Source organism: Hylobates moloch, unplaced genomic scaffold (assembly GCF_009828535.3).
Source record: "Hylobates moloch isolate HMO894 unplaced genomic scaffold, HMol_V3 SCAFFOLD_8, whole genome shotgun sequence".
Lineage (NCBI taxonomy): Eukaryota > Metazoa > Chordata > Mammalia > Primates > Hylobatidae > Hylobates > Hylobates moloch.
Window position 1 is genome coordinate 108,958,505 of NW_026652283.1, and position 144,179 is coordinate 109,102,683.

The window sequence follows — 144,179 nt, forward strand, 5'->3', positions numbered from 1 at the left end:
GGCTGCCCCCAAGAAAACAATGTATTATCTTTCCTTCCTGTATAGTGAGAATTATGTAGTAAACCATGTTTCTCTTTTGCTTTGACCTCCAAGAAGGTCAGAAGCAAATTTACACCTCAATCATATGAAACTTCACAGTGCTTTTTTTTTCCCCTGTTCTAGTATAATTTACTCCATTTTGTTTTTTCCTGCTACTGATTTTATTTATATGTAACTAGTTAGGCATTTCTCTAGCTGAGTTTCCTTTAACACTACTTTTATATATACATGAATAGATCCTTTATGAAAAAAATTCCCTTTAAAAGGTTTTAGGGAAATATTGCATAATAACTATAGCCCCACATCATCCACAAAAGTCACTTTTATTGAATTTTAAGAAAATCCCCAAAATTCCAGACAAATTTGAACATGGAACAGTTTTGTCATGATATTTATTAATATCTTAAAATATAGTTTGCAAAACACTGTGCTTTCTTGTTTTGTGTATTTTCTGATAGCCACTTTATATCCTTGAGGAAATCAGGAAAGGTATATTGGGGGAACCCACCCCCAATATTTCACCCTAGGTTCTTTCTATTTTCCATAAGTGTCAGCCAGCTGAGAAATAAAGAGAGACAGTACCAAGAGAGGAATTTTACAGCTGGGCCACCAGGGGTGACATCACATGTCGGTAGGACCGTGACACCCACCTGAGTCTCAGACCAGCAAGTTTTTATTAAGGGTTTCAAAAGGGGAAGGGGTGAAAGAACAGGGAGTAGGTACAAAGATCACATGCTTCAAAGGGCAAAAAGCAGAACTACTAATAAGGGTCTAACAAAGATCACATGCTTCTGAGGGAACAGGACAAAGGGCAAAAGCAGAACTACTGATAAGGGTCCAACAAAGATCACAGGGCAAAGGGCAAAAGCAGAAATACTGATAAGGGTCTATGTTCAGCGGTGCATGTATTGTCTTAATAAACATCTTAAACAACGGAAAACAGGGTTCAAGAGCAGAGAACCGGTCTGACCACAGATTTACCAGGGTGCAGTTTTTCCCCACCCTAGTAGGCCTGAGGGTACTGCAGGAGGCTAGGGCGTAACTCAGTCCTTACCTCAACCGCGTAAGACAGACATTCCCAAAGTGGTCATTTATAGACCTCCCCTCAGGAATGCATTCCTTTCCCAGGGTATTAATATTAATATTCCTTGCTAGGCAAAGAATTTAGCATTATCTCTCCTACTTGCACATCCGTTTATAGGCTCTCTGCAAGATGAAAAATATGGCTCTTTTTGCCCAACCCCACAGGCAGTCAGACCATATGGTTGTCTTCCCTTTTTCCCTAAAAATCGCTGTTATTCTGTTCTTTTTCAAGGTGCACTCATTTCATATTGTTCAAACACACACTTTACAATCAATTTTTACAGTTAACACAATTATCATAGTGGTCCTGAGGTGACATACATCCTCAGCTTATGAAAGATAACAGGATTAAGAGATTAAAGTAAAGACAGGCATAAGAAATTATAAAAGTATTATTTGGGAACTGAAAAATGACCATGAAATATTCACAATTTATGTTCCTCTGCCATGGCTCTAGCCAGTCCCTCCATTCAGGGTTCCTGACTTCCCGCAACAAATGTATACATGGACAGATGGATGATTGATTAAATAAGCACATTAGAATTGAATTTTTCAAAACTGCACAGTATATTATTTAATTTCCAAGTTGAATTCTAGAGAAGTTTCATACGCAGAAACCTCCATACCCAATATGAACTACCTATTTGAAGAAAGAATTTTAATCAGCTTAAAATAAAGAGACACAAATTTAAAAGAATTTCTGAAGAAAAGTGAAAGATAAGAATCAAGTCAGGTGGGAGAGAGAGAGAACGTTAAACCCAGAAAAATAAAAGCAATGAAAAAGAATGTGCTGCGATGGATCACAAAACTTTAGGTCAAGTTCTTACATCCAAGACAAGAAAAAAAGAAAAAGAAAACAAGTGGTTGTCAAATTAGTGCTCTCTAATAAAACAAAGCAGACCATAATATGAGATTATAAGAAAATTTTATCATGTAGAAACTTATGATATTTGAGTCAAAAATAGGCCGAGTGTGGTGGCTCACACCTGTAATTCCAGCACTTTGGGAGGCTGAGGTGGGTGGGCAGCTTGAGCTAGGAGCTGGAGACCAGCCTGGCCAACATGGTGAAACCCTGTCTCTAATAAAAATACAAAAATTAGCCAGTGTGGTGGTGCACACTTGTAAAAAAAAGAGGACCAAAAGAAAGTCCTTTTTTTTTTTTTTTTTTTTTTTGCCACGAACACTATGTAGAGGAGAGAGTTCTCAAAATTAAAAACAGAATAGGAAGTAATAAAAAATTCAGAGGAAGATAAAGCTGAAGAAATATCCCAAAATGTAGAATAAAATGATAAAGAGTTGAAAATAAAAAAGTGCAACAAAATTGGAGGACTAGTCCAGGAGTTCCCATACCTTAAAAACAAGATTTCCAGAAAGAAAAGAAAAAACAAAGCAGAGGTTGGTCCGGCAGTTTTTCAAGAACTATTTCAAGGAAATGTCTCAGAACTAAAAATTTCCAATTAAAAGGCCCCACAAAATATCCAACATAATGGATTAAAACATCATTACCAACCCATATTATTGTAAAATTTTGAAAAATTTGGAGAGAAAAATTGGGAGGCGAAAAATCTACAAGCTTGTAGAAAAACAAAAACAAGTTTCATATGAAATATCAACTATCAGCCAGACGCGGTGGCTCACAACTGTAATCCCAGCACTTTGGGAGGCTGAGGCAGGTGGATCTCTTGAGGCCAGGACTTAGAGAGTGGCCTGGCCAATGTGGTGGAAACTCCTCTCTACTAAACACACAAAAATTAGCTGGGCATGATGGTGGGTGCCTGTAATCCCAGCTATTCAGGAGGCTGAGGCATGAGAATTGCTTGAGCCAGGGAGGTGGAGGTTGCTGAGATCACACCACTGCACTCCAGCCTGGGTGACAGAGCAAGACTAAAAAAAAAAAAAAAAAAAAAAAAACTCAATAACAGACATCACTAAGCAATGTCATTTTTTATGTATTTCATTATAGGTTTTTAAGTATACATCAGGAGACTTTAAAAGTCATATAAATTATAAGTGTGTAATGCATTCATTAAATAAAGCTAGAGGAGGTTCTGCCAGTAGGATACTAAAGTCAGTAAGACAAACCCAACGCTTCATATATAGAATTTATAAAATAACAAAGCTTGTTTCATGACTCATAGAACCCTTGTGAGGAGAGCAGAAATCACCTGGTGACCATCAAACACCATCTGGAGGCAAAACTTCTTATCTGAGGAATTTAGAAGGGAACAAAGACCACCTGGTCACATCTGGTTCGAGGTCTCTTTCAACTTTTATACGTAAGTAAAATTTCTACACTTCTCTGGAATGTCATGCTAAAATTCATTTTATAATCCTAAGCTCCTGCCTTAAGGTCCATAAATACCCCTAAGGAAAATCCACCACGGTGCTCAGTCCTCTCACTGAAGCACTCCACTGTACCCTTTTGCAGTGTTCCTCCTTTCTAATAAACTTCCCTTTTTCAAACCTATACTGTTGTTGTTAAACTCTTTACAACCCGCGAGTTGACCACTTCCTGGTGCTGAGGCTCTCACACCTCCCTTGGCATCTTGGAAATATCAAGGCAAAAAAAAAAAAAAAAGAGGCCAGGGAGTAGGTTTTGGAGGACATTGATGAGCAGATTGCTCTGAAGAGAGCCAGCCAGCTTGGGATGACTTGATCTTGTCAATAAGACTCAGCAGAACAGGAAAAGACTCAGCAGAAAGTCACTGGGAATTTACCTCTGGAAGCCGAGACTTGAGAAAGAAGATGCAAGTGACTAACAGGAACAGAGATTAAGCCACTAGAAAGAACAACACCTTTGAAAAAAAAAAAAGAAAAAGTTGCAACTGCGTTTTAAATCAGGAAGCCTTTTAGGTTGGCGCACTGATGTGTCTCATCTTAAGAGTGCTTTGGAAAGGGGACAAATAGGATACTTTAAAATCCAAAAGTTTATTTTTATTTCCATTTTTATAACAATTTTTAAAATGTGACTATCTAAACATGGGAAAAAAACTCCTCCCAATATTCCCTTCAAAAACTTTTCAAGCTTCAAAGACACTTGCTTTATACCCAACAGACTTGATCTTTACACTTTGAGAAGGGTTACTGTATTCAGTTGACTCCAGGGTATGAAAAGCAATTCCTCACACTTTATCAGCTTTTGACAATAGGCACTTATGGGCCTGAGGGATCTAAAATAGATTAATGAGGCACTAAAGTACTTTAATGAATAATGGAGCACTTTAAAATTTATTTTGTTTTTTAATTCATTTAACTGCAATCAATTTAACAGTTGAAACACTCCCTCCTGAATATATTAAAAGGCATATTATATGGAGGTTTTATTAATTTATTATGTTTCAATTCATTTATCATTTATTCATTTTATTAATTCATTGAATTGAGCTTTGCCATACAAATATTGTAGAAATCAATGATTTTATTGGGTTTTATGTTCAGCAAAACAAGTTTTCAGCACATTAACCAGGGAATTTGGGATCTGTGAGCAGAAACACCATTGGCATAATGCAAAAATACAGTTATCATTTCAAAGAGCATAGGATAACTAGAGTCCACTCAAGAATTTTGATTCTATCTCCCTTAAAAGGTAGACTTTTTAAAATAATCAGATTCTTTGCAGGCATTCTACATCCTTCTCCTTTTGTTGACTTACTCATCTATTTGTAACATTCCCTTCCCTCTCTCAGAAACACACTCTTTTTAAGTGCACCCCCTACCCTCCTTTCAATGATAAAAATAACAAAGATCCTAAAGAACTGAGTCACACCACCGTCCCTTATGTTCCCATCTATACTAATAAAGAGTGATGGTGGGATTTTGGGTATTTGTACCCATCATAAAGAAATTTGTAAATAATATTTGGCAGACTAGGTGGGGGAAGATGTTTTTCCCATGTGATAAAGTTTTGGCTGTCATGTATATGGAAGGTTGTTCTTACTGTTAGAATGACTTAAGTCTTTTTGCAAAACATTTTTCTTTTCAAAGGGTTAGAACTTTATCTGTGAGATTTAACCAGAAACTGTCTTGTCATTCGGGTAAACAGAACCAAGACTGTTTGGAAAACAGTCCTTTAAGAAAGGCTTGTTTCCTTGCTCAACTCAAATGTCTTGACCGCCTTAAACCAAAAGCAAATTTGGAAGACCCCTCCTGCCAAAGCAATCTAAAAGAAGTGACTGTATTAGCTTGCCTAGCAGTCCACAACTTCAGCAACTGGGCTGATGCATGTGAATCCTATTTGAGGGTTCGGTCCACCCCGATAGTGGATCAACTCTGGGTCATTCTTGCAGCTGAACAATTTCTAAACTTAACATATCAATTATTTAATTACTGTGCTGTGGTATTAATTCCCATGGCCTACCTTTTTTCCTTGCCTTGCAGAGTGCCTTACACATTTTTCAATAAATATTAGTCACGTGTATGGATGAATAAAACAATCTCAAGTTCCTAGGTGCCCCATTCTTATCTAGAGTCCCTGCTTCATGCTACAATCCCTCAGAAATTGGATTATCTGCTCATCTCTGAGTTTCTAATACCTAGTACTTGTCTGAAGGCACCATCTGAATGGCTCCTATTACTTAAAGCTCAGATTATTTTCTACGCTGCCCTATATTGATATTCTTCATCTTAGAATCTTATTCAGATTTTAGAGAATCCTTTTCATGTCTCTCAAGATCTCTCCTCCAAAATTTAATCTCACGACTTGAAATGCAGCTTTGGGTACATCTGTCCTGAGACCACTTCCTAGAATGACTGACCCTGAGCCATAATGTTATGTTCAAACCTGTAGATTTTGCTTTCTCTACCAGGTCTCTTTACTGAGTCCCTGCCTGCCCTCTCCCAACATAACTATCATGATCTGATGTCTGATTCAAACAGGCTGTTCTTTACTCACTTTGAAAAGAAGGACAAAAAGGAGATTGCAAATAGAATGGTTTATACAACCACCTTTAGCAATACATTGGAGTGAATTCACTAACATCAAACACTCAGGTTTAAGGGAAAAGAAATCTTCTATATCACGCCAATTTTCTGCTATCTCATCTCCATATCAGGCTATTATCAGAAAAAATTGCATTTATTCATTCAAAAATATTTATAGAGTTTCTAGTATGTGTAAGATTCCCTGGTAGATTTGGAAGGTGTTTTGCTGAACAGGACAGACATGGATCCAGTCCTCATGTGGTTCACAGTTGGCCCATTTTTCATGGATTGTTCTCACTACGAATTCATAATTTCTAGGATAAATGAGTTTTTGGCTCTAACTTACCATCCTGTGTGTTTGCGGACAGTTTTCTCTCACATGCTGCTGCACTGTGGCTATATATTTTTTTTTTTTTCTGAGACGGAGTTTCGCTCTTTCGCCCAGTCTGGAGTGCAGTGGCCCGATCTCGGCTCACTGCAACCTCCGCCTTCCGTTTTCAAGCGATTCTCCTGCCTCAGCTTCCTGAGTAGCTGGGAATACAGGCACCCGCCACCACGTCTGACTAATTGTTGGGGTTTTTTGTTTTGTTTTGTTTGAGACAGAGTCTTGCTCTGTTACCCAGGCTGGAGTGCAGTGGCATGATTGCGACTCACTGCAACCTCCGCCTCCTGAGTTCAAGTGATTCTCCTGCCTCAGCCTCCCAAGTAGCTGGGACTACAGGTGCATGCCACCATACCCCTGGCTAATTTTTTGTATTTTTACTAGAGACAGGGTTTCACTGTGTTAGCCAGGATGGTCTCCATCTCCTGACCTCGCGATACGCCCACCTCGCCCTCCCAAAGTGCTGGGATTAAAGGTGTGGGCACTGTGCCTGGCGTAATTTTTGTATTTTTAGTAGAGATGGGGTTTCACCACGTTAGCCAGGCTAGTGTGGAACTCCTGACCTCATGATCTGCCCACCTCAGCCTCCCAAAGTGCTGGGATTACAGGCATGAGCCACCGCGCCCACCCCACAGTGACGTTTTAAAAACACCTTCACTCACTGCAAGTTCTTCCTTCTCCACCACACTCCTTACTCTTAAGCCATGGCATCACCTCCTATTTTACAGAAAAAAAAGAGGCATCATCACTCAGGAATTTATTCAAATATTATCTCATTTCCCAATTACAACATATGGGCAAATTTGCTTCTTTTGTCCTGTTAAACTAGAAGAGGTGTCTTTCCCTGCCTCTGATATCAGTCTGATACCACTGCCTGGCTTCCTCAGAAATCTCTATTCAACTATATCCATGCCCCTTTACTGTGCCCTCGACTATTCTATTTCCATAGATTCCTTCCTGTTTAAACAGGCTGCAGTTGTTTTCAGGTAAAAGAAAACCCCTACTTAGATAAAAACTAAAAGTAATAACCATCTCTGTTATACCTTTTTTTTTCTCTTCCCTTCAAAGTCAAACTTTTTGAAAAATGTGTCTCATGTATGGTTTCTGCATTGGCATCCTCATCTTCCAGTCAGTCTCCCCCTTCCATCATCTCACACATTTCTCTACCGACTGTAGTGTCACAAAAGTGTGTCCAGAATTGGTTCCTTCCAGTGGGTTCTTGATCTCGCAGACTTCACGAATGAAGCTGCGGACCCTCATGGTGAGTGTTACAGTTCTTAAAGATGGTGTGTCTGGAGTTTGTTCCTTCAGATGTTCAGATGTGTCCAGAGTTTCTTCCTTCTGGTGGGTTCGTGGTCTCGCTGACTTCAGGAGTGAAGCCACAGACCTTCGCAGTCAGTGTTACATCTCTTAAAGGTGGTGTGTCTGGAGTTGTTAGTTCCTCCAGGTGGGTTCTTTGTCTCACTGACTTCAGGAATGAAGCCGCAGACCTTTGCAGTGAGTGTTACAGCTCATAAAGGTAATGCGGACCCAAAGCGTGAGCAGCAGCAAGATTTATTGTGAAGAGCAAAGGAATAAAGCTTCCCACAGGGTGGAATGGGACCCTAGCGGGTTGCCACTGCTGGCTCAGGTGGCCAGCTTTTATTCCCTTATTTGGCCCCGCCCACATCTTGCTGATTGGTCCATTTTACAGAGTGCTGATTGACCCATTTTACAGAGTGCTGATTGGTGCGTTTTTACAGAGTGCTGATTGGTGTGTTTACAATCCTTTAGCTAGACACAGAGCACTAATTGGTGCATTTACAATCCTTTAGCTAGACACGAAAGTTCTCCAAGTCCCCATCCAACCCAGAAGCCCAGCCGGCTTCACCTCTCAATCCTCCCTCTAAACAGGACACCCTAACTGCTGTTGGGAATTGGGTGACGACCGCTCAAGCTACTTCCTGGGGGATAGGGGCTATGAAGGGGCCCCGCAGTTCTAGTGTCCTCCAGAGGGGAACTCGTTAGGCCACTGAAAGGGCCAGTGGGTTAGTCCAAGGGTCCTTGGTAGAAGTTGTTAGTTGAGCTCATTTGGGGTTCCATTTGTAAGACCATCTGTAGCTTGATGGCGTCAATCCTAGAGGAAACAAACTTGAAAGGAGTTTAAAAATACAGGGCCCAAAGGCAAATAATAGCAAGATGGCTGTCACAGGACCTAGGAAGGGGAGAAGCCATGTTGTCTAACCCCAGACATTGGTATAAGAGTTTGAAAGGCATTATCTGATTTCAGAAGCCTGTTCCTGTAAATGCCAGGCAGCATCTCATACTATCCCTGACTGGTTAGTGTAAAAACAACACTCTTCCCCTAAGAAGGTGCAGAGTCCTCCTTTCTCAGCAGTGAGGAGGTCTAGGCCTTGGTGGTTTTGGAGAGTCACTGCTGCCAAAGAGTCTATTTGGGATTGTAGAGTAAGGATAGGGTTCTTTATTTCCTGCAAACTGTCTGAGAAATCCTTTGAGAGTGTGTGGTAGTAGGATAATGAAGTAGATAAAGTGGCTATTCCAGTTCCTGTAGCAGTAGCCATTCCTAACCCTATAAGTAGGGGTATTAGTTGTATGGCCCTGCACTGATGGACTTGAGCTTTGAGGGGCACTGATAGGGTCTCATTTCCATAAGATTAGAAGTTAGGATAATACATTTTACACTGTTAACTTTTAGAAAACTTTACTTTTGTTGAAAACCTTGTAAGTTTAGGATTTTAATTTTTCTTTGCTATTAATAAAACCTCTTTCAGTCCATATTAACTAAGAATTGGTATAGATGGCTCCTTCATGATTCTGAAAGTATTTTATGGTTTGGCTGAGTGCAAACAGCTTGCATGTTTGAACAGACGAATTTTTAGGCAATTTTCCTAACTCTGCTTCTACGAGAGTTTCCTTGTCACTTACTGAATACCCATTGTGTCTTTTTTCCTTAATCGCCTGGGAGGAACCATCTATCCTCCAGTCCTGAAGGGAGTTCCTCCTAGGTCTGGTCTGAACTTTGTATGGTAATTAGTTAAGATTTAGATCCCCTGTTTGGAAACCTGCAGGGTTAAAGATTTTTGATAGGAAGGCTATGGGTTGTCAGAGGCCTCAGTGCTTTTGGGCTACACCCTTGTTTAAACTGACAACAAGGTCGTATTGGAGTGTTATAGGGTTACAGAAAAGACCTTCAATTATCAATTATAGGTTTTAACTTTACCCTGGCTTTTAAAGGAATAGGGTACACTGTTTTTTCTTTATTACTTCCATCTTTCTTTTTGACTTCTTCATCTCTCTCTTTCTGACTCCCTGTCTCTTCCTCTCTCTTTGACTTTCTATGTCTCTCTTTCTCTCTAACTCCCTCTTTATCTCTCTCTTCCTCTCTCTTTCTCTGACTTCCTGTCTCTTTCTCTCTCCTTTCTGCTGGTCTTTCCCTGCCTCTGCCAGCTGCTTATGCTGCTGTTCTCCCCTCTCCTTCCCCTTTTGATGGCTTCGGCAATGTAAGACTGCCACCTCCTTGGGTTTTTGCACTGCGTGCAATAACTCCATAATTTCCTTGTGGTATTTAATGGGGGTTCCCCCAGAGGTTAGGAACTCCCTTTCTTTCCATATGGCAGCATGGGCATGTAGGATTAGATAAGCACACTTGCTATCTGTATGCACATTTATTCTTTTTCCCTTTCCCAGTTCTAAGGCTCAGGTAAGTGCCACTAGTTCTGCTAACTGGGCCCTGGTCCCTGGGGAAGAGGCTTACTTTCAAGTACTGTTACTATGGCATAACCTGCCCTTTACATCCCATTCTCCACAAATGAACTTCCATCAGTATATAGGTTATGGTCAGGATTAGCTAAGGGGACTTCTAAGAGATCATCTCGGGCAGCATAAGTCTGGACTATAATTTGTTGGCAGTCAAGCTCGATTGGTTCCCCATCCTCTGGGAGAAAAGTGGCAGGGTTGAGGCCTGCACATGTATGTATTTGAAGCACTGGTCCCTCAAGGAGTAGCAACTGGTATCAAAGCAGGCGGTTGTCTGATAGCCATAAACTTCCTTTGGCACCTAGTATGCCATTTACATCATGAGTAGTCCAGACAGTGAGATATTTTCCTCGTATTATTTTGATAGCCTCTGACACTAAGACAGCCACCGCCATAACTACCAATAAAAAGTGAGGCCAGCCTTTGGTACAACATCAATTTCCTTACTTAGGTATGCCACTAGTTGTGGGGTTGTTCCATGAGTCTGAGTAAGGACCCTAGGAGCTATTCCTGCTCTCTCTGTGACACATAAAGAAAAGTTTGGTCCTGTGTGAAGGCTTAAGGCTGGAGCTTGAGTTTGTTCCAATGCCCAGACTTCATGGTTGATTCGCTCCTCAAGCAGGGGACAACAAATTGGTAACTTGTTCCCCATATTCATGTAGATAATAGCTCCAGCTTTGGCTAATATATCCTTCCCTAATAAGGGTGTGGGACTTTCAGGCGTAACAAGAAAGGCATGTGAAAAGAACAAAGTCCCCAATTACAACTGAGGAGGTGGGAGAAATACCTGGTTACAGGCTGTCCCAGGATTCCTCGGATGGTAACGGACCTTGAGGACAGTCGTCCAGGACAGGAGATTAACACTGAGAAGGCCAAACCAGTGTCCAGGAGGAAGTCAATTTCCCGGCCCTCAATGGTTAAATGTACCTGGGGCTCAGTGAGGGTGATGACATGCGCTGGCACTTGCCCTGGGCATCCTCAGTCTTGTTGTTGGATCATGTGGTTGGGGGCTTCTGGCCCACAGAACCTTTGCCCTCTGGGGCAGTGTGCCTTCCAGTGATTGCCTCGGCAGAGCGAACATGGGTGAGGGGGCAGCTTGTTTCGCATCGGACAATCTTTTTTAAAGTGTCCTTAAACACCACACCAATAACAAGCCCTACCAGGTGATTGGCCTGCTCCATTTTCTGTCCTCTCTGAACCACCAAGATTTGTTTGTCTAATGGCCGTGACTAAGGCTATGGCCTTTCCCTGATGTCACTTTTCCTTTTTGGCCTGTTCTTCTTCTTTCCTATTATAGAATACCAAGGTTGCCAGGTTTAATAATGACTCTGGATTTTGTTCAGGGCCCAGGGCTCACTTTTGGAGCTTTCTCTTGATATCTGCAGCTGATTGGGTAATAAACTTATCTTTTAGGATCAATTGACCCTCAAGGGAGTCAGGTGACAGGGGAGTATATTTTCTTAAGGCCTCCTGTAGCTGCTCGATGAAGGCAGAAGGATTTTCTTCCTTTCCCTGAGTTATGGTAGACATCATTGAGTAATTCATGGGCTTTTTCCTAATTCTCCTTAGTCCTTCTAGAACACAGGTCAACAGATGTTTACGACTCCAGTCCCACGATCTGAGTCGAGGTCCCAGTGAGGATCCATACTGGGGATGGCTTGCTGACTGGTAGGGAATTTGTCCCTTTCTTCGACTGTCATTCTATCACTTACTTGACTAACATACCAAGTATCTCCAAACTCTCGGGCTGCAGCTAAAGCCTCACTCTTTTCATTAAAGGCCAGGGTTTGATCTAACAATAGCATGACATGTCTCCAAGCGAGATCGAAGGTTTGCTCTAGACCCTGTAGGACATCTATGTACCTATCAGGATCATCTGAAAACTTCCACAGGTGTGCCTTGATCTGCTTTAAATCAGAGACGGAGAAAGGGACATGTACCCAGGTTGGGCCAAATTCCCCTCCCCCTACAGCTTGAAGGGGACATAACCGATAGTCTGGGGGGTTTTGTGGTCCTTTTGATGTTTCTTTGCTTGTTTCCTTCTGGGCAGGGGAGACTAGAGGAGGCTTGTCATTAATAGGAAGGGGAGCTATACGGAAGCTAGGATATGGGGGTAAGCTGAGAGGTCCCCTTGTGGGATGTAAATTGCAAGCTTTGCATAGTTGTGGATTCCCCTTCAATGAAAAGAAAGCTTCAACATAAGTTATGTCACTCCATTTGCCTTCCCTCTTACAGAAAAGGTCAACCTGCAAGATAGTATTGTAATTTATACTTCCTTCAGGTGGCCATTTTTCCCCATCACAGAGAGAATAGTAGGGACAAGCTGTAGTGCAGAAAAAAAAATGAGCCGCCTTTTTTTCAGGGTTTGCAGGTCAAATTTGTCCCAATGGCTTAGGATGCATCTCAAGGGTGAGCCTGTTGATGCCTGAGTGTTTCCCATCTGAAAGACAAAACCTCCCACAGTTTTGGTTTATTTGTTTCTCCCCCTGCCCAAGAACCCATAACAGTCCCTGGACCCTGCTGATCAGAATAGTTGCACTCACTGATGCAGTAGCAGAAACACTAGTTTTCTTCCTAGACCACAAGGAGGACCAAGGAATGTCGGATTTAGTGGCTCTTACTGACGCATTCTTGAAAACCTGCACCCTTGCCTGTCCTCCTAGACCACAAAGAGGACTGAGAAAAATCGGATTTAGTGGCCCTTACTAATGCATTCTCGAAAACCTGTTAGAGTCCTAAGAATTCTCGTTAGTATTGGGACTTTACCCGTCTTATAGAGATGTTATGCTCCAAAAATGAAGTGGAGGGCCATACCCTGAGGGAAGGATGGGATCTCCAGAGTTGGAAGAGTGATGCCTTTTGTCATCACTTATATGAATAGGAAGGATACAATTTCTGAGGCTCCCCATATCCTAGCTTCAGGAATAGCTTATATTAGGCTTGCTTGTATGAGGAGGGATCCTAAAATTCCAGATAGTCCCCCCTACAATAGGACTTTGGACAAAAATTAGGTCTTTCTGATTGGTGAGCCCGGGTGCCTAAAGAAGGGACTAGAGTCCAGAGTTTATACTAGAAATCATTCTTATAGGAGTAACTAGAAAAGCACCAGAGACAGGGAGTGGTTTTTAGAAGCAAGACTAGCCTCGGAGAAGAGAGGCCAGAGGAAGTTTGTCTGACAAGCATTAGGACCCAGGAGGCAAGGGTCAGGATAAATAGGACACACGGGTGAGTCTCGCTTGGGCCACGTAACTTTGAGAGTTCCGCTCATGCCTGCAGGGTCAACCAACAACTTGTTGTCAGGACCCCGGAGCTGAATGGCTTTCCTCTCTGCCAACCCTCGGCTCAGCCCAGAAGTACAGGAAAAGCGGAAGCTGATTCCAGGCAAACCAATGCTCAAAATTCCAAAGAGTCGGGGATTGTTAAAGCACCCTTTCCCAGAAAGCCTGACACCTGTGTCTTTAGTCCGGTAGCTGCGCTACTCACGTTTAACTGGCCATCAGGTGCCCAATATTTAGCCACCAAATTATAAGGAAAAATAGGACAGAATAGCAAGCAAAAGGGGTCTGATGGTACTCACCACTTGGCGATAGGTGATAGTCCTTTGTGGTCGCCAAAATGTGTCCAGATTTGGCTCCTTCCAGTGGGTTCTTGGTCTTGCTGACTTCAAGAATGAAGCCGCTGACTCTCATGGTCAGTGTTACAGTTCTTAAAGATGGTGTGTCCGGAGTTTATTCCTTCAGATGTTCAGATGTGTCCGGAGTTTCTTCCTTCTGGTGGGTTCGTGGTCTCGCGGACTTCAGGAGTGAAGCCACAGACCTTCGCAGTGAATGTTACAGCTCTTAAAGGTGGCACGTCCAGAGTTGTTTGTTCCTCCCAGTGGGTTCGTGGTCTTGCTGACTTCAGGAGTGAAGCCGCAGACCTTCACAGTGAGCTCTTAAAGCTGGTGCGTCCAGAGTTGTTTGTTCCTCCTGGTGGGTTCACGGTCTCGCTGACTTCAGGAGTGAAGCCGCAGATCTTTGCAGTGAGTGTTATAGCTCTTAAACATAGTGCCGCCTCAAAGAGTGAGCAGCAGCAAGATTTATTGTGAAGAGCCAAAGAGAAAAGCTTCCACAGCATGGAATGGGACCTGAGCAGGTTGCCGCTGCTGGCTCAGGTGGCCAGCTTTTATTCTCTTATTTGGCCCCGCCCACATCCTGCTGATTGCTCCATTTTACAGAGTGCTGATTGGTCCATTTTACAGAGCGCTGATTGCTCCATTTTACAGAGTGCTGATTGGTCCATTTTACAGACTGCTGATTGGTTCGTTTTTACACAGTGCTGATTCGTGTGTTTACAATTCTTTAGCTAGACACAGAGCGCTGGTTGGTGCATTTACAATCCTTTAGCTAGACACAAAAGTTCTCCAAGTCCCCACCTGACCCAGAAGCCCAGCAAGCTTTACATTTCAAAAGGAATAGAACAATTGTGTTGATAAACATAGCACTTTTCCATTCTTATCTTCCTAGACCTTTCTGATGCATTTGACATCCCTGATATCTCCATCACAGTTGAAATGTTGGATTTTCCTGGAGTTATCTCTCACTTGGTTAGCTACTCTTTCCCAATCTGCAGGAAAAAGACTTCTTTAAAGGCCTGAACCTTAAACATTGTTATTCTCCAGGGTTCCATTTTCAACTCTTTCTTTCTCCACCACACATTCTTCCAGATCATGTCATTTATATATATGTAGTTTCAACTACCATCTACATACTGATAATATCACAAAGGTATATGTTGGATCCTCTATGATAAGAAGAACAAATAAGGTGCTTGCTCAGCAGTGCATATACTAAAATTGTAACGATACAGAGAAGATTAACATGGCCCCTGCACAAGGAAGATACACAAATTCGTGAAGTATTCCATATTCTAAGTGTTTAGAGGGAAATTCATAGCACTATATGCCCACAGGAGAAAGCAGGAAAGATCTTAAATTGACATCCTAATATCACAATTAAAAGAACTAGAGAAGCAAGAGCAAACAAATTCAAAAGCTAACAGAAGACAAGAAGTAAGATCAGAGCAGAACTGAAGGAGATAGAGACATAAAAAACCCTTTAAAAAATCAATAACTGGTTTTGTGAAAAGATCAACAAAATAGACCACTAGCCAGACTAACAAAGAAAAGAGAGAAGAAAACAATAAACACAATAAAAAATGATAAAGGGGATATCACCACTGATCCCACAGAAATACAAGCTACCATCAGAGAATACTATAAACACCTCTCCACAAACAAACTAGAAAATCTAGAGGAAATGGATAAATTCCTGGACAAATACACCCTCCCAAGATTAAACCAGGAAGAAGTTGAATCCCTGAATAGACCAATAACAAGTTCTGAAATTGAAGCAGTAATAGCATACCAACCAAAAAAAGCCCAGGACCAGATGGATTCACAGCCAAATTCTACCAGAGGTACAAAGAAGAACTGGTATCTTTCCTTCTAAAACTATCCAAAGACTCCTCCCTAACACATTTTATGAGGCCAGCATCAGCCTGATACCAAAATCTGACAGAGACATAACAAAAAGGAAAGTTTCAGGCCAATATCCCTGACGAACATCGATTCAAAAATCCTCCATAAAATACTGGCAGAGCGAATCCAGCAGCACACCAAAAACCTGATCCACCATGATCAAGTTGGCTTCATCCCTGGGATACAAGACTGGTTCATCACATGCAAATCAATAAATGTAATCCATCACATAAACACAACCAATGACGAAAACCACATTGTTATTTCAATAGATACAGAAAAGGCCTTTGATAAAACTCAATACCCTTCACGCTAAAAATTCTCATTAAACTAGGCATTGACGGAATGTGTCTCAAAATATTAAGAGCTATTTATGACAAACCTACAGCCAATATCATACTGAATGGGCAAAAGCTGGAAGCATTCCCTTTGAAAACCGGCACAAGACAAGGATGCCCTCTCTCTCCACTCCTATTCAACATAGTATTGGAAGTTCTGGCCAGGGCAATCAGGAAAGAAAAAGAAATACAGTGTATTCAAATAGCAAGCGAGTAAGTCAAATTGTCTCTGTTTGCAGATGACATGATTGTATATTAGAAAATCCTATCATCTAAGCCCAAAATCTCCTTAAGTTGATAAGCAACTTCAGCAAAGTCTCAGGATACAAAATCAACGTGCAAAAATCATAAGCATTCCTATACACCAATAACAGACAAACAGAGAGCCAAATCATGAGTGAACTCCCATTCACAATTGCTACAAAGAGAATAAAATACCTAGGAATACAACTTACAAGGGATGTGAAGGACCTCTTCAAGGAGAACTACAAACCACTGCTCAAGGAAATCAGAGAGGACACAAATGGAAAAACATTCCATGCTCATGGACAGGAAGAATCAATATTGTGAAAATGGCCATATTGCCCAAAGTAATGTATAGATTCACTGCTATCCCCATCAAGCTACGACTAACTCTCTTCACAGAATTAGAAAAAAACTACTTTAAATTTCATATGAAACAAAAAAAAAAGAGCCCATATATCCAAGACAATCCTAAGCAAAAAGAGCAAAGCTGGAGGTATCATGCTACCTGACTTCAAACTATACTACAAAGCTATAGTAACTAAAACAGCATGGTACTGGTACCAAAACAGATATATAGACCAACGGAACAGAACAGAGGCCTCAGAAATAACACCACACATCTACAACCATCTGATCTTTGACACACCTGACAAAAACAAGCAATGGGGAAAAGGATTTCCTGTTTAATAAGTGGTGTTGGGAAACTGGCTAGCCATATACAGAAAACTGAAACTAGACCCCTTCCTTACACTTTAAACAAAAATTAACTTAAGATGGATTAAATATTTAAATGTAACACCTAAAACCATAAAAATCCTAGAAGATAATGTAGGCAATACCATTCAGGACATAGGCATGGGTAAAGACTTCATGACTAAAACACCAAAAGCAATGGCAACAAAAGCCAAACTAGGCAAATGAGATATAATTAAACTAAGGAGCTTCTGTACAGCAAAAGAAACTACCACCAGAGAGAACAGGCAACCTACAGAATGAGAGAAAATTTTTACAATCTGTCCATCTGACAAAGGGCTAATATCCAGAATCTACAAAGAACATAAACAAATTAACAAGAAAAACAAACAACCCCATGAAAAAGTGGGCAAAGGATATGAACAGACACTTCTCAAAAAAAGACAGTTATACGGCCAACAAACATGAAAAAAAGCTCATCATCACTGGTCATTAGAGAAATGCAAATCAAAACCACAATGAGATACCATCTCACGCTAGTTAGAATGGCAATCATTACAAAGTCAGGAAACGACAGATGTTGGAGAGGATGTGGAAAAATAGAAATGCTTTTACACTGTTGGTGGGAGGGTAAATTAGTTCAACCATTGTGGAAGACACTGTGGCGATTCCTCAAGGACGTAGAACTAGAAATACCATTTGACCCAGCAATCCCATTACTGGGTATATACCCAAGGGATTATAAATCATTCTACTATAAAGACGCATGCACACGTATGTTTCTTGACACACTATTCACAATATCAAAGACTTGGAACCAACCCAAATGCCCACCAATGATAGACTGGATTAAGAAAATGTGGCACGTATACACTATGGAATATTATGCAGCCATTAAAAAGGATGAGTTCATGTCCTTTGCAGGGACATGGATGAAGCTGGAAACCATCATTCTCAGCAAACTAACACAGGAACAGAAAACCAAACACCACATGTTCTCACTCCTAAGTGGGAGTTGAACAATGAGAACACATGGACTCAGGGAAGGGAACATCACACACCGGGGCCTGACCGGGGGTGGGGGCTTAGGGGAGGGATAGCATCAGGAGAAATACCTAATGTAGATGACGGTTCATGTGTGCAGCAAACCACCATGGCACAGGTATACCTGTACAACAAATCTGCACATTCTGCACATGTATCCCAGAACTTAAAGTATAATAATAAAAAAAGAAGAACAAATTAGGTAAATCACACACATCAACTAGGAGAAAAATAGTTATTCTATGATAATAAGGAAACATAAACAATGACTCTGTTTAATAGATAAGTGAATGGCTACAACCTCACCTAATCTCTAAGTGGAAGTGTAAAAATATTTTAATCTTCCAATTCCTGCCCACCCCTATCTGTTGGAATCCAAACAGTCTTTGTGATTCAAATTGAACTAGGTCCTTATTAAAATACTCTAAAGCAATGTCTGGAAACTTCATATTTTTTCATAGCCTTTTGATCAATAATCTCACTTTTAGAATTCTATCATAAGATACAGAGAAGTGGTCAATAATCATCAAACTGATGCAGGATATTTTCTTGACCCCTTCATGGGACTTGCAACAGGGGCGCCTCGTTTACTCAGCCTCCCTCGCAGGAGGGACCATGTGAGCGAATGAGTGCAGGAACAGACCAGCCACTTTGGTGTTGGTAGGAGCAAACTCCACTCACTTGGGTCTGCTGTGCTCCACCCCTTGCAGGAAGGAGCACACACATGAGCGAGTGCAGGACCCAGCTGCTTTAGCAAAGGAGCGAACTCCATGGAGTCTCCACAGCAGCATCTGCTTGGGGGTGCCTGTGACCCCAAAGCCCCAGAGGGCATGTTACAATGCTCTCTTAGCTCAGCTATCTGCAGACAACAGTGTGTTATCAGTTCAGTGAGCCCTTTCCCTTGTTGTGTGAGGCAGCTGCCCTCTGGCAGTGAGGGCAAAGGGCCAGCATGATAACAGGTACCCATACCTGGTGTGTCCTGAATTCTTGTCCAGCGCCCAAGAGGAATGAAGTCACGTGGATGAACTGAAAGACAGTGAATGTGGAGAATTTTGAGTGAGTAAAGCAGCTGTCAGTGGAGAGGAGAGCTGGAAAGGAGACAGGAAGGAAAGGCTGCTCTCCCCTGAAGTCAAACTGCCTCTATGCCTTTCTCTTCTGAAGTCAAGTTGCCTCATCCAGCCACCATCTCTGAAGCCAAAGTCACCTCTCCCCAACGTCTAGCTGCTTCTCCCTGATATCAAGCCACTTCTCCTCTCTGCCTGCTGAGTTTGGGGTCTTTATAGGCACAGGATGTGGGTGGGGCAGGACATAGGAATTTTTGGAAAAGGCAACATTCCATTGGTAAAAAAAAAAATTATTCAGAAAGAACAAATCAGGAGAGAGCAGGCACACAGGAATGGAAGTTCTCACTTTGGGCCACAGGTTTCAGACTTTTTGGCTCGAAGGTGGGGTCTTGCCAGGGACCTGCCCCTGTCTGACTCGAATTTATCTGCCTCCTGTTGATATCAAAACTGGGATGTTTATCAGAAAATTATAAACTGCCTAAATATGGGCATGACTATACAACAGAATATTCTGCAGACATTTAAAATTCATGTCAGAGGAAAAGTTATACATGAAAAGGAAGTAACAAAAGGATCTATCCTCAGAATAAAAATTTTCCATTCCTGAATCTACACAAAAGATAATTACACATACACACACACACACAAATCCAAAAATTATTTTTGCAACACTAACATGAATATACAATCTTCCAAGGTGATTATACTGAAAATAACATTTCCATGTAAGATCTTAAGATATATAGTGATGGCCAGTATAATAAATAGTTGAAAGACTGTTTAAATGAAATTATTCTAAGATTTGGGAATTTTCCACTAAAACTGGAGCCATATAGATTGTGGGAGCTTTTGAGAAATTACGAGCCATCACAGATTCAGGATAAACTTAGCTTGAGGAAGGTCAAGATGCATAGGTCTTTCCCTGGTTAGCATCATTAAACATATAAAAAGAATGAGGGAATTCAAATTCCTTTCACCCTTAGACACTGTTATAGCAATATCTGGTTTAAAGGCCTTCTTATAGCATCTACACTGCATTCAAATGATTTTGTATATTGAAGAGAGGAGAATAACAAAGTAAAAGTATACTAGGAAATGTGTTTGACTCTACAATATTCAGCAATACAATTGTACGGAAACATCCACTGCATGTTTTTAATTCTGCCCATAACTTGCCTGCTCACAGATATCCCTGAAACTCTGTGACAACAATTTGTCAACTGTCACTTTTCTAGAATTCTGTTCATTGCTGCTGCAGTGTCATACACTTTAAAAAAGCCTGATTTATATTTTTCTTGTTTTGACCACAGTTGAATAATACTTCAAATAAGCATATTATAAAGCCCTTCATAGAGGAAATTTTTTAAAAATAGCATTTGGTCTTTACCTAAAATTGCAATCAATCACACCTTTAAAAATGCATCTATATTTGAGTGTAATTTTTATTATTTAAGTGTAATTTTGATGATTTTAGCCTGTTGGACCTTACAGAATTTAAAACATATGAGGCACACAACTTTCCCTGTAAAAATATGCCATCTGTTTTGTTCTATACATCAATTGTCCACTTAAAATGTTTAAGCACATATAGATAATTATTTTTTAAATGATTTTTACATAAAATTATGAAAATAAACTATGTTAAGATAAAAGATCAATGTAAAAGTCACAAAATGCTATGTACTTTGCTAGTTGGAATCTATTACAATACCAAAAAATTACCAAATCAAAATTTAAAACAGAAATAACTAGCATGCATTCTAGAGAATTCAATGGAATAAAAACATCAGGGAAGATGGGGGTGTGGGAGAACCTTTTTGGGAATAATTACAACAATTAGGTAACTTTTCTATTATTAGACAATTAGATAACTTTTCTATTATTCAGTCGAGCCAGTGACATTAAAAATTAAAATATTTTCTCATGATTATTGATCACGTCTATGTTTTACAGAACATAAGCACTGAGTATAAACAGGCATTTTTTTTTTTAAAGAAACAGGCTTGATTACACTGAAATAAACATATGGATTGATATTGTTAACAAAAGCTGTCTGAAAATTATGGCTGAGATATCTGGAATCTTAATTAAAATTCCAGAAAACCTGGAAAAGCTAAGAAATGAAAGGAAAAAAAAAATTCCATTTTCTGGCCAGCTCCCAAATACCAGCTTTCTTCATATGAGAATATGAGAGACACACAAGATATACTAGGTAACATGTTACTGAAACTTGAATAAGTAGTTTGCCTGAGTTCTTAAAGGTAAGGTCCCCCTGTAAGATGTATTTTCTGCTCACTCTATTTGCCCTGGTGGATCCTTTCACCACCCTGCACACACCCTTGGTCACTCTCTTCCTACCACTTAACAAGAGAAGAAAAAGATCTAGCTACAAATATATATGGCATACTTACCTCTGTTTTTTAGTTTCCATAGTCTGATTTTTCTTTTTATTTTAAATTTCTACTTTTCTTTCTGTTTCTGACTTTCTGTAATCAAAATCTCACTCTTTTATCTTGGAGAGCTGAAACGTCTGCACCATTTGTTGATCATGTCTGAGAACGATTTCTTAGTAAATTATACTGAAATGGTTTACATTGATGGATGAATGCCCAGACTTATTTCCCTTGTGATCTATTGATTCTACAGGTTGTGGCATTAAAATTAGGGAAATAGAATCCTAAGACCTCAAAGCCAGATTTTTCACACAATATTTCCAAATAATTGAATATATTTATATTTAATATTTTTAATGTCTTTACAGAAAAATGTATATACTGACAACAAAGACAGCCAAAAGCAATCGTATTGAATTGAAGGGAGATTTCCCCACCATCTTATTTGCAAAACTCTATTACATTGCTTCAAACATAATCTTTGAGTTTTCTTTTTTTTTTCTGTTGGTAATCTACTAACTTAATAGGATCTGCTAGTCACACAATAATTTATACAAACACACTGATACTGGTTCTTAAAAAGTGAAGCTTTGGCTGGGCACGGTAGCTCACGCCTGTAATCCCAGCACTTTGGGAGGCTGAGGCAGGCGGATCACGAGGTCAAGAGATTGAGATAATCCTGGCTAACATGGTGAAACCCCATCTCTACTAAAAATACAAAAATTAGCTGGGCATGGTGGTGCGTGCCTGTAGTCCCAGCTACTTGGGAGGCTGAGGCAGGAGAATCACTTGAACCCAGGATGCGGAGGTTGCAGTGAGCCGAGATCGCGCCACTGCATTCCAGTCTAGCAACAGAGTGAGAAGCAAGACTCTGTCTCAAATAAAATAAAATATAATAAAATAAAATAAAAAAGTGAAGCTTTGAACATTTCTGAAAGATGCCAAGCAACAGTATACACATTAATTCCTAAATTATGAATAGCTTGAGTTTGAAAGTATGCCAACATTCATCATCCTAATGTGCAGTTTTCTTTTCCCTGGCATGCATGCAAGCACTGCTAAAGAGATGTATGCCTTTAAAGTGGTTTTACCAGCCCACTGTCAACCAAGAGACAACCTCAGAATGTAATTTTCCACAATTTTACCACTTATTCAATTTAAATTACTAATATCCTCAGGCAAGAGGGCCAATCTACTGAACAAGGTTACCTTGGCTTAGTCAATGAAACTATGAGGCCAAGAAAACCATGTCAGTCAAGTTCAAGGAATAACATTATAATTTAGTAAACTTTTTGGTCACTGGCAACACATCAACTGACAAGCATTTAATTACAATCTTCCTCCCAATGGTATAAGGCAGATTACTTAGGGCTAGGAATTCCTCATACTTGACTATTCACGGCCCATGTTCCCTTGGCTTGTTAACCCTGGGACTAAAAGCTTCCAAACTGTGGAGTTATAAACAAACTTACTAGAAGCCTGAGTAACTGCATACCCCAAAATAAATCTAGGTTTGCATAAGGCTGCATATTATTTCATTTATACACCTATTCCCAAATATATTTAAGTAATGTTCTATTTACAGATCTTCAGATTGATTCAAATATTTCACTATCATAGACAATGCTATAATGATTGTCTTTGGACCTTACTGTATATTTATCTAATTTTATTTCTGTAATAAAGTCAAGAAGTTGTAAATGTCTTATTAGTTTCCTTCACCACATTTCTATAAGAATTTGTACATTTTTCTTATTGATATTTAAGAGCTACCTATGTATTAAGGAATTTAAACCTTGTTATATTTTCTAATTTTCCATTTAAGCATTTTCTTATGTAAGCATTACTTAAAGCATAAATAATGCTTCAAAATTTTAGAAAACCACATTTGTTACCAATTGAAATAAAAAATTGCCAGATTAGGGCATTTGGTGGCTGCTCACCGGACCCCCTCCTTGGTGCTGGTCCTTGTGCCTGCCACTGGGTAACTTGCACATGGCCCTGCCTCATTCAGCCTTACCCATCTTGGTGTCCCACTATGGTGCTGAGCAAGGAGCTCACACCACTGTCTACTGCATGGATCAGCCTACTGCCTGAGGCAACAGAGAGCCTCACCTAGTAAACAAGGATGAGGTATATACCCATCCACATTGGCCTCATTTCATTTTTACCCATAAGCACCACCTACTGACCTGTAGGTCAAAAATACAGCCCAATATAAAAAGGTGCTGACAGGGGTGCATAGGGCTATAGAAACAAAGCCAAAAGACTCTACCCAACATTCTCTATAATCACAATCCTTAGGGAGTGGGGGAAAGGGGGGAAAAAAAACTAAATAATATGATAAGGAAAGAGAGAAAGAAAAAAATCCTATCCACACAAAAATAATTACAAAAATTGGAAGTACCAGTGTCTCCAGATGAGAAGGAACCAGAAGAGGAATCCTGGTATGAGAAATCTGAATGTTGCAATACTGACAGAGGATCACACTAGCTACCCAGCAATGGTCGATAATCAAAATGGAAACTCAGAAATTACTGACAAAAAAATTCAAAGCATGGATTGCAAGGAAGCTAAATGAAATCCAAGATGAAGTTGAAAATTAACACAAAGAAACTTCTTTTTTTTTTTTATTTTTTTTTTGGATACAAGGTCTCACTACTCTGTCACCTATGCTGGAGTGCAGTGGCATGATCTTGGCTCACTGCAGCCTAAACCTACTGGGCCCAAACAATCCTCCCACCTCAGCCTCCCGAATAGCTGAGACCACAGGCATCCACCACCACATCCAGCTAATTTTTGTATTTTTTTTATAGACATGAGGTTTCGCCATGTTGCCCAGGCTGGTCTCAAACTTCTGAGCTCAAGCAATGCACCTTGGCCTCCCAAAGTGCTGGGATTACAGGTTTGAGCAACTGAGCCCAGCCAAGACAAAGAAACTTATAAAGCAACCCAGGAAATGAAGGAAGAGATGAACAACATAAAAAGAAATTAATCAGAGCTTCTGCCACAGAAAAACTCAAGGAATTTCAAAATACAATTAAAAGCTTTATCAATAGACTAAATCAAGCAGAAAAATGAATTTCAAAACTTGAAGACTGGTCTTTTGAACTAACCCAGTCAGACAAAATATTTAAAAAGAATTTTTAAAAATGAACAGTCTTCAAGGGGTACAGGATTATCTAAAGCAACCAAACCTATGAATTATTGGCTTTTTCTAGAGAAAAAGAGAAAAAGTAAACAACCTGTAAAACATATTTCAGAGAATAACCAAAGAAAATTTCCCTAATCTTCCTAGAAAGGTAAACATTCACATATAAAAAAATTGAAAGAACACCTGGGAGATACTATACAAAATGAACATCATGAAGGTATACAGTCATCAGACTATCCAAAGTCAACGCTAAAGAAAAAAATCTTAAAAGGCAGCTGAGAAAAAGGTCAGATCATGTACAAAGGGAACCCTATCAGGCTAACAGCAAACTTCCTGGCAGAAACCTTACAAGCCAGAAGAAACAGGAGGCCTATTTACAGCATTCCTAAAGAAAAGAAATTCCAACCAAGAATGTCATATCCTGCCAAACCTAGCTTAATAAGCAAAGGAAAAATAAAATATTTTTTAAACAAGCAGTCATTAAGGGAATTCACTAGCACTAGACCAACCTCACAAGTACTCTCAAGAGAGTTCTAAATGTGGAAATGAAAGAATAATACCTATTACCACAAAAACAGACTTAGGTATTATGCATAGCCCAGACTCTATAAAGCAACTACAGGAAAGAAACTACAAAGCAACCACCTAAAAACTTTACAATAGGATCAGAACCTCATACATCAATATCAATCTTGAATGTAAATTGTTGCCGCATTTAAAAGGCATTTTAAGTTGGATTAAAAAATAAAAAGGCCCATCTGTCTGCTGTCTTCAAAAGACCCATCTCACATGTAATGACACTCATAGACTCAAAGTAAAGGGTTGAAGATCTATCATGCAAATAGAAGACAAAAAAAGAGCAAGGTTTGCTATTCTTATATTAGATAAACAAGACTTTAAACCAACAACAGGGAAAAAAAGAAACAAAGAAGGGCATTAAATTATAATAAAGGGTTCAATTCAACAAGAAGACTTAACTACCCTAAATATATATGCCCCCAATATTGGAGCACCAGGATTCGTAAGACAGGTACTTCTAGACCTATGAAAAGACTTAGTTAGCAACACAATATTAGTGGGAGACTTCAACACCCCACTGAAAGCATTAGATCATAAAGGGAGAAAACTAGAAAAGAATTCTGAACTTAAATTCGACACTGAACCAATGGGACCTAATAGACATCCACAGATTACTCCACCCATTAACCACAGAATACACATTCTTCTCATCTGCACAAGAAATATCCTCCAAGATTGATCATTATGCTCAGTCATAGAGCCAGTCTCAGAAAATGCAAAAAAAAAAAAAGACAAAGAAATCACACCAACCATATTCTCAGCAAAAAGTGGAATAAAAATGGTATATGGAAATCAATAGCAAGAAGATCTCCCAAAATCACACAATTATATGGAAATTAAAGAAACTGCTCCTGAATGACTTTTGTGGAAACAACAAAATTAAGGCAGAAAGCAAAAAAATGAAAACACAGACATAACATACCAAAATCTATGGGATGCAGCAAAAGCAGTGTTAAGAGGAAAGTTTATAGTGCTCAAGGAAGTTAGGAAGATCTTTGTTAAGTGCTTTAACATCACACCTACAAGAACTAAAAAATGACAACAATAAAAACCCCAGGAACAAAGTGGCTGGCAAGATGGCCAAATAGAAAACAACTCCAGTCTGCAGCTCCCAGTGAGATCAATGCAGAAGGCAGGTGACTTCTGCATTTCCAACTGAGGTACCCAGTTCATCTCACTGGGACTGGTTGGACAGTGGGTGCAGCCCAAGGAGGGCGAGCCAAAGCAGGGTGGGGCATCGCCTCACCTGGGACGTGCAAGGGGTCGGGGAACTCCCCCTCCTAGCCAAAGGAAGCCATTAGGGACTGTACTGTGCACTCTGGCCCAGATACTGCACTTTTCCCATGGTCTTCGCAGCCCATAGACCAGGAGATTCCCTCCAATGCGTAGGCCACCAGGGCCATGGGTGTCCAGCACAAAACTGGGCAACCATTTAGGTAGACACCCAGCTAGCCACAGGAGTTTTTTTTTCATACCCCAGTGGCACCTGGAATGCCAGTGAGACAGAACCCTTTACTCCCCTGGAGAGGGGGCTGAAACCAAGGAGCCAAGTAGCTCTGGCTTGGTGGGTACCACCCCCACAGAGCCCAACAAGCTAAGATCCACTGGCTTGAAATTCTCACTACAACCACAGCAGTCTGAGCTTGACCTGGAACGCTAGAGCTTGGTGGTGGGAGAAGCATCCGCCATTGCTGAGGCTTGAGTAGGCAGCTTTACCCTCACAATGTAAACAGAGTCCCGGGAAGTTTGAACTGGGCAGAGTCCTCCTCAGCTCAGCAAGGTGCTGAGGCCAGACTGCCTCGCTAGATTCCTTCTTGTCAGGGCAGGACATCTCTGAAAAAGAATGCAGTAGCCCCAGTCAGGGATTTATAGATAAAACCCCCACCTCCATGGGCCAGAGCACCTGGAGCAAGGGGCAGTTGTGGGCACAGCTTCAGCAGACTTAAACATCCCTGCCTGGCAGCTCTGAAGAGAGCAGCAGATCTCCCAGCACAGCATTTGAGCTCTGCTAAGGGTCAGAATGCCTCCTCAAGTGGGTCCCTGACCACCATGTATCCTGATTGGGAGAGACACCTCCCAGTAGGGGCTGACAGACATCTCATACAGGAGAGCTCTGGCTGGCATCTGGTGGGTGCCCCTCTGGGGTGAAGCTTCCAGAGGAAAGAGCAGATGGCAATCTTTACTGTTATGCAGCCTCGGCTGGTGATACCCAGGCAAATAGGGTCTACAGTGGATCTCCAGCAAACTCCAGCAGACCTGTAGCAGAGGGATCTCACTGTTAGAAGGAAAACTAACAAGCAGAAAGGAATAGCATCAACATCAGCATAAAGAACATTCACTCAAAGACCCCATCCAAAGGTCTCTGACTTCAAAGACCAAAGGTAGATAAATCCATGAAGATGGAGAGAAACCAGCACAAAAAGGCTGAAAATTCCAAAAACCAGAACGCCTCTTCTCCTCCAAAGGATCACAACTTCTCGCCAGCAAGGGAATCAAACAGGACAGAGAATGAGTTTGATGAATTGACAGAAGTAGGCTTCAGAAGGTGGATAATAACAAACTCCTCCAAGCTAAAGGAGCATGTTCTAACCCAAAGCAAGGAAGCTAAGAACCTTGAAAAAAGATTAGACGAACTGCTAACTAGAATAACGAGTTTAGAGACGAACATAAATGACCTGATGGAGCTGAAAAGCACAGCATGAGAACTTGGTGAAGCATACATAAGTATCATAGCTGAATCGATCAAGCGGAAGAAAGGATATCACAGATTGAAGATCTACTTAATGAAATAAAGCATGAAGACAAGATTAGAGGAAAAAGAATGAAAAGGAACAAAGAAAGCCTCCAAGAAATATGGGACTCTGTGAAAAGATAAAACCTACATTTGATTGGTGTACCTGAAAGTGACTGGGAGAATGGAACCAAGTTAGTTCCATTCTCTTCAGTATATTATCCAGGAGAACTTCCCCACCCTAGCAAGACAGGCCAACATTCAAATTTAGGAAATACAGAACACACTACAAAGATACTCTTCGAGAAGAGCAACCCCAAGACACATAATCATCAGATTCACCAAGGTTGAAACGAAGGAAAAATTGTTAAGGACAGCAACAGATAAAGGTCAGGTTACCCACAAAAGGAAGCCAATCAGACTAACAGCAGATCCCTCTGCAGAAACCCTACAAGCTAGAAGAGAGTTGGGGCCAATATTCAACATTTTAAACAAAAGAATTTTCAAACCAGAACCTCATATCCAGTCAAATTAAGCTTCATAAGTGAAGGAGAAATAAAATAGTTTACAGACAAGCAAATGCTGAGAGATTTTGTCACCACCAAGCCTGCCTTACAAGAGCTCCTGAAGGAAGCACTAAACATGGAAATGAACAACTGGTACAAGCCACTGCAAAAATATACCAAATTGTAAACACCATCTACACTATGAAGAAACTGCATCAACAAATGGGCAAAATAATCATCTTACATCATAATTGCAGGATCAAATTCACACATAACAATATTAACCTTAAAAGTAAACAGGCTAAATGCCCCAATTAAAAGACACAGACTGGCAAATTGGATTAAAAGACACAGACTGGCAAACTGGATAAAGAGTCAACACCCAGCAATGTGCTGCATTCAGGAGACCCATTTCACATGCAAAGAAACACATAGGTTAAAATAAAGGGATGGAGGAAGATCTACCAAGCAAACGGAAAGCAAAAAAAAAAAAAAACAGGGGTGGCAATTCGAGTCTCTGATAAAACAGACTTTAAACCAACAAAGATCAAAAAAGACAAAGAAGGGCATTACACAATGGTAAAGGAATCAATTCAACAAGAAGAGCTAACTACTGTAAATATATATGCACCCAATACAGGAGCACCCAGATTCATAAAGAAAGTTCTTAGAGACCTACAAAGAGACTTAGAGTCCCACACGGTAATAGTGGGAGACTTTAACACCCCAATGTCAATATTAGACAGATCAACGAGACAGAAAATTAACAAGGATATCCAGGACTTGAACTCAGCTTTGGATCAAGCAGACCTAATAGACATCTCTACCCCAAATCAACAGAATATACATTTTCTTATCACCACATTGTACTTATTCTAAAATTGGCCACATAATCAGAAATAAAACACTCCTCAGGAAATGCAAAAGAATAGAAATTATGACAAACAGTCTCTCAGACCACAGTGCAATCAAATTAGAACTCAAAAGAAACTCACTCAAAACCACACAACTACATGGAAACTGAACAACCTGCTCCTGAATGACTACTGGGTAAATAGAAATGAAGGTAGAAATAAAGATGTTCTTTGAAGCCAGTGAGAACAAAGACACAATGTACCAGAATCTCTGGGACACATTTAAAGCAGTGTGTAGAGGGAAATTTATAGCACTAAATGCCCACAAGAGAAAGCAGGAAAGATCTAAAATCAACACCCTAACATCACAATTAAGAGAACTAGAGAAGCAAGAGCAAACAAATTCAAAAGCTAGCAGAAGACAAGAAATAACTAAAATCAGAGCAGAACTGAAGGAGATAGAGACATAAAAAACCCTTCAAAAAATCAGTGAATCCAGGAGTTGGTTTTTTGAAAAGATCAACAAAATGGATAGACTGCTAGCCAGACTAATAAAGAAGAAAAGAGAGAAGAATCAAATGGATGCAATAAAAAATGATAAAGAGGATATAACCACCGATCCCAAAGAAATACAAACTACCATCAGATAATACTATAAACACCTCTACACAAGTAAACTAGAAAATCTAGAAGAAATGGATAAATTCCTGGACACATACACCCTCCCAAGACTAAACCAGGAAGAAGTTGAATCCCTGAATTGACTGATAACAAGTTCGGAAATTGAGGCAGCAATTGATAGCCTACCAACCAAAAAAAGTCCAGGACCAGATAGATTCACAGCTGAATTCTACCAGAGGTATAAAAAGGAGCTGGTACCATTCCTTCTGAAACTAGTCCAAATAATAGACAAAGAGGGACTCCTCCCTAACTCATTTAATGAGGCTAGTGTTGCGGGAAGTCAGGGACCCCAAACGGGGGTACTGGCTGAAGCCATGGCAGAAGAATGTGGATTGTGAAGATTTCATGGACATTTATTAGTTCCCCAAATTAATATTTTCATAATTTCTTATGCCTGTCTTTACTGCAATCTCTAAACATAAATTGTGAAGATTTCACGGACACTTATCACTTCCCCAGTCAATACCCTTGTGATTTCCTATGCCTGTCTTTACTGTAATCTCCATCCTGTCAGCTGAGAGGATGTATGTCACCTCAGGACCCTGTGATAATTGCATTAATTGCACAAATGGTAGAGCATGTGTGTTTGAACAATATCAAATCTGGGCACCTTGAAAAAAGAACAGATAACAAAAATGTTTAGGAAACAAGAGAGATAACCTTAAACTCTGACCACCTGTGAGCCAGGCAGAACAGAGCCATATTTCTCTACTTTCAAAAGCAAATGGGAGAAATAGTGCTGAATTCTTTTTCTCAGCAAGGAACATCCCTGGGAAAGAGAATACACGCCTGGGAGTGGGTCTCTGAACTGGCCCCCCTGGGCGTGGCCATCTTCTATGGTCGAGGCTGTAGGGGTGAAATAGACCCCAGTCTCCCATAGCGCTCCCAGGCTTATTAGGAAGAGGAAATTCCCGCCTAATAAATTTTGGTCAGACCGATTGCTCTCAAAACCTTGTCTCCTGATAAGATGTTATCAACGACAATGGTGCCTGAAATTTCATTAGCAATTTTAATTTCTCCCTGGTCCTGTGGTCCTGTGATCTCGCCCTGCCTCCATTTGCCTTGTGATATTCCATTACCTTGTGAAGTACTTGATGTCTGTGACCCACACCTATTCGCACACTCCCTTCCCTTTCAAAAGTCCCTAATAAAAACTTGTTGGTTTTCCGGCGTGGAGGGCATCACGGAACCTACCGACATGTGATGTCTCCCCCGGACGCCCAGCTTTGAAATTTCCTCTTTTGTACTCTGTTCCTTTATTTCTCAAGCCAGCCAACGCTTAGGAAAAATAGAAAAGAACCTACGTGACTATTGGGGCAGGTTCCCTGATAGGCTAGCATCATCCTGAAATCAAAACCTGGTAGAGACACAACAAAAAGAGGAAATTTCAGGCCAATAGCCCTGATGAACGTCGATGCAAAAATCCTCCATAAAATACCGGCAAACCAAATCCAGCAGCACATAAAAAGCCTTATCCACCACGATCAAGTCGGCTTCATCCCTGGGATGCAAGACTGGTTCAACATACGCAAATCAATAAATGTAATCCATCACATAAACAGAACCAACAACAAAAACCACATTATTGTCTCAATAGATGCAGAAAAGGCCTTTGATAAAAGTCAACACCCCTTCATGCTAAAAACTCATTAAACTAGGTATTGATGGAATGTACCTCAATAAGAGCTATTTATGACAAACCTACAGCCAATATCATACTGAATGTGCAAAAATTGGAAGCATTCCCTTTGAAAACCAGCATAAGACAAGGATGCCCTCTCTCACCACTCCTATTCAACATAGTATTGGAAGTTCTGGCCAGGGCAATCAGGAAAGAAAAAGAAATACAGTGTATTCAAATAGCAAGCGAGTAAGTCAAATTGTCTCTGTTTGCAGATGACATGATTGTATATCAGAAAATCCTATCGTCTCAGTCCCAAATCTCAAGTTGATAGGCAACTTCAGCAAAGACTCAGGATACAACACCAGTATGCAAAAATCACAAGCATTCCTATAAACCAATAACAGACAAACAGAGAGCCAAATCATGAGTGAACTCCCATTCACAACTGCTACAAAGAGAATAAAATACCTAGGAATACAACTTACAAGGGATGTGAAGGACCTCTTCAAGGAGAACTACAAACCACTGCTCAAGGAAATCAGAGAGGATGCAAACAAATGGAAAAACATTCCATGCTCATGGATAGGAAGAATCAATATTGTGAAAATGGCCATATTGCCCAAAGTAATTTATAGATTCAATGCTATCCCCATCAAGCTACTATTGACTTTCTTCACAGAATTGGAAAAAACTACTTTAAATTTCATATGGAACCAAAAAAGAGCCCACATAGCCAAGACAATCCTAAGCAAAAAGAACAAAGCTGGAGGCATCATGCTACCTGACTTCAAACTATACTACAAGGCTACAGTAACTAAAATAGCATGGTACTGGTACCAAAACAGATATATAGACCAATGCATCAGAACAGAGGCCTCGGAAATAATGCAACACATCTATAACCATCTGATCTTTAACAAACCTGACAAAAACAAGCAATGGGGAAAGGACTCCCTATTCAATAAATGATGTTGGGAAAACTGGCTAGCCATATGCAGAAAGCTGAAACTGGATCCTTTCCTTACACCTGAAACAAAAATTAACTCAAGATGGATTAAAGACTTAAACATAACACCTAAACCATAAAAACCCCAGAAGAAAACCTAGGCAATAACATTCAGGACGTAGGCATGGGCAAAGACTTCATGACTAAAATACCAAAAGCAATGACAACAAAAGCCAAAATTGACAAATGGGATCTAATTAAACTAAAGAGCTTCTGTACAGCAAAAGAAACTATCATCAGAGTGAACAGGCAACCTACAGAATGAGAGAAAATTTTTACAATCTATCCATCTGACAAAGGGCTAATATCCAGAATCTACAAAGAATATAAACAAATTTACAAGAAAAAAAACAACCCTATCAAAAACTGGGCAAAGGATATGAACAGACACTTCTCAAAAGAAGACATTTATGCAGCCAACAAACATATGAAAAAAAGTTCATGATCACTGATAATTAGAGAAATGCAAATCAAAACCACGATGAGATACTATCTCACACTAGTTAGAATGGTGATCATTAAAAAGTCAGGAAACAACAGATGCTGGAGAGGATGTGGAAAAATAGGAATGCTTTTACACTGTTGGTGGAAGTGTAAATTAGTTCAACCATTGTGGAAGACAATGTGTCAATTCCTCAAGGATCTAGAACTAGAAATACCTTTTGACCCACCAATCCCATTACTGGGTATACACCCAAAGGATTATAAATCATTCTACTATAAAAACACATGCATGTGTACGTTTCTTTCCACACTGTTTGCAATATCAAAGACTTGGAACCAACCCAAATGCCCATCAATGATAGACTGGATTAAGAAAATGTGGCACATATACACCATGGAATACTATGCAGCCATAACAAAGGATGCATTCATGTCCTTTGCAGAGACATGGAAGAAGCTGGAAACCATCATTCTCAGCAAACTAACATGAACAGAAAACCAGACACTGCATATTCTCACTCATAAGTGGGAGTTGAACAATGAGAACACATGTATACAGGGAGGGGTACATCACACACCAGGGCCTGTCAGGGGTTAGAGGGCTAGGGGAAGGATAGCACTAAGAGAAATACCTAATGTAGATGAGGGGGGTTGATGGATGCAGCAAACCACCATGGCACGTGCATACCTCTGTAACAAACCTGCACGATCTACACATGTACCCCAGAACTTAAAGTATAATAATAATAATAAACTCAAAGCTAGCAGAAGAAAATAGATCATGAAAATTGGAGTAGAACTGAATAGAATTGAGACCCAAAAGTCCATACAAAGAATCAACAAAACCAAAAGTTGACTCTTTGAAAGGATAAACAGGATGGATAGACTACTGATTAACAAAGAACAAAAGAGAGAAGATGTGGATGAACATGATCAGAAATGGCAATAGTGACATTATAATTAATCCCACAGAAATACAAAAGATCCTCAGAGACTATTATGAATACCCCTAGGCACACACACTAGAAAATATAGAGAAAATGAGTAAGTTCCTGAAGACACACAACCTCTTAAGATTGAATTAAGAAGAAATTGAAACCCTAAACAGACCAATATTAAGTTCTTAAATTGAATCAGTCATAAAAAACCTACCAACCAAGAAAAGCCCAAGACCAGTGGACTCACAGTTGGATTATATTAGATATACAGAGATGAGCTCTTACTAATCCTACTGAAACTATTCAGATACATCAAGGAGGAGAGACTCCTCTCTAACTCATTCTATGAAGCCAGCACTACCCTGATACCAAAACATGAAAAAGACAGAACAACAACAACAAACAAAACTACAGACCAATATCCTGATGAACATTGATGCAAAAATCTTCAGCAAAATACTAACAAACCAAATCCAGCAGCACATCAAAAAGATAATTCACCACAATCAAGTAGGCTTTTTCCCTGGGATGCAAGGTTGGTTTAGCATGTGCAAATCAATAAATGTGATTCACCAGATAAGCAGAATTAAAAACAATAACCATATGATCATCTCAATTGATGCAGAGAAAGCTTTCAATAAAATTCAACATGCCTTCATGATAAAAACCCCCAACAAACTAGGTACCGAAGGAACATACCTCAAAATAATAAGCGCTATCTATGACGAACCCACAGCCAACATCATACTGAAGGGGAAAAAGCTGGAAGCATTACCCTTGAGAACTGGAACAAGACAAGGATGCCCACTCCCATGATTTCTATTCAAAATATTACTGGATGTCTAAGCCAGAACAATGAGACAAGAGAAAAAAATAAAAGGCTTCCAAATAGGGAAAGAAGAAGTCAAACTATCTCTCTTTAGTGAATATATGACTCTATACCTAGAAAACCCTAAAGACTATGCCAAAAGGCTCCTTGAACTGATAAATAATGTTAGGAAAGTTTCAAGATATAAAATCAGTGTACAAAAAGAGGTAGCATTTCTACACACCAATAATGTTCAAGCTGAGATTCAGATTAAGAATAAAATCCCATTTACAATGGCCACAAAAATTAAAATACCTTTCTTTTAAAATACCTTTATTTTAGAATCCTCGTAGAGGTGAAAGATCTCTACAAAGAGAACTGTAAAACACTGCTGAAAGAAATCAGAGATGACACAAACAAGTAGACAAGCATTTCATGTTCATAGATTGGAAGAATCAATATTATTAAAATGGTGATATGGGTTGGACGTGTGTTCCCTCCATATGTCATGTTGAAATGTGATCCCCAGTGTTGAAGGTGGGGCCTAATGGGAGGTATTGGATCATGGGAGCTGATCCCTCATGAATGGCTTGGTGCCAACCTCTGGGTGGTGAGTGAGTTCTCATTCTGCTAGTTCATATGACATCTAGTTATTTAAAAGAATGTGGCACCTCCCCGCCTCACTCTCTTGCTCCTACTCTTACCATGTAATGCACAAGGTCTCCTTTCACCTTCTACCATGGTGGTAAGCTTCCTGGGGCCCTCACCAGAAGGACATACTGACACCACACTTCCTGTACAGCAATCAGAACTGTGAGCCAATTAAACCTCCCTTGTTTATAATCCAGTCTCAGGTATTCCTTTGTAGTAAGGCAAAATTGGACTAACACAGAAAATTAGTAACAAGGAGTGGGATATTGCTATGAACATACCCAAAGATGTGGATGCAGTTTCAGACTGGGTAATGGGCTGAAGTTGGAAACATTTGAAGATCTCAGAAGAAGACAGGAAGATGAGGGAAACTTTGGAACTTCTTAGCAACTTGTTAAGTGGTTGTGACCAAATGCTGATAGAGATATGGACCATAAAGTCCAGGTTGTTGAGGTCTCAGATGGAAATAAGAAACCTTTTGGGAACTGGAACAAACGTTACCCATGTTACACCCTAGCAAAGAACTTGGCTGCATTGTGTCCATGCCCTGGGAATCCATGGAAGTTTGAACTTAAGATTGATGAGCTAGGGTATCTGGCAGAAGACATCTCTAAGCAGCAAAGCATTCAAAAGATGACTTGGTTGCTTCTAACAGCCTAAATTAGATACGAGGACAAATAAGAGACTTGAAGTTGGAACTAATATTTAAAAGGGAAGCAGAATGTAAACATTTGGAAAACTTGCAGCCTGGTCCCGTGGTAAAGAAAGAATCCAAGCAGGCTGCATTGAAACCACTTGCTAAAGAGATTAGCCTGACTAAAAGGGAGTCAAATGCTAGTATCCAAGACAATGGGAAAAAGGCCTCAAAGGTATTTCAGAGATCTTAGAGACAGCCTCTCTCATCACAGGCCCAGAGGCCTGGAAAGAAAGAATAATTTGGGGGGTCAGGTCCATGGCCTCATTGCCCTGCACAGCTTCAGGATACTGCTTCCTGCATCCCAGCCTCTCCTGCTGCAGTCACAGCACAAAGCGGCCCACCTACAGCTCTGGCCACCACTCCAAAGGGCATAAGTGGTAAGGCTTGGTGGCATCCAGGTGATGTTAAAGCCTGCAGGAACACAGAATGCAAGAGTGAAGAAGACTTGGCAGCTTCCCCCTATATTTCACAGGATGTATCATAGGGGCAAAGCCCACATAGAGAAATTCTACAAAGGCAATGGCAAGGGGAAATGTGGGGTTGGAGTCCCACTGGAACACTGTCTAGTGGAGCTGTGGGAATGGGGCCACTGCCCTCTACAGCTGTGAATAGTCGATCTACCAGCAACTTGTGCCCTGTACCAGAAACACCACTGGCACTCAACTCCAACCAGTGTCAACAGCCATGGGGGCTGAATGCTTCAAAGCCACAGGGGTGGAGCTGCCAAAGGCCTTGAGACCTCACCCCTTGCACCAGTGTGCCATGGATGTGGAACACAGAGTCAAGGATTATTTGGGAGCTTTAAGATTTAATGCCTGCCTGCTGGGTTTCAGACTGCCATGAGGCCTGTAGCCTCTTTGTTTTGGCTGATTTCTCCCGTTTTGAACAGGAATGTTTACCCAATATGTGTACTAACATTGTATCTTGAAAGTTAAATAACTTGTTTTTTATTTTACAGGCTCATAGGTGGAAATAACTTGAGTCCCAAATGAGACTTTGAACTTCATGTTGGAACAAGTTAAGATTTTGGAGGATTATTAAGAGGGGATGACTGGGCCAGGCGCAGTGGCTCATGTCTGTAATCCCAGCACTTTGGGACGCCAAGGCAAGTGGATCACCTGAGGTCAGGAGTTCGAGACCAGCCTGGACAACATGGTGAAATCTCGTCTCTACAAAAATGCAAAAATTAGCTACGGGTGATGGCGGGCACCTGTAATCCCAGCTACCTGGGAGGCCGAGGCAGGAGAATCGCTTGAACCCAGGAGGCGGAAGTTGTGGTGAGCTGAGATCGTGCCACTGCACTCCAGCCTGGGTGACAGAGCAAGACTCTGTTACAAAAAAAAAAAAAAAAAGGATGATTTTATTTTGCATTGTGAGAAGAACATGACATTTATTTCATGGCCAAAGTGAAAAGATATGATTTGGATGTCTGTACCCTCCAAATCTAATTATGTTGAAATGTGATCCCCAATGTTGGAGGTGGGGCCTAGCAGGAGGTGTTTGGGTAATGGAGGTGAATCCCTCAAGATTGGCTTAGCACCATCCCCTTGGTTATGAGTGAGTTCTCACTCTGGTAGTTCATGTGAGACCTGGTTGTTTAAGAGTGTGGCACCTCTCCCCAACCTCTTGCTTTGCTCTTACTATGTGACTACATTGCTCCCCATTTACCTTTTGCCATAATTGTAAGCTTCCTGAGGCCCTCACCAAAAGCAAATATTGGTACCATGCTTCTTATACAGCATGCAGAACCATGAGCCAAGTAAACCTCTTTTCCTTATAAATTACTCCATCTCAGGTATTCCTGTATAGTAATGCAAAAACAGACTTACACAAACAGCCATACTGCCCAAAGCAATCTATAGATTCAACACTATTATTATCAAACTACTAATGTTATTTTTGTAGAATTAGAAAATTTTATTCTAAAATTCATATAGAATCATGAAGAGCCCATATAGCCAAAGCAATCCTAAGTAAAAAGAACAAAGCAAGAGGTTCACATTACCCAGTTCAAACTATACTATAAGGCTACAGTAACCAAAACAGCATGATACGGATACAAAAACAGACACATAGACCAATAGAACAGTATAGAGAATCAAGAAACAAAGCCACACAATTATGGCCATATGATCTTTGACATAAGTTGACAGAAGTGAGCAATGGGAAAAGGACTCCCTATTCAATAAATGGTGCTGAGATAGCTGCCTAGTCATATGCAGAAGAATGAAACTGGACCCCTACCTTGCACCATATACAAAAATTAACTAAAGATGGATTAAAGAGTCAAGTGCAAAACCTCAAACTACAAAAATTCTAGAAAAAAACCTAGTAATATGGGTTTGGCTGTGTCCCCACCCAAATCTCATCTTGAATTTTATTTCCCATAATCTCCACATGTCATGGGAGAGACCTGGCAGGAGGTAACTGAATCACAGAGGTGGTTACACCCATGCTGCTGTTCTCATGATACTGAATGAGTTCTCTCAAGATCTGATGGTTTTATGAAGGGCTTTTCCCCCTTTTGCTCATTAATTTTCCTTGCTGCTACCACGTGAAGAAGGATGTGTTTGCTTCTCCTTCCACCATGATTGTAAGTTTCCTGAGACATCCCCAGCCATACTGAACTGAGTCAATTAAACCTTTTTCCTTTATAAATTACTCAGTCTCAGGTATGTCTTTATTAGCAGCATGAGAACAGACTCATACACCTGGGAAACACCATTCTTGACATCAGCTTTGACAAAGAATTTATGAGCATATCCTCAAAAGCAATTGCAACAAAAACCGAAAATTGACAAGTGAGAACTAATTAAAGAGCTTTTACACAGCAAAAGAAACTGTCAACAGAGTAAAAAAACAATCTACAGAATGGGAAAATTATTTGCAAACTATGCATCCAGCAAAGGTCGAAAATCCAGAATCTACAAGGAATTTAAATAAATCAACAAGCAAAAAATAAATAACCCTATTTTAAAATAGACAAAGGACTTGAATAAACACTTCTCAAAAGAAGACATACAAGCAGCCAAAAGAAAGTATGAAAAATTCTCCACATCACCAATTATCAGAGAAATGCAAATCAAAATCACAATAAGATACCATCTCATACCAGTTAGAATGGCTATTATTAAAGAGTCAAAAAACGACAGATACTGGCAAGGCTGCAGAGAAAAGAGAATGCACATAAAATGTTGGTGGGAATGTATATGAGTTCAGCCGTTGCGTAAAGCAGTTTGGAGATTTCTCAGAAAACTTAAAACAGGACTACAATTCAAACCAGTGATGCCATTATTAGCTATATACCCAAAGCAAAATAAATCCTTCTACAAAAAAAGACACGTACACATGTTTCTTGCAGCACTACTCACAATAGCAAAGACATGGAATCAGCCTAGGTGCCCATCATTGGTGGATTGGATAAAGAAAATGTAATACATATCCACCAAGGAATACTACACAACCATAAAAAAGAAGAAAATTATGTCCTTTGTAGCAACAATTATGCAGCTGGAGGCCATTATCCTAAACCAATTAAGGCAAAAACAGTAAATGAAATGCCGTATGTTCTTACTTACAAGTGGGAGCTAAATATTGGTTACTCATGAATATAACAATGGCAAAAATAGACAATGGGGTCCAGTAGAGGGTGGAGGATACTTTTGGGTACTATGCTCACTATCTGGGTTACAGAATGACTCGTACCCCAAACCTCAGCATCATGCAATATACCCATGCAACAAACCTACATATGTAACCCCTGAATCTAAAATAAGAGTTAAAATCACAAAAAACAAATAACCTTTTTATTTTGAAGGAAATTTAGATCTACAAAAGGTTTACAAAGATAATACAGACAGTGCCTTTCACTCAGGCTTTCATTCGGCCTCCCTTATGCCTTTCACTCAGACTCCCTTAATATTAACACCTTTCATAACCATTGGACAAGTATCAAAACGAAGAAATTAAAGTTGGCACATTATTAATTAAACATCAGACTTCATTTGGATTTCCCTAGTTTTTGCAATGATTCTCTCTTGTCTTGCTTGTAAAGTCTTCTTGGTGAACTTGAGAACAACATTGACACTATAGAAAATGTCATATTAAGATTTCGATTAGAATTTTATTAAACATGTGGATTAATCTGCCAAAATTGACATCTCTCTGATACTTAGAGTTCTAATTCAGGACCATGGTATCTATTTTGGTAATGAGGGTTTCAGGGGCAGTCTCCAACATTTCCATAAGCTATTCACTTTCCACTTTAAGATTCTTGCAATTATGTATCTTGATTTTGTTGAGTCATCCTTCATGTTCTTAGTAACCTTTTGCAGTTCTTTTCATTTAGAAACTCTAGATTTTATGTAGAAATGTTTAGAAAACTAAAATTTTTGTTACTATTATGTATCTTTTTTTCAATATATTTTAAAGTGGTCATTGCTGGAATACAGAAAGGCTATTGATTTTTATATATTTATTATTCATTTGGCCAGCTTTCTGAACTCTTGTTGGTTTTCATGGGTTTTCTTACTGATTCTCTTGAAATTTTCTAGGAAAATAATCCTCTATACTTTATAGTAATTTTGTTGTCTCCAATGTATATATATTTACCTCTAATTTATTATATTTTACTGCCTTGTCAAGAATTTCCAAGACAATAGAAAATAGCAGTAGTGCCCTTGTCATGTCCTTATTGAACTATGCTTACACTCCTGGGATACAAGAGGAGGACCAGAGAGTCTGATGTTTTTAAGGTCAAGTGAAGAAAAAATTTCTAGAAGAAAAGAGGGATAGACTGCGTGAAATGCTCATTATAGTTCACACAAGAAAAGGAAAAAAAATTTCTTTAGATTTAGCAATGTAAAGGTCAAAGACAAATTTTGGTGGGGTGCTTGAGGTGATCGCAGTGCTCTAAGAGGAAATGAGAGGAGACAACTTGGAGACATACAGAAAAGCAGTTCCAGAAGTTTTGAAGCTGTAGGGGAACAAGAGAAATAGAATTGTGGCTAGAGAAGAACATAAGGAGAAACATGATATATTTTGGGGTTGGGGGAGAAGTAGTTGGTAGGAAAGTAGGAGTGTGAACAAACTGGACATGTGGCAATATTTATAGACACCATGAAGGGCCCTCTAGAGTTAGTGGGAGGAATTTAAGCTAATTCACGTCAGTCTAGTTGAGTGATTTTCTCCATCATCTTCCAGGTGCACAAGACAGGTTTAGTGTCAGTACGTTTAATCAAGGTTGGAGGTTTTCCAGACAATAAAATAGAACAAAAGGACAAATGAGCAATTATAAAGATTGATGATGTAATTTAAGGTAGGTAAAGGGAGAAGTGAAAACATGAGGGGGTTGAGAGACAGTGATGAGGATCAATAGATTCCCAGTTGATCAACTCATCATATAAGCAACTATGTCTTTGATTCTTCTTCTGTCTGGAATATGTGTTGAAATATAAGGGTAAATACAGTTCTCACGCCACTGATTAGAGAGAATATGTCTCACAGTGAAAGATACCTATCTAATTTTCTGTTTGATGACACTTGGATCAATGAACATGAACTATCTTCTTTTCCAAAGGGAGGATGGGCTTTCCCCTTTTATGGTTATGAGGAAGAGGGAATAGGGAGATCCTAACTTCAGTACTATTTATGTTATGATTATAGATGTTTAATGCAGATTTTATAAGCTATATGCATCTAGTCTGGCATTGCTTTGTGTTTCTGTCTTTCCTGTGTCTTGTAAATATTTTAAAGGGAAATTGAGAGAGACTACAAAAGATATTGTTAGCTAAATATTATCTTACCTAGACTTCTCAATTCTGTTTATATGGAATTAAAGTTAATCATGTAATTTTTCCTCAGATACTCAACTCCATACCAACAGCAGATTATCCGAGAAATTTTGGACTTTATGTTAGGCTTTCCAATGACTGGTTCATTTTATGAAACTTCAGTTTGCATTTCATAAACACTAAGCACAACTCAAATTTCAGAAGAGTTTTAGTCTAATTCTGATGTTAGAATTCACAAAGACTTGGCAAGATCTTATAATTTTTTCGTAGGTCTCTAGAGCACATTTTCTCTGCTACATAGATCTGCTCATCTAAAAGCTTAACATATTACTATGTCTCATATACAAAACAGGGCAAGGGAATATATATGATAGAAAAACATTCTTGGAAGCCTTCGTTTTTATTAAAATTTTACAAATAAAATTGGGACTAAATTAGTAGAAGTGGCTCTTAGAAACCCCACAAAAGTTGTTCCAAGAATCTTTGTCTGATGTTTGATTCATTTTTATCTTATCTTTAGGCTTACCAACTTACCTATCTTAGATTTAGCAAAAGATCAAATGGATAACCATATTCCTACTAAGTAAAAAAATATATAAGTTGCTGATTACAATTTCTAACTCTATCATTAAATAGCTGAATAACCATAGTTTAATTATTTAACCTAACCTAGCTTCTATTTCTGTATCTTCTTTTTCTCTAAAATAATGGAGTTGGACTAGTTGGTATCTGAAATTCTACCCAGCTCTAATTTCCCTAATCTTACTGTTAGGAAGAAAATGGAATTTTAGAGGTATCCTTCACTTAATATGTTGTAAAGGGCAGTATGAACTAGTATAACTTAATTAGTCAATAAAAACAACAGAAGGCTAATCACTTAGAAAAATATAACTGGTTTCCTACATCATATTTTACACAACATTAAAATGATAAATTAATTAAAGATTTAAATATTTAATAAGAAATTATGAAAGAAGTCAAAGAATATGTAGGTGAATTATAGTCACAACGATTTCCTCAAAATATAATCTCTATAATGTGTTTTATTACCTTGTAAATTGCATCTTTGTCCTTTTTCTATTGGGGTGTTTGTGATTATCTTTCTCACATATAAGAACTCTATATAATAAAGATATAACTTTTCACTGCAAAGATGTTTTTCCTCCATTTTTCCATATTAAACTTGATATATAGATTTTCCTAAAACTTAGAAAAATTTTTTTCTGCATAAAACAGGTATATTTAACCTGGTAATTTATTTTTTCAATTTTTTATAATTTCAACTTTTATTTATTCAGGAGTATGTGTTCAGGTTTGTTACATGGGTATATTGTGTGATGATAAGGTTTGGGGTACGAATGATTCTATCACCCAGGTAGTGAGCATCGTACCCAATATGTGGTTTTTCAGCCCTTGTCCCACTCCTGTTATTTCCCCTCTAGTAGTCCCGAGTGTCTATTGTTCTCTTCTTTATGTCCATATGTATCCAATGTTTAGTTCACATTTATACGTGAGAACATGCAGTATTTGCTTTTCTCTTCCTGTATTAAATTGCTCAGATTGATGGTCTACATAGCTGCATCGATGTTGCTGCAAAGGACATGATTTCATTCTTTTTTAATGGCTGCGTTGTAGTCTATGGTGTATATGTATCAAATTTCCTTTATCCAATCCACTGTTGATGGGCACCTAGGCTGATTCCTTGTCTTTGCTGTTGTACGTAGTGCTTCAAGGAACATACTTGTGCACATATCTATTTTGTAGAACACTTATTTTCCTTTGGGTGTACAGCCAGCAATGGGATTGCTGGGTTGAATGGTAGTTCTGTTTTAAGTTCTTTGAGAAATCTCCAAACTGCTTTACACAGTGGCTGAACCAATTTACATTCCCATCAACAGTGTATAAGTGTTCCCTTGTATTGGTTGTTTTTTGACTTTTTGGGTTTTTTTGTTTATTTTATTTTTTTGTTTTTGTTTTTGTTTTTGTTTTTTTTGAGACAGTCTTGCTGTGTTGCCCAGGCTGGAGTGAAAAGGTGCAATCTCGGCTCACTGCAACCTTCTAGGTTCAAGTGATTCTCCTGCCTCAGCCTCCCAACTAGCTGGGACTACAGGCATGTGCCACCACACCTGGCTAATTTTTGTATTTTTAGTAGAGTTGGGGTTTCACCATGTTGGCCAGGCTGGTCTCGAACCCTTGACCTCAGATGATTCGCTTGCTTCAGCCTCCCAAGGTGCTGGGATTACAGGCATAAGCCACCATGCCTGGCCATGACTTTTTAATAAAAGCCATTCTGATTGGTGTGAGATGGTATCTCATTGTGGTTTTGATTTGCGTTTCTCTCAGGATTAGTGATGTGGGGCATTTTTTTCACATGTTTGTTGGCTGCTTGTACATATTCTTTCGAAAAGTATCTGTTCATGTCCTTTGCCCACTTTTTTTAACTTTTATTTTAGGTTTAGAGGTACATGTGCAGGATTGTTATATAAGTAAACTGTGTGTTGTAGAGATTGGTGTACAGATTATTCAGCCCCCCCCAGATAATAAGTATAGCATAAGTATTTTTTTATCCTCTCCCTCCTCCCACCTTCCACCTTAAGGTAGGTTGCAGTGTTTGTCACTTCCCTCTTTGTGTCCCTGTGTTCTCATTGTTTAGCTCCAGCTTATAAGTGAGAACATACGGTATTTGGTTTTCTGTTCTTAGATTAGTTTGCTTAGGATAATAGTCTCCAGCTCTATCCATGTTACTGTAAAGGATATTATCTCATTCTTTTTTATGTCGCATAGTATTCCATGGTATGTATGTACCACATTTTCTTTATTCAGTCTACCACTGATGGTTTGCCTTCTTTTTAATGGTTTTTTTTTTTTTTTTTGCTTGTTGAGTTGTTTATAGACTCTGGATATTAGATCTTTATTGGATGCATAATTTGCAAATATTTTTGACCATTCTGTGGGCGGTTTACTCTGTTGACAGTTTATTTTGCTGTGCAGAAGCACTTTAGTTTAATTAGGTCCCACTTGTCAGTTTTTGTTTTTGTTACAATTGCTTTTGAGAACTTAATCATAAACTCTTTGCCAAAACCAATGTCCACAATGGTATTTCCCAGTTTTCTTCTAGGATTCTTACAGTTTGAGATCTTATACTTAAATATTTAATCCATCTTGAATTAATTTTATATAAAGTGAAGGATAGGGGTCTAGTTTCATTCTTCTGCATATGGCTAGACAACTATCCCAGCACTGTTTATTGAATAGAGTCCTTCCCCCATTGCTTATTTTTGTCAACTTTGTTGAAGATCTAATAGCTGTAAGTATGTGGCTTTATTTCTGTGTTCTCTATTATGTTCCGCTGGTCTATGTGTCTGTTTCTGTGCCAGCACCATGTGTTTTTGTTACTATAGCCTTAAAATATAGTTTGAAGTTGGGTAATGTGATGCCTCCAGGTTTGTTCTTTGTACTTAAGATTGCTTTGGCTATTCAGGCTATTTTATGGTTCCATAGGAATTTTAGAATAAAGTTTTCTAACTCTATGAAAAATGACATTGGTAGTTTGATAGGAATAACATTGAATCTGCAGATGGCTTTGGGCAGTATAGCCATTTAAATGATATTGATTCTTTAAATCCATGGGCGTGGAATTCTTTTCTATTTCTGTAATCTCTGATTTATTTAAGTAGTGTTTTATAAGTCTCCTTGTAAAGATCTTTCACCTCCCTGGTTAGGGGTATTCCTGGGCATTTTTTTTTTTTAGCTACTGTAAATGGGATTTTGTTCTTGATTTCACTCTCAGCATGGATGTTATTTGTGTACAGAAATGCTACTTATTTTTGTACATTGATTTTATATCTTGAAACATTAGCAAAGTCGTTTATCAGTTCCAGAGGCATTTGATGAAGGTTTTAGTGTTTTCTGTACATAGAATCATATTGTCAGTGAAGAGGTATAATTTGACTTCTTTCCCTATTTGGATGTCTTTTATTTTTCTTGTCTCATTGCTCTGGCTAGGACTTCCAGTACTATTTTGAATACAAGCGATGAGAGTGGGTATCCTTGTCTTGTTCCAGTTCTTAAGGGGAAAGCCTCCAGCTTTTTCCCATTCAGTATCCTGTAGGCTGTGGATTTGTCATAGATGGAGCTTATTATTTTGAGGTACATCCCTTTGATGCCTAGTGTGTTGAGGATTTTTATCATGAAGGCATGTTGAATTTTATCAAAAGCTGTCTGCATCTATTGAGATGATCATATGGTTTTCGTTTTTAATTCTGTTCATGTGGGGAGTCACATTTATTGATTTGTTTATGTTAAGCCAACTTGCATCCCAGGGATATAGGCTATTTGATCATAATCTTTTTGCTGTAGTGATGAATTCAATTTGTTAATGTTTTGTTGAGAATTTTTGCAACAGTGTTCATCAAGGATACTGACCTGCAGTTTGTTGTTGTGTCTTTGCCAGGTTTCAGTATCAGAGTGATGCAGACTTCATAGAATGCTTTTAGAGAGGAGTCCCTCCTTGACTTTTTTGAATAGTTTCAGTAGGGTTAGTACCGGCTCATCTCTGTAGATCTGGTAGAATTCAGCTGTATGTCTATCTGGTCCAGGGTTGGTTTTTTTTTTTTTATTGGTACTTTTTTTATGATTGATTCAATTTCAGAACTTATATTGATGTGTTCGGTGTTTCCATCTTTTCTTGATTCAGTCCTCAGGGGTCGTGTGTTTCCAATTACTTATCCATTTCCTCTAGATTTTCTAGTGTGTGTGCATAGGGGTATTTACACTAGTCTCTTTTGTATTTCTGTGGGATGTCATCTTTGTCATTTTGGATTATGCTCATTTTGATCTTCTCTTTTTTTTTCTTTGTTAATCCAGCTAGCAGTCTATCCATTTTGTTTAGCCTTTCAAACAACCAACTCTTGGTTTCATTGATTCTTAGTATGCATCTTGGAGTGTCAATTTTGTTTAGGTCTGCTCTAATTTTAGTTATTCATTTTCTTCCACTAGCTTTGGAGTTAGTTTGAGTTAGTTTGTTCTGGTTTTTCTAATTCTTCTAGGTCTTATTTTTCCTGGCCTTGTCGATGGGAAAGCTTTTGATTGTATTTTGAAATTCCTTAAGTGAGTTTTTTGTATTCCAGAAGCTCTGATTTATTTTTAAGACGTTTATTTTCTCTTTCATTTTCCGAGCTGCTGTAGAAGTTTCCTTGTGTTGATTTCCAACTTTGTCCTGGGTCTCGTTGAGCTTCCTTCCAATTCATGCTTTGAATTCTTTACCTGTCATTTCTGAGTTTCCATTTTTATTATTGACCATTGCTGTGGAGCTAGTGTGATCCTTTGTTGGTGTCATGACATTCAGATTTCTTGTGATACCAGAATTATTCTGCCCGCTCTTCTCATCTGGAGATACTGGCACTTCTAATTTTTGTAATTATTTTCATAGGTTGTTTTCTCTCTCTCTTTTCTTACCATATTATTGAGTTGTTTTTATTCCCTTTCCCCCTCCCTAGGGGTTGTGACTGTAGAGAATGTTGAGCAGAATCTTTTGGCTTTGCTTCTATAACCCTGTGTACCCTTGTCAGCAGGTTTATACTGGGCTGTTTATTTTGACCTACAGGTCAATAGATGGTGATTATAAGTAACAGCCAACTGAAGCCAATGTGGATGGATATATACTTGATCCTTGTTTCCTGAGAAAAGCTCTCTGTTGCCTCAGGCAGTGGTCTGATCTGCGGAGTGCACAGTGGTCTGAGCTTCCTAATGAGCCCCAAGGTGACAAATCAAGATGGGCAGCCTCAGACCCAGCAGACCCTCCTACTGGTTCCCTGAGGCAGGCACAAGCACTAGTGCTAATCAAGAATTCAATGGGCATACACCAAGTACCCAGAGGTGTGCCTAAGCATGGAGCTGAGAAACCCCCTTAGCCGCCAGTTCTCTGCACTGGCATGAGGGCCAGCCTAAATTCCTAATCCAGGAGACTTAGTGCAGCAAGTGTTTGGAGATCTGCCTGGACTTGGAGTGCAAAGGGCCCCACTACACCACAATCTCTGCACAGGAAGGGTCGGCAGCTCAGGCCAGTAATTCAGAGGACCTATTGCTCTGAATGCCTGGAGATATGGCTAGGTGTAGAGCAAAGAAGGCTCCACTTCTCCACCATTTCTGCATAGGAATGATGGGGAAGCTCACACTGCAGATCCAGGTGAGTGAGTGTTCTGACTACTGGGCATAGAGTGGAGAAGACCCTGCTCCACCACAATCTCTGTGCAGGAAGGTTGAGACAGCTCACACTACCAGTTCATGTAAATAGGTGCTCCAAATGCCTGCAGATCTGCTTAGGAGTACAGTGATCCCCTCTGAGTCAGTATCTCTGCCAAGGAAAGTTGGGGTGACTCAGGCTGCTGAACCAGGCAAGCAAGAGCTCCATATGCCTGGATCTCTGCCTGGACTTGAATCAGAGAGAGCCAACTTGCACCAGGATTTCTGTACAGGGAGGGTTGGGTGGGTCTCACTGCTGATTTGGGTAAGCAGGTCATCCAAATACCTGGAGATATACCTGGGAGTGAAGCAGAGAGGGCCCTGCTGCACCTCAATGCCCAGGAAGGATGGGTAGCTCAGGTTGCTAGTCCAGGCAAATGTGTGCTCCAAATGCCTGGAGTTCTGTCTAGGGGTGTAGCAGAGAAAGTTTCACTGTTCCATGATCTCAGAGGAGCAGGCTGAGGCACCCAGCAATGACACACACAGACTGGTTCCAGGTCATCAAACTGGCCCTGGCTGCATGTCTCGTCACCTAGGACAAACTGCAGCTGTAGCAGCTCTCCTCCCACTCAGGCCTGGGATGACAGCACAACTGAAGTGCCTACTACTGAGGTGCTTTTCACAATTCTAGCTGTGGAGGCCCCTACCTCACTCCAGAGCGAGTGCTCCAATATCTGGCCCAAGACAATGATGCCTGCATGACCATGCTGCTGGGTACCTGGCAATTGGCTGACTTTGTATGCACCCAGATTGAAAATGGTGTCTTACTCTTAGTCATGGGTCTGGGAAAATGCCTGCAGCTTTTCCCAGTGTATTTCCGTCTCAGCACCTCCAAGCCTCTTCCCAAGGTGTCTCTGGGGCTTGGGAGAAACAAAGTGCCCTCCCTCGGCTTGGGTTGCTCAGATCCCAACTGGAAAGGTGAGTCACAAAGGGAGGATCTCTGCTTCTCTCACTTACTGGGGCTTAACTCACTTATATCAGCTGTAACACCATCATGGGGACTGTTTGCCCACATTCTCCTCCCTGGCACCTGGGGCATCCTTCATGATTCCAGTGGATTCCCATTTTCCTTCTTGAATTACAGCTCAGAGAGTTGATCTTTATGTACCATCTTACTACTTCCATGGGGCCAAGGCATGCCAAAAGCTCTAATCCACCATCTTGAGAATAAACTAAAAATAAAAAGTTTAAATAAATAAAGTGTTCTAAACAGATATCAAAACACATAATAAAGCTACAGTAATCTAAATAATACAGCAAAATAGTGACAGACAAAGCAACTAAAGAGAATGAAACAAATGCATTTGGTATTCTACATGAATTAAGGAGAATTATTTTTTAAATGGAACTAAATCAGTGAGTTAATTATGGAAATGGCAAGAAATCAAGTTTGGACCCTTACCTAAATCCACAAAGGAAAACTGTAACTGGAGCATAGGCTTCAAAATTAAAAATAAAACTATTTTCTTCTGAAAATCAAACAAGAATATAAATAAATGCCTATCTGGTCACAGAATGAAAGAGGAATTTCTAAACATAAAAACAATGGAACAAACCACAAAGAATAACAAAAAAAAAAAAAAAAGATTTCACTGGAAAAAAAAATTTAAGCTTTTGTTTAAAAACTTCAAAACAATTGAAAGTTTAAAAATTATGTCTGGAAAAGTTATTTGCCACAAATATAAGAGACAAAAACCTTTGCTTTCTTAATCATCAATATAAGATTAATAAAAAGACATTAATACTCTAATAGGAATGGGGCAAAGGACATGAACAAACAATTCCCAAAAGAAATAAAATTGGCTAACAAATACACTTTGAAATTTAACTTCTTTAGTGGTCAAAAAGGAAAAGAATAATGTGATAAATTTTTTTGCCATTATACTAGCAAATATTCAGACAGGTAATTATAGCCAGTGTTGATGAGAATATGTTGGAATAGACTCTATACTCCTGGCACCACTGATGAGCATGTTAATTATATAAGCTTCCAGGAAACCAATTTGTCAATATATAAAAAGAGCTTTTAAAATGGGCATTTCCTTTAACCCAATATTCAGGTGAAGTTTTATGTATATGGCTATTTGTCAAAGTGTTGCTAATAATAGAAAAAGATTGAAATTATCTACACATATGCACAAGTATACATACACAGACAGACCAGAAAGAAACATGCAAAATATTAACGGTATTGCTAGATCAGAACATTATGGATAAATTTTCCTTTTCTTCCATTTACTTCCCTAAATTTTCTAATCTTTCTGGAAGTATCTATTACATAATTTTATTTTGTTCATATTTTTCCCTGTTTGCTGGAGTTTCTCTAATTTTTCTTATAACTAGGAGAGAAATGCAGTTTCTTACACAGAGAAAACAGGGCTTAAAATTAAGGAATATGAGAAATATTTAAATGTATCTAGATTTTTAAGCATTCAAAATATATAAGAAATTTTAACATTGGCTGATATTTTGATAATTCATAGAAGGTAATAAAAAAAGGCTGCTATATTAAACCTGACTTGCACAAGGAGAACATGTGGGCTATGTGGCATGTTCCCATTTCAGAAGTGAACCAGTCAATTGTACGTAGTCTCTGGGACTTTATCTTCTTATTTCCTAGTCACAGACCCAAACTTCTGGTTAATAAGTTCTAAATGTCCTTCCAGTCCCTCCATTTTCTCCTGAGGCTATTGGAGTCCACAGGCAGCTAGGATTATTCTGGGACTTAGACGGCTTTGGTCCTGGTGATTTTAACTTTTTCCTGGGAGTTCCTAGTTTGATCTGACTTTTGTCCTCAAACACACAATGCTAGAGACAATCATCCCTCCAGACATCAAGGAATTGTTACTGGATTTTCAGAAACAGATGACAGCTTTCAGAGTTTTTTGAGGGGTGGGGAAGAGAGAGTTTCATAAAATGATACTTAGCTTTACTATGAGGTAAACACTCTGATTATTTTCTATTTTATTTTTTTCTATTCTGTTCTGTTTCATTTATTTTTTTAAACCACTTACTTAATTTCATGAGCTTCCAATTGATCCTGATCCTAAGGGTGAAAATCACTGGGCCAGAAAATATGGAGGATGCAGGCCGGGCACAGTGGCTCTCGCCTGTAATCCCAGTAGTATGGGAGGCTGAGGTGGCGGATTGCCTGAGGTCAGGAGTTCGAGACCAGCCTGACCAACATGGAAAAACCCCATCTCTACTAAAAATACAAAACTAGCCAGACATGGTGGCACAAGCCTGTAATCCCAGCTACTCCAGAGGCTGAGGCAGGAAAATCGCTTGAACCTGGGAGGCGGAGGTTGCGGTGAGCAGAGATTGCACCATTGCACTCCAGCCTGGGCAACAAGAGCGAAACTTGGGAGGGGAGGGGAGGGGGAAGAGTGGAGGATGCTAGCTGACAAAAAAACAAAAGTAAGAAGCTGAACAAAACTCAAAAATGATCACAGTCAGGTTTTCAGAAATGGAGCAAAGGACTGATCTATGCAGAATGGGGTATTCAGTTCTTATGGGTCCCTTATATAGAGTTTCTGGAAGTGGCGACTTAAAAAAAAAAGCAAAGATGATTTAAAATGTGATGTGTTATACAGAACTGACATTAAATAAAGAGTGAGATTGCTATTCTTATTTTAGTCATATTCCATTCATTCTGAAGGCCATAATTGTCCATTCTGGCTACAGAAAACTCTTCTTATTTATTTTTGCATTGATCAAATAAGCACATGGAACAATAATTTAAAATAATGGCAAAGGTTTGTATAGCCTTCCTTTGTGCCAGGAGCTATTTTAAAAACTTTTCACATATTTTATCTCATCTTCTTTATAACTCTATAAGTTAAGTACAATTAATATTCCCATGGTAGAAATTAGAACACTGAGACTCAGAGAAATTCAGTAACCAGCTCAAGGCCACAAAACTGGTAAGCAGCAGAGCAAGGATTTGAACCCAGGCAAGCTTGCCTATGCTCTTAAATACCATTCCATGATTCAGAGTCCAAAAGGATAACCAGTGAAAAGTAAGGACTCCTCTACTTTCAGCCATCCACCCACCCTCTTCCCCACCCAGAGACAACCACTGTCACTATTTTCCTATAAACACTTACAGAGATATTCCATATGTATAATAAATAAATATATAAAAACTTGTGTGTTTGGGCTGGGTACAGTGGCTCACGTCTGTGATCCCAGCATTTTGGGAGGCTGAGGCCAGCAGATTACTTGGGGTTAGGAGTTCAAGACCAGCCTGGCCAATATGGTGAAACCCCATCATTACTAAAAATACAAAAAATTAGCTGGGTGTGGTGGTGCGTGCCTGTAATACCAGCTACTCAGGAGGCTAAGGCAGGAGAATCTGTTGAACCCAGGAGGTGGAGTTTGCAGTGAGCCAAGATTGTGCCACTGTACTCCAGCCTGGGTGACAGAGTGAGACTCCATCTAAAAAAAAACAAACAAACAAACAGACAAAAGAAAAACAGCAAAAAAAAAAAAAAAATCATGTGTGTGAATGTGTCCTACAAATGAAACTTTTCTCATATAACGATCCACTTCCCATAAAACCGGCCATGGAGTTTTAGCAGCTCTATTCTATTCTATTGTATGGACCGAGCGCAGTGGCTCACACCTGTAGTCCCAGTACTTTGGAAGGACCAATATGGGAGGATCGCTTGAGCCCAGGAGTTCGAGATCAGCCTAGGTAACACCGAGAGACTCTGTCTCTACAGAAAATAAAAATAAATTAGCCAGGCATGGTGGCACACACCTGTGGTCCCAGCTACTCAGGAGGCTGAGGTAGGAGAATCTCTGAGCCCGGGAGGTCGAGGCAGCAGTGAGCCGTGATCATGCTACTGCACTCCAGCCTGTGTGACAGAGCAAAACCTTGTCACAAATATATATATATATTCATATATATATGAATGCACAATAACTTTTGCTAATCATTATTGAGGAGTATTTATTTTATTGTAGTCTTTTCCTACATCAAACAATGCTTCAACAAATAACCTTGTGCATAAGGTCATTTGACACAGTCATAAACAAATCTTCACGCTACATTCCTAATTGTATAATTTCTAAGTAAATGGATACGGGCATTTTTTTATATCTGTGTTGACAAAAAGAGAGTATAAATTACAGCCTTCAACAATCCACAGTATCTAGCTAGAGCTTAACAACATTTCATTTCATTTGTTTTTACTTTTAAGTAAGGTTATCAAGTATTTATGACTAGTGATATTAGTTGTTCATTTATACAAATTATAGAAACCTTATTAACATTAGTGAAACAGTGAGCAAATCTTTAAAATATTTCTTATATAAATATTAAAGATGGTGCATCAAGGTAGTACTTGAATGATTAAATGTGGAAAGACTTACGATTGCTAATGGTTTCCTTGGACGGCCTATAACAGGAGACCAAAGAGGGGGAGGTGTATAACCATTTTAAAACATCTCGATTTACTTCTATAGTTTTAGTACGTTTAGATAGTTTTACGGTTACAGGAACAGGTACCTCCACTCTCAATGAGTACCACCTGGCTCAAAGTTATTCTTTATAACTAGTTTGACAGTTTTAACCTTATTCAAAATGACAGTACCCTCAGATGTCTTTGCGTGGTGATTTCACCCTCACTCACAGATTATGCTGACCTCTTACTCTGCCTCATGGTAACTCTTGTTTTCCTTCTCCCCACTGCCTAGCAAAGGGTATTTGATAAATGCTGATCACTTAACATGCTTATTCAAGTTTTCCCAAGTAATTGCATTATTGAATTCTATCCATAAACATGTTTCATAGGTTTTTATATACATTGCTGGGCTTATAATTTGTCTGCCACTTTCTGATTGCCAAAACACTCTTGAGTTGAACTATGTGGCCTGTAATATATCTTTAGTGTGTTTAAGATGCCCTTGGGATCCGTTTTATCTTTCCTTTTCCACATAGCTATTCTGAATAAAAATACATGTTTCCACAAAACGTATGAACCATATTAGATGTGGTCTTGCCCTGTGAACCTAGATAAGAAGTTTACTTAAGAAAAAAAAAAAGCATGCCTATGCTATCTTTCCTTGGTTCTTTCACCAAGGAAAGTAACTGCAAAGTATGCTCTTTAGTGATTTCAAAAACACTATGTTATGAAACTCAAATTGCTTTGGATTTGAATTTGGTTCCAAAATATATCCCATAAGTATTGTATTCTGTTACCTGATATTTCTATATCAAATTATGAGTCAAATATAATGTCCAAATCAATTTACAGAAAATTCTGATCTTTGACCCAGAGGCTGCTTTTTCAAATCCTAGGTTGGAAGCATTTAGTTATACAAACCCTGCACTGTGAACTTATAACCATACTACTGCGAAGTGGCCTTTGCTTCTTTTATATGTTTCCATAAAGATTAAAGTTTATAACTGTGTGGGAGTCCAAGCATTGCTCACATTATTTCAAGTGTAAAGTGCCATAGCTAATTTTATTTGTAATCCAGTTATTTTTAATAGCATTTCTCTTCTTATTCAAAATCTATATTTAATATAGATACTACATATTGATTATTGGACAAAAATAAAATAATGGTGGAATTATTGACTTCAAGGCTAACAATTCTATCTTTCAAGGTCTACAGTCCACCCAAGAAAGATAAACTACAAATTCTGCAAAGAAAAAGAGTCTTAAAACTATCTTAATTTCATTTCAGTGTGTCACATCAGTTTTCAATCTTGTTCCAAGTATCTACTAATGCTAAAAGTGTCAATCTTTTCAATCACTCTACAAGTAAATAGAACCATCTTTTTAAAATCTTTATATTCTTTTTAATATTATTTAAAATATTAGGACACATATCAGGCTTTCTTTTCCTAGCTAAATAAAGAATACTCCTTTGATACTATTTTACAGTAATTTGACAGCTTTTTGCCTTAATCCAAACAATAGGTGCTTATTGAGGGAAGTAATCGACATCAGATTTTTCCCATTATGTTTCATATAATGAGCCTGGACTGCCTAGACTTCTTATTTTGTAATAGTATCTGCAGCCACTACTTATTACACACTTGCTATTTGTCTGTGTCTTGTAAATATGAAAACATAGACTATTTTCTACAAACATTACAATGACCCCATGATGTAAATATTATTATTGTCTCCGGTTATGGATAAGGAAATCAGGGTCGGAAAAGTGAAGTATTTCCCCAATCGTGCATATCTCATATGAAGCAGAACTGGGATTTAAGCCCAGGATCTCAAGCCAAATCCTTAAATACCATGCTTGTACACTGCCAAGTTAACAAGGTAGGGCCTTTTGTTTGATGTATATTTAGTCTTACAGAAGGTGAGGAAAAAAAAACTTTATTCTAAGATCATATGTTGCAAAAATAATATTAATCAAGCAGTAAACTATGGGTAGATATTATTGATTTAACAGAAGAAAATTGCTTTCTTTTTTTAGAAGGAGTCTCACTCTGTCACCCAGGCTGGAGTCCAGTGGGGTGATCTCAGCTCACTGCAGCCTCTGCATCCCAGGTTCAAGCGATTCTCCTGCCTAAGCCTCCAGAGTAGCTAGGATTACAGGCATGGGACACCACGCCCACCTAATCTTTGTATTTTTTTAGCAGAGACGGGGTTTCACCATGTTGGCCAAGCTGGTCTCAAACTCCTGACCTCAAGTGATCCACCTGCCTAGGCCTTCCAAAGAGCTGGGATTACAGGTGTGAGCCACCATGCCCAGCCTAAAAGAAGATAATTGCTTTTGATGAGCAACTTATCCCTTAATATTGGAAATTGCTAAAATATATATTACTAATAACTGGTCAGTGTCTTTCACTTTTATCCTATGTTAATTTATTCTTCATTTAATTCCATTGTTTCCTGATTGATTTTCAATTTTGTGCTTCACTGTGACCTCTATTTTCTTTTCTTTTTGTACACGTTAAGTCTACATTAGGTATTCACAGTACAGTCATGTAGAATTTTATTCCAAGTGAAGATAGATCTTTATATGTATTATGATTATGTGCCTCCCTTTCTCTGTGTATATACATCCTCTCTAGCTGTATATAAAATTGTTTTTAAGAAACAGAACATTGGTTTATTCAGAACTACATCCTCTACAATTTAAAAGCTTTCAGGAGCCATTTTATATTTGCAGAATATCTCAATTGTTTTGAGTGGCTTTTCAAAACAAGATACTACAGCCAGGATTTTTTTTTTCCAAAAGGCAGCTGGAATTAGAGACAGAATTGGCATTCTGTGCTATTAAATCAAAACTCCCCCATCTGTTTCTTAATCCCCTTGCAACATGGAGCCCAAAGGTTTAAACAAACAGACAGCCAAGTATTTATCCATTGGGCTAAATTTCTACTTATCTTTCCTCTTTGAATATGGCACATTATCACTGCTGTGTTGTACTATATTAGTCATATAAAGTCATATGTAGCTAAAATACAACTGCATTCCCTTTAGAAAATACCTGGAAGTGAAATGCATGGAGAAATACCCTCAAACACTACAATATGTTGGTTAGATGGCTTTTCTTCAAATGTATTGCAGCATTTGGTCTGTAGTGTGGAAAAGGTGTACAAAAAATAGAAACTGACAGATTTTTTTAAATTCCTTATATAGACATCATAAAAGGGTAACAGACACGGCTTAATTCATTTACTAAGTTTTTGTTTAATTAGTTAATAACATTTAACTATCAAACTGCTTATGTGAAAACCCAGATTTCCAGCCTTTTTTTATCGTAAGATCTGATTACCATGAGCTGAGTATCTGCTGTCCCTTAGTCAGAGGATGGACCTCCAGTTTGCTATTGTCTCGCCTCGCCTGCTTCACTAATTTGTATTACCTTCCTAACTTGTGTTGAAGATGGAATTTGTGGCTCTGCAAGAACTTAATGGACTCTGAAAGATGTCACAGGAAACTTGACTCAATACCGTGAAGTATGGTGAGGCCAGTGACAGATTAACTCTTTACTAACAAAACCACAATAAAATGCATTATACGCACTGGTCAGCCGAGCCTTGGAAAAATAGATAGATCTAAAGCATCATAATTCACGAAAGTTCTATAATATTAATAACAGATTTGCCCCACCTGAGATTTTTTGACCCTCAATAAAAGTATCAAAAACAAGATAAATTAAGAAATTTTAGAGAACTTAGGTTTTTAGCATGTCAATAAATACTTGCTGTTTTTCCAAAGGTCTAGAAACCCTTGACTGAAGTGGGCTTTTCCACCTACAACTGGGTCAATTTAATACCTAAGGAAACTGCAAAATGCTTCTATTCTTAGCAGAGTCCTCTGAACCAAAAATGACTGATGGAGCAAATACAGACTCCAAAAGTGTGCCCAAGAAAGGAAAGGAAATCCGTAAATCTAATCCCAAACAGATTATTTCTAAAGAGTTCCTCCAGTAAATAAAAGAAACAATATAAATTGCAACTTTCAAAAAAAACTCTCATTTGTTTAATTTTACACAATTTGTGAAGAAATGTTAGTAAGAGATAACATTCTGGAGTCTTCCACAGTTACAGTCCTGTCTTAAATCTCAATATGATGTACCACTGTCAAGACCAAGATAGAACTTGACCTAATTATGAGAGTATCTTTCCATCACAACAGCACTGATTAAGGGCTTAGTTTACCTCTAGACAATTCTCTACCTTTAAATGGCATTTATATTAATCTATCCTATGTTGCTGACAGAAAAGCTCAGTCATAATGCATTGTCAGGTGTTTTTATCTCATGCAAGAGCTTGCTCTCAGGAGTGATTATAATCTAATTAAAGTCATTAATGTTTATTCCTTTGGGAAATATAGTTATTCATAGACATCAGAATCTTTTATGTTTTCCCACCACTATATAATTCATATTTTGTTTCTCACTTCTAAGACTCTTCAGGAGTCATTTTCCTGTCACCCTAAAATAGAAATGTACCCTTTGGCAATGTTTTCAGTATAGCTATTTGCAGTTAAATTGAATAAAAAATGAATAATGTGTTTATTAGGAGTATCAGGAGTAGAAATGCAACTTTTCTCATTATGTTATATTAATGTTTCTGCTCAGCTACATGACATTAATAATTTTATAACATAAATAGTAGATTAAGTTTTGAAAAGTCATAACATCTACAGGAACATACTTGGACTGGAAATTCTTCCATATAGTGGCAATATCCTTTAAATCAACACAAAAATACAAATATGGTATAAACTTTTAAAATTTAATTTTCCCGGGAAGTGTTTTTATTTTTTAAAACTAGGATGCATTTTTGTATTGATATTATAATATTTCTCCAATATACCTAGAGGGTCCTTAACTAAATAATACATGTATTAGAAAAGAAAGACAACAAAATTTTTTATACTGTTTGCCTATCATTGCACAAGTCATATACTCTATTTCAAAGGACAAATAAGCATAAATGTTAATAGACAATAATGATACAACTTTTCGAGAGTTTACTGTTCCACCCACCAGCTTAAATGTTTCATCCACCTCATTAAATCCTCATCTTATTAGGATTATCCCCTTTTAACAGGGGAAACTGGAGCACAGAAAGATTAAGTAACTTGTCAAAAGTCAATCAGCTAGTAAATGATGGAGCCAGAATACAGTTGACTCTAGTGCCTGGACTTCTACCATCTTTTCCTATGCTATACTCTCTCCTAAATTTAGAGCTTCTCCCTTTTTGAAGCTGTAGTTATTCAAGTGCTATCTATGAGTTCTGAACCCTCCTGACATTCATTGAATGACTGCTTCTGTGACACTATTGCAAAGTAGTTAAAATAAGTATATATTCAGCCACCATGCCTGCCACTTTACAAACTGCATGGATCTAGGCTTGTTATTTAAACTCTCTAAGCCTCAGTTTTTCATTCATAAAATGGCACATACCTCATAGAGCTGTTCAGAAAATTAAACAAAGAATGCAAGTAAAGCACTTCACTAAATGTCTGGCTCATAGAAAGCACTCGATAGATGTTAACTATTACTATTACTATGGCTTTAGTGTTCAAGTGCATGCATAAGGTGCTCTTTTAAGGAGTCAAGAGACTTCCAGGAATCATCAAATAAAAACACAATTTCATGTCTGATACAAGGCTGTGTTGCTTTTGTTTTTGTTTTTGTTTGTTTAAACACTAAAACGGGGAGCCTTTCAACAATGTGGATATTATCCATGAAATAAATAATCAATGATCTTACTGCTGGAGTTGCAGATTTTTCTGGTAGATTAAGAATACAAATTAAGTAATAGGAAAGTAGCTATGCCTTTCAAGCTGTCGTTTTTTAAAAAAAACAGTGCTTCTTAATGGTATATTAGAATAATGGTGAATCATAAATATTTTGTCAGAATTTTGTAAAAATCTGTAAGACAGTCCTAACACTTTCTTCAGTACTCATTACTAAAAGCCAATAATTGATACTTAGAAAATAAGGTCTTGAAATAACATCCCTATGGTTATGTCCTCCTTGTCTATATGGCAAATATTTTTAAGAATATTTTTACCCAAATTTACAATCCTTTCATCTATGAATGTTACTGTTAATGGTTCCCAAACTTTAAATCACCCTAAAGATGATGACAATTTTAATCAAGTGAGGTACGTTATTGACAAAAGGATTTCAAAAAGGTAGAATTACTGTGTTACTAAAGAGTTTTAGCTTTCAGGGTCCCTCATTTGCATGGGGTCCTTCCAAGACCCTGGGATGTTGAGTGGGTGATACATTTGGCTTGAGTTTAATGTACATTATTTATGTGGCTCACAGTCACTTCCCTGTATAGTTAAGTTATTGCTGGCTTTCCTAGTATAGAAATGGATTTCAAAAATACTCCTAATGCCCACTGTGGTGAGTTATCCAGCATTTTTTTGCAAAGGTGAGAGACAGAGTCCTATCATGATATGAATATGCCTATGGTAGTCAAAACTGGAATTATGTGAGAAGAAATTAGATTGTGAATGTATGGAACCATAAGTTGGTAGGTGGAAAATAATTATACAGATGTGTTGGCAGTTATTTAATAAAAATATTAATTTCTCTGGATCTTTAACTGTTCGAGGGTTTTGTCCCAGCTTTTTAAACTATTCAATCGGTTACTTTTTTCTAATTTTAAATAAATGTGGACTTTTATGCCTAACTTTGCACTTGTAATTTTGTATCCTTTTACATAAAAGAGCTCAAACCACATAGGCTTTAGTCCCACAAAACCTGGATCTACCTTGACCATAATATGTAATAAAAGACTGATTATCCTATTTCCCCACTTTTCCCAAATAGAATTATCTTAAGGTCAAATAAAATCTTTCTCACTGCCAAAAAAAAAAAGGCTTCTATGAAAAAACAAAAGTATAAGAGAATCAGAACCCAGCCAAATTAGGAATAGGAAATCTTTAAAAATCCTCATTTGGGCACAGTGGATCAATGTCTGGCAGAAGGATCACTTGAACCTGGAGGTCAAGGCTACAGTGAGCTGTGATCGCTTCACTGCAGTCCAGCCTGGATGACAGAGTGAAACCCTGTCTCAAAAAAAAATTAATTTAAATTTATAAAGTTAAAAAAATTAAAAATTCAATTATTGTTCTTCACATGCCAACATAATGATCCATAAATACATTAATTTCAGCATCCATTCACATAGTCAAGGTATGCAATAATGTTATCTGAGCTAACACCTTTTAAGGATGAAAGATATTAATCTAATTTTAAAATTAGTCTTTTTGGAATATGCCTAGTACCTGAGAGAAAAGGTTGGCACAATTTAACCTTGATAAAGGCACAAAACTATACATACCTATGTATAAATACAAATGAAAAATCTTTCTTCAATTTTTCAATTTTGGGAAGACCAAAGTAAGAATGGCTACAATCCAGAATTTTCCAAAAGCGTTAAATTCATTCCAGGGAAGGATTGCCTGAGTCTATAGCAGTCTTCATTTACTGGTCACCCTAAAATTTAATCTAAAAAGTTTTGGTCAATATTTGAATTGATCTAAAATTTCCACCCTGCCCAGGGAATCCCAGAAGCTGGTACTCCTCACCAAACACTTGTATAATATCCACTGAGCATTTTGTTCCAGGCATCATAAGCTACCTAAAAGCCCATCTTGATTTTACAGTAATTGACATAGCAAGTGAAATGATACTGGCCTATTAGGTGCCATATGAAAAGTGTGAAAACATCACTGAATCAATAGATGATAATATTCATTTAAACTAACTCCTGGGGCAGGGTGGGGGGAAGGCATTGAATTCAGCATGATGAAAAGATTGTAATTTATTAACTGTAATCAGTAAAGACCTTTTGCCCGTAAGTTTAGCATTTACTCATACTCTGGCACAATAATAAAGAAAACCATAAAACCAGATTCCCCAAAGGCTAAGTACTTCAATATTTGGCAACTGGGGGCAATAGTCTTACATTTTGCCATTAAACCATTTTCTCCAAGAAATCTGCCGAAAGAGGATATTGGAATTACATAGTATTCTAGCTCCACCAAGTGACAGCTTTATATTGTTACTGCGTTGCTGCTACTCATCTGCCAACCTCTGAGGGGTACACTAACAAAATAATACATTCTACTTAAAACATGCTCATTCAGCTAGCCAAACTTGAGGGGATTTTTTTCTACTCAATCATGATGCAAAAAAAATTACATTTGTACTTCTAAAATTCTAGTCTCAATTCGGCCTTCCTAATATGTTTGTTTGAAATCGAAAATCTTATATAATTATTGCAATGTATTATGTCATAGTCCATTCCAAGTTTATGACTACTTTTGTTGAAAAAATATGGGATACAATTTTACTATTCTACCCAGACATTTGCGTTGTAGAAATTAAAGTTTATGCAATTCAAAGTAGTTATCTTTCTTTAAAAATCTACAAAGAAAACAAGTAAGAATCACGGACATTTTTAAAGAACAGTTATTTATCTGGCTCAGAATTCTTGTTTATAAACTACAGAATAATAGGAGAGCTTTTTGTCAAATAAAGGCTATATTTCTTTTAAAAGTAGCATATGTTCATTATTTGAAATAAATAATTAACTCATGACACAGGAATATATTTTTAAAAGAGAACAAAAAATTTAAAATTATTCATAATTTCTTCACTCAAAAGTATCCAATATTATATTCTAGTGGATAATATCAGGTTATTTGCTAAACATATATTTACATATGTATCGGGGGGTACAAAAATAGCATGCTATAATACAAGCTATTTTGTAGTATGCTTCTTTTTTTTCTTTTTTATATTTTCTTTTCTACATGCACAGCTGTGAGCTTTTTTCTTCATGAAGGTTATAATGTATAACATTGTATTACACAGCTGCGTAGTATATCAATGTATGAACATATTCTTTGTATATATCCAATGTCCTATTGTTAAACTTTTTTGTTGCTGCCAGTTTTCCTCTATAACAGGCAACTCTGAATATACAATTCTGCATGATATAGTTTTATTAATATCAGATTAAACTACCTTTAAAGCAAAAAGCATTATTAACAAAAAAGAATTACTACTTCATGTTTAAAAGGGTCATTTCACCAAAATAACAGAAAAATTTTAACTTGTCTACATCTAAAGCATAACTTTAAAAGCAAAAATTGACAGAACCAAAAGATGTTGACATTATATAAGGAATTCATACAGAGAGTTTTACATATATAGGAAATTATATAAGGATTTTTATACTTTTGATTGTTGCTAGGTAAGAGTATATTCTTACCCCCAAAATGGTAATAATGTAGAAAATTTATATATATATTCAATGTTCATTTATTATTTAATAACTTAAATTTTAAAAAGTAAAAGGATATCCTTTTACCAAACTACAAAAATAAATGGATTGAGAATGAACCTTCTCAGCTGACTAGAAAATTGCACACATTCTACCTCCTAAATCATGTGAAGAAATGAAGAGTTCTCAAGAAACTTAAAACTAGGAGCCTGAAATTTATAAGCACTAGTGAATGGCAGCAGGGACCATATTTTCTGAACCATCCATTTTGGCTGCCCCACGAGTCCCCACTGAGTAATGGTGTGTATTCCAAATGTTTTAAGTCCATTTTTTGGAACTCAGGATACATTATTCTCATAGAAACAACGTTACAGACAATGTATTAATAGAATAGCCCACACAAGTCCACTTAACTCATACTATAGATGAATTATATTGTTAACTAATAGGCCCACAGAACCCAACCATCATCAACAGTATTGTTTCTCAGGGAAAATTAATATCAACTTCACCCCAAACAGCATAGTTCTTGTTTCCCCTAATGTAGCTCTAGGAATGAGAGGGTAAACTTTCCCCCACGTGCTAATCAAAGCCACTGGGGTGGAATTCCAGTGACTCTAGAGGTTCTTGGAAAGAAATTTAGGAAATAAAAAAGCATCCCACAGTTATAGCCCTCCCTCACCCACTACCCCAACCAAATCTCCCCAGCTAGACAGTCTCAGACACAACCAATGATAGCGAGGAAGAGTCCTGATCACACCCAGAAGCTGCAATATCAGAACTTTTCATCCATTCCCAGTATGCTTTGTGAAGAGAACCTATGGCAACCAGGCCTAGAAAAGACTGCTGTGGTCAAGGTTCTTGTCTAAGGTAAGTATTTGAGTTCAGTATTCAATCAAGGGCTGTCTGAACTGTAGCAAATAAATATTACCAATAGGAGATTGGGGGATAATAAGATATTCCCTTACCTGAAGCAGAAGAGACCAAGAACACATTATTGGGCCAGGGAGGCCCATTGGCCTGTCACTCAGAGCACAGGATTGTGGGTAAATGGACTTTCTCTAGATGCTCTATAACACCCATGGGAGACAAGTGGGTGACAGGTACAATCCCTTCATTTTTCACCAAGGGTAAATGAAGCCCAGAAAGTGTAGGTGGCAGAGTTCCAGAAAGCTTTTCAAAAAGTAAGAAGCTAACCTTCCAAAGCCAGCCACTTTTCTTTCTAGGTGAAAAGTCTGCATCAAGTATTTCATGTTAAGACTTGCTAAAAAGTCTTCTGGGATTTGTTGATAAAGCATTGCTCAGGTCTCAGGCAGAAGAAAATAGCAATTTATAACTGTGACATTTTGCAAATGTTTCAACCCTCAGCATAGCTAATTATGCTTCCTAGAGCTTTTCCTAGAATTTTCTTGACTATTTGAATTAGTGATAAATTACTTACATATTTCTTCTGATTACACATGAAATCAAACCTTCTTACTTCTAGTGTTTTTCTCCCTCTACTTCTTTCCTAATTATCTGGACTAATCAGAAAGAACACTGATATCTACTCTCACTTCTAAGAAATATGTGATATATAATTTTTATCCATACACGTCAGACTTACGAAATTCATCTCTAGGAAAGATAGTCTTGTGATCTACTTTATGTTCAAATTATCTTTATAAATTATATTTTATTATGTAAGTCCATCTTTTCATCCCAAGTAGGACTTCTCAGACATCTCCTTGGACTGAAGGAAGTAATAGTTACTGAAATACAGTATTTCAAAAAAAGATGTCAAATACACAACATAGAAAAGAGAAAGAGAACAAAACTGGCAGAATAATAACAATAGAGGTCTCTTACTCTCGTTATTTAAGCCATAGAAATTCTAGTTACACTTTCATCTGGCATCTCAATTGAAGTTCTTCAAGGCATTCAGCATGTCAACCTTCTCAGGATGTTTCTTCATCCTAAGGAAAAGAGTAACGTGCACTTCAGAAGTGTTCACTTTTTAAAAATTCATTTCCGAACATAGATGCTAGCCTTCTCTGACTTCGTCTGTAGTCAAGCATAAGGTCCTTAATGCTCACTGTCTCCTGGGATAATTAGCTAGGCAAGTAATTTAAAATAACACAAATGCCAAAGAAGAACAATCAGAAAACTGGCCATTTTCGCTGGGTGACTTATGGCTCCTAATGTCTCTGCTGTCATTTGGAATGTGTGAACCATGCTGGTAAATAAATGAAAAACCCATAGGTGGCCACACAATCACAATGGTCAGCAGCAGGACAATGAATAAGGGAGAATAAGCTGGATCAGGGAACAAAGAAAGGGACTAGAGACAAAATGAACTTCTTTCTTTCCATTAATCACAAGACTCTATGCCTCTTTCTTCTCTATCACATACAATTTCCCCCTAAATCTGAGACTGATATCTAAGAATAAAAAGTGCATTTTAGTCTGGAGTTATTTTGCCACCAACCAGAGGACCAGTCACCCACAGAAACATGGGCTGCCAGATTCTCACAGCTGCCCAGAATCAGCAGCTATGAAAAACAGAAGCCTGCTGATTTTGCGGTCCTGTGCAGAAGAGGGGCAGCTTCATTACAGACACCTCCAAGGCAAGTTGGAAGTGAGAATGGGTTGACTCCAAACAGAGCTGCAGTGAGAATGGGTTGACTCCAAACAGAGCTGGAGAGAGAATCTACCATGTACTAATGACAAGAGAAAAATAACGTCAAGAGAATAAAGAAATAAAGAAAAGTCAAGTCACATGTAGCTCCAAGAATCTTGCCTGCAAGAATCTTATTTCAATATATATAATTTGGGTTTTTATTTTCTCAGTCTCTCTACCATTATTTTTTTCATACAGTAGGCCAGGTGTGTGTACATTGAATAGACGAATGGGATGTGGTCAGCTTCTCCCTACTCATGCTTCAAATCTTTACTGATGCTGGAGCTTAATAATGCTTACAGAAATTGTTTGGAGTCATAAAAACATTCAGCAATATAGATTTGTCAAAGAATATTAATTTATGTGAAGAGACGGTCACAGTATATTGCTAAATTAACAATACAGTACAACAACAGTATATTGCTAAATTAAAAACAACAGTACACAAAACATAGTTATACTATGTTACTATTTTAGATACATTATATATTTATTCATTCCATCAACAAATATTTGTTGAGCTTCTACTATATGCCTATCACTATTAAATTCATAACAATCTTTTGCCCTTGAAGATTAAATGGGGAGGACGTAGAGAATCAACAATGACAATAAACAATAGATGTAATAAAATAAGTACATTACGTAGTCTGTTAGAAAATCTTAAATTCTGTTAAGAAAAGCACAGTGAAGCAGGACAATGGGGATTGGAAGCGGGCATTGGAGATGGGGATGAAATGTGGAAATGGGTTGCAGTTTTAAATAGTGTGGTCAGGATAGGCAATTTTTGAATGTGGGATTTGAGCACAGACTAGAAGGCGAGGAGGTATGAGGCAGATTACCCCACTTTGAAAAGACAGCCAGAGCAAAGGCCTGAAGGTGGGTGTGCCTGGGGTGCATAAGCAACAACAATGAGGTGAGTGTGTCTACAGAAGAGGAAACAAGTGAGAGAAAAGAAAGTTAGATAGGTACTAAAAGTATCAGATGATGTGGGTCCTTATATGACAAATGCAGTTTTTTTTATATTAATCCTAGAAAGGCACAAGCTAAAATAATTTTCTTTTTTGCTGTTTTAGAATTGCAAATAATTTATATTTTCATTGTTCTTTTCTATGTACTGGTTTAAAAATTAGGAAAAGAAGTTATCATAAGAAACAATTCTAATAAAATTTAGAATAAATTAAAGCTATGCTAACCCCTCATTCTCTATTACTGCTATGACGAGGGTATACCTTAAAAGTTCAGGCTATGGGCTGGGCGCAGTGGCTCATGCCTGTAATCCCAGCACTTTGGGAGGCCAAAGCGGGTGGATCATGAGGTCAGGAGACTGAGACCATCCTGGCTAAAATGGTGAAACCCTGTCTCTACTAAAAATACAAAAAAAAAAAAAAATTAGCCAGACGTGGTGGCAGGCACCTTTAGCCCCAGCTACTCGGGAGGCTGAGGCAGGCGAATGGTGTGAACCCAGGAGGCGGAGCTTGCAGTGAACCGAGATCATGCCACTGCACTCCAGCCTGGGCAACAGAACGGGACTCCATCTCAAAAAAGAAAAAAAAAAAAGTTCAGGCTATGAGCACACACCTTACAAGCCACAGTCTTTCTCCCCATAACACAGAAGATAAAAGAGAATCAATAGTCTCGTGCAGCTCAAAGATCAGCGCTCACCCACACTAGGGCTGCTGCTCATTAGAGCCAGTGTCTCCAGTGGTTTCATCTGACAGACTCAGTGCCCTGCCATCTAGGCCTGTGACAGTCCCACCTGACCAATTCTTGCCTTAGCTGTTCCATTCAACAAACACTGACTGAGCACATATTACCAGGAATATGGATCTCTGCTGCTGTAGGCCCAAAATCTAAGAGACTATCTGCTAAACCAACAATTACAGTAAGCTGTAAAAAAAGATATAATAAAGGTAAATAGAGGGTGTCCCCAGAAGAATAGCCTGAGCATGGTGTGGGAAGGATAAGAAAGCCTTCCAGGAAGGGAATGGCTGAGGTCAATCTTAAAGGATAAATGGGAACGAGGCAGCAGGATGGGTGGGCAGGCAACTTGGCAGAGAAGACAACTTCTGCAAAGGCATAAAAACAAAAGACAGATGTGTTTCTCAGACATTAATGTGAATATAAATCACTAGAAGATGTTAAAATGTAGGTTTGGGTTCAGGAGGTCAGGGTGAGGCCTGAGATTTTGCATTTCTAACAAATTCTTAGGTGTTGCCAACACTGCTGGCTGAAGGACCACATCTGCTGGATGGGGACCACGCTTTGCAATACTGGAACTAGAGCAGTGTGTTTCCAAACTTTGCTGTATATTGGAATCATCTGGAGACTTTTTAAAAGTACTGATGCCTGGATCCACCCTCAGACATTCAGATACAGTGGATCTGAGATGCAACTTGCACATCAGAGTTTTTTAAGTCTCTCCCAGATGGTCCTATCATGCAGCAACGTTTGGGAATCACTGACATTCAAAAACACAAAAGAGGATCCAATTCCTGTGGGGAACTGGAAGGAAATGTAATGGGTGAGGTCAGCAGGTGCAAATCAAAAAGATCCCCCAAATTGTCACACTAGGAAGTCGGGAGATATATATCTCATCTCTTGAATAGCTAATAAATTCTCAAAACTATTACATGAAAATCCAAACTCCTGATTTTCACTCCCCCAACATAAACATCAAAAAAAGCTTTGCCCCTTGTTTAGTCTTTCCCATCTCAGTAAATCTCAGCTTTTCCTTCCTGGTACTCAAGGAGTCTTCCTTGAAGCCTACTCCCCACATCCAAACTAGCAGTAAATCCTATCAGCTTTACCTTCTAAATACATCCAAAACTGTCTGAGATTTCTTCAAAATAATATAGTAGGAGGATTGAATGGGTAATAAACAAGAGAAAATTGGTCCTGAGTTACTAATTTTTTTGAAGTTGGAGGGGTTTCTTATATTCTTTTCTTCACTTCCATATATATTCTATGTTTTGCACCATGAAAAGTTTGCATATGTATTTTTACCACCTTTGTCACTACTGCAAAGGTCTAAGGCACTCCCAGTTCTTAGGTGGGTTATGGCAAATGCTCCTTAATTGCCTCCTAAGCCCTTTCTAATGGCTTTCAGTCTTGCCCCATTTCCAGCTCTTCTCCACAGAGCAACAGAGGTATCCAGTTCAGTAGACTCATATTACTCCTCCACTCAAAAGTCTCCAGTGGCTTCCTAACTCATCCACAAGAAAAACTAAAATCTTCACAATAGTCCATAATCTGCACGGCCCCTGCACCATTTCTTTTTACCTCTTTGATCTTATTTTCTACTTATTTCTTCACTTTAAAGATACAAGCCTTCTTACTTTTTCTTCAAAACTGCAAGACATTTCCTCTCCTTATTGCCTGTGAGGTGACTGCTATCTCTATCTGGAATGCTTTCCTCCTAGATATCCTCACGGCTTATCCTCACCTCCTTCAAGTCCTCACTCAAATACCATTGCCTTTGTGAGACTTTTCTGACTTTTCCATTCTCTTTGTTTTTAATTTACATATAATAATTGCACATATTTATGAGTTACACTGTGATGTTTCAATGTGTATATATATTGTGCAATGATCAATCAGGGTGATTAGCATACCCATCACCTCAAACACTTGTCATTTCTTTGTGGTAAGAACATTCAAATTTCACTCTTCTGGCTATTTTGAAGTATGAAATACATTATTGTTGACTATAGTCATCCTACTAAGCAATAGAACACCAGAACTAATTTCTCCTACCTGTTACTTTGTACCCGTTGACCAACCTCCCATCATTCTCCTTCCCTGTACTTTCCCCCAGCTTCTGGTAACCACTATTCTACTCTCTACTTCTATATAAAATCAATTTATTTAGATTTCACATATGGGTGAGATCATGCGGTATTTGTTCTTCTTTTTTCTTTTCTTTCCTTTTTGAGTCGCTTATCGGGAGGCGAAAGCGAGACCCTCGCTCTGTTGCCAGGCTAGAGTGCAGCGGCACGATCTCGGCTCACTGCAACCTCCACCTCCCAGGTTCAAGCGAGTCTCCTGCCTCAGCCTCCCAAGTAGCTGGAACTATAGGCACATGCCACCATGCCCAGCTAATTTTTATATTTTTAGTAGAGACGGGGTTTCACCATGTTGGCCAGGATGGTCTCGATCTCTTGACCTCGTGACCCGCCCGCCTCAGCCTCCCACAGTGCTGGGATTACAGGCATGAGCCACTGCGCCCCGCCCAGTATCTGTTGTTCTGTACCTAGCTTATTTCACTTAATGTCCTCTAGGTTGATCCATGTGGTTAAAAGTGACAAAAATTCATTCTTTTTATGGCTGAATCATATTCCATTAGGTATATACACCACATTTTATCCATTCATCCATTGGTGGATATTTGGATATTTAGATTGATTCCATATCTTGCCTATTATGAATAGTGCTGCAATAAACATTGCAGTGCAGACATCTCTTTGACATACCGATTTCATTTCCTTTGGATATACACCAGTAGTAGGATTGTTGGATCACATAGTAGTTCTAGTTTTAGCTTTTTCTTATTTTTCTGTTTCTTGCATAGACAGGGTTTCACTATTTTGCCCCAGCTGGTCTTCAAGAAATCTTCCCTCCTCAACCTCCCAATGTGCCAGAATTACAGGAATGAGCCACCACATCCACCTTTATTTGTAATTTTTTGAGGAAATCTCCATACTGTTTTCTATAATGGCTGTACAAATTTACATCCCCACCAACAGCATACAAGAAGAGTTCCCCTTTCTCCATATTTGAGTCAACATTTGCTATTTTTCATCTTTTTGATAATAGCCATTCCAACTGGGGTGAGGTGATGGCTCATCGTGGTTTTGATTTGTATTTCCTTGATGATTAGTGATGTTAAGGATTTTTTCATATACCTGTTGGCCATTTGTAGGACTTCTTTTAAGAAATATTTACTCAGAGCTTTTTCCCATTTTTGATCGAATTTTTTTTGCTATTGAGTTGGGTTTCTTAGGTATTCTGAATATTAACTTCTTAGTTAATGCATAGTTTATAAATATTTTCTCCATTTCTGTAGGTTATCTCTTCACACTCTGTTGTTTCCTTTGCTGTGCACAAGCTTTTCAGTTTGATGTAGTCCCATTTGTCTATTCTTGCTCTTGTTACCTGCCCTTTTGACATCTTTTCCAAAAAGTCCTTGCCCAGACTAATGTCATAACTGATTTCTCTTTTTTAATTTGAAGCCCTGCCTCTAGCACTACCTCTCCTGAATTTCTTTTCATATGCATTTATCATGACCTGTCATAATACTTGTTTTACATATTAATTCAGTCATTCTCTAACTCCTCTTTATCCACCCTTATCCTGGCCTCTCACAGGCAATTAGAGTGTATGCTCTATAAAAACAAAGATTTTTGTTTGTCTTTAAATGCCCTATATTTCAAATTCCTTGAACATGTCTCTCAGCAGATGGTAGTTACTCTATAAATATTTGTTGACTGATTAAATTGATCAGTCAATCAACTAACATTTGTTTCCCTCTTGGATAAGAGACTTCTACTCCACATAAAGTACTTAGCATAGTTGTACCACAATATCAAGAGATCATAGTTCCTATTATGATATATATTTCCCTGTAGCAGGGTTGAGCAAACTTTTTCTCTGTAAAAGCCCCACTTTTTTTTCAAGTCATACAATCCTTTCTGCTACAACCACTGAACTCTGCCACTGTAGAAGGAGTTAGAGATAGTAGATAAACAAAAGGGCATGATTGTGTTGGAGTGAAACTTTATTTACAGGTTTACCCCATTGGCCATAGTTTGCCAGCCCCTGCTTTAAAACAGAGATTCTCAATTTCATTACTTAAATATGTGCAAAACAATTGCCTATATCATGTCAAGTAATGCAACCAAAAGCAGTAGAAATAACCAAATCCCAAAAAATAGGTAAAATAACTTCAAATAATAAAAGGCTGATGTGACCAACTAATTCAAGACTATCATTAAGGCAGTTTGGCATAGCTTAATAGCACTTCGCATTTTTTAGAAATAATGGTGCACCTGATAATTGGTGAAGTTTTGTGAAATATTATTTTATGCTTAAAATATCTACAGTTGTTTCTACTTCTTGCACTGAACCTTGACTAACATAGCATACACTAATCTAACTTGCCCAGAAAAATTTATATACATTCTGTCTATAGTATTGCTCTGATCCATGAGTAAATTATATGTATGTCTGTGTACATGCATACATATCTATGTGTGTATGACACAAACAGTTTGGGTAACTTTCTCTTTTGAAAAGTTTAATTCATAAAGCCACATTTTTTAATATAATTATTTAAAATTATTTTGATTATCTGTTTTAGAATATTTTCAGGTTAGTAAGCAAATTTAGAATACCTATTTTATAGAATATGTTTTATCTATTTTTAATAAATAATTTGTTATTAATAAAAACCAAGACTATTTGCCTAACTCTAGATTTCCTACTTTCCTCCCTGATGACTAGTACTGGCTCAGTGATGTAAATGCAACTTCTTTCAGTGCCTAACTCTAGATTTCCTACTTTCCTCCCTGATGACTAGTACTGGTAACTCTAGATTTCCTACTTTCCTCCCTGATGACTAGTACTGGCTCACTGATGTAAATGCAACTTCTTTCAATGCCTAACTCTAGATTTCCTACTTTCCTCCCTGATGACTAGTACTGGCTCAGTGATGTAAATGCAACTTCTTTCAATATTATGAAAATGTACCATTAGGCCAGGCCCGGCGGCTCCCACCTGTAATCTTAGCACTTTGGGATGCTGAGGCAGGCAGATTGCTTGAGCTCAAGACTGGCCTGGACAAAATGGTGAAACCCCATCTATATAAAAAATACAAAAATTAGCTGGGTATGGTGGCGTATGCCTGTAGTCCCACCTACTTGGGAGGCTGCGGTGGAAGGATCACTTGAGCCTGGGAGGCAGAGTTTGCAGTGAGCCAAGGTTACACCACTGCACTCCAGCCTGAGTGACAGAGTGAGGCTCTGTCAAAAGAAAGAAAGAGAGAGAGAGAGAGAGAAAGAAGAGAAAGAAAGAAAGAAAGAAAGAAAAAAGGAGGAGGAGGAGGAGGAGGAGGAGGAGGAGGAAAAAGAAAAAAAGGAAGGAAGGAAGGAAGGAAGGAAGGAAGGGAAAACATGTACACTTTATCAAAAAGGAAGCAGATTCATTAAGAGTACTCATATATGCTACAAGTAGGAATATCTCTGGCAAATGGTTCACTCATGAGGAGAAGGAGCCAGAAATACAAGACTGGCACACTACAGCAGAATAGAGAAAGGGATGCTAACTCAAAACAGGCGACAGGCTTTCACTTCAGAGAAGTGGCCAGATGAGCAAGGTACAATGTCCAAAGGAATAATAAAACAAACTGCATCACAATTTCATTTCCAATCAGATCTATCTTCTAGTGTATTAATTCCACCTTCAGCTGAGTCAAATCTTTTCAATCTGCTGAGTTTTTAATATCAGTGACTATATTTTTTATTTCTAAAAGTTCAATTTGGTTGTATGTATTTCTTTTTTTAAATTTTCTTGGTCTTTTTGATAGTTTTTTTTTCTTTCACGCTTTGGATTTCCTGTTTATATCCTTAACCATTTTACGCATATTTATTTTCTCTTTACTATTCAATAGTTCTTTTATGTTTTTGATAGTATATTACTAAAGCTTATCGTGTATGCTGATTCTCAATTGTGGCATGTTGTTTTCTTATGTATTTTGCAATTTTGTATTATGAAATCTTCAGCAGCAGGATTCTATTGGCGGTAATTCTATCTGGATTGAAGATGTCCCTTCAAAGAAGTTTTACATTTACTTCGCCAATGCTCAGGGTTTTTACAGGCTTTAAAGAAAGATATTGGTGGCTGCGCACGGTGGCTCACATCTGTAATCCCAGCACTCTAGGAAGCCGAGGTGGTTGCATCATATAAGGCCAAGAGTTCGAGACCAGCTGGCCAACATAGCGAAACCTTGTCTCTACTAAAAATACCAAAAAAAAAAAAAAAAAAAAAACCTAGCCAGGCATGGTGGTGCACATCTGTAGTCCCAGCTAGTCGGTAGGCCAAGGCAGAAGAATTGAGGCCGAGGTTGCAGTGAGACGAGATTGTGCCTGGGTAACCGAGAAAGACTCTGTCTGCAAAAGGGAAGGGATAGGGGAGGGAAGGGGAGGGGAGGGGAGGGGAGGGGAGAGGAGGGGAGGGGAGAAGGGAAAGGAAGGGAAGGGGGAAAGGAAAGGAAAGGGAAAAGGAAAGGGGAAAGGAAAGGAATGGGAAAAGGAAAAGGGAAAGGAAAGGAAATCAGGAAGCTTTCTGAGTAAAATAATTTGCCATATTGCCAGAATTAGAAGTAGAAAATGGTGGCATGATGCCACAAATTTAGCAGGATATGTTCAAACTAAGCATCCCTTTTTTCACCAAACTGATGAAAAAAAGAAAAGCAAACTAAGCATTTAAAATCTAAAGAAAAACTACTATAATTATTCAGAGATTTATAAAGTCACACAACACTAATATAGAATTTTACAAAGTGTCATGAAATACAGTAATAAAAATGTAGAAGCTTCTTTAGAGGTTTCTCATTTTAAAGCAAAAGTAAAAAGCACAGCCACGTCCATTGGGGAAACACTTGTTCTTTCTGTCATGGTAAAAATGGCTAAAATAATACAAAAGAAAGAGCATATGATGAAGCGTAAATGCATTTCTTTGTCAGCAAATATTGTTAGATGATATATAGAAAACATTATAGTAGAGTGCAGAAACAAATGTTGCAACAAATTATATAGTGTTGAAAGTTTGCTATATATTTAGATGAAGCACTGATGTTTCTAACACATTTTAGCTATGGTATTTTCTGGATTCTGTTTCCAATAATAAAACACATGAATAACTGCTTTTTTTTTGTATGTGAGCTGTTTAAAAAAAAAAAAAGTAACATTTTCCTTCAATAATAAATAGTTTCTTTTAGAAAAACTATGATACATGAAAAATTGTGGGGCAACTATTTGAATTGGAATTTTTTAAATTCCCAAGCAAGGATACAGATAAAATGCCCCACATGAAATACATTTTCTTTCTCACTCACAAGTGAGCTGTCATGAAGAATATGGTGAAGCCTGAAGAGAGCAAAGTACTACAGGATGTTATGGGTGAGGTTAGTTTTATAGAAACAAGACATTTAAAATTTTAGAGGACTGTTTGCACTCTCTTATGGAATGTAACTAATTTAGATCAAGTTTTTTGGAAAGAAAATTCTGACATGGAGAGCTGCATATAGAAATGATATTGGGGCCGGGGGCAGTGGCTCATGCCTGTAGTCCCAGCACTTTGGGAGGCTGAGGCAGAAGGATAGCTTGATCCCAGGAGTTTGAGACCAGCTTGGTAAACATTGTGAAACCCTGCCTCTACAAAAAAATGCAAAATATTAGCCAGCCATGGTAGTGGGTACCTATAGTCCCCACTACCCAGGAGGCTGAGATGGGAGGATCACCTGAGCCAGGGTGGTTGAGGCTGCAATGAGCAGTGATAAAAAAAAAAAAAAGAAAAGAAAAAAATTATATTGGGGAGTGCCCTCAGGCTCAACAGCCAAGGAAAAGTGAAGGAAGCAGGAATGAGCAGAAGAAGAAGATGAACTCTGATGCAGTTACCACAGTGTCCTCAACCAATCCCGTGGGGAGCTCAGACAGTCTGTCAGTATTGTCTCACCTTGAAGCAAGCTAGCCAGGCCTTTTTTTCTTAAATTTATTTTAAAGTGACAAATAATAATTATATGTATTTATAGAGTACAATGGGATGTTATTATATATGTATACATTGTGGGATAATTAAATCAAGCTAATTAACATATCCATCACCTCACATATCTATTATTTGTGGTGAAAACATTTGAAATCTACTCTTTTGGCAATTTTGAAATATACATTGTTGTTAACTATAGGCACCATGCTGTGCCAGAACTTACTTATTCCTCCTAACTGAAACCTTTTACTCTTCAATCAACATCTCTCCTTTCCCCATTCACTTGCTTTCCCAGCCTCTGGTAACCACTATTCTAAACTCTACTACTATGAGTTCGACATTTTTTAGATTCTCCATGTAAGTGAGATCAAGTGGCATTTGTTGTTCTGTGCCTGGTTAACTTCACTTAGTACAATACCCTCCAGGTTCATCCGTGTTGTCAAAAATGATAGAATTTCCTTCTTTTTCAAGGCTAAGTAGTATTCCATTGTGCATATATATTACATTTTCTTTAACCATTCATCTGATGATGGATACTTAGGTTGCTCTCACATCTTTACTATTGTGAACAGTGTTGCAGTGAACATGGGAATGCAGATATCTCTTCAACATACTGATTTCAATTCCAACGGATATATACGCAGAAATGGGATTGTTGGATCATATAGTAGTTCTATTTTTAGTTTTTTGAGGAGGCTCCACAGTGTTCTCTATACATTTACAAATTTACATTTCCACCAACAGCATAAGAGGATTCAGGCCTTTAAATTTACCATAGGCTGGTCTTTGGAGGAGAGCTGCCTTCTGGGAAGCAATGTGACCTTGGGTGAGACAGCTTTCTTTCCCTGAGTGCAATACCTAGAGAATGAAGCAACTGAGAGACTTCAGCCACCAACATAGTGCAGAAGGGCTGTGGAGAGTGTACCCCAACATTCAATGAAGTAATCACACAGAGGATGGCAGGTAATATTGTAATAGAGTCCTTAATATAGTTGGCAAACTTACACGAGTTATTCATTTTCTCTTACAAAAAAAATCAAGTGACTTAAATATGCTGGATTTTACTAAAGATAATTAACTGACACTAAAATGTGACACACCATAAAAAATTGAATCTAACAAAAAAAATAAGAAAATACTTCTTGAAACACATTTATGCTATGGAGAGAGCTCCTTAAAAACCAAACTTTGGAAGTGTTTCCAGCATTATACGCTGTTGTTGTTAAAAATTACGTAGACTATAGAAATTCGAACACTTGCACACTTAAGAAATCTGGAAAATAGCCAGGTGCAGTGGTTCATGTTCGTAATCCCAACACTTTGGGAGGCAGAGGCGGAAAGATCACTTGAGCTCAGAAGTTTGAGTACAGCCTGGGCAACACAGTGAGACCTCATTTCTACAAAAAAATAAAAATAAAAACATAGGTGTGGTGACACACACCTGTGATCCCAGATACTAGGGAGGCTGAGGCTGGAGGATTGCTTGAGCCTGAGAAGTTGAGGCTGCAGTGAGCCATGATCATGCCACTGCACTCCAGCCTGGGTGACAGAGTGAGACCTTGTTTCAAAAAGAAGAAAAAAAAAGAAACCTGGAAAATTATTATAACTTGTTAAGAATATTAAAATTTTAGTACATGTTAAAACTACATGTTAAATTTTTAAAGTATAGAGGTTGAATAAGCAAAAATTTTCCAGTTATTTTTTCAACAGAAATATTTACATAATTTTGGATTTGCTTTGAAAGACAAATACTACAAATTAGCTGACATCACAAAGTTAGAAAGATCTCAGATTAACAACACTACAACTGAAAGAATTAGAGAAGCAAGAAAAAAATCAACCTCAAAGCTAGCAGAAGATGAAAAACAACAAAAATCAGAGCTGAACTCAAGGAAATGAAGATACACACAAAAAAAATTCAAACGATCAATGAATTGAGGAGTTTATTTTTTGAAAAAATTAATAGCTATATGGATTGCTAGCTTGACTAATAAAGAAAAGAAAGAAGATATGAATAAATAAAAATGATAATGGGAATGTTACCACTGACCCCACAGAAATAAAAATAACCACCAGAAACTACTAAAAACACCTCTACGCAAACTAACTAGAAAACCTAGAAAAGATGGATAAAGTCCTGGATGCACACACCCTCCCAAGACTAAACCAGAAAGAAACTGATTCCATAAACAGACCAATAACAAGCTCCAAAATTGAATCAGTAATAAATAGCTTACCACCAACAAAAAAGCCCAGGACATGATGGATTCACAGCTGAATTCAACCAGATGTACAAAGAAGAGCTGGTACCATTCCTGCAGAAACTATCCCAAAAAAACTGACGAGGAGGGACTCTTCCCCAATTCATTCTATGAGGCCAGCATCATCTTGATCCCAAAACCTAGCAGGGACACAACAACAAAAAACTTCAGGCCAAAATCGTTGATGAACATTGATGCAAAAACCCTCAACAAAATATTTGCAAACCAAATCCAGCAGCGCAAAAAGCTAATTCACCATGATCAAGTAGGCTTCATCCCTGGGATGAAGGTTGGTTCAATATATGCAAATCAAGGTTAGTTCAACATATGCAAGTAAATGTGATTCATCACATAAACAGAACTACCGACAAAAACCACATAATTATTTCAATAGATGCAGAAAAGGCTTTTGGTAAAATTTAACACACTTTCATGTTAAAAACTCCCAATAAACTAGATATTGAAAAAAAGTCATAAACCCATAGCCAATATCATACTCAATGGGTATTGAAAAAAAGTCATAAACCCATAGCCAATATCATACTCAATGGGCAAAAGCTGGAAGCATTCCCTGTGAAAATCAGCATGACACAAGAATGCCCTCTCTCACCGCTCCTATTCAACACAGTACTGGAAGTCCTAACCAGAGTAATCAGGCAGAAGAAAGAAATAAAGGTCATCCAAATAGTAAGAGAAGATGTCAAACTATCTCTGTTTGTAGACAACATGATTCTATGTCTAGAAAACTCCATAGTCTCAGCCCAAAAGCTCCTTCAGCTAGTAAATAACTTCAGCAAAGATTCAGGATACAAAATTAATGCATGAAAATAACTGGCATTCCTATACACCAACAACAGCCAAGCCAAGAGCCAAATCAGGAATGCAATCTCATTCACAACTGCCACAAAAAGAACAAAATACCTAGGAATATAGCTAACCAGAAAGGTGAAGGACCTCTATCATGAGAATTACAAAACACTGCTCAAAGAAATCATGGAAGACACAAATAAACAGAAAAACATCCCATGATCATGGATAGGAAGAATCAATATCATTACAATGGCTATACTGCCCAAAGGAATTTACAGATTCAATGCTATTCCTGTCAAACTACCATGACATTCTTCACAGAACTGAAAAAAATAAAAACTATTTTAAAATTCACATGGAACCAAAAAAAGAGCCCCAATAGCCAAGGCAATCCTAACTAAAAAAAAGCAAAGCTGGAAGCATCACATTACCCAACTTCAAACTATATTACAGCACTATGGTAACCAAAATAGCATGGTCCTGGTACAAAAACAGACCCGTAGATCAATGGAACACAACAGAGAGCCCAGAAATAAGGCCACACACCTACAATCATCTAAACTTCAACAAAACTGACAAAAACAAGAAATGAGGAAAAGACTCCTGTGTTAGTCTGTTCTCACACTGCTATAAAGAACTGCAGAGACTGAGTAATTTACAAACAAGAGAGGTTTAATTGACTCACACTTCCACCTGGCTGGGGAGGCCTCATGAAACTTACAATAATGGCAGAAGGGGAAAGAAGCACGTTTTACATGGCAGCAGATGAGAGAGGAGTGTGAGAGCGCAGGAAAAACTACCATTTATAAAACCATCAGAGCTAGAGAGAATTCACACCCTATCACGAGAAGAGCACAGGGAACATTGCCCCTGTAACCCAATCACTTCCCTCGCTCGACATGTGGGAATTACAGGTCCCTCCCTCAACAAGTGGGAAGTACAATTCAAGATGAGATTTGGGTGGGGACACAAAGCTAAACCATATCAACTCCCTATTCAATTAGTAGTGCTGGGATAACTGGTTTGCCATATGCAGAAGACTGAGGCTGGACACTTTTGCATATGGACACCATATACAAAAATCAACTCAAGATTGGATTAAAAACAAATGTAAAACCCAAAACCATAAAAAGCCTGGAAGAAAACCTAGGCAATGCCATCTGGGACACAGATACAGGCAAAGATTTCATGACAAAGTCACCAAAAGCAGTTGCAACAGAAACAAAAATTGACAAGCAGATCTAATTACACTTAACAGCTTCTGCACAGAAAAGAAACTATCAACAGAGGAAACAGATCTACCAAATGGGAGAAAATATTTGTGAACTCTGCATCTGACAAAGGTCTAATATCCAGCTTATATAAGGAACTCAAATTTACAAAAGAAAAACAAACAACCCCATTAAAAAGTGGGCAAAGGACATGAACAGGCACTTTTCAAAAGAAGACATATGCAGCCAACAAGCATATGAAAAAAGCTCAATATCACTGATTATCAGAGAAATGCAGATACTGTCTCACACCAGTCAGAATGGCTATTATTAAAGAGTCATAAAGTAACAGATGCTGGTGAGGTTGTGGAGGAAAGGGAGCACTTATACACTGTTGGTGGAGTGTAAACTAGTTCAACCATTGTGGACAGCAGTGTGGCAATTCCTCAAAAAGCTAAAAGCAGAACTACCATTCAATACAGCAATCCCATTACTGGGTATATAACCAGAGGAATATAAAGCATTCTACCATAAAGACACATGAATGTGAATGTTTACTGCAGCACTATTCACAATAGCAAAGACATGGAATCAATCTGAATGCCCATCAATGACCAACTGGTTAAAGAAAATGTGGTACATGTACACTATGGAATAATATGCAGCCATAAAAAGAAATGAGATCATGTATGTTGTGGGAATGTGGATAGAGCTGGAGACAATTATCCTTAGCCAACTAGCACAGGAACAGAAAACCAAATACCACATGTTCTCACTTATAAGTGGGAGCTAAATGATGAGAACTCATGAATACAAAGAAGGGAACAACAACAGACACTGGAGTCTACTTGAGGGCAGGGAGGAGGGAGAAGAGCAGAAAAGATAACTACTGAGCACTGTGTTTAATATCTCGGTGATGAAATAACCTGTGACACAAGATTACCTGTGTAACAAATCTTCACATGCACCCCTGAATCTAAAACAAAAGTTTAAAAAATAATAATAAAATAAAATCTTTTTTAAATGATAAGTATTAAAATTTGGAATGCATACGCAAAGGTACACTTTTTCCATTTTGGCATACATGTCTTTAGAACTTTTTCAACTCTGACAGCCATTAAAATTAAGTACTATTCAAATAATTTAAAACATAGGTTTCAAATTTCTATATCACAAAATGCTACACCAAGTTTTTATATTAGAATGAAGCATCTGACCACATAATGATTCAAGGCTTAAAATAATGTACTTATCCAGAACCAAGATTCAGCAGCTCAAGGCTTCTGGTCTCCCACAACAATTCTCAAGATGAACTGCCCATTCTCTTCTTTCTATTACCCAGTTTCTAGACAGTGGCTGGTTACTCTCGCTGATCACCTAGCAAGTGATCTCCAACCCTTTATCTATATGTGTCACCACTGGTTAAAAAAAAATTGAGTATGTACCTCCATTTATTTGTTTATAAGTTACACACGTGCTATTCTTCGGACAAATCATCTGTATTATGTAACATATACAAAAGTCAAAATTTTAAGTCATGAGAGATTCTGCAATGTAAGTGGCATTACCCTTTAGAAATGTCATCGTCATGAAAGAAATGGAGATTTAGGAACTGTTCCAAGTTGGAGTAACAAATGTATGACCCTTGATTGGATTCTGAAACTCTAAAGAAAATTTTGGAGAAAATAAGCAATGTTTGAAAGGGATCTGTGGATTAGATGGTAGTGTTAGATAAATGTTGATTTAATAATTTTGATTTTAGAACTGTAAATATCTGCCAACTATTAAGAGATTGTGTCTGCAACTAATTTTCAAGTGGCACGGGGGGAAAAACCTGCAGTGATGTGATGTGATGGGTGTGTGTGTCTGTGTGTGTGTGTGTAGAGGAAGAGAGAAAGAGGATGCAAATATGGACAATGCTAACAATTGGGAAATCTGGTTGAAGGATATAAACAGCTCTTTGGCCCTTTGTACTACTTTTGGCACTTTTCTGTAAATTTCGAATTGTTTTAAAACAAAAAAGGTAAACAATTTAATATAAATCAAACAAAACAAAAACATCCTTTAAAAAGATGAGACAAACTTGGGCAACATAGCAAGACACCATTTTTACAAAAAATAAAAAGTAAAACTAGTCTGGTGTGGTGGCATGCAGCTATAGTCCCAGCTACTCATGAGGCTGAGACAGGAGGGCCGTTTGAGCCCAGGAGTTCAAGGCTACAATGAGCTATGATCACACTACTGCACTCCAGCTTGGGTGACAGAGTGACTGTGTAATTCTTCTTCCTTATGAAACTGTTCCAGAAGAAAACCTTTAGTGATCTTTTTATTAATTAAAAAAAGTTTCCAAATTGTAAAACCAACTCCACTCTTAAAACATTAGAGTTAATAATTTAAAAGTGACTTTTTGTAGGTTAACATTTAATATTTGAGAATTAATGAATTATAAATAATTTAACAAATACATTTAATTGCTATTCATGGCTGTTCAAAAGATTTAAATTATTTAATTTATTAAAGCCATGTTTGGGCTGGGCACGGTGGCTCATGCCTATAATCCCAGCACTTTGGGAGGTCAAGGTAGGCAGATTGCCTGAGGCCAGGAGTTCAAGACAAGCCTGGCCAACATAGTTAAACCCCGTCTCTACTAAAAATTTAAAAATTAGCTGGGGGTGGTGGCAAGCGCCTGTAATCCCAGCTACTCGGGAGGCTGAGGCAGAGAATTGCTTGAACTCAGGAAGCGGAGGTTGCCGTGAGCTGAGATCGCGCCACTGCACTCCAGCCTGGGCAACAGAGCAAGACTCCATCTCAGAAAAAAAAAAAGAAAGCAATGTTCATATTCTCTCAAGAAACAAAATAGAAATGATTTTCTATTAGGTGTTCCAAATCTTGATCATATCTAATTATTTTCCACATTCTTGGTGTCCTTTCTTTCTCTCAAAATAGAAGTAACATCCTAGGAGTATTCACGATACGAATTATTATGTAGTAGAATGTGGTAACAGTTTGGGCTGCAAAAAGAATTGTTCCTTCTTAGACCGTCTCCTTTACCTCATCTTCATTCTGATCCCAAAAGCATGTAAAATGATGCAGTAGAGTTATTATTTAGCAACCAGTGTCATATAATAATTCCCTGCTGCCTCCTTCTTTCAGCTACCTCCTTCTTTCACCTTTTCTGACTGCTTCTGATTCATAAAAGGGAAAGCATTCCATCAAGAAAAACATAAGGGTATGAAGGGAGTGTTCACTGACTTAAGAAAAGCATGTGAATGATGAGTACATGGTCACTTTAATTACACAAGCAGACCAAAAAATACATGCAGATAAACATTACGCTTTCATTTGAGCATTTATATTTCACCAGAATGTGACACGAATTGCAGTGAGGACTTGTGTACTTCTGAAATAAAGTCCTTGACATTGCAGTGTTTCCCTCAACAGCAACATTCCCCAAACACAGACAGCCATTTAATGTAGGTACCTACAGATGGCCAAATTCCTCCCAAAGTCTGTCCCAAATCTGCTATATACAAGATGTTGCTGAGTACTGTGTTCTACATAGAGAAGTAGCTAAAAGAGAAAGCTATGTATACGAAGTCACTATTCAGCAGTTTGCCCATGCACAAATAATGAATAATGAGCATCATCAACGAATACTCATCCACGGATACAGAAGACTGAAGTATCTTTGAGAATATCCCACAAACAACGGCAAACTAAGACTCTTGAACACACATACACAAAGCCACTTTTGCTTCAAATAGAATAACCTTACACAGTAGTCTCTCACTTATCCATGGTTTCAGGTTTCAGTGGCCAAACAGCAGGGTGAGTACAGTACAGTAAGATATTTTGAGAAAGAGAGCGAGAGAGAGATCACATTCACGTAACTTTTAGTACAGTATATTGCTACAATTGTTCTATTTTATTATTAGTTACCATTATTAATCTCGTACTATGTCTAAACTATAAATTAAATGTGTGCATAGAAAAAACATAGTACATGTAGCATTCAGTATTATCTGAGTTTTCAGGCATCCACTAGTGGGCTTAGAAGATATCCCTTGAGGATAAGGGAAAATGCTATAATTACAAACAAGCAGTATGATTTGGCTGAGTTGTTAAAACTGTTATACTTTTTGTATCATTTCCTTAATAGTTTTTCTATTTGAAAGTGGTAACAAAAAAGTCAAAGATTTTTTGTCAATGATTATGTTTCCCATGATATAAGAACTTGATGATATAGAAAGGCAAAGAAGTGGGTTACAAGGTTTTTAAAAAGCCAGAATGTTGTGACCTTACACATATCAAGGAATCATAGAGGAAATTAAAAGATAATGAGCTATATGATACAGCAGAACATAGAAAATTCAAAATATTTATTCCAATAACAAAAGGGGGAGAAAAAGAACAAAACCTACAGTCTGTTCCTTACACTTGCCAATGACCTCCAGCCAGAGGCTGCCAGGAACACACCTGCAGTTGAACAAATTTGGGATCCCGGACTTGTAGCAATGCAGAACCATGCAGGGAACTATGGGGCATTAAGAGGTATTAGGAAGAGCTTATTATTAGGATTAGAGTTTGATTAGGTGAGTTGGGGAAGAGTTCCAGGAAGCAGGGCTGTGCTCTGGATTGGACATTATCAGGAAGTGGAGTAATTCTATGATTGGGTCTCTTAATTGTTGTCTATTTTAGATGATGAGATGATTGGGGTGAAGCTAAAGCTGTCATTGTTTTTTTTTTTTAAAGCGGCAGTCAGTTATATCAGCCAGGATATGGAGATGTTTGGCAATTTTTGTGGTTTGGATTGGATAATGCTCATGTTTTTGTCTGTGTTCAACCCTGACTATAGAGTGGTTTTGTTTTTGTCTTGGTCCACCATGGTCACAGAGTGGCCTTGTCCAGTGTTGGTGTTTATGTTCAGCAAAACACTATGGCCCAGCTGTGTTTGCCAGGACATTTTCCAGCTGTCAGGGTCTGCTTTTCTCTTTCTTACACTAATAAAATGTGAAAATACTTCAGCAAAACTTCTGGAAATATTCAGTACTCAAGATTGAGATGAGTTTTAAATAGAATATATTCCAGTATTCCTCAGACATTATGATGCTCCAGGCAAATTTACTGAGCAATAATATAATTTGAAGTAGGAAATAGTTCAAGGGGTCATTGCATTCATCTCCTTGCCTCCAGGGTTGATTTCTGCATCTTAAAAGTACCTCATATAAAAATTATACAGTTTCTATTGGCAAGTCTGTTATGATAATAAGGAATCTCAAATTCTGCCTCATTAAATGATAAGATAATTTCTTCTTTCTTTCTCTGTGGAGATCGATGACAACCAGCCAATACCCTCTTCATGGTAACACTTTAAAACATATAAAACCTTTGCCTTCTCTTCTCTGGAAAAAGTAGCCTCTTTTCCCAAGGAAGCTATTTTATGTCTCTCAAATTGGTCTGCATCTCTCCATCTGCTGCCACCACCTTAGTGTAAGCCCCTGTCACTTATTATCTTGGGCACTACAGTACTTCCTAAGTGGTCTCCCTCATCGCTTCTGGAACTGCTGCCCACCCTCTTCCACACTGTTGCCAGAGTGATCTCTCAGTTCATTTCACTAATGTGCATAAGTTTCCCCGATTTCTCAAAAGGCAAATCTAAACTCCTTAATCTCACCCAGAAGGTCTTGCCTTCCTGATTTTCCACCACTCACATTCTCCAACACCGATCCCTCTCTGCACTCTAGCCACATGAAACATCTTTTAATTCTGGGAAAACCATGCTCCTTCAACCTCAGGGCCTCAGCCCATTGTCCTCCTTCCTGGAATGTGCTTTCCCTTCTACTTTATCCAAATGACTTCTCCCCATCTTCCAGATCTCAGTTTAAACATCCTGACAACCACCCCTAGATTTGCACAGGTTCCCCTTATTCGATGCATTCTTAGCATCCTGTACTTCATCTAGCATGCATTACAGTTATAATTAACTAATTGGCGTGTGAGCTGCTTGTCTCCAAAAGACAGAGACAGCCCCTATCCCATTCATTACCATCTCCTCAAGGCCCACTTAGGGGAGTGATTTCATTGGGTAGGCATTCAATAAACACTTGCTAAACAAATGACCAAATGCATTTAATAATTTATGGCCTGAGCCCTCTTCAATTTCTACACATTATCCTTGAAACTAAAAATATCATTTAAAACTAGCCCAACATTCTGAATACAGCAGTGGAATTTTATCCAGGACCCCAGAGGTCCCATTTCATTAGAAATAATAATGCCATTTCATGGTATTGGGTGATTGACATATAGATTTACATCACCAGTTCATTCCACCAGTGACTTAAGATAATATAGTAACTTACACTATTATTGACCATAATTCAGGTTATTGTGCCCAAGCCCTGACTTATGGCAAAGTCCCTTTGTTAGGATCCTCTACTCTTATTTTATTTATTAACTATATTAATAATTAAAGTATTATAATCAATATTCTTCATTATTATACAAGGTTATTTTCATATGTAATTAATTTAATTAATTAATAATTATTGGAAATTATTATGACCATTTTATAGATGAGAAACTGAGGCCACATAGCTAGATGAAGCTAGGATTCAAATCCAGACTTTCTGATGCCAAGTCTGTTCCATTAAAATAAGCCTCCAGAAACCAGGAGTCTTCCTAGTTGGTGATGGGGAACCTGATACCCACCTAAGTCTGGCAGGCCTCCTTCCTGAGGCTGGACATCTCCTTCCTGTAACTCAGCAGAAAACTGATGGTCTAACTGAGTATGTGCAAATTTCCTTCCTTTAATAACTTTCCCTGACCGACTGTTAATGAACTGCTACCTAGAAGCGCTTGCTGCTATGTCCTAATCACCATACCTGACCTCCTTATTCTGACAACCACCTCAGCTGGTTCTATGGTTATTGTAATCTTAAGACATTGTACCTGGAGCTGCCTGGCTTTCCTAGCCTGCACCAGCTGTCATAGCAGCTTAGTTGCCCCCTTCCTAGGCACTAGTCCAGGTCTAGCTTTTCAATGTTCCTATAGACTCTCATATATAAATGTGACAATATAGTCCAACATCACAATAAAGGATTTGAAGAAGACAAGTAACGGGCAGAAAACAATAGAGAAATATTGATGGAAAGGATTCTACAGAAAGGTTGAGAAAGAAAATTCAACTTCAGTCAGGTAAGGAGGTAGATTGCAAAGGTCCTTGATGCCCTAAGTATGTGTTTCCTAAACCTAAAATTATTTGTGTAAACCCATCACATCAATAAACTACCTTTAATATATTTTTTAAATTGATTCACTTTTTCTGCTGAAATAAATTTATTTCAAAACGAAATTTATACCATCACTTTTACATCACTATAAATACTGGTTGTATTTTTCAAATACAAAATAAACTCAAAATTTAAAAATACGCTTTCAGACATCACTTATCATCACCTCACACACCAACATTGGTATGCTGGACACACTTTGGTAAACACCAACCCAAATACTTGTAATTAGCAAATGCATGACTCTCCTAAGTAACAAAGTCATACCTTCTCCTTTCTTCTTCTCCCCGGCACCACCTCCCCCATCCAACCTTCTTAAAAGAGCTTTATGTACTTACTTTATCCAATTCCTTTCCTCCAATCTTCTCTTAAACTCACTTCAATCTGGCTTTTACCCCTACCACTCCACCACTTGGCTTCTAAGACACTGCTTTTCTTCAGTTTTTCCTGCCTTACTGGACACTCTTCAACTTTCTTCACTGGTTTCTCCTTTCTTCTCAATCTCTTCATGTAGGTGAGCCCATCAACTTAATGTTGGTGTTCTGAAGCTTCTTCCCTTCTCTGTCCATCCTCATTGCCTTGCTTATCCACTTCAGTCATATGACCTTAACTTTGTTAAATACAGTTATGTGCTATACAATGACTCCCAGTTTTTTTCTCCAGCTCAGATCTCTCTCCTGAACCCCCAGAGTGTATACTGCCTACCTGACACCTGTGCTGGCATATGTGGCATATCTCTCACATTTAACATGATCAAATCTGAGCTCTCAATCTTTGCCCTCAAACTTACTGTACTCACAACTCTTTCCCATCTCAGCTGACAGCAGCTCCATCTAAAATTCTACTATTTCTTACCCAAATCTTTACTCCCATCCTGGCCTGAGACATCATCATCTCTCTGTTGAAAACTGCAATTAGCTTTACTGTGCTTGTTTCCACAGTATAATTTCAACACAGAAGGCTTTTAAAATGTAAGTTAAAGCATATCACTTCTCTGCTTAAAATCCTTAGCAGCTTCTCACCTTATTCAGAAAAGCAGAGACAAAACCTTTACAATGGCCTACAAAGTCTTAGATTTTCTAATTCCCTGTTATTTCTCTCATCTCCTCTCTTCTATTCTCTTCCTTCTTCTATCCTCTTAGTTGTCCCCTTCCTAGGCACTAGTCCAGGTCTAGCTTTTCAACATTCCTGCAGAGTCCAATATATAAATGTGACAATATAGTCCAACATCAAAATAAAGGATTTGAAGAAGACAAGTAATGGGCAGAAAAGAATAGAGAAATACTGATGGAAAGGATTCTACTGAAAGGTTGAGAAAGAAAATTCAACTTCAGTCAGGTAAGGAGCTAGATTGCAAAGGTCCTCGAAGATGATGATGAAGATGAAGATGAAGATGAAATCAGACCATCATTTTTCTGCTGGATTACAGGAAGGAGCTGTCCAGCCTCAGGAAGGAGGCCTGCCAGACTTAGCTGGGTATCAGGATCTCCATCACCAACTAGGAAGACTCCTGGTTTCTAGAGGCTTATTTTAGTGGAACAGTTAACTCTTCTCTAGCCCAGTGGCTCATATATGTCACGTATTGTCACTAATCCTCAAAGGCTATTATTATTCCCATTTTGAAGATGAAGAAACTAGAGCCCAGAGAAGTTCAGCTCCTTGGCCAAGGTCAACAGGAAAGGCCAGGATTTAAAGTCTGCTTAACTCTGAGACATGCCTCTTGATTATATCATGCAGTCTCATATGAACCTTTTTATCTTCTAATATAGAAGCAAATACGTACTGGAATTTTATTATGACAAACGTGAGATTTCATACCAGTAAAGAAATGGTGTTGGAACAAATGAACACACATCTGGAAAAGAAAAAGTAAGCTAAATCCCTTCCTCACTCTTATACCAAATTGAATTCCAGGTAGAGCAAAGATTTGACTATTAAAGTGAATCCATCAAACTTCTAGAACAAATCACAAGTGGAATTATTTATTATATTAGAGGAGAAAGGTCTTTATGAGCAGAAACCCAGAAACACAAATCCAGAAGCACAGAAATGAAAGACTGATACAACCAGTACATAAATATTTAAAACTGCTACATGGCAAAAATACCATAAACAAAGTCCAAGACAACTAATGGGAAAAATTATTTGTAATGTACATGGATGTCAGACAAATAGCTAATTTCCTTAATTTACTAAGAGCTAGTAGAAAAGTAAATAAGAAAAATACAAACAGTCCACTTTTAAATCGGCAGAGACATACACAAGCAGTTTAAAGGAAAATAAAAGGACAGCTTGAATCAACTTAAATTGAGATTTTTCCCAATGGCACTCCAGGCCCTGTAGCCCTCTCAGGTGGTGGTAGATTCATTCCTTGGACCTTTGGACTTCTTCCAGGCCATTACTCCTCCCCTTACCTTTTCCTGTTTATAACTCTTTTCAAGTCACTCCCCACACTCAGCTGTGACTTGGCAAGTGACTCACCGTCAATCCCCGCCATAAACGCCAGGGGACCTCAGCGTCCATATAGGCAAGCAATCAAATAAATGACCTCCTAGATCCTTGTCTTCTTCATCTCCAATGTCCTTCATTTTACCCTCGCCACCCACTCTGATGGGACACCTTGAACTTTTCATTTTCTGTAACTGCTCCTCAGACAACCCAGGCTCTTCTAATAATAGTCTTTCCTCCTAATTTGTATTGTCAACTTTATCAGAACTTCAAGTTTATGAATACTTCTATTTTCTTTCAAGCCATTAGTCCTAACCACCCATCAGCTTTGTTTTTTTTTTTTATTTGCTTACTTACCTATCTTAAATTCCATGAACGATTATTTTAGTAATATTCTTGCCAATACCCTAAAATTACCCTCTATCCTTCTCTCCTAGGCCTGCATCAACCCAGGTACTTTGTTTTTTTTTTTTTTTATGCCTACAATCTATCAACAAGCATTAATGCAGGAAGCAATTGGGTCTCATTTTATATTAATAAATAATGGTTCTCCCTACCTATAGTCACATCTCAGGCCACTTGTTATTATTTCAGAGAAGACTTACCAGATGCCCCTGGCTAAGTTGTCACCCTGTTATATATGCTCTCGCAGTACTGTGTTCCTCTTTTTCATCACATGTATCGGAATTATAATTTTACATTTATCTTACATTCTCGGATAAACGTCTGCCTTCACCATGGGACTGTAAGGCCCATGAAGATGACACCAGCTGGGAAGAAGATTTTCACTTTTCATTTTATTCTATTTTGTACTGTTTGAAAGTGGTAGCCATCTATTAAAGGATTTTTTTAGAGGTAAAATCATGACTCAAACAAATTAAAATGAATTGATGTCAGAATTTGATTTAACTCATCAATTATTGAGAAAATCAGTAAGATGTTATAACCAGTTCAAAGGAGAATTTGAAGAATCACATGAATATGGAAAATCAGGAATGCTAAAATGAATTTGTAAATAGCTGAAAAATAGATCTATCCTCAGGACAGGCCGGGCGCGGTGGCTCACGCTTGTAATCCCAGCACTTTGGGAGGCCGAGGTGGGCGGATCACGAGGTCAGGAGATCGAGACCACGGTGAAACCCTGTCTCTACTAAAAATACAAAAAAATTAGCCGGGCGTGGTGGCGGGCGCCTGTAGTCCCAGCTACTCGGAGAGGCTGAGGCAGGAGAATGGCATGAACCTGGGAGGCAGAGCTCGCAGTGAGCCGAGATCGCGCCACTGCACTCTAGCCTGGGCGACAGAGCGAGACTCCGTCTCAAAAAAAAAAAAAAAAAAAAAAAGATCTATCCTCAGGACAATATTAATTGAATTCTACCGGACACACATCTCCATTTCTATGGACAAAAAAATCATTTGCATTATTCCCAATTTTCTACAATATATAAAGTTATAAAATAGCTCCAAAACAATGAGAAGCTGAGATAAGCTGGAAGAGCACACTCAAGATGACACATAGTAATATTTTTTAACTACTTTAAATTTTTTCACAATTTTTCTTGCTAGATCTATGTATGTTTATTATATGCTAATAGGTAAATAAATTATTACCTAATTTTTAAGAATGTCAGCAAAAGCTATCTATGTAGAAGATTATGGTATAGCCTTCTAAAGGTGTTTATATACCAGAAAACTCAAAAATTTAAAGAATTAATTAGATCATTTGTGTCTTTATTGACTTCTTATTTTACATTAAGCATAATATACTATAACATATGATTACTTGTATAAGTTATTGGTCCACCTAAAATTATTCCTCCCTACCAAATTTGCACTTACATATGCCATTGTGATAAAGCAATTGGTAGAAATCAAAATCAGTACTAGACATTAAAACAGTGCTAGGTATATATTTAGAATTAACATCAAAACTATGATATGCCTGTTATTTACTTTTAAACACAAGAATTATCTATACCCACACAATGCTCTTAATTTGCCTGGCAATGATTACTCCAGTGTTCCCCTTCTTTCAGATGAAAAAAAAAAATTCAAAAGGTTACTACTCACAATTTGTAAAACTTAAAGAAAAGGAAAAGTAGCAATTTTCACAGACTATTATTCTTAATTAAAATTTTTATTGAGCTAATTTTAGATTCTCATGTAGCTGTAAAAAATAATACAAAGAAATCCCTCTCACACTTTGCCCAATTTACCCTGTTGGTAACATTTTGCAAAACTATCATATAATATCATATCCAGGATATTGACATTGAAATCTTAGTCAGATTTCCTCAGTTTGACTAGCATTCATCTGTTTTGTGTATTTTGTGTATGTGTGTGTGTGTTGTTATATTATTGCCTGTGTAAGTTTATATATCCACTACCACAGTGGAGATAAACCACAAGGGCCTAAATGTAAGAAGTAAAACTATAAAACTCTTAAAAGAAAATAATAGATATAAATCTTTGTAACCTTGTATTAGTCAATGATTTCTGAGAGATGACATCAAAACCACAAGCAACAGCAAATAAATAAATCAGTAGTAATTGAAAATTAAGTTTTCAATAAAGTTATGGAAATTTAAAATTTTGTGCTTCAAAGTACACCATTAAGAAAGAGAAAGAACCAGGCATGTGGTTTGAGCCTATAATTCCAGCTACTTAGGAGGCTGAGGTAGGAGGATACCTTGAAGCCAGGATTTGAGCAACAAAGGGAGACTCAGACTCTAAAACAAAACAAAACAAAAAGTTGGGCACAGTGGCTCACACCTGTAATCCCAGCACTTGGGAAGGCTGAGGCGGATGGATCACCTGAGGTCAGGAGTTCCAGACCAGCCTGGCCAACATGGCAAAACTCCGTCTCTACTGAAAATACAAAAATTAGCCAGGCATGGTGGTGCATGCCTCTAATCCCAGCTACTTCAGATGCTGAGGCAGGAGAATCGCTTGAACCCAAGGTGGGGGCGGAAGTTGCAGTGAGCCGGGATTGCACCACTGCACTTCAGCCTGGGCGACAAGAGTGAAACTCCGTCTCAAAAAAAAAAAAAAAGAAAGAAAGAAAGAAAGAAAGTGAAAGGACAACCCATAGAATGGGAAAAAAATTTTTTAAATCATTTATCTGGTAAAGGATTTTTATTTAAAATATGTAAAGAACTCTTACAACTCAATAATAAAGACAACTCAATTTTTAAAAATGAGCAAACTGTCTCATAGACATTCCTCCAGATAAGATATACAAATGACCCATAAGTACATGAAAAGATGCTTGATACCATTAACCATCAGAGAAATGCAAATGAAATCCACAGTGAGATACCATTCATACCCACTAGGATGGCTAGAATCAAGAAGAAAGATAATGACAAGTTTTGGTGTGTAAACAGAGAAATCGGAACCCTCATATACTGCTGGTGGGAAAGTAAAATGGTGCAGCTGCTTGGGAAAGCAATCTGGCAATTCCTCAGATGATTAAACATAGAGTTACTAAGTGACCCAGCAACTCCATTCTTAATATATATCCAAGAGAAATGAGAATATATGTCCAAACAAAAACCTGTGCAGAATTGTTCATAGATGCATTATTCATAATAGCTAAAAAGAAAAAAACAAGCTAAATATCCATTAGCATATAAATGGATAAATACAATGTGGCAGAAAAATCCAATGGCATATTTCATTGGACAATACAAGGGAATTAAATATGGTTATGTGATATATTATAGATAAACCTTAAAATCATTAAGCTAAGTGAAAGAAGCCAGTCACAAAAGACCAAAGATTCCATGATTACGTTTATATGAAATGTGCCAAGTAGGCAAATCTAGAGAGAGAAAGTAGACTAGTGCTGTAGAGGGAGAAATAGGGAATTACTGCTAATACTTACAGGGTTTCTTTTTGAGGTGGTGGAAATTTTCTAAAATTGATTTGGAGAATGGTTGCAAATATCTGTGAATATACAAAAAAATTGAATTATACACTTTAAATTGGTGAATTTTATGGTATGTGAATTATATCTCAATTAATCTGTTATCTTTTAGAGATTGGGGGGAAACGGTATATCATAAGGATCCTTCAGGTTGCCCTAAATCATACCTACCTTCTTCCTACCACTCCCTATCCTTATTTCTATTCCATGGCAACCGCTACTCTGCCCTCCTTTCTAAAATTTTGTCATTTAAAAAATGTTATGCAGTCATACAAACGAACAAGATCACGGCTTTTAAATGAACATGGATGGAGCTGGAGCCTATTATCCTTAGCAAATTAATGCAGCAACAGAAAACCTTATACCGCATGTTCTCAATTACAAGTGAAAGCTAAACAATGAGGACTCATGAACAGAAAGAGGGGAACAACAAACACTGAGGGGTACTGGGTTTACTACCTGGGTGAAGAAATAATCTGTACAACAAACCCCTGTGACATGAGTTTACCTATGTAACAAACCTTCATATATACCCTCCAACCTGAAATAAAAGTTAAAAAAAGAAGAAAAACTTATATAGATGAGATGATGACTGAAGGAATAAGTGAATATAATGAAAAAGCTCAGAAGTTGGTTTGCCTCTGACACTGATGTAGTAGTTCAAAGTGATTAAATTAATTCTCATTTATTTAAAGAAATCACCAGTAATTAAACATATAGATAGCATGGGTCTCTAGATATGATGCACAGAAAGAGCAAACACCCCTTTGTATTCCTGCCAAAAATGAATAACCTGAATCTAACTTCAAGGAAGCACTGGAGAAACCCAAACAGGGGGACATTCTACAAAATAACTGCCCCATACTTTTTTTTTTTTTTTTGAGAAAATTTCATTCCCATTGCCCAAACTGGATTGCAATGGTGTGATCTTGGTTCACTGCAACCTCTGCCTCCCAGGCTCAAGTGATCCTCCTGCCTCAGTCTCCCAAGCAGCTAGGACTGCAGGTGCACGCCACTGTGCCCAGCTAGTTTTTGTATTTTTTGTAGAGGCAGGATTTCACCATGTTGCTCAGGCTGGTCTCAAACTCAAGCTCAAGCAATCCACCTGCCTCGGCCTCCCAAAGTGACTGGCCTATACTCTTAAACACTGTTGATACCAAGAAAGATAAAAGAAAGATTTGATGATCAGATTAAAGAATAAAGATATGTGACAACTGAATATAATGCAATATCCTGAATTGGATCCTAGGCCAAAAAAAAAAAAGCCATAAACAACATTATTGGGAAACTTGACAAAATTTAAAAACAAACTGTTGTTTAGGTAGGAATATCATATCTATGTTAAATTTCCTGATTTTGATCATCGTATTGTAAAAAATATCTTTGCTCTTAGGGAACAAAGACTATATATTTATGGGTACAGGTGCATAATATCTACAACTTACTCTCAACTAATTCATGGGGGAAAAAACTATGTTTAAGCTGGTCTGATGGTAGTGGGTTATTAGAACTTATAAATATTAGTGTCACTAAAGTTGGAATACAACCCCCCACTGCTAAATTTGACTGGCTTTAAAAAAACTGTTTATATATAAAGAAATAAACATGATGAAATAAATGAGGCAAAACTTTCACAATAGGTTGTTTTGACTAAAAAAATAGTTCTTTTTACTCATGCAAGTATTTTCTCTTTCTTTTTTTTTTTTTTTTTTTTGAGACAGAGTCTCGCTCTGTCTGGAGTGCAGTGGCTCAATCCCAGCTCACTGCAACCTCTGCCTCCCAGGTTCAAGCGATTTTCCTGCCTCAGCCTCCCAAGTAGCTGGGATTACAGGTGTGCACCACCACGCCTGGCTAATTTTTGTATTTTTAATAGAGATGAGATTTCACCATGTTGGCCATGCTGGTCTCGAACTCCTGGCCTCAGGTGATCTGCCTGCCTCAGCCTCCTGAAGTGCTGAGATCACAGGTGTGAGCAAGTGTTTTCAAAGCTTATGATTTTATCAAAATAAAGTTACTCACCTCTGAGTGTTACATAAAGTTACTCACCCCTGAGTGTTACATAAATGGAATCATACAGTATGTAACCTTTTGGGACTGACCCTTTTCACTCCATATTAATTCCTGGGAGATTCATCCAAACTGTTTATGTATCAGTAGTTCATTCCTTTTTATTTATTTCGCTTCGTATGGATGTACCATACTTTCATTCCCTTTTTGAAGTACATCTGGGATTATTCCAGTTTTAGATTATTACCAATAAAGCATGTACTTATGTCCAAGTTTTTGTGCAAACGTAAGTTTTTGTTTCTCTAAGGGAAAAAATCCCCAAGAGTGCAATTGCTGGGTTATATGGTAATCAAATATTTAGTTTGTTAAGAAACTGTCAATTGTTTTTCAGTTACTGTATCATTTTATATTCCCACCAGCAATGTCTGAGTGATCCAGTATCCTCACCAGCATTTGGTATTGCCATTATTTTTTTATTTTAGCTATTCTGATAGATGTGTAGTGCTATCTCATTGTGGTTTAATTTTCATTTCCCTGACGACTAACCATGTCAAACATTTTTTTCACAGGCTTATCTCACATTGGGTTATCCTCTTTAGTAAAATATCTGTGCATGTCTTTTCCACATTTCCTTTTTTTTTTTTTTTTTTGAGACGGAGTCTTGCTCTGTTGCCAGGCTGGAATGCAGTGGCGTGATCTCGGCTCACTGCAACCTCTGCCTCCTGGGTTCAAGCAATTCTCATGACTCAGCCTCCCTAGTAGCTGGAATTACAGGCACACACTGTACCACACCCAGCCAATTTTTGTATATTTAGTAGATGGGGTTTCACCATGTTGGCCAGGATGGTCTCGATCTCCTGACTTCGTGATCCGCCCAACTCGGCCTCCCAAAGTGCTGCGATTACAGGCGTGAGCCACTGTGCCCAGCCTTGCACATTTTCTAATTGGATTCTTTGCTTTTTCACTGTTGAATTTGGATATTTATATACTTATTATAAAGACTAGTCCTTTGTTGGATAGGTGGTATGTTAGTTTCCTAGGACTGCTACTACAAATTACCGCAAGTGGGGTGACTTAAAACGAAAGAAATTTATTCTTTCACAGTTCTAAAGGCCAGACGTCCAAAGCCAAGGTGTCAGCAGGTGGTACTCCCTCTGGAGGCTCCAGAACGAAATCCATTCCTTGCCTCTTCCAGTTTCTGGCAGCTGTCGGCATTCCTAGGTTTGTGACATCTTTCCCTCTGCTAGTCTTCATATCACCCTCTCTGTGCCTTGCTTGTGGCCTCATGACTATAATTTCTATCTTCATCTTCACATTGCCTTCTCTCCGTATGAGTTAAATTTCTCTCTGCCTTATTCTTACCAGGCTGCTTGAGATGGAACTAAACAAACACTGATTTTGATCGTACTTGACTATTCTTATTATTCCTTTAATGCTTATATCCCTTTTAATGATCCATAAGTGTTTACTGGTTCATGATATCAGCGCATGATACAAAACCAAAATTAGCAACAAAATAACATAGCATCAATAATTTGTGTTTCTAGCATAAAGCCTTAACAAAAATCACATAACTCTGACATGTGTGTATGTATCCCTTTTCCTCTTGGACTTACACTCACATTAGCCATTCACAAAGACGTCCTCACATCTGTACGTGGTAGGCCTTTTGACATTTGAATGATTTGACAAATGTCAAAGCAACGTCAATAAATTTAAATGTATTTAAAGTATATATCATCATGATTAAGGACACAAGCCCTGGAGTCAGATTGACAGCAAAGCTTGTACCTGGCTTCATGCTTACTAGATTCACCACATTATGCCTCAATTTCTTCATCTGAAAAATAGGTTTATAAGCTTTATCACGAGGATAAAATGAGTTAATTCATATAAAGCACTAGTATTTTCCTGGCAGAAAGTATGCCCTCATTCAGTGTTGGCCGTTATAATTCAACTAAACGTTCATATGTCTTGCTATGCTAAGAGAAATGGGAACCACTAAAAAAAAAAAACTATAAGACATGAATTCCACTATACAATAAATAGCCTTATGAAAGCAATACATATGCATATTTCTGAAAAACACAAATGAAACATAAAAACAGCATAAAGTGCTATCTGTTCCTTGTAGTCTTCTGCCCACTTTATGCAGGCACAAACTCTCCAAAGCCTGTTACTATTGAGCTGAAGAAAGTACTAAACTAATAAAAGCAGATGTCAAAAAAATACAGTCACAAAACATTTTGATGCTTTGCTGCATTTCAGTTTTGACAATTTTGGTCACCAAATTACTAATTTTTGTATTGCTATTCAAGTTAATCCACACCACACTCCATGATAATTATTGTATTAAACTTTCTCAAAAAAATTTTTAAAAATATTAATTCCAGAGAGGAGACACATTAATATATTTTTGATCGTCAAATAAACAGAGAGGAGTTTAATTTTTTTCTTTAAAAATAAGGAAATCCCAAGAGAACATGAACCAGAAAGAAATAATAAAATAAAAAATAATAATAATAATAAAAACTAAGGAGAAGTCCGAGCATGGTGGATCATGCCTGTAATCCCAGCACTTTGGGACGCCAAGGCAGGAGAGTGGTTTGAGCCCGAGAGTTCAAGACAAGCCCAGGCAACATAGCAAGACCCCGTCTCCACAGATTTTTTTTTTTTTTTAATTAGCTGGACATAGCAATGCATGCCTATGGTCCCAGCTACTCAGGACGCTGAGGTGGCAGGATCACTTGAGCCTGGGAAGTTGAGGCTGCAGCGAGCCATGATCGCGCCACTACCCTCCAGCCTGGGCAGCAGAGTGACAAACCCTGTCAGAAAACAACCACCACCACCAAGGAGAAATCAGAAGAAGATATCAAGTCTGTGCAGGACGTCAGCTCTATAAGTAAAAATCATAAAATCTGCACATAGTAACAAATGTTAGGAACAAGGCAGTTAAAGATTAGTAACAAGCAGTTTCATTGGGATTTTAGGAACCTGCAGGGGAGAATGTGAGTGCTCATTATATTTTAAATACATCATAAAGTTAAAACTAATGAAAGTAGAAATAACATTCATTCACATTTTGAAAAACCTTGAAAGTAATGCAGCTACAAATATTCACTATCATTTGAGAGCAAGCTTTTTAAGAAGTTGAAATGATTTGAATTATACCATAACTATTCTAAACATCTATTAAATTAAAGAATTTTGACTAATTGGTTACCCTTTCATAGGTTCTTCTCAGTTTGTCAGCTAGATGACGTGTTCCTACACTATACTTTGCTGACATAATTAAATCATGGATTATCTCTGAATTAGGCTGGGTACAACTGTATTATAACAAAAGGGAGAAGTTGCAGAACATAGTCTAGCTGTTAATAGCATGGACTTTGGAGCCAGGCTTGCTGGGTTCAAACTCCAGTCCACCATTTAGTACTCTTTGAAATATGCATATTTTTGTTCAAAAAGGAATATGTGCACTCTCCCTGGGAACAAGTGTAGTTTCCACAATATTTTAAAAGAACTGTTGATTCCAACAGTAATTCAGTTCCCTAAAATCAGCAGCAGTAGAACATTTTGATGTACGAAAGTTATTCATGCTAGGACTCTGGTGGTATTTTCCCTCACTGCCCCTAAATTCAGCCATTCTTTAGGGCTCTATAATAAACACCTGATTTGAAGTCTGACCCATTTTTAAATTGGGAACGGGGAAGACACCCCTCAAAAAGTCAGAACCTCCAAGCCTTTGGTCAGGGCCAGCTATATAATCTGTGTGGGTCAATGTGAAATGAAAATATGACGCTCCTCGTTCAAAATGAAGACAAAAACCTTCAGCTTACCGATAAGTAGAGAAAGACTGAAAAGAAAAGGAATTGTGGAATGCCTTATCTTTCCTTTTCCTTTTATGCCATCACTTTTAGTGTAAGTGGTTAGAAAATATAGTAAGGTGGTTGGGCATGGTGGCTTAGCCTGTAATCCCAGTTTGGAAGGCTGAGGCAGGCAGATCACTTGAGCTCAGGAGTTTGAGACCAGCCTAGGCAACATGGCAAAACTCTGTCTCTACAAAAAAAAATACAAAAATTAGGGGGTGTAGCGGTGGATCCCTGTAATCCCAGCTACTTGGGAGGCTGAGGCAGGAGAACTGCTTGAACCTGGGAGGCAGAGGTTGCAGTGAGCTGAGATCATGTCACTGCACTCCAAACTGGGAGACACAGCAAAACCCCGTCTCAAAGAAAACAATAATAATTTCAAGAGGGCAAGGGTGAGCCCTTTTGAGCACTTTGTACTTAGGTCCCTAACTACAAAATAAGTGGTTCATGGAGGCCATTCAGTGGGCATCCTGAATATTGTATGACATGGGGCAAGAAACAGTGACAGAAGCCGGGCGCGGTGGCTCAAGCCTGTAATCCCAGCACTTTGGGAGGCTGAGGCGGGCGGATCACGAGGTCAGGAGATCGAGACCATCCTGGCTAACACGGTGAAACCCCGTCTCTACTAAAAACACAAAAAATTAGCCGGGCGTGTTGGCGGGCGCCTGTATTCCCAGCTACTCGGGAGGCTGAGGCAGGAGAATGGCGTGAACCCAGGAGGTGGAGGTTGCGGTGAGCCGAGATCGCGCCACTGCACTCCAGCCTGGGGGACAGAGAAAGTCTCCGTCTCAAAAAAAAAAAAAAAAAAAAAAGAAACAGTGACAGGCACACACATTGCATGAATCACGTCTGCTCACAAGATTGCTCCATTGTCTCATCCGACATCACTTACAAAACATAAGTTCAAATATAAACTACTAAACATTTCAAGACGGCAACAGCAGAGCATTAAACCAAATGTACAGCCCTTCTAAGCACTAGCTGCCTGCTCATGAAGCTGGCCCTACTCTCTGCTCTCACGTTCCACTTCATACTTTTCTGACCTCAAACAACAAAAAAACCTCTCTGCCCATTCCTTCTTGATGCTTCTGCACATATAAGCCACATTGCCCAGTGGCAGTAAACTGAGGGTTAGTGGAGTTGGTCTGGTTAACTTGGAAAAGGAGGGAGTTGTTGGCTGGAGAAGGGTGTTTCAGCCTCTTCCACTCAAGCCAGGATGGGTCCCTAGACTAGAGCAAGCATGTGTTAGCTACCTTTAAAAAACAACAACAACACACCTTCATAAGGAATGCCTAGATTGAAAGCATTTGTTTCGTTTTCATTTATTTGTTCCTTTATTGTCCCAGTGAATATTTACTACTTACTTCAAATTGCAACGAGATGCTGACAATTTAGCTATGAACAAAGCAGATGTAGTTCCTGCCCTTATTCAACTTCAAGAAACAGGCAATGAACGACAAGTCAGTGTCACAAGGAATACCAAGGGGAAAATGCAGGGCACTAAGAAAGTGTAAAGCAGATACTCAGGGGCTTTAGGGGCAGATAAGTCTTTCTGGAAGAATTCATCTGTACAGTGAAACTTCAGTATACATAGGAGTAAGTCAGGCCAAGGGAAAGAATGTTCTTGACAGAACAGCACTGGCGAAAGTGGCAAGAATTTTAAGAAAATTAAAGAAAATGTACAAGTAATGGAACCAGGAATCATGGGGCTTTTTAAGGACAAAATATCTTAAAGGAGTTTGAACTTCACCTTAAATGCAATAGGGAGCCATTGTAAAGTTTCCTATTTGATACTTGTCTTGTAAAAATATTACTCTATGAAGAATATAGGGAGTGGAGTCTGCGGTCAGCGGGTACTAGTGCAATTTAGGGAATGAGATTAGGCTGGAAGCTGGATTGGGAGAGAAAAGGTGGGCATGAGAGAAACTTGGAAAGTAGAGTTGAGAAGATCGTGTGACCGACTGGACGGGCAAAGGTTAAGAGAGGATAAATAATCATTAAGGACGATTTCTCAGGCTTCTAGTCGGTAACTGGATGGATGTTGGTGCCATTTCTCGAGAAGAGTTAAAGAGCCAGAGGTAGCCGGCAAAGAGAAACATGGAGCTCCAATTTTCAGGTATCTGCAGTTTCCCTAATACCTTTTTAATCCAGAATTTGCTCCTTATTTTGGTTTTATTTCTTCTAAAAGCTGCTTCCGTGTTGCAAGCTGGCTGACCGCTTTAACAGGCAACCAAAGAGATCCTTCTCACAAGAGAGAGGCTTTGAGCACAACCCGGGACATTTGAAGTTGTCACACTGAAGAAACAGGAAGCTTTGAACTACCTATCACACCCGGCCTTAAAGGTTTCGGAGTGACTCCACCAGTAAAATCCCCGCGACTCTGAGTAGAAAGTCCCGGCGGGTCGCCGCGACCCTACCGCAGGCTCCGCCCCAGGGCCGGGTGGATGCCCGGATGTGGACAAGAGCGAGTGTGAGTCACGTGACGTCGCCTGGCGGGGCGGGACTCTGCCTGCGACGGTGGTGTTGGGTGCATCCCGCGCCACGTGACCGCCTCCCAGCCAACCAATGGAGGAGCGAGGCGGAAAATTTCGAATGTGGCGGCGGTAGTTCCAGGCTACGGGGGACGGTGGTACGATCCTGGAGGGGCCAGAAGGCGGGGCTCGCGCGTGGCGGGAGAGCTTCGAGAGCCTTGAAATGTGAGGAGGAGGAAGATAGCTGTTGCAGAAGTAGTGGCCAAGGTATCGTTCTGGACGCGCCTGCGGCAGGAGGGTCGCCGCGTCCACTTCCGCCAACCCCACCTCCCCTCGGCCTTCCTGGAGTCCCGGAAAGAGTAAGAAGTAGGTTTTAAGGTGCGAAACAAGGGGGTAGTGATCCCTGTTTGACTTCCCTTCGGTTTTCAGTATCATTCTAAATTCGGTGGCCGAAAGCTCGGGCTGTGGAGTCCCACTCACCGCGCGCTTTTCGCCGTTCAGCCACTCGATCTGCGTTTTTAGATGTTCCGGCTTCCTCTTAAATAAATGGAGACCCTAATTTCCTACTTTGCAAAATTGTGTAGATTAAGTGATGTGCAAATGAAGCTTTTTACAACAGCTAAAAGCCTGGCTTAACGTAAGGACACAAGAAAATTGACAGCAGTTCTTTGTGCAGCGTGATACCGTTGACGTCCTCCTTGTCCAGGCCATTCTCTTCCTCACTTACCTGGAGAGGCCGGCACTGACTAGTATCCTACGTGGCTGTCTTCGCAGCAGGACTAATTGGAGAATTATGGATAGAGATCAAATATGCTAGGTTCTTTTGAATCCAGAGCGCTTACAAGAGTACTGTACAGATCGAGACCGTCATCTCGCGCTGTGGTCTGTCTTTGCTTTCATCCCTTCTGTCTACCACACCCCCTGCTAATACCATCGCCTTATTTAGACAGGATATAAAACTTTTGATATGGCAAGTTTCTTTTGTGATTTTTAACTTGATTAAAAGTAATAACGAAAGCTTTTTAGGTAAGGCTTTGCCTTTAAAATACCTTAACTAAACTGGATCCGTTACTTAATCTTTATGACTCTCAAACATCTCCAATTCTAACTTAATTGTGTAAAACAACCCCTTTACCGTTCGTGCTTTTAAAAATAGCTACCCTATCTCTGCTACGAACCTCCCAGTATCTATTGTATATACCTTGGTAGAAAGAAACTTCTTAAGTGGTATCTACAATACCTATATTTAAGATTCCAGACACTGCATAGAGGAAAATAAGGCCTGGAGGAAATAAGAAAGTGTAAGGTTTAGGAAAATATTTGACTATCGTAGAGGAGATGAAGATATCCTTTGTAGTGAAAATTGTATGCATAGATTGTTATTGGAAACAAGCCTTTTTTTTTTTTTTTTGCAATTTTAAGATCTGCAAAGTGCAATCTAGAGTAAAAGATGTTTGTGAAAAGTGGTTTGACATGTTTAGTAGCATGCTAAAGCCTACCTGATTTGCAACATTGAAAGATGAAGTATACTTATGTATTCAATACTCAACGTTTAACTGTATGTACAACAATATTTAATGTCTGATTTGATATGTTCATAATTTACTGGGAGTTAGCCCTTTTAGCCACACTTTGAGAATACTAGAGTGTTCCTCTGCCCAAGTTCCTGCTCTAGTTCTGTAATTGTTCCAATGGCCTATTAAAATTGTATGTAGTGCTACATAGTTTAAACCTCTAAGGATCACCTTGACTTTCTCGAGAGTGTGTGCATATCATAAGTGATAACTGGGTTAAAAGAGTATGGAAAAATAGTTGAATGACCTAATCTGATGAATTAATCATTAGAGAAGAGCTGGAAAACAAAACCCAGATATATAATTGCCTCAGACCTAATGCTGTAAGCTTAAGCAGTAAAAGTTGGTCCTAAACATTTTCTATAAAAAGCATAAATAATAATGGCATCAAAATACAATAATAAGCATTTTCGATAGTGTCTGGCATATACCCCACAGTGAGTGTTTGTTAAGGAATGAATAAGTGGCATACTGTGGAATCTTTGGGTTGGAAATCTATATTCAATAAACCTTTTCTATAAAGTGCCTGAGGAGGAAGAGGGAATGTCAAAAATATGAATGAGATTTTCAAAGGGGAAAATTTATATTATCAAGTTAGTTAACTATCTACTTTGAGCTAATTCTACAGTTTAGTCTATTTAATGCATTCTTTATGAACAGCCTATGTTTTTTAAGTTTTATATTTGACAATATGCTCTCTGAGAAAAATTATTTTTTATTGTTTAGGCAAAAGATGGCCAAGGAAAGATGCCTGAAAAAGTCCTTTCAAGATAGTCTTGAAGACATAAAGAAGCGTATGAAAGAGAAAAGGAATAAAAACTTGGCAGAGATTGGCAAACGCAGGTCTTTTATAGCTGCACCATGCCAAATAATCAGTAAGAGATTTGTATGTTGTCCTTTTATATCACTTTTAAGTTTAGATTTAATAACTGATAAATTTTTTTTATCCTCTTTTAGCCAACACTTCTACACTGCTGAAAAATTACCAAGACAACAACAAAATGTTAGTTTTAGCTTTGGAAAATGAGAAATCCAAAGTGAGAGAAGCCCAAGATATCATCCTACAGCTGAGAAAAGAATGTTACTATCTCACATGTCAGCTATATGCATTGAAAGGAAAACTTACATCACAACAAACAGAAGAAACTGCTCAGGTATTTTCATTACTAAGGCCAAATTTCTTAGTTTAGTTAAGCCATGAATAAGTAGTTTAGATCAATTATGTTATTTAAATGAATTACTGATAACTCAATTATGCATGAATTGTTTAAAACATCCTTTAGTGCTCCAGCACAGCGATTGCATTTGGCCATTTAAGAAAGCTTCAAGCATATAGGTGATTGAGGCCTGTTCCTGCCTGTTTCGTTCTTAAAGCACGTAGCAAAACAGGATGCAGAAGAAATAGTTAAGCCTTTTGCATTGCTGGTCCGTTTGAATGTTCAACTAAGTGAGTCGAAGATAGTGCAACTAAGCTAAAGATACAAAAATGGTAGTTGTAGTGGACTCATCCAAAAGTTTCAATCAATGCTATCTTAGCTTTTACCTTAGCTTTTTGTTTTGCTATGTCGTTTTGCTATATCCAGTGGGGTTTTGTAAGAACGATCTTTATTTAGGACATAGGGAGTATTTAAGTGCTTTTTGGAGAATCGTTTTTACCTACTTGTTGGCTAAGTAGAGAAGACTATTAACTCCCAGACAAGTAAGATCATAAACATTTGCTGCTCAAATATTTTTTTTTTTTTTTTTGAGATGGAGTCTTGCTCAGTCGCCCAGGCTAGGGTGCAGTGGCGCGATCTCGGCTCACTGCAAGCTCCACCTCCTGGGTTCACGCCATTCTCCTGCCTCAGCCTCCCGAGTAGCTGGGACAACAGGCGCCCGCCACCACAGCCAGCTAATTTTTTTTTGTATTTTTAGTAGAGACGGGGTTTCACCGTGTTAGCCAGGATGGTCTCGATCTCCTGACCTCGTGATCCACCCATCTCGGCCTCCCAAAGTACTGGGATTACAGGCGTGAGCCACTGCGCCCGGCCTCAAATTTTTAATGTGATTCTTTTTGTGTCTAAGATTGTAAAGAAGGTGTTCAAATATGGTCCTGCTAGCCAAAATATAACAGATATGGAGAAAGTTTGCTTTAGGATATTCTTTGTGTCTCACTGTACCATTGTGTTTCACTGTCTACACAGTAATGTGTATCATTACTTAAGAAAAGTAATGATGAGCTAGTTTATTTTTCCCTTTTTCCAGTAGCCACTGCCAGGGAAATGGGGCAGAGAAAAAAAAAGCAGTGGTGTCAGGTGTACAGGACGTTGAATTTCTTCCCAGTGGCCATTGCTTCGCTATGCCAGTGAGAACAATTGAGTTGGCACTTAGGCCGGAAGGTCAGATAAGAAAGCGAGAACATTATGATTAGGGGAGGGATATGGGGGGGTGGGAGGAGGTGGGTGGGTACTTGAGAATGGAATTAACGTCACTTCTCCATTCACAGAAGTCAGTGAAAGAGTTCTTGCTTCCCTATTGATTCCTTATTTTTTTATCCATGTGATTAAGACACGTGTTAATATATACGTATATACACACATAGACAATAAGTACATATATGGTATATTTGAGAACTGCCTCTATAAAGATTAGATATGTTTTCATTACCTTCATGGGAACTTTATATTTTTTTTTATTTTTTTTTCTTGAGACAGAGTCTTGCTCTGTCGCCCAGGCTGGAGTACAGTGGTGCAATCTCAGCTCACTGGAGCCCCTGCCTCCTGGGTTCAAGCAATTCTCGTACCTCAGCCTCCCGAGTAGCTGGGATTACAGGCATGCGCCACCACACCTGGCTAATTTTTATATTTTTAGTAGAGACAGGGTTTCGCCATATTAGTCAGGTGTCTCGAACTCCTGGCCTCAAGTGACTCACCCACCTCAGCCTCCCCAAGTGCTGGGATTACAGGCGTGAGCCGCTGTGCCAGGCGTGGTAGATTACTTTTTCTTTTTCTTTTCCAGAATGTAATCTTTTCTAATTTTGTATTTTCCTTCTTCAGTCAACTAGTAGGGGGAAACAGTTCCTCTAAAGGCATTTGAATCTTCCTCCTCCCTTTACAAAGTTTTTGCTGAAAAACAGAAATAGTAGGAAGCGAATACTCAATGAGATAATTACAAAAGCAGTTGGGAAAAAATTCTACTACTGCAGCTCAATAGTTTTTGAGTATTTATTAAAAACATTATTAGTTGCTACACAAATATATTCTTAGCATTTAGAAGGTCAACGTTTGTATTTTCTGCTATGTACTAATTGCCTGTGTCACTCATTCTCAACCTCATTGTACACCCATGCTTCAGTGCTTATCAAGTCAATTTAGCAGTGGTGGAGAAGCTTAAAATGTAAGAATTTTACAAGAATGTTTTCTTGCCTAGCCCTAGCAATAGTTAATGTTTAGGTAATTTTTAACAGTCTTTTGTTCCCTAATTTTATAGTAGATTTTTCAATGACTTGTTTTTAAGTTATATTAGTATATAGTTAAATGTTCTTTTTTATTTACCTGCATTAATATTAGTTTCAGAACATTAGCTATATTCATGTTAAATTTAAAGTTTTCATCTTTGACTGGGGTAGGTTGGGGGGGACAGAGTCTTGCTCTTGCCCAGCCTGGGGTGCAGTGGTGTGATCACAGCTCTCTGCAGCCTTCACCTCCCAGGCTCAAGCACACTCAGCCTTCACCTCCCAGCCTCAAGCGATCTTCCCATCTCAGCCTCCTGAATAGTTGGGACTATAGGCGTGCACTGCCACACCTAGCTAATTTTTTTTTTTTTTTGGTAGAGACAGGATCTTGCCATGTTGCCCAAGCTGGTCTTGAGCTCCTGGTCTCAAGCAATCCTCTGGCCTTGGCCTCCCAATGTGCTGGGATTACAGGCAGGAGCCACCACACCTGGCCTAAAGCTTTTAACAGGATTAAATTTCTAGTTGTTTTGTTTTTAATGAACATTTTTAGCTTATTTATTATAATGTCAACATGTTCATCAAATTTCAAAAGATAATTAAATTAGAATTGGCTTCTTAGGAATTGAGTGAGAATTGTCATCTTCGTAACAGAGATCTACAAATCCCCCTCTATACTTAGGTTCTTCATCTTCCCTCTTGTTACAGTGGCAGAATGGCCCCTGTTCCTACTAAAGGCAAGCACCGCCCCCAGCCGCTCCCCAGCCCATGCATCAGATTTTCTCACCTCCTCTACAACTTTATCCCTGGGAGATTGTTCTCTCTTCTATATATTCCCCTCTCCACTGGATCATTTCAGTCATCATAAAGATGTGCTTTCGTATCTCTCAACCTTAGAGAAAAAGTAATGAAACCTCTCCTGGTCTCATATTTCTTTATCTCCTCATTTCTTTGCTTCCCTTCACAGCAGAACTTTTTAAAAGAAAACAGTATATTCTTCACTTCCTCAGCTTCCATTCACATTTGAGACGACTCTTTTTTTTCCTTTGAGACAGGGTCTCGCTCTGTTGCCTAGACTGAAGTGCAGTGGCATATCATGGCTTACTGCAGCCTTGACCTCCCAGGCTCAAGTGATCCTCCCACCTGAGTCTCCTGAATACGTGGAACACCACCACGCCCAGCTAATTTTTAAAAAATTTTTTGTAGAGACCGCCTCACTATGTTGCCCAGGTTGGTCTTGACCTCCTGGGTTCAAGTGATACCGCTGCCTCGGCCTCTCTAAATGCTAGGATTATAGGCATGAGGTACCATGCCTGGCCTGCAGCCACTCTGAATCTAGATTTTATCCTTACCATTCTGTTGTCACTGCACGTCAAGGTCACCAAAACCTCCATGTTACCAAATTCAGTGGTCACTTCTCTTTCTTCTTGACCTTGCAGTAATAATATGCAAAACAGGGACCACTCTTTACTTGACATACTTTGATCTCTTAGTTTTCATTATATCGTGCCCCCCTGGTTTTCATTCTACCTTTCTGACTGTTCCATGTCAGTCTCTTTTGCTGATTTCCTCCTCATTCTACCTTTAAATGTCAATTATTGGCCAGGCACATTGACTCATGGCTGTAATCTGAGCATTTTGGGAGGCTGAGGTGAGAGGATCGCTTGAGCCCCGGAGTTCAAGACCAGCCTGGGCAACACAGTAAGACTCCCATCTCTACAAAATAAAAAATAAAAATTAGCCAGTTGTGGTGGCATGCACCTGTAGTCCCAGCTACTTGGGAGGCTGAGATAGGAGGATTGCTTGTGCCCAGGAGTTCAAGGCTGCAGTGAGCTATGATAGCACCACTACACTTCAGCTTGGGTGACAAAGCAAGACTTTATTTCAAAAAAATGAATGAATGCCAGTTGTAGGCTCATCTTATACCCTCTAATAGCTTTATGTACTGTCTGCTGATGCCTTCCCAGTTTATAGTACAAAATCTAAAAACAAACACATACATACATATACCCACAGCCACCATTTGCTATCTCCACTTAAAGATTTATAAGGGATCTCAAACATACCTTATATAAAGCACAACTTCCCCTTGCCCCACCAAAGATACTGTATACTTCCTACCTTCCTTTGTAAGTCTTACTCATCTCAGTAAAGTAGCCTACACATTTGCTTAGACCAAAACCACAAGAGGCTTTCCTCTCCCTCATTGTTCCCATCTCCATCCCTTTTCAGTCCTTGAGGTTGACCTGTCGTCTCAAGGCCTTCTTCCACTGGGCTTCACCTCCATAGTCATGACTCATCTTAGCTGATATCATATCTTGCTAGATATGCAATGATGACCTCTCAGCTCTTTCTACCCCCGGCCTCTTTCAGTTCAGACTGATCTTTCAAAAATTTAAATCAGTTTACTTCCTTTCTTAATATTAATTACCTTCCCATCATACTTAGACTAAAATCTAAACTCATGGCTCTCAAGGCCCTACATTATCTGGCCTTTGCATTTACATCTGCTGTTCTCAGTGTCTGTGTTCCAGCCACAACAGCCTTTCTTTCCTAAACACAGCAAGATTTTTCTTATGTGTATTTGCTGTTTCCACTGCCTTCTTTTCCTCCTGCTCTTTCAGTGGCTGGCTCCTTTGCAGTCTTCTGATTTATATCAGATTGACTGTATTTAAAAGAGCAATCCAATCTGAGTTACTCTCTATCACCTCACCCTGGGTATTTCCTTCATGACATTTATCGCAATCTGAAATTTTGTACATATATCTTCTCTTTTTAAAATTTTACTTCCCTGAACTAGAATGTAAGCTTTAAAAGGATAAGACTTACTCTGCTTTTGAGCTGTTATAGTCTCAGTTCCTAGAACCATGGCATGGCACCATGATAGACTGTCAACAAGTGCATATTGTTGAATAAATTAATGCTTTCTTACGACTACTTCAGTTATAACAGTGTTTTGTTTTAATACATTAACAGAACCAGGAAATATCTTCCTCTGGAATGGACCCCAATAGTGATGACAGCTCCAGAAATTTATTTGTGAAGGATTTACCGTTAGTATCAAATTCTTTATTATGATTATTAATACTAAGAAGGGTTTAATTCTGTGATTCATTTATGAAAGGAAATGTGCATCATGTCAACTCTTATATTTGTAGTCTGGTGCTTTCTCTGCTGAGAATATATTTAAGAGAATTTGATGTGTTGAAATTCTGTTACATATAGCCAAGCTAAACCCTTCTTTTTCTTATATTTCACTCCTTTTTTGATGCCTAGGAAAAAGAAGCCTTACCAGAATTTTTAATTCTACTTCATACTTTCCTTCAGTCATACTTTTCTGTATACCATGTTTTTATTCTAAGACGCATTAGCTATTGAAATGAGGTGTTTTGCCAGCCCTATGAATAGTCTGGTTGAGAAAATAAATAAATAAATAAAATATCATATTTAACACAGTTGCCCCATTGTCTCGCTGATCCAGTTCATTTTTCTAGATCCCATATACCCTCCTCCCCTTCTCTTGGATCAAATGTACTTTGTTTATGAATTATTAAGATTTAATTATAAACAGTAAAATGCACAGATCACAGTTACACAGTTTGATGAGTTTGACTAATGTATGTATTGTGGAACTAAAATTTCAATGAAGACATAGTGTTTTCACTATTAACATTGTGGGCCAGGTAATTCTTTGTTGTAGAGGGCTGTCTGTGCATGATGGGATGTTTAGTAGCATCCATAACCTCCACCCAATGAATCCCAGTAACATCCCTCAGGAGAACAAAAAATGACTTCAGATATTGCCGCATGTTCCCTGGAGAGCATAATTGCCCTTGGATGAGAACTACTGCCATAGACAGTTCTTTCCTATGCCTTTCAAATCCATCCCCTTCTCCACAGAAGTAACCACTAAGATGATTTCTATTGCCATAGATTACTTTTAATCATTAGTAGTTTTTAAACTGTTGTACTTTAAGATCTGATAAACTTATGTTGTGGGCGAAAGGTAAGATAAGGTAATCGAGTTTGTAGAAGATTTCTAAAGTAGTTATTAGTTACCACAGCCATTACCTAAATCTGTTTAATGTCTAGAGTGGAAAATTCTCTACAGAGAATAAAGAATAAAATTACAATTAGAATGAAAGTGCCAGTAATAGTGTTAGAGTATAAAGAACACTTCATGTTTCATGAACCAAAGAACAACATTTTTAAAGAAAATGAACAGTGTTAACTTCAGAAGAGTTCAATAGTTAAGCACCATAAAAGCATATATTACCAACAAATCACAGCTCTGCTAATGATAAAGCAGGCTCCTAAAGAGTTGAGTGATCAAACTACATTTTTAAAAAAACATTTTACAAATTAATTCTCATGGGCTGTTTCCTTAGTTAAATGAAATTGAGTTATATAATGTGTTTTCAGGTGGAACTATCCAACTTGATAGGTTGGTTCTTCAAGTGGGAATTGAATGTCAGTCATAACAAATCAATCTCCCTGTAATCAGCGTAAGTGTCCTTTGGTTTCCTTTGATACAGAATAGATGTATTGATTTGAAATCGAATTATGAAATGATACTAAAGGAAAGAAAAATTATAATTTAGGAAAATACTGAATTTGTTTTTATTACATAATTGTTAAATTTCTGTTTTTCATTGGTATTTTCTAAGGCAAATTCCTCTTGAAGAAAGTGAACTTCCAGGAAAAGGAGAATCATTTCAAATAGAAGGTAATTCAAGTGAAAATCTAAAAATATTATTAAGGGCAAGATAAGGTCTTTGAAAACAAATAATACAATTAAATTTATCTAATTCTGTTTTTTTTAACTTTTTAAATTTGTTCATCTGGTATTCTGCTCAAAGCAAATCTGTTTATTTTACACAGAGTAATAGAGTGTTAAAATACATTTATTGTGTCAAATCTGTAATCTGAAACTTTGGCTATAACTATGGCAGCAATTTACTGATTGCTACTACGTGTCATTTGGCTATAACTATGGCAGCCATTTACTGATTGCTACTACGTGTCAAGCCTATGTTAGGCATTTTATGTGCATAATCTCACCTAACCCTCACAACAACCTAGGAATATAAGTACAGTTAGTCCCGTTTTATAGGAACTCAAGAAGGTAAAATATGTCACATGAAGTCTAGATGTTAACAGCTAGTATTTAAAATCAAAGTTGAACTCCAGAGCCATCCCTTTCTTCTCAAATGTCAATCTCCTCCATTTGAACTAAGCGTCAAAGAAGGGATAGTATTTGAATAAGCAAAACCAGACATAGCCCCACTTTTCCTTAAAATACAGATTATATTTCTTACCTCAGAAGCTTTCTAGTTATTCAAATCTTATTTATTTTTCAAAGAACAACTTAGCTCCCACTTTCTCGTTTGTCCCACTTTGAAATATGCGGTTCTACTTCTCTGAATCTGTACTCAATGATACATACAGACTATTCATTTTCTTTAAACCAAGAGTACATGAAAGCCTGTTATAATTTTTTTTTTTTTTTTTTTTGACGGAGTCTCACTCTGTCGCCCAGGCTTGGAGAGCAGTGGTGCAATCTCGGCTCACTACAAGCTCTGCCTCCTGGGTTCACGCCATTCTCCTGCCTCAGCCTCCCGAGTAGTTGGGACTACAGGCACCTGCCACCACGCCCAGGGGCTAATTTTTTGTATTTTTTTTTTTTAGTAGAGACGGGGTTTCACTGTGTTAGCTAGGATGGTCTTGATCTCCTGACCTTGTGATCCGCCCGCCTTGGCCTCCCAAAGTGCTGGGATTACAGGCATGAGCCACCGTGCCTGGCCTATAATGTTTTTAAAGATTATAAAGATTGAGTGTCCCTTATTCAAAATGCTTGGGACCAGAAGTGTTTTGGATTTATTTTTTAAATTTTGGAATATTTACATTATATCAGTTCATCATCCCTAATTTGAAAATCTGAAATCCAAAACCCTCCAGTTAGCATTTCCTTGGAGCATCATGACTGCACTGAAAAAGTTTTGGATTTCAGATTTTCAGATTAGGGATACTGAACCTGTACAAGATTATTTCACATGTCAGATATAAGCCATTACTTGATCATTGACAAGTAAATAGATGGCAATATTTAAGTTCCCAGATTTTTATTTACAGATTTTATAATGTAGGAAAACTACAGAATGACTTTTTGGTCATTCAGTTTTTTACTTTTAATTCTAAAGTTCTTGAAATTCAAATTTCCACAAAGTAAAACTATTTTTCTCATTTTTTTTTAAATTCTCAGATCAGATACCTACTATTCCTCAAGACACACTGGGAGTTGATTTTGATTCAGGTGAAGCTGAGTCCACTGATAATGTCTTACCTAGAACTGTATCTGTCCGTAGCAGTTTAAAGAAACATTGTAACAGTGTATGTCAGTTTGATAGCTTGAATGATTTTGAAACCAGTCATTTGGCAGGGAAGTCTTTTGAATTCGAAAGATTTGGCTTTTTAGACCCACTAGTAAACATGCACAGACCTGAAAATGTACAACACAATGCTTGTCAATGGAGCAAGGACCAAGTTAACTTATCACCAAAGCTGATTCAGCCAGGAACGTTTACTAAAACAAAAGAAGAAATTTTAGAATGTAAATCTGAACAAACTAAAAGTAAGCAACGAGATACACAAGAAAGAAAAAGAGGAGAGAAAAGAAAAGCTAACAGGAGAAAATCAAAACGTATGTCAAAATATAAAGAGAATAAAAGCGAAAATAAAAAAACTGTTTCCAAAAAAAAAATGCACAAATCTGTCAGTTCCAATGATGCTTACAATTTTAATTTGGAAGAGGGTGTTCATCTTACTCCTTTCCGACAAAAAATGAGCAATGACTCTAATAGAGAAGAAAACAATGAGTCTGAAGTGAGCCTCTGTGAATTGAGTGGTTCAGGAGATGATTCCGATGACCTCTATTTGCCCACTTGCAAGTACATTCAGAATCCCACCAGCGATTCAGATAGAAGACCAGTTACCAGGCCTCTAGCTAAAAGAGCACTGAAATATACAGATGAAAAAGAGACGGAGGGTTCTAAGCCAACAAAAACTCCTACTAGTAAGTGATTTACTTGTTTACCTGTGTTTTTAATGCTCGTGATAAATGATCACTCCTGATGCTTATATACTATACTTACCATCTGTTTCTCTGGTGGAGGTTGGAGATTAACCATCTGTCTCTCTTTGGTGGAAGTTATGGTCTGATTAAACAGTTGGGGGCTGGGTGTGGAAATCACAGTTGTATTGCTCTGACCTAATTCAGAGATTGCTTCTTATGGAGACAGAATTTTTATTTTCAGTAAATGAGGACTCCCAAGGGGACAGAGGGACTTTTTTGTAGAGTTAGTTTGAATTGAAGTAGCTTTTATACACTTACCTGAAGTATCCCCTTGAAAGTGAAATCAAATTCGAATCCAGTGACTTGTTATTTTAATGGCCTTGTTTTACATTAAATTTGACAGGAACCATGATTTAAAATAATCTTCTAGTTAGTGAAGATTTCCTCAATTGATAGGCTTAGTATTCTTTTGTACGACATCTCTAAAAACTGGCTCAGAAAATATTTTATTAGATCAAAAGTAGGCATAGTTCAAATGTTCATAATACAACCTACATCTGTCCACAAAGATTCTCATTTGGCAATTTTAGTTAATGCAAGTAAAACTAACATTTATAGTCAAGTTGTATCATTTTCAAAATATTGTCACATCATTTTATTTGATCCTCAGAACAATTCTGTGAAGTATAGGTGTTATGATGCTTATTTTGTTTGTAAGGAGATTAAAACCTTAAAAACCGAACCAACTTTCTAAATCGGCCAGTTAGTCAGTGGCAGCAGGCAAGTATCTTTTTAAAAAATATGCTGTAGGCCAGGCGGGTTGACTCACGCCTGTAATCCCAGCACTTTGGGAGGCCGAGGCAAGCGGATCGCCTAAGGTCAGGAGTCCAAGACCAGCCTGGCCAACATGGTGAAACCCCATCTCTACTAAAAATACAAAAAAAGGAGCCGGGCGTGGTGGTATGCACCTGTAATCCCAGCTACTCAGGAGGCTGAGGCAGGAGAATCGCTTGTACCCAGGAAACAGGTTGCAGTGAGCCGAGACCATGCCATTGCGCTCCAGCCTGGGCAACAAGAACAAAACTCAGTCCTAAAAAAAAAAAAAAAAAAAAAAAATGCTATAATGATGTTAGATAAATCAAACAAGATTGTCAAAGTGTTGATAATTATTGAACCTGGGTAACTCAGAGTTTATTATACTGTTATTGCCATCTTTTTGTACATTTAAAAATGTCCAGAAGTTGGGATTTTTTGTTGTTGTTGTTCACTTTTTAATTGAGACAGGGTCTTGCTATATCACCTAGGCTGGAGGGCAGTGGCACTGTCATGGCTCACTGCAGTCTCAACCTCCCAGGCTCAAGTGATTCGTCCACCTCAGCCTCCCCAGTACTTGGGACTACAGGCATGCGCCATCACGCCTGGCTAATTTTTTTTTTTTTTAACGTTTTGTAAAGATGAGGTCTCACTGTGTTGCCAGGGTGGTCTCAAATTCCTGGGCTGAAGCAGTCCTCCTGCCTTGGCCTTACAAAGTGCTGGGATTACAGGTGTGTGAGCCTGCATCTATAAAAATACATAGAATCCATAAAAAATACATTTTTTAAAGAAAAAAATATACTCTAAGATGGTATTACTCAGAGTTTGATCCCTAGACATCTTCTAAGAAATGCAGAATCTCAGGCCATACCCCATACCCTGGAGTCAGAATCTGCATCTTTTTTTTTTTTTTTTTAAAACAGTTTCACTCTTGTTGCCCAGGCTACAGTGCAGTGGCACGATCTCAGCTCATCCCAACCCCCGCCTCCTGGGTTCAAGCGATCCTCCTGCCTCAGACTCCCAAGTAGCTGGGATTACAGGCATGTGCCACCACGCCCAGCTAATTTTGTATTTTTGGTAGAGACAAGCTTTCTCCATGTTGGTTAGGCTCGCCTCAAACTCCCAACCTCAGGTGATCCGCCCACCTCGGCCTCCCTAAGTGCTGGGATTACAGGCGTGAGCCACTGTGCCTGGCCATTAAGAAGTCCTCCTGTGGATTCATATACACACTAAAGTTTGAGAAGCATTTTTCCAGAATATAGCAACTGATCCAATACTGTTCCATAAGACATATTTCTCAAACTGAAAGTTGGAATAATTAATACAGTACAGCATATTTATGTGGCAACAAAAAGGACAGACTGTAAAACCCAGATAGCACTGCAGCATATGGCTGTTAGTATACAATCATTTCACAGTTACAGTTTTTACTTTTTGGGGGATACAGTTTGCTTTTTAAAGCTATTTGAGGAGATTGTTTTGCAGTGTCTTTACTATGTGTTGGACATTTGCCTCCCAATATAGGTGTAGCTCCAAAGTATAATAACTTGGATGTTTATGATGGGAGAAACACTGAGTAACTTTTTAACGTGCTGGCTTTTCTGCTAGTTTACACAGAGGCTTGTTATTTAGAATTCTCATTTATTTAATAGAAGGAGTTTTAGCGGCTTTATAAGACTATAGGAAGAGACTTGATAATAAACCTTGGTATTGAAAGAGAGAGGACTTGATTCCAAATAGCAAGGTATGACTAAAGTGAAATTCCATGGTTAAAGTAAGTTATTATGCCCAAGCTATCCTAGAAGAATTTTAAGTTTTAGTAAAGTATCCTGTTATAATTAATATTTCAACACTGTCTGGTTTGAAAGGAAGAGGAAAAAATGATGAAAAAGCTAAAAAATATATATATTATTGGCTGGGTGTGGTGGTGCATACCTGTAGTCCCAGCTACTGGGAAGACTGAAGCGGGAGGATTGCTTGAGACAAGGAGGCGCAGGTTGCAGTGAGCTGAGATCACACCACCGCACTTTAGCCTGGGCAACACAGTGAGAGCCCATCTAAAAAAAAATTCTATTATTAAATGCTGGATTTTGTATACAGTTAAGATATATAAAATTGAGTACAATTTTAGTTCTTGTGTGGGTTTTTTTTTAAATCATATTCAGTAAAAATTGTTTTGTAGGTACAGTACCTGAAACTCACCAGTCACCTCATCTTACCCTGAAGGATATCACCAATGTCTCCTTGTATCCTGTTGTGAAAATCAGAAGACGTTCTCTTTCTCCAAAAAAGAATAAAGCAAGCCCAGCAGTGGCTCTACCTAAACGTAGGTGCACAGCCAGCGTGAACTATAAGGAGCCCACCCTCGCTTCGTAAGTATTTGGTTTATGGGAACTTATTTTTAATGATACATGTTGGGGGAATAAGGTTATGGAGCTTTGTTCAAGAATGAGTTTATTCTGAAATATAAACATTTGATTTAAAAAAACTGAAGTGAGAACATTTAAAATTGGTGTGTTTTACCATAACTTGGTAGGGAAGAGTAAGTTAATATTGGGATGTTTACATTATGCCTGAGATCTCTTTTTACTCTTACAGGAAACTGAGAAGAGGGGACCCTTTTACAGATTTGTGTTTTTTGAATTCTCCTATTTTCAAGCAGAAAAAGGATTTGAGACATTCTAAAAAAAGTATGAAACAAATACAATGAAGGTTTTATTGGATATTGTTTAAATTCAATCTACACCTCTTCCTGTTGCTTCAGGAGAGGATCTGTAAGAGTACACAAACGGAGTGAGCCATTGCCATAGAATATTCTCTTGACAGGACCCTAGCTCATAAACATTTCTTCAGAACTATACTTCAAATGGGATGCTTTGTATTAAAACTTTAATAAATTTATTTTTTCTTTTGAATATAAATAACTGAGCTTAAGCATTATCATCATATCGATTTCTTATGCTGCCTAAACCTCTTAATTTTAGTCGAAATATATCTTTTTTTTTTTTTTTTGGAGGCAGAATTTCATTCTTGTTGCCAGGCTGGAGTGCAATGGCGCAATCTCAGCTCACCGCAACCTCCGCCTCCCAGGTTCAAGCGATTCTCCTGCCTCAGACTCCCGAGTAGCTGGGACTACAGGCATATGTCACTACGCCCAGCTAATTTTGTATTTTTAGTAGAGACAGGGTTTCTCCATGTTGGTCAGGTTGGTCTCGAACTCCCAACCTCAGGTGATCTGCCCGCCTCGGATTCCCAAACTGCTGATTACTGAGCCACTGCGCCCAGCCCAAAATGTATCTTATACAAACATTGTAGAAATGAATAATGATTACTCAAATTAAGATCTTTTAATTATAAGCTTCTGGCATCTCTATTTTTCCCTTAAGTAGGGGATACTAAAGTGAATGATTTTCTAAGAGGATCTTTTGAAACTCTTTAGTACAATATTTGAGTAAAATAAATTATTGTGGATCTTTTGAAACTCTGTGTAGTATTCAAGTAAAATAAATATTTGACATTTACAGTAGGGTACATGCTAAGTTGTTTACGAATTCCTTATACCACTGTTGTATTTAATTTTTCAGATAAAATACGTATGGGAAAATGACTAGAGAAATTGATTCTTTTTTAGGCCCAGGGACGAGATAAGTGACTAACTGTGAACCCCAAGCTCTAATTGTATGTTCAGAGTGATGTCTCAATAAAATTACAAATGTCATGTACTTTCAGGATAGCTCCTTATTTAGTCAGAAATCTCAAAGATTAAATGTGTGAATATTTAGGGGTTTTGCATATTTTTGATCAACCAATGAAAGGGAATTAGTTTAGTTCACAAAGTTTGATGTCTATAGTTGTATATACCTCTTTAAATTTTAGAACTTTGTAGGTTATTCATTTTTAAAGAGCAATAAAGTTTGTATAAGATAGTGATTGCTTTCCTTCTATTCTTTAAATATCAAAAATAGAATATCTCTCTGTCTTCACTATTCTCATCCTTGGCCATTTCCTCTCCCTTCCCCTTGGTATTCCCTTTTTTGGGGGGTGTGTGTTCTAGGTGAGTTAATCCTTAGTATTTTCAGTAGTTATTGCTATGAAACTCTCAGCTTCCCCTCCATACTTTCAACCTAACACTTCTCTCTCCCAATTTATCTCTGTGTAATCTCCCAGTTCATGATTAACAAATTATAATTTTATTGGGGGACTGTTCTAATCCTGATATCTCAGACTTTCTTGGCTGTTATCTCCCTATCTTTCTGTATTCTATGTCAGTCAGAGCCGAAATCCTTTTCATCATCCCAAATTTTTCTATCCGCCACATCACTGATTCATACACCCTAGTCTCCCATCACAGTCTTTTAATTTTTCAGTTTTTTTCTTACTACTCCCTTCATACTTATTCTTTAAATTCATGGAAACACTAGAGTAGCTATCTTAAACTAAGACTACAGACCATTAAAAAGTCAGTTTTTCAGCCAGGCACGGTGGCTAACGCCTGTAATCCCAGCACTTTGAGAGGCCAAGGCGGGCGGATCACGAGAGGTCAGGAGATCGAAACCATCCTGGCTAACACGGTGAAACCCCGTCTCTACTAAAAATACAAAAAATTAGCCGGGCACCTGTAATCCCAGCTACTCGGGAGGCTGAGGCAGGAGAACGGCGTGAACCTGGGAGCTGGAGCTTGCAGTGAGCCGAGATCGCGCCACTGCACTCCAGCCTGGGTGACAGAGCGAGACTCCATCTCAAAAAAAAAACAAAACTGTTTCTCAGTCCGTGTAACCACCTTTCAAGTGATCAGTAGCCACATGTGGCTAGTGGTTACCATATTAGACAATTGAGGAAATATTGAACATTTTCATCATCACAGAAAATTCAGTTGGACTATGGGCCAAATCTAGCAACCACCTGCTTCTGGATGGTCTTCAAGCTAAGAATAGTTTTTACGTTTTTAAATAGTTGAAAAAAAAAAAGCAAACATTTGAAATCAATTTTAATGATAGAAGCACTAACTTTGAACCCCAGTAAAGTACCTACATTATATTCTTGAGTTTGCCTCTTGGCCTACAATCCTAAAATATTTACTTTCTGGTCTTTACCAAAAAAGTTTGCCAACTCCTGCTCTAGACCATTAAGTACTTTACTTTTGCCTTAAAGATCATTCTGCTCTGACACTCTGATCTAGCTTTGATCCTTACCTTCCCTTCATCCCCAAAGTCAATCATTATCCTAAAATCAATGTTGAATTGTTTGTATTTTTAGTGTTCCTGTAGTCCTGCTGTCATATTTGTTCATAGGCTTTTAAGTATTGTTTTATATCTTAACATTTTATATGAATATTATATTGTACACATCGTTTTACAACTGACTTTTAACTCAACATTGTTTTTGAGATTTATCCATGTTGGCAGATGTAGATTATTTTCATCATTGTACAGTTTATTATATAAATTAGACTTACTCATTTCTTCTGAGACACAATTCATTTCCACTTTATTATTTACAAATTAGTGCTGCAGTGAATATTCTGCATCTTTGTACACTTAAAGTGCTTAACTTTCTATAAAGTTAATACCTAGAAGTAGAGTTGCTTGGTTGTAGAGTATATTGAACTTTAACTTTACTATGAGTTAGGAAATTGCTTCCTACAGTGGTTCCACCAATTCTGTTATAAGGAGTATATCACTCTCCTAACAGCAATTTCTAAGTTTCAGTAGCACCACACACTGTCCGATCACTTAGTTTTATTAGATATTAAAATTAGCCAAGCCAGGAAGTATGAAATTATTTCTCTCTTTGTTTTAATTACTATGAACTTGTATCTGATTGATTTAATTATTTATGAGAATTCAGGTGTTTATTACTCTCATTTCTTCCTTTATAAATTATATCTTTTGCCTGCTTTTCTAATAGAATGTAAAACAATGGATTTTTTATATAGTCTACACACTATTCCTTTTTTTCTGTTTACGTGTATTCTAAGTATCTTTCCTCAATCTCTGCCCTTTTTTATACCTTGCTTATAATTCCCTTTGATATTTAGGAATTTTAAATACTAGTATCGTCTGTCACCTTCTTCCTTAAGATTTTGTCTAAAATTTGTACAGTTTTGTTTTTCACTTTAAGGTCTTTAAACCATATGGCATTTATTTTGAGGACTAGGGATCTAATTTTATTTTTTCCCATGAGGATAACCAGTTGTCCCAGCACAATTCATTGACTAATGTCTTCTTTCCCTACTACTGAATATTCCTAGCTTTGTCATAGAATGGGCTTCTTTCCATTGCTTTATTTGTTTAGCTTTATGCTGGGTATATTGTATAGTCACAATTTTTTTGTGTGTTGGTAGGGGTGGTAAATATACACAGAATTTATCATTTGATCTTTTTAAATTTTATTTTTATTTTTTTATTCTCACTCTGTCACCCAGGCTGCAGTGCAGTGGCCAATCATAACTCACTGTAGCCTCAAACTCCTGGGTTCAAAGGATCCCCTTAACCTAGGACTACAAGTGTGCACCACTGCACCTGGCTAATTTTTTTTTTTTTTATTTTTTGATAGAGATGGGGACTGGCTATGTTTCCTAGGCCAGTCTTAAACTCCTGGCCTCAAGCAATCCTCCCATCTTAGCCTCCCAAAGTGCTAGGATTACAGGCATGAGCCACCACACCTGGCCATTTTGATCATTTTATTTGTAAAGTTCAGTAGTATTAAGTACATTCACATGACTGTGCAACCATCACTACCCTTTTCCAGAACTTTTTCTTCTTCCCAAACTAAAACTCTATACCCATTGAACAATCAGTCTCCCTTCTCCCCTCTCTCCCAACCTCTGGTAACCACTGTTTTTACTTTCTATCTCTATGAATTTGACTGTTCCAGGTACCTCACAGAAATGGAATCATAGGATATTTGTCCTTTGTGTCTGGCTTACTTAGCATAATAGCCTCAAGGTTCATCCATGTTATAGCAATGTATCAAAATTTCATTCCTTTTTAAGGTAGAGTAATATCTCATTGTATGTATACATATTTTCTTCATCAATGAACATTTAAGTTTGTGTATCTTTGAAGAAATGTCTATTCAAATCCAATAGGTGGTTTTTTGTTGTTGTGTTTTAGTCTTTATATATATTAGATATTAGACCCTTATCAGATATGTGATTTCCAAATGTCCTCCCCCATTCTGTTGGTTGCCTTTTTACTCTGTTGATAGTGTCCTTTGATGTACAATAGTTCTGAAATTTGATTGAATCCAATTTGTCTATTTTTTCTTCTGTTTTCTTCTAAGTCATAATTTTTTTAATACATAGGTAGGATTTGTTTGCTAACTTTTTTTTTTTTTTTTTTTTTGAGACAGAGTCTCTCTCTGTCAGCCAGGCTGGAGTGCAGTGGGCATTGCAACCTCCACCTCCTGGGTTCAACCTCCACCTCCTGGGTTCCAGCGATTCTCCTGTCTCAGCCTCTCAAGTAGCTGGGATTACAGGTGTGCGCCCTCCATGCCCAGCTAATTTTTGTATTATTAGTAGAGCTGGGGTTTCACCACGTTGGCCAGGCTGGTCTCAAACTCCTAACATCAAGTGGTTCGCCTGCCTTGGCCTCCCAAAGTGCTGGGATTACAGGCATGAGCCATTGTGCCTGGGCAACATTTTGTTTAGGATTTCTTCTATCTATGATCATGAGTAAAATTTGCCTATATAATTTCTTGTATACACCTTGTATTTTTTGTATCAAGGCTATACTAGCAATGTTTTCTTTTTTCGCTCTGTGGGAACAAATTTTACCTGTTGAGGGTTTGGTGAACTTGACACCAAAACCATCTTATCTTTCTATGTTTTCATGGGGAAATTTTCTACCAGTTTTTTAATAATTATAAGTCTTACACATTCTCTAATTCTTCTTGAATCTGTTTTTCTCCCTTGGGAATTGTAAATGTACATGTATTGTGATAACTGCTATAATTTTGCTTTTATTGAATTTTTTTTGCTTTATATCTGCTACACTTTGGTTTCTCCAAATCCCATGTTGAAATCTGATCCCCACTGTTGCTGGGGGATCTAATGGCAGGTGTTTAGGTCATGGGAACAGGTCCCTCATGAATGAATTAATGCCCTCACTGGGAGGAGGGGATAAGTAAGCTCTCACTCAATTAGTTCCCAAGACAGCTGGTTGTTTAAAAGAGCCTGGTGCCACTTCTCTCTTGCTGCCTTTCTTGCCGTGTGATCTCTGCACAGGCCAGCTCCCCTTTGCCTTCTACCATGAGTGGAAGCAGCCTGAGGCTTTCACCTCATGCCCAATCTTCCAGCCACCAGAATTGTAAGTCAAATAAACATTTTTTCTTTATAAATTATTCAGCTTCGGGTATTCCTTTATAGCAACACAAATGAACTAAGAAACTACTCTGCTTTTTCTTTATGTCATTTTGATAATGGTCAAATTCTGTGTTTTCCTTAAAATGAATGTAATTTTGCCCTCATTCCTGAGGCATAGGTTAAGAGTTACTAATTTTCTTACAGGCTTGATTTTGTTGTTGAGAAGTCTAGTCATTCTAATTTTTCTTCGTATTTTGTTAGTTTGTCCCTTAGCATTTCATATTCTTGACTTATTATAAATGTATTATTTTTAATTTTCCATTATTTTGCTGCTAGTTTATGGAATACAATTGATTTTCATATCTAGACCTTGCTAAATTCATTCGCTAGTTCTACTACCATGTTTTGCAGTTCCATTAGGATTTTTTTTGTACATGATCTTAATTAAAGTCTACAGGTAAAGACAATTTACTTCTGTCTTTCTATTTTGCATGTCTTTTCTTGCTTTACTGCACTGACTAGAACTTCCTCCATAATGTTGAATAGGGGTGAGAAGAGCAGTTATCTTTGCCTTTTTCTCGACTTTGGGAGGAAGCATTTGGTCCTAGGGCATTACTGTGGTATTAGCTGTAAGTGATCACTAATAACCTTTCTCAGACTGACGACATTTCCTTGTATTCTTTCTTTGCTGGGAGGTTTTTTCCTTTTTTCTTTTTTTAATCTTGAGTGACTGTTGAACTTTGTCAGCTACTTTACTGAGATGATTTTTTTCTCCTTTATTCTCTTAAAATGGTGAGTTAAATCAATGGATTTCCCATGTTAAACCAACCTTGAGTTAATGGGATAAATCCATCACTCAGTCATAACATCATTTTTGTATATTGCTGAATTTTATTTGTTAATATTTTGTTAAAGATCTTCACGTCTACGTTTGTGAGAGTTATTGGTCTATAGTTTTCTTGTGTTTTTTTAAATTTTTTCTAGCTTTGGTTATCAGAGTAATAATACCAGCCTCATAAAAGGGGTTCACAAGTCTTTCCACCTCCTCTGTTTTCTGAAAGAGTTTGTGTAGACTGATACTCTTTCTTGAATGTTTGACACACTAGGGAGACTATTTGTGCTAGGACTTTTGTTTTTAGAAATGTTTTTAATTATGAATTCATTTTTAAAGTTGATGTAGAGATGTTTAGGTTTTCTGTTTCTTTAGACAGTTTTGCTAATTTGTGTTATACAAGGACCTTGTTCACATCTAAGTTATCAAATTGTTAGACATGTTATTCATAATATTCCCTTGTACTTTTTGTCTTGCATGTAAGAGCTATAGTTATCCTCCTCTCTTTCATTCCTGATATTGATAACCTTTTTCCCGTTTGCCTCAAGAATATTCACTGGCAGCACTTGCAGCTGCAGCGTTTACCCAAAGATAACTTTGCCACAAAATAATCTCGCTCTTATTATTTTTCCATCACTCTAGTATATTGACTTTGGAAACAAAAGATATTCTATTTATAGCTTTCTGTTATAGTAGTACTATATTTCCATTTAGAAAACGTAGTAATTCTCAAAACCTGAAAATGTCAAATCCTAGAAAATGTCAAATCCTAGAAAACGTAGCAATCCTATGTGTGATGTTAATATCATTCTTGAACAGTTGTTGGTCGAAGATTCATTTGATGAACCCAGTTTTTCTGAAATAGATGATTCTGATGATTCAGACAATTCCGATGTTAGTTCTGTTAGAAATAACTCCAAGAAAAGTTTTTATATTTTATTTTCACATTGGAAATCAGTCAGATTTGCTTCAGCCTCAAAGAGCATATTTATGTAAAATTAAACGAGTGCTGGCAGCAAGCTGCACTTTTTTTTCCAAACAGGAAAAGGGATTATTTGTGCTTTCTTCTTGATCAGTCTAAATAGAAGTTTATGACTTTCAAAGAACCAGTTTTTAGTTTCAGTGATTTATCTCTTTTTTATTCATTCTCTATTTAATTGATTCCTACTCTTTGACATTCTTCCACTTTGGTTTTAATTTGCCCTTTCCTAACTTCTTAAGGTACTATGAATTAAGACTTCTCTTATTTTAATATGAGTATTTTTAATGCTGTAAGTTCTCCTTTAAGCACTCTATTAGCTGCACCCTACAAATTTTTATATATTGTCATTTAGTCTAAAGTATTTTCTGATTTCTCTTGTGATTTTTAGTCTTCTTCCCTCTGGGCTTCATTTTGGATAGTTTCTTCTGCTTTGTTAAATTGTCGATTAATCCTATCCAGTGTATTTTTTCTGTCATGATATTGTATTTTTTTTTACCTCTAGAAATTCCATTTGGGTCTTTATTTTATATATATCTTTTATTTGTCTCTTTATTGTATTCATGTTTTATATTCTAGAGCATATTTATAATGTTCAGAATAACTATTTTAACACCCCTATCTGCCGAGTCCATTATCTCTGTCATTTCTGGATCAACTTTTATTGGCCTATTTTTCTTTTAGTTGTTTATTATACTTTCCTGCCTTGTATATCTTGTAACCTTTTAAATTGGATACTGTACATTGGGAATTTTACATTTGTATAAGCTATATCTTCTTGTATTCTTTTAAAGAGTTAACTTTGTTTTGTCAGGCAATTAAGTTTGTTAGAGATCAGCTTGATCTTTATTAGGCTTGTTTTTAAGTTTTTTGGGGCAGATCTTTGGGAGCTTTTACTCTATGCTCATTTACCCCCAGTACAAAGATGTGAAGCATCTGGGGTTTTCACTGAATGTCCCATTTATTCAACAAGGTCTATCCATTCTGGCTACTGGTTGCCCAAGCCTGTTCAAAGTATTACTTTTGAGTGTTGTTTGGCTCACAACTCCCTGTAATTGTTCTTTACCCTGTAGTTCTTTCCATAGTTACATGAAGTTTCATCCTGCACATGAATGGATTAGTATTCAGTCAACACTCAGGAGACAGAATTCTGGAGCTCTTTCTCTGCATAGCTCTTTCTTATTACTCTGCTAACAAATTCTAAATTTGCGGCCTCTCCAAACTTCAGTCTGTGTCTTCAACTCAGTGATATTACTGGACTCTGGATTCTCCCTCCTTGTCCCACAATTCTGAAACTACTTTGGGAAGAAATATAGAAGAACATGGGGCTCACTGCTTATTTTCCTTCTCTCTGGAATCATCATCTTATACTAGCTATTGCACAATTTCTGAAAACAGTTGATTAATATTTTCCATCTTATTTGCTTGTAGTGGCTGAACAAGTCTCATAGTAGAGGACTTTATAGGCAGAAGTGGAAGTCAATAATTTATCCTGCTTGGGATTCACTATGCTTATAAATATTCATGCTTTTTATTATGAAAAATTATTGGCTTGTTGAATATTGCCTTTTTCCCATTCTCTCCTTATGCAGTATCTCATAATAGTTGGGCTTTGATTTAACTAGTAATATTCAGGAACAACTGTGCTAGACCTTGTTTTAGGCCCTTGGGATGCCTCAGTGACCAAAACCAACATTCTGCCCTGATGGAATTCACATTGTTTATAACCTGTGTCTCTTAACTCCTTTTCCATCTCTTTAGCTACATTCTTTCTGTATCATTTCGTCAGTTCTATCTTCCAGTTCACTCATTCTATCCTTGGTTATATCATAGCCTACGTAACCTGTCACTTAATGTTTTGTTCTCTATTTTTAGCAATTATAAGCACTCTAATTCTGATACTTGTTGTATGTGCTGACTTTTGATTATTTGCTCACATATTTTCTAATTTTTTATTGTGAGCTCATCTTTCATGGAACTTATTTTTCCTTCTGAAAAAAACCTGTGGACTAGGTTGTAGAAACGTCTCTGTAGACCAATTTTGTGTTTACTTTTACCAGGAGCCCTGGAGGTATCACCTGCAATTTTTATTTTATATTATGTTCGAGAATTTGTTTCGAGATTCCCAGACTGTGGGAAATGTAAACTTGAAACCCACATCTGCTTGAGGCAAAGTCCAGGGGCTTCACATCCTTAGAAAACTTTTTTAGTCCATGCATTCACTAATGTATGCAGACCTTTAACAGATTCTAGCTTTATGTGTGAGGGGAGAGATGGAGGGGTGTTGACAGTCTGTTTCACTCAGCCTACATACATAATAAAATCTAAGCCCTTTAATTAGAGATAGCAACTTTCCCAGGGTGACCAAGGAATCAGTACATGTGTTGAACCCCTCTTTTAAGTTTCCTGTTGGTTGTGTCACTTGGAGATTGACTTTTCTTGTAAGCTCAGCTATGTTCTCAAATGTATTGCATTTTACCCAGCATTTCCAGGTGTTTCCAGGGGTCAAAGTTTTTAAGTTATCTTAGTCTTTGATATTGTGTAAGCGAAAATCTCCAATCCCAGTTCCTAGATGATTTTTTAAAATCACAAAATGTGATTATGCTTAACAGCTGTTTCCTGTTTCTCTTAAAATAAAATCCATTATTCTTAATATGGCCTGTTATGGCCCTGCACCATCTCACACTACACCCCTCTGCTTCTACAACTCTTGTCATGTTGAATTCTCTCAGTTCTTTGGAGATCTTAGCCTATATTGTCTTTGCCTGCCTTCTTCCAAATTTTGCCTTAGTCAATGCCTATTCTAATCTTTCAGCTTAAAAAGCCACTTCCTCTCAGAAGCTTTCTCTAAGTTCCTGCTTACCAGATTTTGTCTTCCTTTTTATAATCTCATAGCACTATACTAGTAAAAGCTCCAGAATTTCCCCATAAACAGGGACCTAGGTTTTTTTAATGGAGGAGATATTGGGACAAGGAACCAGGGGAGTACCCTGGAAATGTATATTAAAGCTACATTCGCTTAAAAAGTATGATTTTTATTTAATTTGTATTTTTGTTGAAGCCACCCTTAGTCCCACCACTGCAGGCCCTACCTTTCATTATAGCACTCTAGATACCTGTAATTACTATTCAATGTCTGACCTCTCCATGAAAATATAATTGCTACTTTGATCATTTTTTAACTACACACACTCCAAGTTTCAGTAGCTCTCTTGGGCGATTGTTCTAGGCCCTTGGGCCTAGGCCCCTGGCCCAGAAGGCCAGGCTCCTTAGCAAGGTGTTTCGTGACTCTATCCAACCTGATCCCACAATACATCATCAACTCTCACCCTGACGTGAAATTAATCTCTCATCTCTTAATTCACTGATGTGACATTTCTTCTCCAATTGACTTTTCTTTTCCAGTAATAGAATCTTAGCATAAAATCTTTATCATTTTAAACATAGGAGATGCTTAATAAATGTGGAATAGGAATTTGCAGGGAAATGTGAAGGAATAGGAACTATGGTTGGTAGCCTTAATATCCAGATACTTCATGCTGCAACAAACTAGGACCATCATTCTTTAAATGTAGCTGTGGCATTGCATAGCATTGAAGAACACTGACTCTGGATCCAGAATCCCCGCATTTGCCTTTTTGGGAAAATTCTCTCTCTGTAGCTCAGTAATTTCACTGAATTTTGTAAGGATTCAATGAGTTAGTACATATAAAATGCTTAGAAGAGTGCTTAACACTAAGTACTCAATAAGTGAATTGTTGTAAGGATTCAGTGAGTTAGTACATATAAAATGCTTAGAAGAGTGCTTAACACTTACTAAGTGCTCGATAAGTGGTAGATTCCTGAGGAAATTACTTGGTTATAGGAATCTATACAGCATCCACAGATGGACTATCTGCACTAAATTCTATCTGCTCATTCAAACCCACTTAGTACCAGTACAAATAAAACAATAGTCATATTAACAATACTTCAATACTGGTTTAGGTAAAAAGCCTTTTTTAAATTTATAGTGTTAAAATTTTTATATAGTGTTTTACATTCACTTGAAACCATCTTCACATACATTAAACACATCCTCACTACAGCTTTAAGCAGAAAAGCACGTGTCTGTACTCGAGAGGCTGAGGCAGGAGAACCGGGGTCGTGGACCCGGGGAAGTGGAGCTTGCAGTGAGCCAAGATCGCGCCACTGCACTCCAGTCTGGGCGACAGAGCGAGACTCCGTCTCAAAAAAAAAAAAAAAAACGTATCTAATGAGAATAGACTCAAGATAATAAATATGGTGTTTCATCATAAAGGGTGTTGGGAAGCAGCATTTGTGCAAGAAGATACATGTAATAAGTAAAACAGAGAGTAATTAAAATTTATTCCAGCTTGGTATTATAGAAAAGGTGGGAAATGTAGCCTGGATCGGGTTTGTTAGGAGAGTTCACATACAGCTGCATGATTACACTCGAGTGATTTTGATCTTTAGCATCTTGCAAATTGGTATCCAGCATGATAATGGAAAGTTTCATCCTTTCCCTCATCCTGTTCAATATTTTTTTCAATAACATATGAGAAAACATTATATAATTGACAAATTCGTAATTTATAAATGTAAAACTTAGAAGGAACAGGTAACAGTGAATATTGGAACTGGAATAAAAAATGCCTCACAGGTTAATACAAGGGTACTGGGGAACTTCCTATAAAATTAAGCCCACGTCTACTTCGTGACCTAACAATTTCACTATTTGGTATTCACGTAAGAGAAATGAAAGCAAATGTTTACAAAAAGACCTACAAAAAAAAATGTTTATAGCAGCCTTATTGTAAGACCCAAACGTAGAAACTACCCAAATGTCCACTAAACTTGAGCAGATAAACAAATTGTGGAATATTACAATAGTATACTCTTCAGCAATAAAAAGGAATGAACTTCTGATACATACTACAATGTGGATGAGCCAGACCCCAGAAAGTGCAAACTGTGACCCCATTTATATGAAATGAAGTAACACACAAAACGAATCTACGGTGACAGAAATCAGAAGTGGTTTTCTGGAGACAGGGAAGGAGAATTCACCTGAAAGGGGCACAAGGGAACTTTTCTTAGGTGATAAGAATGTTCTGTCTTTAGGGTCGTGATTATACTGGTGTAGACAATTGCCAAAAGTCATCAAACTTAGCACCTAAGACCTATGTTTTTTAATAGAGACAGGATCTCACTATGTTTGGCCAGGCTGGTCTCAAACTCCTGGGCTCAAGCGATCCTCCTGCCTTGGCCTCCCAAAGTGCTGGGATTATAGGCATGACCCACCACACCTGGCCTGACCGGTGCATTTTCTTGTATGTTAACTATACCTCAATTTTTAAAAATGTTTTTCGTTTGTTTTGAGACGGTGTTTTGCTCTTGTTGCCCAGGCTGGAGTGCAATGACACAATCTCGGCTCACTGCAACCTCCACCTCCCAGTTTCAAGTGATTCTCCTGCCTCAGCCTCCCAAGGAGCTGGGATTACAGGCATGCACCACCATGCCCAACTAATTTTGTATTTTCAGTAGAGACGGGGTTTCATCATGTTGGTCAGGCTGGTCTCAAACTCCTGACCTCAGGTGATCCACCCGCCTCAGCATCCCAAAGTGCTGGGATTACAGGCGTGAGCCACTGTGCCCAGCCTAAAAATGTAGACAGGATCTTGAGTTGTGCACATAGCTACAACTGTACAAGTATACTTGGGTGTGTTGAGGGATAAGAACAGTGCTGGCACACTAACTTAACAGTACTCTGTGGGAGACTTGAATTAGAGCTTGATCATAAACAGCTGACTTCAACCCAACCTATGGGCTTTCTTATAAAGCTTTGCCTATCCCACTGATGGGCAGTACTGTTGCATAAAAAGGCAAATTTCCCATTCACAGATGTTTTTAAGTAGAAACTAGATGTCCATCTGTTAACAGTAGAAGATGGCAGGTTGATGGAGCAAAGATGCTTTTTTTTTTTTTTGAGACAGTCTCGCTGTTACCCAAGCTGGAGTGCAGTGGCACAATCAAGGCTCACATAGCCTTGACCTCCTAGGCTAAGGTAATCCTCCCACCCCTCAACTTCCCAAGTAGCTGGGACCACCACCGTGCACCACCACACCTGGCTAAATGTTTTTTGTTTTTTTTGGTAGAGATACGGTCTCACTACGTTGCCCAGGCTAGTGAGAGCAAAGATTCTTAAACTGGGGTTCACCAATGAACTTCAGGAGGGTCCAAGGACCAAGTGAACTGATATGCAGAAAGTGCACACATGTAAACATGTGCATTATTTTCAGAAGGTCCTTAGCCTCCAAGTTCTCCAGGATTTCTTTTAAAGAACTTCAAACCTAGATAAACTGAGACTGGTAACCCTTGGTTCAGCTCATAAAATTTCATACACATACCCAGAGTCATGTCAAATGAAGATCTTTGGACAACAATAGCCTGTATATACTATGGTGGTCCCATAAGACTATAATGCCATATTTTTACTGCACCTTTTCTATGTTTAGATGTGTTTAGATACACAAATACTTACCATTGTGTTACAGTTGCCTACAGTATTCAGTACAGTCAAATGCTATACAGGTTTCTAGCCTAAGAGCCATAGGCCATACTTTGGAGCTTCAGGACTGTAAGTACACTCCAGGATGCTCACACACCAACAAAATCACCCAACATTGCATCTCAGAAGGTATCCCCATCGTTAAATGGTACATAACTGTATATAAATATATATACATGTATATAAATACACACACACAAATTACACATATCATTTCTCACCTTTTTCAACTCCTGATCCTGTGAAAGTTGTGTCGGACTTCCCAAGAAGAAGAGGGGGCAGGAAGCTTGACTTTTCATTTTTCTCTGCTTTGTTGAAATACTGCTTTTTAATAAACCCAAAGAAAATCTCCAGCTTTGTCATTGTTAGCTTCCTTTTTCCACAAGAAAGTAAAGATGTTCCCATAAATAAATCAAACCATAAATATACATAAATACATTAAAGAGGACCTTTCATAATGCTTATGGTTGTTTTCTCACTTCCTTATAGCATCTTTTTTTTTACTTTGTTGAAGCTCTTCCTCCAAAGTATACCTGGAAATCTTTCATTTGCTCTTTTTTTCTCTTTAAATTCATTTTCAGCTCTTTACCTGAGACATTAGTAACACTGTTTTCATCCTGCCAATCTTCGTCATCACTTATACTGATAGCACTGATACACCCAAAGGAGAAAGTAAATACCACTTTAATACCAGGAGCTTTAAGACTCAGAGCCATTGATTTCAGTCCCTGCTACCAACTTCCCTGTCCACCCTCCACTACCCCCTACACAGATACCTTTTTTCTGCCAGGAAAAAATGTCTGAATGGTCAAGAATTTTAAACATATATTTCAACAGATGAAAAAAATGTCAACCTAATTACTACCTCTTGAGTAAGAACTTGCAAACATTTCCGACCTGTGATATTCCAGAATAGCTGATTGCTTTTCTTTGGCATTTTCACTTTGCTAAGAGGAGAATGCTAGTTAAGGGATAGACCAGAATAGCTCTAACGACAAGAGCTGCCACCAGTTACCCTTCCTCGTGCAGCACTTAGAATCCTTTTAAATAAACAGTGAGGGTTAGTCTAAAGAATGTTAGCTTAAAGGGGTGACAGATAATTAACTGGTCCACAGTACCTCAGTCTGATCTTGTTTCTACTTCTTAGTTTCCGAAAATATAAATTGTTCGTCCAGGTAAAATGAAAACCTCAAAGTCTCCCTCTCACCATTTGCTTCTAACAAATATAACGGATTTTTAATTATTGATTGAAGTAGACTTATTCTCCATTACAGATGTTTGCTTCCTTGAAGGAGGACATACGTCATCTCCTGACTTCCTTCTGTCTCCTCATTCATTCTTCCCCTGGGAGGGACTTGCCTAATTAAGAACATACTTACCATAGGTTATTATGGACATAGGTTGATATGCCCCGCTGTCATCTGGGCCTCTTCGGGGTTGGCCCACCTTCAGAGAGCACCACTGCTGTTGGCCTGCACTGAGCTTAATGGGAAAGTCCCTGTCCCATTAGTGGGGTACGGAGCAGCTTGTCAGTACATTCTGGGTTACAGAACAGTAGTACAGAGCAGCTGGTCAATCACATTCTGGGTTTCAGCCTTAGAAAGAAAGCCCATTTTCCACAGATAAAAGGAAGCCACATTCTCCAATATCCATTTTACTAGTATTAAAGGTAATACTTTGGCCATCATATGCCTTTTTTTTTTTTTTTTAAACTTCTCAGTTGGTTTAGATTTCAGTAGGGAAGAGGAGTTCTCTTGGTTGGGTCCTCTCAAACCCCAAAAGGATATAGTATTCTTTCCTACAGACATCATTTTGAATCACATTAGAAGCTCATACGGGAGATGTTTAAAAATAGGCTGTATTTTTCTCTCATCATTTATACATTTCACAGATGCAAAGTATAAAAACAAAAATCTTTTAATTTCTAAACCAACAACACTTCTTTCAAAGGATCTTTTTTGTTATTGTTTAGTGGGTGAGCGGGTAAGATGCAGTGAATAACTCAAAAGACAGAGTAAGTGTCTCTCCCGAAAATCTCTTACTGATGAGCTATGGATTTTTATGAAACCTCACCCAAATGCAACAGAATGCTTAAGATCTAAGGTTTAAGGATTCAATTAATGGTCATCAATCAGATCATAATTTGTTCTGTTAACCTCAGCCTACTGAATGAATAAAACACACCACAAGATTGGAAGCTCTTTAAAATATAATTTAAAACTATTTTGTACCAGTACAATATATTAATTTTACAAATGTAAAATTTTATCAGCTGTTAAAGCATTTGCAAAAACCACACATTCTACTTCAGCTTTATTGCACAATATCTATAAGAAAATATTAATTTTTAAATTAGAAAACATAAAAATGCTTTCAATATAGAAGAGACAATCTGATTTTAAAGACAATACTCTATAAGAATGTCTACTCAGAAAATAACAAACTTTCACAGGATACCAGCTGGACAGATGCTTCAGCAGATCCGGTACAAAGCACTGTTTAAAACCAGTCCAAGATACTTAATCCAAACTGTATCATGATTCTTCATTAGAAATCTAGACACCACTCATGGTGGTTTCTTATACTTTAAAAAGTTGAGGCATTTTCAGTGTGAGCATTCTGAATATCTCTTACATATCAAAAACAATACTTCCAACTCAATAGCCATTTGGAGGGTTCTTTTTCCTTCATGCAGATTATCACTGTCAGCTTTTTAATGACTATTCATGACCATTTTATTTATGCTGATAGAAAACATCAAGTTAAATACGCTTTTAAAACTTTGTCCTTTACAAAAATCATTTATAAATTTGCATCATAAAAATTAGTGTTGAGACCATCAAGATGGCCTTCATTTATATGGTTGTATATTAGTTGGTTTTCCCAGAGTTGGGCTGGCAGATGTCTCACTTTTCTATGTAGTGTAATCAGGAAATAAATCCAAGCACTAAACTGGAATCCCAAGACAGATTAATAAGGTTGCATGATGGATTTTAGGGGGTTATGACCCTGGACCCATATACTAATATGGGTGTTAAAATACTGACAGCAAACCCTGGTGGGAATTTAATTTACCTCAGACAATAAACATAATCTGGAGAGACAAAAAAATGTTCATTTACATATTATAAGTGTGGCTATGTGTATCATAGAAAAGAAAAAGAACCTTTATTAGAATGAGCATTCACCAGATTGATACATATATAGACCACACATCTTTTCCTATTAAAGCATGTTGATTCAATCTCATGTGTTTTCAAGTTTATGCCTTTGTGGGCAGGGAAATTATCTTTTGGAACTTATGGCCTGCATAAGCAAAGTCAAATATGATATTACACATTTGTGTAGAGAAAATAATTATTAAAATAGTGGTTATGTACTAACAAGTTTGTTGTAGGTAGACAGAATTATCAAAAACCTAGATGCTTATTTAAAAAGTTTGCATTATTTAGAATTTCTTCCTTAGGAACCAAAGCAGTTGCTTTCCTGGAACTGCATTTTTCAGAACTGCTCAAAGCACCTCATCTAGATGAGTGTTTTAAAAAATATATATAAAAAGTCTATAAAGAGACTTCAAACGTCACATATTTCACCTCTTACAGGCTTTTTTAAAATCATGTATCCCTTCCTTAAAGTCCTTCAGAATAAAATAAAAATAAACTCTCACATTCCATTAGAAAAAAATGGAAACATTCATTCACGGTCTGAAAATTTTATGGATTTCTCCAAATTTTGCTACTATGTGCAATTTCCTTACACACAGGTTTTGAGGAAACCCCTAATCATCTATCATGAAATAGTCAGCTAATGGACATGCCATAGAAAATTTACCTTAATAGTAGTAAATAGATTAAAATCTATTCCATAAAATAAAAATGTCCTATGACTTCAATTTAAATACATATCTGAAAAGCTAAAAGGAGGTTTTTTGTTTTTCAAAAGTGCTAATTATTACATTTACAAGTCTCTTCAATACATCATGTCCAATTCTTTGTAAAAAACTAAACCACCTTGCTTTAGGCACACTGCTTGATGAGTTTCTAAGAAGCAGAGGGGAAAAAAATCACTTGTCAATTAATCCAGCTTCCTTAATTTTACTGAAGAAGAATTTCTCCAGGATATTGGCACATTTGTAGTATTCACTCTCAGGGGGGTTGTACTCTTTGCAATTGGTAAAGACTCGCTGTAAGTCTGCCATGAATAATTTCTTAGACACGTAGTACCTATTCTTGAGGCGTTCACTCATGGTTTTCAGATCTGCACAGGAAAAAAAAATATTAGCAATCCTTGACTCCTTTTAAACACCAGCTGACAAAACTGGGACTGGGAAAGAAATCTATGTTGTTGGTTTGATTACATTTTTATCATCCCAATGCTTTTATTTAAGAGAAATTCTTATGACCAAGGAAAACAGTTCTTAAATCGTAAGTTCATTCTTTTGTGGGTTTTTTAAAAATGTAAAATCACAGCCATTTTAGCATTAAAGGGACCATTATTAGTCATCTGGTTCAATCCCCTATTCAGCACAAGGAAGCTAAGTAGATTAGCAACAATAAGTATGATGAACTGACTATTGTTAGCTATTCATTCAGAATTATACAGAAGAGGCTCTATCTATATGGAGTAGAGCAGGTGGAACGTTTGTATTCAATCATTTAATTACTTAAAACAATCAGACTGCGTTTGTTTCACTAAGCTCACAGTTGTTTTGGTGTCATATAAAGTAGAGAAACTGATAATAAATACATCTGTGAACACACCAGTGCCCTTGCATGTAAAATGATTCAAATGAATTTTGCTTCAAGCTCCATCAACGAAATAAGAATAACAAACTTCATTTAATAATCTACTTTGTAAAGCAAGTAAGCCTTGTGATACCATTGCAAAGAATATTTCCCAATATAGCTACTTGCTTTAAATTGCAGTATTTTACAGGTGAAAGCAGTACTCCATCTAAACTCATAAACTAAAGTGGGGTTTCCTCAATCTTCACTGTCAGGACTAATTTAAAGAATTCTATGCAGATGAGAATAGACGCTAACATTTGTCTATTTATGGTTCCCTGGTTGTCTTGAAATCTGGCTTTATTGTTAAAAGCTATAATTGTATTAACTATGTGTGGAAAAATCAGTCAAATGGGAAAAAAAAACCCACTTCTGACTACCAATATCCCAAATTCTAAGTATGTTATAAAATTTCCAGGGGGAAAGAAACCTATAACCAAATACATTGGGATCATCATTTAATAAGGTAAGTAAATGTATGTACAGTATCCCCAAATGGGAAGAAATTCATTTGCATCAATATCCTAAATCCACCACAAAAGCATCAAAGAAGAAGTGGAAAAAAGCTGCTTCTGCCTATCTCTTCATTAAAGCCTATCTTGGTTAGAGTGTATGTCATCACATCTGTAAATTCAACTTTCAACTTTTCTTTCTTCTCTAAAACAGTTTGGAGAGAGATAAAAATCTAAAAGCGTTAAGAAACACAAAGACTCATCAAACACCACACTAAATGTCCCATCCAAGTGTGACTGAACAGATCAAAATGTTCTCTCATTTAAAGAAGAAAAAAACAATGAAATTGGCCCTAAGTAAAAGTAGATGTTTACATTCCTTTCACTTTTCTACCTAAATGTCTACCACTTAAGATACGTTGCCCAATATAATATTTATAATGTTTTAAAAGGAAGAAACATGTACCCCCAAAAAAGGGGGAGGGGGAGTAAAAGGATGACATGACACGAAGAAGTTTGCCCAAAAGCTTTTCGAACTTTTTTTAGGAGATGGGTAAGAAAAGATGGAGAGAGCCTAAAATGCAGCAGAAACAAAGCAAGAATTATGGAGGTGTCTGGACTTTTCTGAATAACTATAACCAATTCTGAAAACTCCCTTTCTATACTAAAGCTATAGATAGCATTTTTCTTCCTCTGGCCTTCTTAGAGTTTTTTCAATTGACAAAATGAGGTGGGTTAAAAAAGATGACTAAATATTGGTGGTACCAAATATAGAGACACCATTAAATTATTCTGTTTTCATGTCCTTTCCCCTTAACTTGAGAATTCTGGGTAAGCAGGAAAACCCTGCCTAGCCATCCATGGGTAACAAGAAGTCATGCTTGGGCCAGACTATACAGGTGATGTCCAGTGTGTGACTCCCTAAGTAAAACAGATTAGATCCCATCCATATGAAACAGTTTTTTAGAATACGGGGAAAGAAAAGATGTTATTAGAAAAATCAAATAAGGAAATAGTGGGAACATGTAAAATTATTGATGTGTCAATCTTGTCTTCAAATACAAGATAATCTTGGGGAGAAGACTAAATATTTTACTCAGCATCTGAACAATACCAAGAAAAAAAAATACTGCCCTACTGAAGAACACCATTTATAGCTTTAACTAACTTTGTCCAGCACACATTTCAGCCCATCACCCGCCTTGCTCAATTAGGTCAGTTTCCCCCCTTGTGAGACTCAGCTGTGCATACAGGTGGTATCCAACTGGAGAAGTTCACAACCTTCACAGGCTGGACCAAGCAAAACACTTTCAGAAAGCAGGCTGTAAGTAGGCTATGATCGATGGGATCTGCTAGACCGATCGCTGCACGTCGTCAGAGTGCATGCGGATAGGGGCTAAAAGGGCCCCAAACTCATACAACTTCCCATGAGGGTTTTCCCAAAAGAAGCTGAGATGGTCCAGAGGAAGAGGATGCAAAAATCAGTTAATTTATGGTTAGAAATGGACACAAAGAGTTTTAACGTATTTTGCACATAGTGGACAATATTGATTCCCAAATCAGCCTTCCATTCAGAATTCTAGACTGAGTCAACCCTACCCTTTATTTTCTTGTACTGAAATAAATAGTAGTAAGGCAGACAGAAGAGGGAAAGAAAAGCATATAGATGTGTGTCCATTTTAAAGGGTGTAGGCTACTGAAATCATTACTACAAATATATAAAATATTCATGAGAAACATTTAAGTGCTAGAGAAAACACCTGTAAATAACTCAGTTTTCAAGGAGCTAATGCATCCCTTTCACTCTTCCTTTTCACATTTTTAACACTTCCATAATTTTTTTTTTTTTTTTTTTTTGAGACAGGGTCTCCCTCCAGTGCCCAGGCTGAAGTGCAGTGGTGCAATCACAGCTCACTACAGCCTCAAACTCCCAGGCTCAAGTGATCCTCCAACCTCAGCCTCCCAAGTAGCTGGGGCCTCAGGCGTGTGCCACTGCACCTGGCTAATTTTTTACTTTTTGTAGAGACAGGGTCTCACTACATTACCCAGGCTGGACTTTCACAATTCTTAGCACCTGGAATAGATTACAGGTAGAAAAGAGACAGAAGACTCTGGCTGTCTCCAAAGACATGGCCACATAGCTGATAAAAAGAAAACATTTCAACTAGTTGTCTGTCACCCACACAATGCCAAATTAGTTTAATTTGAGCGTCTGCAATTGAGTCAATTAATCATTAATTTTAGAGTGGTGTGGGCACAGCACCAAACTGCACAATTCTACGTTTCTGAAGACATCCTTTTTTGTTTGATTTTGGATATGAGACAAAGCTTGAAGAGTACATACAGTGACATTAACAGTACCCATCCAAGGGCATGGAAAATCAAGAATTGTGGTAAGTGTAATTTCTCCCTCTGAAAGTACAGCAATCAAGTAGTTTAATCTAACTTCTTTCATTATTATCTTGAATAATTATTAAAAGGAATACCTATTTACAACAGACGCAAAGCATATCAAGAGGATAAGCTGATGTTTTTCTATTTGCACCAAAGAGTTAGAATATAAGCAAAGTTATATCTAAAGTGCCAGCTTTCAAATCTAGTGCTGTCTGCAGTTACCCTGGATTTTCTGCATCTAGTGTCGTTAAGCTCATGTGGGCTTTAAACGACAGCTGCAGAATGTCTCTAATGAACACAGCCACCCACTTCTCTGCCATCACTGCCCCTCCATGGTGCATGGAATCCCACCACCCGTCATACACTTCCTACCCTAAACAGAGGAGTACAAATCAACCTCAGCAACCATTTGTCCCCCACACCGCCATCCAGAGTTTTAAATCTATACTTAGAAAATGTTAATGGCATTACCCATGGGGAACCTTATAACTTCATAATATCCTGGAGCTTCTGTTCTCTTCACAGGTTCCATGAAGGGCCAAGCGCTTTGATGGCTCTTGGGTAAAGAAAAAAGTAAGGTATCTAATATGGAAATTCCATGTGGGAAATCATTTCAAAATATTTGCATGAGGTGAATGAAGAGAACACCCACCTTCACCTGCTGGAGGATGCTCTTGAGCGTGCTGTAAAGCTGGTCAGGGTCTCTGGGCTCTTTACTTGAAAGGAAAAAGGGAAATAAGGAGCAATGATTAGATTTTTACCCTATTGCCAGCTGATTACTATTCAGCTCATTCTTACAAAAACCTAAAATTGGAACCATTCCAGAATGTTTTAGGAAACTCAAAACCCACCAACTGTTGTGTTAGTGATTACAATTAGTTTGCCTTTTTTCTTTAAGTTGCTGGGTGGGGAAAAAAAAATCACTTCCATTAACATCCTCTTGCCCGTCATACTTACCTTTTCTCTTTTCCACTCGGTTTCCAGCCTGTCTCTCCTATACGTCAACAAAATGAAACATTGAATGAGAAGTGCTTTTGGTCAAGAGAATAACATAGTAAGTACTTATCAAAAACAAGAAATTACAGGCATGACTCAATAAAAGTCTACTTCTGAGAAAAGACTGATATTAATGGCAATTAGTTACTTCCTTATACCACTAACAATATAAAACATTTCCAAGACTAACAACGCTGCCCCGTATGTTAGTGTTTTAAAGCAGCAACACCAACCTTTCAGTGGAGAGCATAAAAAATAAATATGTACAGTACTGTGGGCCTGTGTATTTTTTAAACTGAAAGTCTAATTTTTGGCTGATCACCCTGTAAAAGAGTTAAGCTGTTATTTTAGGTCAGAACAAACTCTGTCCTGGTCTCTGTTCTATTTGGCTAAGGCCCTGCTTGTAATGCAAGAAAGTTTAGTGTAGCAGATAGAAAACAGCCTGGAGTCTGACAGATCTGGATGTGATTTCCTGTTCTTTCCTTAAAAGGTAACTCACCCTAAATAAGAGTAAGTTGCCTCTCAGTTTATCAATCTATAAAACAGAACCCTAAAAATTAGGTGGTTTTATCCCTGTTGAGAGTAGTTGATGTACAAAAAAAAAAAAAAAACACAGATAAATGCATGGCACAAGTAGGCATTCAATGATATGGTTGCTATTATGTCATTAATAGAGATAATACATGGAAGTAGAATTTCTGGATTTAGCATAAAAGTAAGATCTGCCAGAGGGCACATGTAATAAAGTGATATATCTTGTCCAAATAACATTTTATTTTTTCTGGAAAATTTTTGCTTGTTTTTGTTTTGTTTACTAAAGCTTAAATATAAAGAACTTGGATTTGAACTGAATAAAATTGCCAAATGATATTCAATGGCTTTTGACCTATAAAAATAACTATTTGGTATGGTTTAACCCACTACAACTCAACTCTAACATACAGACAAGAACCGTTAGGAAAACTACTGTAAAATAGGGAATATGAAACAAGGTATATGATTTCCACCACACGTAACAAATAATATTTTTTAGAAATTTGAGGAGACTAGTTTAGTCAAGCACAGATCTTGGAGGTTGCAACCATGGTGGCAATGAGACATGGTGCAAACAGTAAGGACATCAGAACTGGGCTGCCTCTAATTCTGACCATTACTGGCTATGTGCCCTTTAACAGTAAATGATCTAACTGCTTTGGAACTCGATTTCCCCATTTATAAAATAGGATTCCCTGCTTTCAAGATTGCATATGCATAATAATTCGCACTGTGCTACAAATGGCAGACTTAATAAGTGGTGGATATTAACAGCTATTACAAGGGGGCATCTAAGCTCCCTTTGGTTTGTTTGTATTGGGTGGTAGGGAAGACATAAAAGGATGACATTTGCTGCCTTCTTAAAAGACTAGAGATAACACAGAGACAGGCAGGGCAATAAAGCTTTCGAAGTTACTGCATTCTGGAAATTGTTTCAAACACAAATCCCGGCATTACAAAAAAATTTCACTTTTAAAAGAAGGTCTATACGTACTAATTCCAGGAATGCTTTCTATAGGAATCTGTCGAACTCCATCTTTAAAACATGAAAGTCCAGGGTAAACTTTTCGAATCTGTGCCTGTTTTCTTTCAATCAGCTTTTTAATTATCTGTAAAGCACAGGAAGGAAATGTGTTTAGGGAAAGAAGTCTATGGATACAGTTCAAGTCAGTCAACCTAATGAAATGTTTTCCTAACAAAACAGTCTTTTTTATGAAACAAGATGGGAGAAAGGGGTGAATGCTATTTAACAGGTAAGAAATGAACAGATTATATTATATCATGTCTATTTAGTGACATTCACAAAAACATCTTTGAGTTACTTGTCCCTGCCATCCAGAAAAGCCAATACTGAGAAAACACAGAGCCCCTAGGGCCCACTTGTCATCTGTAGCATAAGAGCCAATTATTTTGCCCTGATTCTCTAAAGAGGCTCTACCAAAATTACAGGAAAGCAGCCCTGAGCATTCACTACTCAGTCAAGTGACAGAAACTCTTCACTTCCCATAACTAGGAACTGTTCCCTTCAGACTAGAGAGGCAGGAAAATGGGCCCCAGAAAGTTCCAAAAACCTACAGTAGTTAAAGCTTTACTATTTAAATTTTTCAAGGCTGGAGCTCCAACCTATTCTAGCTTCATCAAAAATGCAGCTCTATAATAGTAGGCTTTCATGAGAAGAAAGAAAAGAATAATGCAATTTAAAGTATCATCTATTAAAGTAACAACCATGACATGAGCCATCACACTGACTGAGAAATTTTGAGATGTTTTGTTTGTTTTGTAAAATAATTATTAATATGCTGAGGTAACTACTTCCAAGAAAGTGAGGTTATCCCTTTAAAAAAAAAAAAACAACAACGACAACTAAAAAATCCCATCCGGAAATTAAACATATCATAACGAATTTTTGGAAAAACGAAACAAAGCAATAAAAATCACTAATTGCACTCACAAAGGAAAACAAAAAAATCTACTTCCTGATTGATTTCAAACATACAGCTGGTAAATACTGCAACAGGAATATGGAATCCTAACAGTTAAACAAATAACTTCATAAAATGAAAGGGACTAGTAAAAGTATATTCCTAGTAAATCTAGATCAGTGCTGTCCAATAGAGACATAATACAAGCCACTCACGTAATTTAAATTTTTCTACTAGCCACATTTTTAAAAGGCAAAAAGAAACAGGGGAAATTGATTTTAATAATGTATTTCATTTAACCCATTATATCTAAAATGTCATTGTAACACACAATTGGAAAAAAGTGTAAGATATTTTACATTGCTTTACTCATATGAACTCTTGAAAATCAGAGGATTGGCCAGGTGCAGTGGCTCACACCTGTAATCCCAGCACTTTGGGAGGCTGAGATGGGTGGATCGCTTGAGGTGAGGAGTTCAAGACCAGCCTGGCTAACACGGTGAAACCCCATTTCTACTAAAAATACAAAAAATTAGCTGGGCATGGTAGTGCACGCCTGTAATCCCAGTTACACAGGAGGCTGAGACAGGAGAATTGCTTGAACCTGGGAGGTGGAGGTTGCAGTGAACCAAGATTGTGCCATTGCACTCCAGCCTGGGTGACAGAGCAAGACTTCCTCTTAAAAAAAGAAAGAAAGAAAAGAAAGAAAATCAGAGGATTTTATACTTACAGCATGCCTTAATTTTGACTAACCACATATCAAGTACCCAGTAGACACATGTGGCTAGTGACTGTCACTTTTGACAGGGCTGATCTAGATGGGTGCTTTCCATTTATTTATTTTAAGTCCACTTACTTATTATAAGTTCAAATCTTTAAAAAAAAAAAAAAAAAAAAATCCCAAGGGCAATCTCTTAAATCGACAACTTCAGAGAATATGCTGAAGACTGCTTCAATTTGAAAAGTTTCCTTCTCTTCACCAAGAGACTCAAACGCAATGACCTACAGATGGCTTCCACACACCTTATGTAGCACCTTAAAGATTGTGGGCTCCTGAGAAGTGACTGTTAATGGGAATGGGAGGCGTCCTAAGCTCTCTGTACCTCCAGTAATCAGTATGGAGAAGAGATCTTTTTTAATTTTAATTTATTGTTTTCATTTTAGATACAGGGGGTATTATGGGTATACTGTGTGATGCTGAGGTTTGGGCTTCTAATGATCCCACTGCCCAAGCAGTGAGCACAGTACCTGACAGGTAGTTTTTCAACCCTTACTCCTCTCCCTCTCTTGCCTCTTTTGGAAACCCCAGTGTCTACTGTTCCCATCTTTGTGACCATGTATACCCAATGTTCAGCTCCCACTTATAACAGAAAACATGCAGTATTTTGTTTTCTGTTCCTGTGTTAATCTGCTTAGGATAATGGCCCCAACTAAACCCACACTGTTGCAAAGGACATGATTTTGTTCTTTTTTATGGCTGCATAATATTTCACGGTGTATATGTACTACATTTTCTTTATCCAATCTACCTTTGATGGGCACCTGGATTGATTCCATGTCTTTGTTATTGTGAATAGCGCTGCAATGAACATAAGAGCACATGTATCTTTTTGTAAGAACAATTTATTTTCCTTCGGGTATATGCTCAGTAATAGGATTGCTGTGTGGAATGGTAATTCTACTTTTAATTCTTTGAGAAATCTCCAAACTGCTTTCCACAGGGGCTAAACTAATATGCATTCCCACCAAGAGTATATAAGCATTCCCTTTTCTCCACAGCTTTGCCAACATCTGTTATTTTTTTAACTTCTTAATAATAGCCATTCTGACTGGTGTGAGATGGTATCACACTGTGGTTTTGACTTGCATCTCAGAA

The 144,179-nt window shown here is 38.0% G+C and overlaps 2 protein-coding genes, 1 long non-coding RNA gene and 1 other non-coding gene across 9 annotated transcripts in view; 2 read left to right on the forward strand and 2 right to left on the reverse strand.

The window, feature by feature from the left end:
- The first annotated feature begins 14,985 nt into the window (after window positions 1-14,985).
- LOC116473919 (U6 spliceosomal RNA) lies at window positions 14,986-15,091 on the forward strand. Its single transcript, XR_004249482.1, has one exon. It is a non-coding gene; the product is annotated as a U6 spliceosomal RNA (small nuclear RNA).
- Window positions 15,092-18,998: 3,907 nt separating this feature from the next.
- LOC131384134 (uncharacterized) lies at window positions 18,999-101,543 on the reverse strand. Its single transcript, XR_009214693.1, has 4 exons — window positions 101,313-101,543; window positions 93,257-93,318; window positions 64,776-64,882; window positions 18,999-19,045 (listed from the first exon to the last, which is right to left on the reverse strand). It is a non-coding gene; the product is annotated as an uncharacterized LOC131384134 (long non-coding RNA).
- Window positions 101,544-101,693: 150 nt separating this feature from the next.
- On the forward strand, window positions 101,694-118,460 carry SGO1 (shugoshin 1). 6 transcript variants are annotated; one of them, XM_032162311.2, is made up of 8 exons: window positions 101,697-102,023; window positions 103,946-104,094; window positions 104,177-104,373; window positions 109,626-109,702; window positions 111,317-111,375; window positions 112,912-113,721; window positions 116,717-116,906; window positions 117,133-118,460. In XM_032162311.2, the coding sequence occupies exons 2-8, from the start codon at window positions 103,953-103,955 to the stop codon at window positions 117,242-117,244; spliced, it is 1,587 nt and encodes a 528-aa protein (XP_032018202.1). In that variant the 5' UTR covers window positions 101,697-102,023; window positions 103,946-103,952; the 3' UTR covers window positions 117,245-118,460. The 6 variants fall into 6 exon arrangements, with proteins under 6 accessions (XP_032018207.1, XP_032018208.1, XP_032018202.1 ...); XM_032162313.2 differs by having other exon boundaries at window positions 101,697-102,011; XM_032162314.2 differs by having other exon boundaries at window positions 101,697-102,004.
- Window positions 118,461-133,048: 14,588 nt separating this feature from the next.
- The window catches only part of KAT2B (lysine acetyltransferase 2B), a 111,874-nt gene continuing 100,743 nt past the window's right edge, over window positions 133,049-144,179 (reverse strand). Inside the window, exons 14-18 of the mRNA XM_032162318.2 lie at window positions 141,376-141,490; window positions 139,809-139,845; window positions 139,504-139,567; window positions 139,323-139,407; window positions 133,049-135,478 (exon numbers count right to left, since the gene is read on the reverse strand). Of these exons, the coding sequence (XP_032018209.1) occupies window positions 135,285-135,478; window positions 139,323-139,407; window positions 139,504-139,567; window positions 139,809-139,845; window positions 141,376-141,490 (495 nt within the window). The 3' untranslated portion in view covers window positions 133,049-135,284. The remainder of the gene's footprint in view (window positions 135,479-139,322; window positions 139,408-139,503; window positions 139,568-139,808; window positions 139,846-141,375; window positions 141,491-144,179) is intronic.

Coding starts and splice junctions, on each gene's coding strand:
- SGO1 (XM_032162311.2), top strand. CDS start 103,953: ATGGCCAAGGAAAGATGCCTGAAAAAGTCCTTTCAAGATAGTCTTGAA. Junction 104,095..104,176: donor TGCACCATGCCAAATAATCA/GTAAGAGATTTG, acceptor ATCCTCTTTTAG/CCAACACTTCTACACTGCTG. Junction 113,722..116,716: donor GCCAACAAAAACTCCTACTA/GTAAGTGATTTA, acceptor ATTGTTTTGTAG/GTACAGTACCTGAAACTCAC.